General features: G+C 49.5%; 1 protein-coding gene across 4 annotated transcripts; it reads left to right on the top strand.

Moving 5' to 3' along the window:
- Positions 1-19,051: 19,051 nt before the first annotated feature.
- SLC8A3 (solute carrier family 8 member A3) lies at positions 19,052-134,806 on the top strand. Of its 4 annotated transcripts, XM_075754246.1 has the most exons (9): positions 19,058-19,166; positions 19,340-19,589; positions 40,010-41,821; positions 112,379-112,482; positions 122,045-122,062; positions 130,574-130,698; positions 131,231-131,330; positions 132,832-133,107; positions 133,435-134,806. In XM_075754246.1, the coding sequence occupies exons 3-9, from the start codon at positions 40,056-40,058 to the stop codon at positions 133,809-133,811; spliced, it is 2,766 nt and encodes a 921-aa protein (XP_075610361.1). In that variant the 5' UTR covers positions 19,058-19,166; positions 19,340-19,589; positions 40,010-40,055; the 3' UTR covers positions 133,812-134,806. The 4 variants fall into 4 exon arrangements, with proteins under 4 accessions (XP_075610362.1, XP_075610361.1, XP_075610363.1 ...); XM_075754248.1 differs by lacking the exons at positions 19,058-19,166; positions 19,340-19,589; positions 112,379-112,482 and adding exons at positions 29,019-29,036; positions 110,878-110,984; XM_075754247.1 differs by lacking the exons at positions 40,010-41,821; positions 122,045-122,062 and adding an exon at positions 110,878-110,984 and having other exon boundaries at positions 19,052-19,589.
- Positions 134,807-135,008: the final 202 nt, after the last annotated feature.

Genomic DNA, 135,008 nt, shown 5'->3' with positions numbered 1-135,008 from the left:
GGAGGAAGCTGACCTGGTCCCAGAGCCACCGCTGCCCTGGAGCTCTGGAGACAAGACGTGTGCTCTGCCCCTGTCTCCCAGGGCTAGGTGACACTCCTTCGGCACCTGGGGAGGGGTACAGGTTCAGAGGCAGCCCCAGGCAGGCTGCCTGCCCAGCATTGCTTGCTACTTTTTTTTTTTAAAGCCTGATCAGAGATGAGGAAATTTTTCAAAGAGTAAATGTGGCTTTGATAGATTATCTTTTTTTCCCCCAGGCAACAGACCCATCAAAAGGCTTAGCAGAGTCTCCCCCCTCCATGCCTCCCCCCACCCTCCAGCTTCTTTTTTCTTCTTACCTGGTTGTTAACGATGACAATTTCTATTTGCACAGCACTCACCTAAGGATCTCCAGATATTTTTCTAAAAGTGGATGTCTATTTTTAACTTAATTTTATAGACGGTGAAACTAAGAAGTAGACGGGTTTGTGCAACAAACTCCTTGCAGCACGGCTGTGCCGGGGTGAGGAGAGGTGAGCTGGCTGGCTGCTGGAGCCGGGCTGGCAGATGGAGAGGTGCAGAGTTGCTGGGGAGGCTTTAGGGCTGCCTGCTGCAGTGTGTGGATGGGGCCGGGCAGCCCTCCTCAGCCTGCATCTGTCCCCCCCACCATCTACCTTTCATCTAGTAATGGTGGGTTATCCCCATCCAGAGTTGCTCCCTCGGCGACTTGGGGCTCGGCTTTGTCGTCCGCTCGTGTGCACGCTGGTGCGGTCCCTCGCCAAAGCTCTCCCTGTGCTGCCTGAGCGAGGCTTCTCCAGCTCCCCAGCCAGTCTTGGCAGAGTTAGGGAGCAGCCCTGCGTACACATAAGCATTTGCTTTAGGGACTGACCCATCAGTTAAAGTGGAATTACATGCTTAACTTACTAAATTACTCTAGGCTTCGCTTAAGTATGTAATTAAGAATTATGTACTCAAAGATAAACATTTGTAGGGCTGAAGCTTGCTGTCCTGCTTCCATTTCCCTAACAACGTGGGCAAATTACTTGTGCTCTTGTCTTGCTCTGCCCAGGTAATGTTTCCAGCCTCTGGGATCAAAGGATAACAGAGACAGGAGAGATGGAGCATACAGACCGACAGGAACGCCTCATTGCTCTGGGAAACCACCTCAAAACATGGGAGCATTTCAGAGGTCTGAATACATAGCTGGAGAAGCTTATTTAAATGTCGCACAGAGCCAAATCCTGGCTGTCCTCCACCTCCAAGCCTTTCTTCAAAGGATCTTTCCTTTGGTGGGTTGGAAAGGAGCTAACCATGGTTGTCCTCAGCCCAGCCGCTGGCAGGGTTGTGTCCCAGAATCACCACCTGGCCAAGGACTACTTGGTGTTTAGCAAACTCGGCTTTGCAGACTGAAGCCCTCACGTACCTCCCCTGCCAGCAGTTTCTCCAAATTGCTATCAGTGTCCCGGGGGACAGCACTGGGGCAATGCAAGCTGGCCCTCCCTTAGGGTTAAACCAGTATTGAAGGCTATGAATGAAGACCGGCCACTGTGACCACAGCCTTCCACAGGAGACACCCATCTGCAGAATGAGGCCAGGAATATAATTTCGATCAGATATCCAGACCGTGGCAGGCAGGGAGCTCCTGAGCATGAACAGGTCTGAACCGATAACGGCAGCTGGTGATGCCCCATGTCCACCAGCTCCTCCATGTTGGTGTCTCCCAAACAGCATTTTTCAGAGAGGGAGAGGTCACCTTGTCCCCATGTGATTTTGGCAAGATTTGGCTACAGCATGAGAGCAGCCAGAGGAAAGACGTATTGCCTCCTAAGGAAGGGAACTGGCACGCTGGGGACACCCACCGCTGCCCTTTCTTGTCACCCCTCTCGTCTTTCTCATTATGTCTACATGACCCATATCTGTAAAGATGGGCAGTGCAGGTTAAGGAGCTAAAACCCATTTGGTATTTGTGTGATTTTTAAATATAAGAGGCATGTTTGGGGGCAGTTTATCCTTTTCTTCTAATGATTCACACTGCCTTTTCAGGGCCAGTTTGCCAAAGCTCAGAGAAGGCAATTTCACTTTTTCATGTTCCCACTCCCTTTTGGTTGGTTGGTTGGTTGGGTTTTTTGGTTTTAATAGGTCTGTTTGCTCTGTGCTCCTTTCTCCCTTGCCCAGACTGGGCCTGACCCTTTGTGGTGCCTCTTGTACCATCATCTCCCGCTTTGGGCTCATTGAGGTGCTATTGCAGGTGGGATGTGGTGGTAGGCCAGAACTGCTGCTTGGACCCGCTCTCGTGGGTAGCTCTTCCTCTGCCCGTGTTGCAGGGACAGAAGGGTGTGCGACTACCCAAGCAGAGCCGTAAGAGATGGCACCTTGTGCACACACTGCGCAAACAAAGCACAGGGTCATTCAGCAGTCCTCTCTTCAGGCATTGACATCATCACAAAATCTTGGAAGAGAGTTGTACCTCCTCCAGGCTGTCTTCTTGCACAAGCCACACCATCTCAGCTCATTGAGTAATCCCTGCCTCAGACCCAAAATTTCTGCTCAAAATGGAGCAGACCAGTTAAAAATACTAGATATTAATTTTAAAACCTGAAGTTACTGAAAGCTAGCCATGTTCCAGAATGTGTTGTACCAGTGTCTGGTTGCTCCCACAACTCAACATTTGGGGCCAGACTCCATCCAGTTCTTGGCTCCTGCCAAACTTCACTTGTCTGTGCAGGTACTTCCAGGGCAAAAATCCTGTGATGCCCTCAGAGTCTTCTCCTAGCCAAGGCCAGTGATGGTGATTTCTCTTTATCTGCAGAAACATATCCCCCAGTCTCAATTGGATGTTGCTGCCTTCAGGTCCTGCCCTAAAGTGGGTGGCGTGGTTATGGTTGATGAAATCTTTGCTGTGCTCCTGCAGGCCATTTCATTTCAGTGATGGATGGAGCAACTCTGGGTGGTTTGTGTGGTTTTACAAAGATTTTCTTTCATCCTTGGGAGATGAACTGCATCGTGGCTGCTACACACCCTTGCTTTTTGCAGCAATGAGCAGGGCTTGGTCTGTTCCCAGACACTCCAGTAAAGTGTGAGCAGCTTGGACAAGCATTTAATGGTGTCACCAACAGTATGTCTAGTCTTCAAGGAGAACAGAACCACTTACCTGAAAAGATGCCTTTGGAGCAGGTGCTTGCTCTAGCCTGCACTGGAATGGAAGATCCCTGGCCCACAAAATGAATGCTACCTTCAGTGCCCTTGGACTACTCCGGCTCTCAGAGTAAGCCTAAAAATGCTGTTGCTGCTATTGAAACAGGTATCACCTGCTCACACAGTATAATTTCCACTTCCTTTTTTTTCACTCCAGAGATCCCAGTGACAAACTCTGTGTCATTTCAGTGTTACTGTTCAATTCATCCTGTGTGTTCAATTCAGTTTTCCACAGCTTTTTGCAGCTCTGTTGTTTGAACACAGCTTCATCCCACATCTCCTTCCTGTATAACTCCTCTCTCTGGAATACACCGGGGAAAGGCAGGTTTGTGTGTGTGTGTCTGAGAGAGAGAAGCAGCTCTTTCCAAATTCCTGCCCATCATGCGGTTGTTCGGCAGATGAACCCTCTACCGTAGCCTTTTTTTTTTTAATTTTTTTTTTTCCCCGCAGAGGCGCCTCCTTGTCTCTGATCTTCTGATAGCAAATGTCTCCTTTCATGTTCTACATCAAGGCTGCTGCTTTGGCCTCCTACCCCATTTGCTCCTTTTTTTAATGCTGTGCCAAGCATATTAATGTCAGGCAGTGCTGCCCTGGACCCCTTGGCGTAACTCCCAATGCAAACCCCTCCCTTCACCCACCCGCCCAGAGCTTTGCTGGGCTGTCTCCTTCCTGACCGCATGTGCAAGCCATGGTACCATCTGGACCACGGCCACGTACTGTCCTGGTTATTGTTCTCAGGGATCCAGGCTGGACTGACTTCTGGCCCCGCCGTCTCCACTGTGTCCATCTCTAAATGCATCCTGCTGCCCTCTAGTGAGAAATACCTGTGGTCCAGGCTGCCATTTGGGACCAGAAGGCAAAGGAAGGGGGCCCGTGGAGTAAAATACCTGTTGTATGCAGACATGGACGCGTTATCAGAGCCTGGTGATGGAGGACCTGCTGCTGGCCACAGTGCCCAGCTCCTTTGGGAGCACATGGCAACTCCTCCTCCTCCAGGCTTTGGGGGGTGCCGGTCTGCTGCCTCCGATTCACCTGCTCACATGTAAGCTTTATCCTCAGTCTAAATATACTACAAACCCATTGAAAATCAAGAGCAGGCTGACAGGGAGACAGACAGACTATGAAGGCAGTGGAGGAGAGCGGGGGAAGGTGCAAGATATTTGACAGGTGATTATAATTAGGGATTTTCTTCCTATTTATCCTGGATTTTGCTGCAGCATTAGTTGCCCCATTGTAATACAGAGGGAGACGCTCATCATCATCCACACCTCTTGTGCACAGGAGGGGTTTATCCAACCAGACTGACGCCCTGCGACACACTGCTGATGCCCAAGTTAATAAGGCAAGGGAGGATCCGGTCACTCTGCGTTACTGAGAGCCCCCCTGGGCAGCCAGAGTACTGCGCAGCGTGACAGCCCTGGCTGGCTCCGGCTTAGCTGGCGATGAGTCACCTTGAGTGCCTGACTTCTTGATAAATCCTGGAAAAAAACAGGGCAGTTAAATGTCAGCCAATGGGGAAAATTTTCAGCTGGGGTAAGTTAAAGTAGCTCCACAGCTGTCAGGGACACTTGGTCACCAACCACCCACCTCCAGACCTGGCTGGTTCTATAGCACTCACCAGCAACAAATTCGCTGGGGTGAGGCTGATGAGGTGGTGCATGGTTTTTAAGGAAAGCCTGAGCTGCTGGTACTGTTTTGTCTCTCCTGAGGCCTCAGGGTTTGTCTTATTGCTGAGGCTAAGTAGGTAAAGAAAGAGGCTCTGTCTTCCCCTGCTTCTCAGAAATTCTGGTAAGAGCTGCTGAGAAAATGCCTCAGTTTCTGCTTAATCTGTGGTTCTTTCCAGCTCCTCAACTGTCTCTTTAGTCACTTTAAAAGCTGATAGGAGTTATTGATCTCATTTACCCTCTGTATATCTCGACTGATTCTTTATTTGGAAACCAGAGTCTTGAGATGCAGAGGAAAAGCAAAGCTTGTCTCATGGGCTGGAACAAAAATGTGCTTTTAGCATATCTGAAATCTATAAGGGTGGCTTTGTGTTTCCACGGGTTGTGCTGAAATACCGAGTCCCTGGCAGGGACGGGACCGTGACCCGCTTCTGTGCTGTGGAGAAGATTCTGGCCTCCTGGTCTTCCAGTGAGAACCTCTTTTGCTACCGCCCTTGTGGGCATTTCTCCAGCTTACCTGGACTCACAGCTCTGGGGAATGGCAGTCCCTGCTCAGGAGGAACGCTGCAGCCAGCATTTCTGCCTCTGCCCAGGCAGCTCCTGCCCTCTAGGAGAGGTCTTGATGCTCCTAACTGAGGTGCAAGAGACAGACCTAACTCTTAATTTTCAGTTAGCATTGCACAAGCTTCCCTCAGAGCTGCAGCTCTCATTTTAGGTTTTATAAGCGAGCTTGATGGTGAGTCCTACGAGCACTGAGGGAAAGCTCAGTAAAGAATATGGTCGACTCTTTAACCCTAGGAGCAGTGAGAGCCACCTTTTTCCACAGCTGTGCTCAATAGTGAGATAAGTTTCAGATGAGCCATCTGCAAGAAAGAAAAAGAAAAATAATTCTTAATTTTGTAAACTTCTTGACCTACTTTCCCACCACCACCCATTGTCTGTGAGAGTGCAAGTTTTGCAAGGAAAATTGCTGCGTGACTGTTAATAGTTAAATGCAATATTGTTTACTGGATGTTTTAGAAAACATAAAGAACAGCTAAGTGCACAGACTGTTGCATCCAAATGATTTACTGCTTTGCCTTTTATAGCTCTTCATTACATCAAGTTTCTGCATCAGTATCTTGTCTGTTGCAGTCCAGCCTGATGGGCCAGCGAGGCAAGGAACATTATTGCTGGGTGGTTTTCCAGGTGGTGTGGCAATTAAAATAGCTTTCCGGGGGGTGTAGTGCAGGTCCCCCAAAGCTGGGAAGCAATTTGGACTCGTGGATGTTCAGATGCTCATCCAGTCTATAGATCTAACATAAAAATACGCTGTTTTCATGAAATACCCAGGGTATTTTGCTTAGGCCTGGCTGACCGTACTTGAGCAAAAACCTTGCCTGTGCATTTCACTGCATCTGTCTTTGATCCAGGCTGCAATCTGGAAGTGCAAATTGCTGTCTGTAGCAAGAGATAAGTAGGGCTGTAAATCAGGATCCGGACTCCAAAACCTCTGGGGTATGAAGCTGTTTGAGTCCAGTTCAGAGAGAGGCACCAGCAGCAATGCCTTTCTGCAGGCTGGGAGTCACAGGCTTCATCTCCTTCAACATACCGGCAGGGTAGCACCCAGGACCTAGTGCCCCAGTGCCACACCGGGGTTCGGCTGTGCACCCGCAAGCGTCGTGGCTCTTCTGGAAGAGTGTCCTCCTGCCTGCCAAACGGCTGAGGAAGCGTGTGGTGGGATCTGGCTTTGAGGACTCAGCAAAGCCCACAACAGGAACGGATTCCCAATGTCCTGACAGCTCCTGCAAGGCCAGATCCGAACCCAAAGGAGATTTCACCACGTATTAGAAACTCTACCCCTGCCCTGTTGTGGTTTCCCTCCCTTCTCCATCCCCTTCAGCAGGTAAACCAGCTTTTGCTGCAGGATGCAGATGGCGGTGCAGTGAAGGGAACTGAGGTTGTTTGCTCAGCGTATTACCTCCGCCATGGCGCAGAGCAGCTGGGACAGGGAGGACGGGAGAGGGGAAGGGGCTCCATGCACTTTGAGAGAGCTTTCCTTACAGTGGACAGAAAAAGTGGGACTAGAAAAGCAGGTACTAAAACAGTTCATCGATGTCGTGGTGGAAGAGGCAATAGTTGTGACCTTAAGCCCCGGACAACGCAGAATGGGAGATGCAGGGAGAGGAGAAGGAGGCTCCCTGGTGAAAACCATTTTCATCAACAGTTCAATTTCCTACTGTAGCCAGAGCTTGTGCCTCATTCGTGTACATCTCCAAATCAGATACACTTCATAATCCTGTTCTTTGGCTGCGCACTAGACACAGCGAGTGATGGCAGGAAATTGAACACAGGACCGTGTGGCTGCGGCTGCGGGGAATGCGATGGCATTAGCAATCTGACCAAGTGTCTCTTTCTGGTGGCTCCAGAACTCACTGAAATACAGTGCAGAGCCTCGGATCCAATTTCCTGCTCTCCTTTATCCTGGGTGTACACGTCAGTCAGAGTGACCGCCTGTTGTTATCAGGTGATCCATCATATTAAAACAAGGGGGAAGGAAAAACCACAGCAAAAAGGAAAATTAATGCTTTGCTGTCTTTGAAGTACTTCCTCTTTCATCCTAGCCCATAAAACTTTGATTTAGTTTCGTATCCTGGCTAAAGGGTTTCTCTCTGTCCCAGTGCTCTGATCTGCTCAGTCCAGTCTGGTCACTGGTGGAAGCCAAGCAGTACCTGCACCCGCTGTGCTCACCTGGCCCGTGCTAGCCTTTTCTTCCAGACAGGGTCAAGGCCGGTGCCTTGCGGGGCTGTCGCTTCACTCATGCTGCCTAACACCATCCCGCGCCGGGGCGGCAGGATAATTGTAGGTAATCCCCTTCCCTGCCTGCTTCGTTAAATAATAAACAGTCAGAGCGTAACGCCAAGGTGGCCAGTGACCTTGTGCCAGGCTGGTGCGTGAAGGAGGAGGTCCTGCGGCGTGCAAGGGGAACGCAGGCTGTGTCAGGAGGTCTCCGTGCATATTGCGTTCTTCTCTTTGAGAGGCTGAGCCAGTGGTGGTGGGACTGCAATGGTCTCCAGTCCAGTTCAAGGTCAGGAGCAAACCAATGACCTGTTTGTGATCTTGCCTTTTAGTAGAAGACATCAACTCAGCAGTTGTCATTAAAGGTCTGTTATACTCTGCGAGGGGGCTGGGGGCCGATGTCTTCTGGGCAGAGTCCAAATTTCACTCTGCTTCTGTGAATTCCCCTTGGAAGGTGTTGGATGCAGCATGCTTCGCTTCCTGCCCTCCATTGCTCTGCACTGCTTCTCCAGGCTCTTCAGCAGCTCCCATAGCACAGCATGGACTATACTGTTCCACAGTGACGAAGTTCCACCTAATTTCCATAGGATCAGGATTTGGCTCAATCTCATCATAATCTGTACCCCTCTAAAGTGACTGGAAGCTCTCTGCATCACCCCCTGTGCACTGCAGTAACATTGGGCTGGTCAGGACCTCGTTGCACTTCAGGTGAGGGAGAGGTCCCGCATTGGCAGGTGTGGATGGGGCGAGGGAGAATTGTCCTGAGGTTCTCCAACAGCCCGGAAACGGCCATCCAAAGTTCAGGAGTTTGTGTTTTCTGGATTAGTCCTACAAGGTGCAGAGACACTTGACCTGGTTGCGGACAGCGCAATGCTCAGGCAGTTAGGACGGTGCCTGGAGGATGAGTCTGGGCGCTCTGTGCATCACAGCCAGAGTGCCCAGGCTCAGAGCTCTGCTCTCGCTGCTGCTGAGAGGTGCAAAAGCCTTTCCCAGGCAGCAGAGCCCTGGAGGGAATGTGCACGTGTCTTATTTACTGTGTGCTGGTGAGAAATCTGTGAAGGGATTCCCCTGCACAGCATCTCAGCAGCCTGGGAGGTTTCTGTAGCAAGGATCGGTGTTCGTCTGCATGTTTCCATCAAAGAAAAGAGGTGACCTGGTTTGGAGTGTTTTGTCTCATCGCTTTCCCCAGTAGTACCTGGGGTAAGGGCGGGGGAGACTCGGTAGCAGAGAATGAACCTGCAGCTGCAACTGCATTCAGGAGAGAAAGGTTTCATACTCCCACCTTCTGTGATGAAAATCTCAGTCATAAAATTAATCGGTGATTTCACACTTCCTGATATACTATGAAAATGATTAGACACAGCAGCAGCTGGGGGAGGTGATGGGACTCATTGAGGCTTTGCTCCTTCTAATAATACCTTTTTTCTCTTTTTTTTTTTTGTTTTTGTTTTTTTGAACATGCATTCATTGTTCATGGAAGCTGGCAAAGGACTTAAAATCTCAATACACCTGCCAAACAAGTCCAAGAACGGAGCTGCTCTTGCAGCCTGTCCCCTGACCATATGGCAGCAGCTCTCTGTCTCATGAAGGCAGTAAACCATGAAACCATCAATAAAGAAATGAGGATGGAAATGTGTCTATGCAGAGGCTAGGTAAAGGGTGTTTCCTGATTTCTGTCTTTCTGAAGGCCTGATGAAATGAGATTCACCTCATGGCTCTATTGCATGCTCTTGTCCTTGCACACCCTTACAGCATGTGGAGGGGGAGCTATGCCCTTCACCTCCCCTGGGAGCCCGCGGCGGGTCTGGCAGCAACTCAGCCCAGGGGAACCAGGGGCTTGCAGCCAGGTTTCTGGGTGCGGTAGGTGACAGGCAGCAGCCCATGTGCCTGGAGGTATGCTGATCTGCTGGATGGTGTTGGGCAGAGGGGAGATGCAGAGGGGATAATGCTCCACCAGCCAGTGGAGAAGAGGGGAGCATTGGTCTTTTGCCCAGGGGTGGCTGTGGCAGCCGAGGGCTTGGCTATCCCTAGTCCACCGGCAACAGCCAGGTGCTCTGCCTGTGCCCTGTAGGACACGGAGCCATCCCTCCGCTCTCCGTCTCAACAAGAAGAAAGTACTTAAAGAGGCACTAGAAAGACGTTAAGTGGAATACCATGGGAATATAACCATACTAAGGAAGGGCTCAGTCCATTTCTCGATGCAGCCGAAACCAGTGAGACGACGGCAGTAGGGACAGCAGCTGCAGGGGGACTGCAGCAGTTCATAGCAGAACCAGCTGAAAGGGAACCCAAGCACCGCAGACCCTGCTGCTCTTGTAGTGTGAGCAAAAATACATGATGGCAGGGAAAGAGGCTGCTTTGCAGTGCTGCCACTCCTGGGATGCTGTTTCCCTTGTCTAGTAAATACTGACTTCTGTAATGAGCCACATAATGAGCGTGCTGAACCACACCTTCATCCTCTGGAGGGCATTGCAACCAAGTGTCAAGCAATTAGCCCTTGCAGCAGCCTTGGGAGATGAGTAATGTCCCATTGCATTCAAGGAGTTGCCTGGCACTGTTGAAGCTCCTGGAGTAAGCTACGGCAGGGCTGGGAGCAGCAGGTCTCCTGGCTCCCAGTCAAGTGACCCGGTCTGCACACTGCTGGGACTCAGGAGCAGGTTCTGTTGTATGGGTGAGGACTGGGAGACGTACCTGGAAATTGCTTCCAGCATTGTCAGTACCTTTGACTTCCAGTTCAGGAGTAAATCCAGGCCCTTCTGAGGACCTCGGATGCAGCAGATGTGAGCTGAGTGCAGCCTGGGGCAGGAAACAGCATGTGGAGGCAGCAGCTGGGGAGCTCATGTGGGTTCCTGTCCCCAGGAGGAGGGGGGCTGGTGGCAAGGACAGGGGTGAGGGCCCTGCCACCCCAGCAGGACTCCTGCAGGACACTGCTAGGGCAGAGCACAAGCAGGTATCTGAACCAGGACCTGCTCCCTGACACCACCCGTTGCCCTGCAGAGAGGCTGTACACTCCCAGGGGGCTGGACCCCCCCTGCAGCTCGTCACCACCCTGCTCCCGCCCTGCTGGGCAGCCTGCTCTGAGCACGCACCCGCTCGCTGCACAGGTGAGCTGGGTCTCCCCGAGTGCCACAAACCCACTTTTTCCAGCTCCTGCCAGCACTGCAGGGAGCATGGCTCTGCCCCTGGCATGCTGCTGGCCTTTAGGGCTCAGTTTCCTCCAAGCTCTGGTGTTTGCATGAAGTTCTGCTGCTCTTCCCGTTAAGGTAAACGGTATTTTCTTGTGCTTTAGCCTTTGTTAAGGGCTTGTGGGGTTGGCACTTAATCTGCATGTATGGTACCTGCTGAGAGCCCTGTTGTGACTTCTGGGCTGGGATCCTGAGGTGAGGAGGCCACTTGGTCTTGCGGGTACCTATTTGTGCTCATCTGGTGGTCCCTCCTGTAGCTTTGAGACCTGCTAGCCTGCTGCAGGGAAACTTGGTAGCCAGGTAGCAGTTCCCAAAAATCTTAATTTCCCTGTTGTGAGAAATTAGGCAGGTGAGGGGAGGAAGGAGAGGCTCGGGATGCCCGGGCTGAGGGAAGCACCCAATCTGTTAGGGCTCCACTGCAAGACACCGAGTGTGGCCAGCTGGGTCTTGGCTGCCCAGCTGTGCTGAGCGACATTGGGCTGCTCCTCTCAAAGGTGCTTCAGGTGGCTGCTCCAGCTGTGAACCTTGACAAACCTCCTACTGGCATGTGGACATGAGGTGGTTTATTCTACCTCATGTTTCTGTTCATGGCCCTTGGGGTGAGGTTGGTGTATTTTGAAAGCAATTCTATTAGCAGCCTCGTGTGACTGGGACTCCTGGAAGTGGGAGATACTTCTCTGTAGCTGCAAGATGGCCAGCAGTGCAAAAATGAATGCAAAAAACTGCACAGACCCCAGGCTATGCAAAATGGCCACAGCCTCCCTCTGCCAGGAGCAGCCTGAGACTCTCCAGGCTGAAGTGCTTCTGCCATTCTGGGTTATTCCACCTATTACCTCCAGAGCAAAACTCCTTCTGCACGTTATGGGACGCAAATTAGTTATCATGGAGAGAAAGGCAGAGCTACTCCAAGCTCACAGTTTATGTGATGTGTTGACAAAGAGCAACAGTCAAACCCAGGTCCCCACAGCAGCAACATAAAGGCTGGCCTAAAGAGCGTGTGTGGCAAGAGGCACGAGCGGGTGGGAGACAGTGTACAGAAAGCGGCAGAGGCTGAAGGTAGGACTGTGTACAAAGTACAGGACAAAATGCATATTGTGTGGAAAAGAAACCCCTTTAGAAAGAAAAGCTGGGCTATGAAAGACCACCCTGCCTTTTGTGCACGCATCTGAGTGCGTCTTTCTCCTCCACAAATTAACTTCCTTCCATCTGAATCCTTGTGACTACCCTGAGGGGTGGGATCCTGTGCTTAGAGCGATACTGTGGGGCTGCTTTGGGCTGTGACTGCATGCCGCGGACAAGTGGGTTGTGTTCAGCAGGATCTACGCATATATAGGTACATGTTGCGTGCGCCTCTGCCCTTTTGTGGTTGTGCATTTTTTTAAACATTGAAACATGGGATAATACTCTTGTAAACCCAACTTTTAGAAGAACCTGAATAAATTAATACTTTAAGGGCTAACCAACGTTTCATTACCCACTTCTTCCAAAAACATGACACGTATCCGAAGGACAGTTTGGTGTCATAACTAGAGACTTAAAATCAAGGCTTCAGTGCTGAGGGCGGTGGCAGACCTTGTGTGGAGTCCTGTGTGATGGCAGCAGGCCCCTTCCCAGGGAGAAGGTAGTCTCTGCCCTACCACCATCACCAGAGCAGTCTGGGGTCAGACCCCGCACCAGGAGCGCTTGTCCCACATGTCTCCCGGGTCCTGCCCGACCTGGACAGGGGCCATGGGCATCCTAGAGAAGGATGCATCTCTCCATGCACAAGCTGCTCACTCCTTTAATTAAACTGTTAACTTTCATTAACAGCCGATGTTAATTTACTTTATAGTTCCTTTTTTCCCCTGATTTTTATAAACCAGGATCAGAGTCTCCTGGAGGGAAGCATGGCTTTCTTCTAACTGCTCAGGGGGAAGAGACAATCTGGCACTCTTCACTTTGTCCCAGATTTTTAAAGGAAGAGACACTCTTGCATAGGAGACTTTTTTATTTTTTTTTAGTAGGTCTCAGCTGTTTTGCTAAGAAAATTATTACATTGACCTTAGGGGAGTACTAAAATCTTATTCTATCTTTATCCAGCATTTATTGTTATCCCCATTGGACATTGCTATCAAGGTCTGTAGTTGTGCTGTCTGGTAACATCCCCTGAGGTCGGTGGGCCTTCAGCTCTGGCATTTTGCATTCTCAAAGTGGAGACAAACCGTAGCACGAAAAACCTTGTTTGCACCCCCCACGGAAACTGCCGTGAGGTGAAGGGCAGGGGCACCCACAGCCACGCCAGCATTTTCTGCCCGTGAGCTGAGCACCCACAGCCCCGTGCCGGGCACCGCTAGCGTAGGAGGGCGGCTGCAGGGTGGCTGCGGGTCCGTTGGCCACCTGGGCTGCAAAATGGGTGGGAGGGTTTGAATTGCTGATGACCCTTAGGAACTGGAAGCCAGTACAGGGGACAAGCTCCTGCTACCTATATGCCATCTGCAGTATAACATAACCCTAACCACTTTTCATTACCAATAGCAGCAAAATTTAGCAGCAAGGCCACTGGCCAGGGAGTAGCTTACCCAGAATTTGAAGGTACAGTCACGGGATGAAGGGGGAAGAGTTTGTGAGAGGCATAAGAAAACCAGCCTGTGCACAGCATGTGGCCGAAGCAACAGCTGCTGCTCTAGAATCACGGTGAATCCTCCTCACCACAAAGTTTTAGAAATGTGGATTTTATTTTTTTTTTCATGTTATTAGCCAGCATGTGGTGTAGGAAGCAGAAAAAAAAATCTTGGTTCCAGTGTTTAACAGGGACACCAGAGTGGTAGAGGTACAATCAATTTTTGTCTTTGTTGGGTTTCAAAATCAATGAAATATGAGCTTTTCCCATTGATTATTGGAATTCAAAATGATTTGGGGAAGCTGTTAAATAAATTGACAACTTTGGGACCAAAATCCTCTTCTAGGGCTTTGTAAGACATGTGTGAGAACCAATCAGAACACGCTGATGTGCTTGCAGGCTTCTCATCATACTGATATCTGTTGCTGTCATCCGTCATGCCAAACCTCCTCCTCTGAGGCCAGGGTCCTTGGTCCTCAGTGAGAGTGGGGAGAGGAGCAGATCCAGTCCACAGCTGTAATTTCAGCTGCGTGTACTTGTTCTGCAGCTGAGAAAATGGGTGTATTGCCAGCCATGTTGGTGTTGGTTGCTAATTACTAGTCACTGCAGTTGAAAGGGACCTTCTGGATCTGCTTGTGACCTCTGTCCTGGCACATACTCTGATGCTGTAAGCAACAGAGTCCCATTGGTCCTTCCTGGAAAAATCTTATGTTATAAAACCCCTCCAAAAACATATACCCTAGTTTGTAACAGTTGCTATTGAGCTATTGCTCTAAGATGCCAACAAAGAAGGAAAGTCTCAGAGCTCCTCAACACGAGAAGGTCCCCCTGGCCACCACCTGTGGTTGGCATGTAGAATGCTGGAAAAGCCTTCCTTTGAAGGAGTGCCTGTTTCCTGCCCCAGGATGGGGGGACCTTGCCAGGCCTCATCCCAGGGTGTTTGTCCTGAGCAGGTACGCTCCACCGCAGATGTCCGCTTTCTCTGCACCCTGCAGTGGTCAATCTATGGATCAACACAGTTTCTGAAGCCAATGCTAAAGCGGAAAACTTTGGAATTAACATGTGTCCTGGATTCTACCATGATCAGAATCTGCTTCTGAAGTGTGCTGTCACTCTCCTTCATTGTCAGGTGGATTCTTTGGAAGATGCCACTTCTCATCAAAAGTTTTCAAGGGTTTCAGTTGCCCTGGACTTCCAACGACTAGCTGATACCTTTAGTTGGGGTTTGGGTTTTTTTTATTTTTTGGGGGGGTGTACATGGTATCTGAATATTGTGTTAAGTTGCTTTAGGCCCATGTTCACTTACACAGAACACCCTTGGTAAGCCCAGACCAGGGCATGTTTGTGGAATCAGTTACCTACATGTGGGCTTGTCTCTACGTTGTTCCACATGCAGTTGCGACGGTGAAGATGGTCACACAAAGAACTGCCCTCCCTTCTGAGCCAGGCCTTGAGGAACACAGACTCTGACCCCAAACTAAACCTCCTAGGAAGCTCTGCAGCGAGTCTAGAGGATCTTATCACACCCGACACCCGTCACAGCCACATCTGGGGATCAGAGAGATTAAACCTGTATTTCACCCCTTCCTGATCAGTGTGCAAAGGATACACAAAGAACGAGCAACATTTCATCCTTCCTTGTGCATCTGTGGCAGTAACCCATTTGTTAGGACCTCTGGAGAAACTGCCCGCTGGTCACGGGAAGTGCCACAAAGCGAGCATGGACTGTCCCAAGTGTCCCATGGCTTGTCTGATAGGATCTTGTGCAGTCGAGGATGTGTGTGTAAAGCCCAGCTTGGCTCTCAGAGCACCTGTCATGTTTGCAAAGCGGGCTTTTATGAGGGAAAAAATAAAGCACAGATTTTTACATTTAAACTGGGTTCATGTGCTCTGTAATCACTGATAGCCTTGAAACTGCCTCCTGCCTGGTGGCTCCTTTCCCCTAGAAAGTATATATTTTTTTTTTTCTCAGATTTGGAACTTCATTTCAAGGCTCTGCAGATGCATCACGCTAATAGATGTCACATTATCCCATCTCTTCTGACATGAACGTGAACAGGCACCGGATGAAAGCTGATGAGAGGAAAAGCAAAGCTATGAAAAAATAACCTGACACATAACCCAGGTTCACTGAGACAAAATCTTGAATGAGAAAAGGGGGCTGTGCCAGGCCCTTAGGTACAAACTTTGTGCCAGCAGTTGGGCTGCTTGTATTCAAGCAATGGGGCAAATGTGGATAGCGTTTGTGGCCATTCTTGGGTCGCTGGGCCAAGGGCTGGAGATGGGAGGACAGCAGGATGGTGGGAGAAATTCCTATGGCCTTGCTCAGCTAGAAATTTTCCAAGGAGGAGACAAACCTGCAGCTTGTGGTGTCTGCCATAATATAGCAATAATATGGCCATACCTGCCTGAAATTTTGGATGTGTGAAATTTTCATTCATATGTCCTAAGTGCACATTGGTGGGTGAAGGGGAAGGAGTACATCCTTTCCGACTCAGCTAACACACTCCCAGAGTTTCTTCTGGAACTTGTAGGACACCGGCAGGTTTTTATGTCGATAGATGATGTTGGCCTGGCAGAGCAAGTCGATGCCTGTTACGCACGTTGTCTTTATCGACAGCGCTGCTGTCGGCTACGTTCTGCTGTCAGCATCTTTATTATCAGCACAGTTGCCAGCAGAAGACTGAAGCCATGAGATGTTGAAAGCATGGATTAAGTTAGGAAAATCTTCTCTAGTCTTAGATGGACAAGGAAAGGAAGAGCAAAGCCTGCATTTCTTGTTCCACTCCAAATCTCAAGGGCTTGGAGACAGGTTTGAGAGTGGGATTAAGGTACTGATTGCGCACGGGAAAAGCACCCAACTGATGCCTTTCTGGTTCATGAGTGACATTGCCTACCTGTGGTTTCGGTTTCGGGTGATTATGGAGGAGTCTGGAGGAGACTGGGTTTTGCTTTACAAATTTTGGTGTGTGGTGGGGGTTTTTTTGTTGCTGCACAATGTAATAATTAATTATGCTTGTCATTCACGGAGAGTGAGAAAAGCTTTTATGAAAGAAGTAGTGTGTGTCTTCCTTTAATATATTAGTATTTGATAGTCTTCCAGTGGTTTTGATTTAGGTGAAGTAACACTTGAAACACCAAGTGATCTTGGTATTCATTAAAAACTGACATGTTTTTAAACTGTCATCATGTTTTTTAAACTGACATCACAGCCTGTTTAGTGAGAATGTGCTAAGCAGCACAGGAGATTGAAATCCCTGTATTTTATTTGCTAAAGCTAATATAAATGAGACGGTGGGGGGGTGTTATAGTTTTATTATGTAAAGGGTTTGGGTGCTTTCATCCTGGATTAGTACCTCGCAAACACACCTTTAAGACTAAGGAGATAACAAATTTCGTATACTCCCTTTTGTGATGAACAATTTCTGCCTCAGCTGAGCAACGCAAGACCAGGCCCATATGGAAAAGAAGGAAAGAAAGAAATGCCTGGGAGCATTTCTTAAACGTGTTAGGCATGATTTTATGTACTGAGTTGAGAAGATGAGGTGAAATGGAACACCTGTGCACAGTAAAGAACTCTGTCTGTCTTAAGTTATTGTCAGCTGTAAATTTGTGTGTCGCCCCCAGGGCTTGTTCCCACTGAGGAGCAGTTTGTACTGCGGTTCCTCAACTCCAGACCTGGTCTCGATGAGCCTTGAACACAAGCGGCTGTTTGGAACCTCCGATGATGAGCCGTGGGTTGGGAGACCTTCCCCGTGCTGGCTGGGATGGCTTCCTTCGCTCCGTGTTGGAGGAGGCTGGAGAGCTGCCACCCCCGGGGTCTGTCCCCCCTGGCAGGGGTGTGAGGTTTGGAGGTGGCCACCTTGAGAGCGGGTGACACTGGCCAGCACCAGAGTCCCTGCATCCACCTGGTCTTGGTTTTCAGCCATCGATGCTGCGCTGTTGATTTTATGTGTGCAGCCCTGTGCGGGGCTGGCTGGTGCCCCACGCTCGGGCACCCTCGGCACGTGTTAGATCTCACCTCGTCCTCTGGCCCACGTGCATCCTGTGCCACATTCCCACCTGGAACACTGCCTTGCTTGGGTTATTTGGGGACAGCAGGAGTGGCAGGTGGCATTTGGGGAGGTACAGAGCTGAGTCCGGGATGTTCTGCTCTCTTCTGTGCTGCCATCTCCTACTTGTTCACCCCACCTGGCAGCAGCCGTGTCCCCTCATGGCCTTCCATGGCTGCCCCTCTGTCTCTGTGTTTCCATGCTCTGCCCTGATAACAGTACGTAGCCAGACCAGAATGGGTAACTGCTCTTCCAGGACTCTGGATCCCCTCTGTGCTGAGGTGTGGGGCCAGGGGCTGCCCTGAGGAGCCGTAACCAGAGCGTACCCCCTGACTTTCAGTGATGGTCTACACTTTCCTGCAGGGCACCACAGCCCATTTGCAGCTTTCCTTACCCATTTTTAGCAGCATGAAGTAGATGCAACTGTTTCACGTGCCAGCCTGCCCGTAACTGTTTTGCTGCCCTTTCCCCTTCCCTCTTTGTACAGCCCCTGCCTGTGCCTGGCCGAGGTAAAAGCTGTTGCCCAGCGTAGGGCCGGGGCTCAGGTTTCTGACGGCAGTTTACGCAGCTGCTTTTGACAGGGACAGTTTGCACTTGCGCGTGTGCTCGAGTCGCACCGGGAGGCTTCTGCTCCCTCATGGTGTCAGGGAGAAAGAGGAGTCGCTGGTAACGCAGAGCAGGCACAGCTCCTCTCGGGAGGATGAAACAGCCCATCCTTTGGCGGAATGGCCCTGTGACAGGGATCACTGCCCCACAGTACACGGGCTTGCTGGTTCTTTACATAAGTGAGAAGCCATGCCAGAAAGTAAATCTGGAGGCACACGTCTGCTGTGGTGAAGAAAAGGGGATCACAAGGAGAGACAAACCTGTGTGCAAACGTGATGACGTGTTTTGTGCAAGGCATAAAGCTACTGTCCTGTTCCATGGCCCTGGAAACCAGCCTCCAGTCGTCTTCTGCCAAAGTCAAATAGCAACTTTGCAGGCAATGTGTATTTTTTACCTTAAAATTACTTGCTGTCTCACAACTTGTTATTTGACTTCGGTTTAAAAAAAATGACTGGGTGGTTTCTGCAAGCACAAACCAAAACGTGCAGCTTGAAATGGATACCAGCACCAAGTCTGCCTGCGTAATTACATTGCCTATATTTAATCCCTCAGAAGTGTTTGGCAGATGCTTTAAATTTCAGATATGCAATCAATATCTTCTGCTCTGAGGCTCAACTACCATGTTCTTCCCCTCCCTCGCTTGAAATACACAAAGTCAAGTCAATATACTTGGAGGGTACAGGAGTGATTGCCGCTCAGTGAGCGTGTATCTCTATCTATATATATATATACCCACGGCAATCTGTTAAGAGATGTGTGAGTGCGTGCACGTTACATGCCTTTATTTATTTTGGAAAGGGTTTGCTCTGGTTTCATCATGCCTTGCTTTAAACGATCTGAAAATCCCCCCCCTGGATCCGAAGAATAAATATGCATGGCTTGTAATTCTGTTGCAGCTCTCGCTCCCAGCTGATAGGGTGACGTGGAGTTTGGAGGCTCGCAGATTGGCTTTTTGATTTGGCTTCTTGCTGCAGTTGTGCAAACCTCGCTGGCTCCCAGAAATCAGGCTCAGCGCTTTGCCGTGCACCGTAATGCTGGGAAGCCTGGACCGAGCCCCGATGGTGTGAGAGCGGGAGCGGGGGAAGCCCAGCAGATTCAGTGGCAATCTGGGGTACAATCCATTTTCTCTTCCCCCCTCCCTCGACCCCCATTCATCTCCGTCCTCCTCGGCCTCCTCCCCCTTCGCCAGATCTCCCTTCCCTCCCCAAACTCCACCGCACGGAGCTGAAGATCAAGGCTGGTGGATTTATCAACATTTACCTCCACCCCCACCCCCTTTTCCAGATGCACCTCCCCGCTCACCCTGACAGCTGCAAAAGAGAGCACAGGTTTTGTAGCGAGCAAGGCAACTTGGACTGACATGCAAAGGCGAACCCCCCCGTACCCGCACGCACCGTCGGTGAATCACCGGGAGATGCGATGAGCTCCCTTTAGGAACCGGAAGGATTTGTACTGGGGAGCCAGCGGAGCCCCCCCACCCCCCCAGGCCCCCGCCCGACCCTCCACAAAAAAGTCAGGAAAGCAACCAGAAGGGGTAAGTAAGAGGGTGCTACCCCCTGCTCCGTAGGAGACGCAAGCGTGGCGGTTAAGTTTCCTCCTACCAAGTGGGGCTTCACGCCTTGCATGGGAACGGCCGTGGAGCTGGGGGTGCTGGGGGGGGGGGCGCGGAGGGCTCTTTTGCAGGCTCATCTCCCGGGCTGGGGGGGCAAAGGGGATTTAACGTTGCCCAGGCGCTGGGAACTCGCTTCGTTCCTCCTGTTTTCCCGGAGCCGCGGCGGCTCCGTGTGTGTGTGTATGTGTATGTGTATGTGTGGGTGCGTGTGTGTGTGCGTGTGTGTGTGTGCTGCGGGGGGAGGGCTTTGCATACGGCGCGGAGCGGGCGCTGCGGGATGGATGCGCGCCGGGGCGGGGGGGGGGCGCCGGGCCGGGCCGGGCGCTGCGGGGCCGGGGCCTGGCGGAGAGGAGGGAGAGAGGGAAGAAGGGAGCGGTGGGAGCCGCCGGGCTCCGGCAGGGCGTGCGCGGCAAGGAGCAGCCCGATCCCGCAGCACCGTGCGCGGCAGCCCGGGGATCCCTCCTGCCGCCGGGCGGGGTGCCCCTGCTCGGCTCGGCGGGGCCCGCAGGGATGCCGGGGAGCCCGGGGGGGGGGCGGCTCTACCTGGGGCTGCCGGGCGGGGGAAGCGCCTCTTATGCAGTGCTATAAATTCCCCCCCCCCCCCCTTTTTTTTTTAATCCCCCCCCCCCTTTTTTTTTTTTCCGCCGGGGGGAGGCCGGGCCGGGCCAGCCCCGGCAGCGGGGCAGGGGCGCCGGGGCCGCCGTCCCGGGCAGCTGTCGCGCTCCGTCCGCCGGGCCGGGCTTGTTTACCCCGGGTGTCAGATCGAGCTGCTGCGCCAGGCTCTGCCCTAAATAGGGCACGGGGCCGCTTGCGGGGCCCCCGCAGCCCCCGGCCGGCAGGGAGAGAGGAATGACACACGCACGCATACGAGCTGACCTAAATGTTGGGTAATTTCATACTCTTCCGCCCTCCCAGCCTTTCTTCAGGGCTTTATTTTTTTTTCACCTGTGCCTAAAGTATCAGTCACCCTGGGTGGGAGATGAAACCGTTGCAAGTGGTTTTTGTTTTGGTTTTTTATTTTAACTGTTATTCTAAAACGTGAGGCTATGGCCATTTCCCCCTCCTCCCCCCCAAGTGGAGCTGTAGCGTAATGGTTGGGTTCCTGGCTCCTCCGTTTGTTCCTGAGCTGCTTCTGGGGATTTCACCCTAAAAATCTGTTTCAGATTTAAGGTGAGACACTGGAGGAACAGTGGGGGTGAGAAGGGGTGCCTTATGCACATCTCCTCCTCATGCTTGTACGTGTAGTCCTTTAATTCCTCTTTATAGAGCAAAAGGGTGATTTTGTTGAGCTGTTTTTTTATTTTTGGAGAGGACAGGGCTGGAAGACTTAGGTAACGGTCAGCGGCATCTTCCCATTCAAGAGTGCTCATCCCGTGCTTTCTGGGAGCCTGGCGGGAAGCCCAGGAGAGCAGAGCTGGCTTTGGGGGACTGCTTAGACACAGAGGCCTTGAAGGTGCTCTGTAGGTTTGGTGCAGTGGGGAGAGGCATCGCTCCCCCGTGGCACGAGCATTTCTGGGGAGTCCCTGCTCCTGCTCCATCCACCGCTGTTGCAGGTGTTTGTTTACCCTGATCATGGTTTAGCTAAGGAAGTCAGTCATGTTTGGTGCTTACATTCAGGCTTCTGTGGTCAACTGGAACAAGACTTGTTTCCTGAGCAGAAGTAGTGATGTTAGAAAAGAGCACGTCCAGCTACTGCCGAGGGCTGGCTGGGGAGGAGCGAGAGCAGCCCGGGAGCTCTCAGTGCTGGCAGTAGCGTGCAGTGTGATGGCAGTCAAATCGGTTACCCCCCTACTGTAAATAAAAGGGTGTAATACTAACCAGGGTGCAGAAGGAGAGGACTGAATGGGAATAAGTAGAGAGCTCTAGGTAAAAGGTGCTGTATAGCAGTCTATTTTTTTTTTCCCAGGCTGAACGTGAGTCCTATACTAGAAAGCGGGTGGTTCAAGCGTTTCCCAAATGCCCGAGGTATGACAGATTGTGGTAATCCTGCTGCTGAGGTCCTGTGTGAGGGCAGTGGAAGTGCAGGTAGGCTCCCGGTCTCTGGCAAGCCTCCAGCATGCTGCTGGGCACATCGTTTCGTCTCCCTGGGTCTCATTTGTATTATTAATGATTTTTTTCTACCTGTGTTGGGATTTGGTGAGGACATGGTTGCAGTAACTAGTGGGTGACAGGGTGCGAGAGGGAAGGTGGATGTGTAGCCATCCTAACGCTGCTCTGCATAGCGCTTGTCCCTTGCAGAGAGATTGCCCTGTTCCTCTGCAAAGCTGAGAGCTTGGCATCAGGGATTGCAGATGCTGTCACCAAGTGGATTGTCCTTTTCCATCGCCCTGGGCAGCGCGGGAAGCACACTCTCTTCTGTCTTGGGAACTAGCACCCAGAATAGGAGAATGTATTTGGGCAGGATACCGAGCATGCCCTGGGTCGTGCACCGTGCTGTGCTCCATAGGCTCTCCCTGGGCAGGTGCGAGAGCAGGAGCTGCCTGGTCCGACGGAGCAGACTTTGTTGTTGGGAGTCACGTGCAGCTGTTCTTCGTGGTGGTCGCAGGGCAGTCAGGGCGCTGCTCTTCTGCTTGGCTGGCTCCTAGGAAGGAAAGAGGTACCCAGGGATGAATCCAGCCTCCCTGCTTCCTCTGCCTTCCTCTGGAGCTGAAGTCAGATGAGGCTGGTCCAAGTGTGGCAGGTCCTATGGTATTGCTGGCTGGACAGGAAAGGGTTTTTCTAAGGTCCTGGGCTGACCTGCTGTCATGTCATACCTGATCCCGCACGTATCCCTCGGATTCAGAGGGTCCTTCCAGCGATAGGCATCCTCCATCCCCAAGGCAGGGAAGTGCCATAACAGCGTATGTCAGCACTTTTTATTAGAAACCAAGTTAAGATGTATTCCCTCCACCAATATTTTCAAGTGAAGCACTATACAGATAAATGGTCTGTCTGTCAGGTTTTTGTTTGCTTGTTTTAAACAAACAGCATCAGTCTCCTCCCCTAAGCTTTCCCAATGACCAAGTGGCGTTGATGAATAGTTCCTTGTTCTTTGTTGCTGTTGTGTTTCAGATGCCTTTCATGTGCTTCAACAGTTAAAAAGATGGCTTTGCTTGTCGGTCAAATTTCCTTTTTTTTTTTTTAATCAGGCAATAATATCTAATTCTGTATTTTTTTAAAAAAAAGCGAAGGAAATTAAATTACACAGATGAAAAAAATCTTAAAATGGAAAAAAAAAATCTTTGAAGCCAGGAAATTGATAGTTGTGATGCTCTGCCTGCCATCACCCACTGTGTTTAGGTATTGTGACATAGATTAATACTGTTGTTGATTTAATGTTTAGATAACGGTAACTCCTAAAGGCATCAGCCTGGTTGGGGGCCCATGTTTCAAAGTGCCATACAAATGTCTAATGAATGATAGTCTCTGTCCTGAAGAGTTTTATGCATCGAGAGATACATGAGATCACAAGCTGTTTGTGGGACACCTTTAAAGCACCTTCTGTGCTGGTCCTACATTTGCTGATTTCAGTGATATGGGGCTGTGGGATTTGGGGCTGAAGATGAGCTTGCTGTCCCTGCTCACCTCCAGAATGAAATCCAGGAACCACCTTGAGCCTCCCACAGCTTAAGTGGGCTGCTGGGCTGCTTGGGGGGTAACGTGGTATAGACAGTAGTTGGCTTCCCTCCTTCCTCTCTGCTCTCTCTGCCTTAATCCTTTAAACTGCGAGCTCTGGTTGAGGGCCATCATGGATGTGCACGCACTAAGTTCAGCACGACGGCCTCCCGATCTCCCCTCTAGGCATTTCTCTCACAGGGTTTTGCAGGAACAGCAAGGCATCAGGCGGCAGGGATGTGTCATGCCATTCTGAAGGTACCACCACCACCCCATCTTGCCAGAGTCACAACGAGAAGACCCAGGTGCCGTTGTCCCTGCGGCACAGCATCGTAAAGTAATTAGTTCACCCCGTAAGACACATTTATAAACAGGTGATGATCATGCCCCCATGCTCCTTCAACTCTCAATTTTCTGGTAATTCTGTCTTTAAATCTGCTTGCTGGAGCCTTTGATCACACAGCTGAGCTGTCGTTGATGTCTCTGACAGTTGGCATCATGGGAGAGAGGGGAGCTTAGGGCTCTTAACGTTTCTTTTATGATAGCTTGTTTTCTAACGAAACACTCCAATGAGGATTTTCCATCATAATAAAACAGGGAGCTTTTCCAGAGCACTCAGATTTAGGGAGAAGCTTCTGTTTCCATTCAGCATTTCCATTCACTAGCAGATTATTTCAAGGCTGCAAAACTGGACTTGCTCTGTTTGCTTCCTTCCCCTACTCTGCTGTCTTTTTACCTAAGCCTCCTAACTCAGGACAGCAGCAGAGACAGCCAGGTCAAGAGCAATCAGAAATACTAAATATCCTATGCTGCTGGGCATGTTTTGCAACCGGGGAGGTGTCAAAGAGTTTTAGAAACTATATAGACATACGAGACTGCATTGCCACTGCTTTATCCTCACCCTCTCCTAGGCTGGTACGTGGGGGCTGTCTCAAAGCAAACAGCAGCACTCTCCAGCAGCAAAGCAGAATACGGTTTTAATCCAAAGAAATGTAGCGATGCAGAGATGTACCTGTGAGAGGGCACTTGGATCTGACTGCTGAGGTTGTGGTGAAGGTGACATGTCCAGGAGCGAACGGTAGTCTCCAGTGTCGACACCGCGAGGTGCCCTGTCGGTGTGCTGGTGTGCTGCGTGCTGCTGGAAGCTGGGGCAAAATCAGGGAGAGCTAGAGCGTGCCTGCACCTCGCTCTGCGGTCGGGCTGCAGCTCGGTCTGGATGTGTCCTAGCTGCCCTCAGTGTGAGTAGTGGTAGGAGAGAGTCTGTCACCAGGGTCCAGGTAGGCTGTGAAACCCACTGCTGCCCCAGCGCCACAGCTCCCCACACCCAAATTGGGGGAGGCGGCGCTGCCTCTGCCATGCTGCTGGCCCACCCTGGCTGGTGACGGATGGGGTCTCAGAGTAATGCTCAGTGTGAAGAAGCCATCCTGTTGTCCCCTATACTGCTTGCTTTCAGGAAAATTTGTTTTGGGGCATTAAGGCCTGGATGTCTTGTTTTACCACCATGAGGTGGACCTTCCGTGGTGGGAAGTAATATATTGATGTTGAGCTTAAAGTTCACCTTAATAAACACCTTTATCCCCTTCCATGGTTTTGGTTAGGATTACTCAGTGACCCTAGAACACGCATGTTGGTTGGGAAAAATGGAGGTGGAGATGTGTCTTTGCCTTTTGTCTAGCAGGACGAGGCTGTTAAATGGTCCAGGAAGTGTTGCAGGATTCACTGCTGCAAGAGATCAACCTGCCCCTGCCCACACCACTCATGCCCCTGCCACGCTTGTCATTTGCACCTTGGTTTCCACAGCCTTCCCAGCCTGGCTGCTTATTCCTGCTCCTTTCCCACCTCCTCCAGGGTCCTGGCACAGTGGCATGTGTGGCCAGGTGGTGGGTCCTGCTGACTTTTCAGGCAGATCAGTTCCTGGTCCTTACTCATGGCATAGCTATTCAAACAGTTACGCCAACAAAAAAAAAGGGAGAGCTAGTGCAGAGTGGGAACAAATGACCAGAGGTGGTGGAAAATGTTCAGGTTGGCTTAAGAAGCCCTGCTTCCACCTGTGAAGCTGCTGCCTGAATTGCCTGCAGCAGTTAAGGCTTGGAGTTGGTTCAGCCTTGAAGTCTGCTCTTGATGAAATGGATGGTGCTGAATGCAAATTAGTTGCAAAGAACCCAAGAGTGATGGGGTCTGTAAAGCGCTTCTTAAGCTATTAAGAGGCACAAGAATCGGCGGGAAAAAAAAGACAAAATAATTTTTAATGTAAAATCTTCCTAAGAACATGCACAGGGGTTGATCCTGATTGGAAAAAAAAAAAAACAAAAAAACCTCAGAGAGTCTAGGCCAAGCTGCTTCTTCAGATGCAACATGCCAAATGGACTCAGGTTCTTCAAGAAGAGAATAAAATGAGAACTTCCCCTCTGCTCTCAATTCTTTCAAGTCCCTTGAAAGCATCACACTAGCACTCAGCACTTCATCAACAACAATCTCTCCATGTTGAAGCCTCCAGACTGCATTCCCTGGCAGTGCAAGTGGGAGCGGTGCCAACTGTTTTATTAGGTTTGCACCCACGAAACCCACTAGCAGGGAAGGACCTGACTCCTTGTCCTCATGAGGTCGCAGCGGGCTAAGTTTGTGCTGCTGCCCTGCGCTCACTGAGGGTGCTGTGCTTAGCCAGTAAGTGAGTCCGGGGGGACCTGCCTGCCTCGGGGCTAATTGGGGACCCCAGTGTGAGGACCAGGGTGAGGTGGAGGTCTCGGTGTCATTGTCTTTAAGGTGAAAGGCAAGGTGGGTGGTCTCTCTGTACGTGCTTTTCCTTTGCAAAGGATCCCAATGAGGGATAACGACACGCTGCTGCTTTTTATTTTTGGCAGTCCCCAAGAAGAATGAGCCTTTCAAAGTTTGGGTTATAGGAGGCTCGCACAGGGGATGCTGCAGGAGTTAGACGTGATGGGGAATTCTCCTTTCTGAGTACTTGGAGATGGGTGCACTAGATGTTGCCCTACCACCTGCTCTGACTCTTTAAGCATCATTTTTTGCCTTCCATTTTAACCTTCCAGAGTAGTTTCAGGTTCACTTCTTCCAGTAAATGTTTCCTCCTCTAACTTAAATAATCCATCTCCCCAAAGCTGACCTGACAGATGTTTCCCCCGCGGTGACCCTGCGTGCACAGCACACTCCATGAAACCCTGGCTTCCATGGGGAAATGCAGCACCAGCAGTGACCCTGCTGTTGTCCCAGCTAAAAATAAAGCCTGTCCCTCCTGGCGGTGTTGGGGTTTGCTTTTAAGTAGGTAGGCAGTTTTACCCATTGGCTGCACTGTGCTCTTGTGCCAGGCAGAAGGCACAGCTTAACCTTCAGAGCGCAGCGGAGCTGCCTCTGCTCTGGGGAATCGCACCGGGAGACTGAAGGTAAGAAGATGCTCAGCTGTACTCGGTGCACCTACACCGTTCTCAAAAAACTGCCGGCTTGCCTTTTGCCTGCCTAGATCCATCTCCTTGCTGCTTCATAGATCCCAGTCAGTCAGGACCACTTCTCCTTCCCCCAGCTCTGGCCTTTTCCCTCCTCCGCTTTTGCTTAAATATATAGATTTCTTCATGATTCTCCAATAACTGCCCCAACTCCCCACTTCCCACAACAACTCCATGCCTTCTAGCTTCCCAGTCTTCTAACAGCATCCCTCACATGTTCAATCCTTGGTTGTCCTCTCTGTGTGGCTTTCTGCCTGTCTCTCAGGTCCATATGGGTTTGGCTGCTGGGATGAAGCAAGAGGTTGGCCCAGTCAGGAAGCAGGTGCTCAGTGAAAGAAGGGCCTTTTCCAGCTTTCACAGTACACGCACATGAGCCAGTTTCACAAAAACTGGTAAGCAATGGTTGAAATATGCCTTGGTGCAAGAGGAGGGATGCATCCTGGCTGGTAAACCTATGGATATTTCGAATATTTCCATGCACATCTAGTTTTTAATTTGAGCCTTCCAGTACTTAATTTATTTCTTATGGCATTGAGTTCCACAGATTGCACAAATGCGCAGCACAGAATTTTACAAGTTTCCTTTGCTCACTAGATAAAATAACCCCGAATCTGGGAGCTTTCTGTTGGTATTAGCCTTGAGCTTCTTTTGGCCTGGTTGACCTGCTCTGTACCTCTGACCAAAGCTGATTTCCTGGAGAAGGCTGAGGGAGGGGATGTGGGAGTTGTGCAAGGGCTGAGGAACATTCTTGGTCATGCAGGATTCCAGAAACCTCATCTACTTACCATTGCAAAGAGAGCGTGCAGAGGTGACACGGTCGTGATTTGCAAGTATCTACATGGGACCCAACAGCTATCAGACACAGTAAGCTGGCTGCAGTCACCTCTGACAAGAGAGTAGTCTCTCACGTGCCATCGGTGTCTTAGGCACTTGATGAAATGTGCACCAGTGGTCCTGGTGGCTTCCTGACCAGCTGGCCAGCACGTTGCAGCGTGTGCTGACTCTTGCTTGGCTGGTAGCTGGGTACGGGAAGGGCCGCAGGGGTTGCTGTGGGAGGAAAGGTCAGGGCAAGGGGCATGGAGGTGTTTGTGTGCCTGTCTGCGGGGAGAGCAGAGTGCAGGGAGAATGGGTTGAAGAAAGAAGGATTACTGTGGAGTGGAGCCTTATTGGGATACAGGGCCCAAATTCATTGAAAACCCATTTTTATTCATTTGTCTGCTCATTGAGCTCCCACAGCAAAATGGATTCATTTCAAGGCTTTGCTTCTCTTTAAAAGTGATCGTCCTTTTGTCAAAGACCTTTTGTGCTTGTCCTTTTACCCGTTTATGTCACTGACCTGAACTAAATAGTCATGGTGGCCCTGCCTGGGGGGACGCTCTCCCTGTCCCACTGCTGGTGTTTGGGGACCGTTGCTCCTTTCCTGGACGAAGCATGTTTTTCCATCATTTGTGGCAGGTTTCCCGGATGACAGGGGTTACTGTCATCAGTGATCGCAGGGAGGGCCGGGCTCAGGGCACTGCTGCAGAGGTATGGCTGGGTGGGAGAGACTTTCTGGGCTGAGGGAGCAAGGGATGGGGGCCGAGTGCGGAGTAAAGCTGTGAAAACAGGCTGTTCGTTCCTGCCTTAGCTGTTGCTCAAGTCAGTCCTCCACTGAAACTCCCAGCAGGAGAGGGACCCTGCAATTTTCTTGCCTTAGCCCTGTCTTAGGGGAGATTTGGATTTCAAAGCAAGTAGAGCACATCTCTGTTTAAATCTTCTCTCTGCAGAAATGGATGGAAGGATAATTTCTGCAGTGCCTGAAGGGGACTCGAGCTCCTCAGTAAAACTGATGGAGTTCTGGGACTGCTAGCATCAATAATGGAGGCTGTGCCCCTCAGTGGCAGGAAAAAGGCTGTGCTCTCTCTTTGCCTCGGTGGCTTAAATAGGCCATACAGCAGGTGCCTGTATGGGACAAGCATGTTATCCAAGCACCTGCATGAAGCTGGTGACTCCTGTCAAGGTACCTTTGGGATGAGGTGCTTCAGGATGTTGATCCAAGGTGACACTGGGCGCATGGTGGAGAAGAAAGACTCCAGGCCTTGTTTGCTGGGTTCTGGGGTTGTGGGGGGAAGGAGGATTTTCTCCTTCCCTTGTCTCATTTCAGTGCATTTGGCTGATGTGGTCATTTTCCATGACTCAGCTGCTCCTGTTGGCAGGACTAGTCGTAGCAAATCCAGGGCCAGCATGGAGTGTCCAGGGGGAGGGAGGAACCGGGGCGGGATGGACAGGAGTACGTATGGACAAGGCAGGAAGATGCCCCCCAGCTGATGTGTGTGACGTGAGTAGCAAAGAGGAAGTAGATGAAGCTTTCCTTTTGGAGGTTTATGTTATATGTAATGTTGCCAGAGCTCCTCAGGCAGCTCTTCCAGTAGAGTAAGCTGGCTCTGCTGACTTGAGCTCATTGGACCTGTGCTGATTTACGCCAGGGAAAATCTGGTCGGAAGGACCCTCTCTCTTCTCTTGCCACCCTTCAGCTGATGGTATGCAGGTTGACTGGGCTGGAAAGACAGTCCTCACTTTTAAAATGACTTTGTGTCAAAGGAGGCTTTTGGAGGGGAGGGTCAAGGGAGGGAAGCTGGTATAAGTAGTGCTCTGAATACAATGAAAATGCTATTTCTTCAGCTTTGGAGATAAACAACAGCATGATTATTATGTACTTTGCTAGGAAATTCTTCTGATACATAACTCCCTGCATCCAGTTTTCAAATGTTTCTTGCTAGTATCTAAGTTAAGACTTGCTGACCGCTGGGAGAGTATCATTGCAGGCATGTTAGAAATGGCAAGGGAGGAGCCTCATCCTTTGCAGACAAGGTGCTTTGTTGTATGCACCGCTCCCAAGTTGGCATACACATATAGGTAGTCTCGATTTTTTGTAATCTTCTTGAAGGATCAAGTCACGTATTTACCTGACTTAGCCCTACACCTTTTGGGTGCGGGACCTGCCCAGTGGTCTTGTCAGGAACCAAGAAATAAACCTTATGTCTGTCTTTGGAGAAGACAGCAGTGGCCCTTCATGGTCATCTGTTTGGTTTTCTGCAGGAATTTTAAATCATGTATAGGCATCCAGTGGAAAATCCATGATTTCAGTGGGGCCAAGGTGTCCAAGTGGGTTAAAGAGCCGCTCCATTAAGCTTCTAACTACCCTGTAAAATCTGGTCCTTTGCGACTCCCTTGGTGAACTCTCTGAGACACACTGAGACCATGGATGGGGCAGAGGAGGAAGTTAGTGCTGATGAACAGTGAGAGAGAAAATGTGGGTATTGAGGGTGACTAGCTCCAGACGATATTTTGGATGACCTACCCTTGACTGGACAGAGTGGAGCAGGCAGCCAGGGAGGGCAGACCTGCAGCTGAAACACAGACTGAAAGGTGAATAATCCTGTCTGGTGATGCCATAATGATGAACAAATCTCTGCCTGTCCTCGCTGTAGAGATCAGAGTGGCGCATGGCTTTATACAGTCCAGAAGGAAAGCCATCAGAGGGTGGGGGGGAGAAGAAATGAAGGTGGGGTAGCAGATAGCCTGGAGGCTGCTGCCACTTACTGTAATTGCTGTAGCAGCTCGGCTTCCGCTGTTTGTTGTCCGTGTCATCTCTGCAATTACCATATGGTAAATATGACTTGAGTCTCTAGCAAATAACAGAGCTAATATTAAGAGAGAATCTGTAAACAGCTAGTGCATAAATGAACAAAGAGCAATAAACAGCCTGGACTTACGAAGAATGAATTAATCATGGTAGATGGGAGGGTTATTGTTCTTTTTTTAAAGCAATTGCAGAATTAACAGCTGAAAAAAACCACCGAAGGATTAAGATACCTAAATTGTCAACAAGAGATATGTGGGGATATGTGTCAGTAAAGGCTGAGGGTGCTGTGTGAAATCTTATTTGATAACTGTATTCAAATGGGTGAATTTACAGGTTTGGCACCTTCCAAGTGAAGTGGGAGGTATTTTGAGGATAACCCATAGCTCAGTGCATTTTTCATGCCTCCTGCTGTGCTCAGATCCGCAGAAGCAGTGAGCATGTTACAGTGTATTTCCCTCCTCTCAGCTGGAGACCCTGACTTCTTGCTTGAAACTCTGGAAATCTCTGCTTTCGGTGCACGCGTGCCAGTCAGCAACGGTGCTCCTCACGCAAGCCCCACCATGCTGGGGACACAGCAAACAGGCTGAGAGGAGAGACCTTCGAAAGTGAGCAATGCAGCCAGCGTCTGTATATCAATCTAGATTTAATCTTCGCAGCAGCCCAGTACCTCATGAAAACCTGCTGTTTGGCAGAGACGAGGGGTAAGACTTCACCGCCCAGGCTGGGCTTGCCTGCTCCAAGAAGAGCGGATCTGCTGCTGGTTTTGATGGGAACAGGCACTGAGGTATGATGCTCCCAGATACCTGGCTGCTTCTGACCACCTCGAAGATGGAGAACCGAGAGGAGAGCAAGATAAATGATTAAAGGGCAGCCTGGGCTAATTTATAAAGATTAAAATAAATTTGTGAGCTTTGGCCAAAGAATAACTGTGGAGGAGAACAGCTATTTACAAGTATCTGAAGCATGTAAATCTCAGGCAGGGAGGAGAATGGTTCAGAGTGCTCCAAGGACAGGATAATGAGAACTAGCAGTATAAATTTTCTTAATTTCATCCTAAATATAAGGAAGACGGCTAAAACCTCTGAGATAAATTACATCATGGCAGAGTCTCTATTGGAGGTTGTGGAAATGCCATCACTTGGGTAATTTAAAACTGGGCTGGACAAAGTGTTAGGAAATAATGTTCGCAAGGGGAAGAATGCAGCAGGAGCCCCTGGGGCACGGACCAGACAACTCTGCTGGCTCTGGTCTAATTCTGAAATTAGTGAAACCTGTGCTAATTGGGCTAAGTGAGGGCCTTTCCTATTCGCCCCATTTCTGTGCCCATCGCACACAGGAGCATAGAAATCTTCAGTCTAACATGACAAATGACAAGTCACTTGTTCTCCTCCGCAGTGGTAAATATGATTTCTGAAGTGTAGCCGCCTCCTCCTCCTCTCCTCTCCCTGTTTTCTGTCCAGGCTCCCACTGCCCCGTTTGTGCTGCTTCTGCCTCCATTCGCTTTTTTAATATTTTCTTTCTCACCGAGCCAGGAAGGAGCTCTTCTGAATAGCCTTGTGGAGGGCTCATGATTTCTCTTGTGCATGATGTGGCATTTTTGGTAAAAGCATTTTTTTTTTTTCTGTATTCAGACAAAACCCAATTATTTTCCTTGGAGAAGTTAAGAAAGAAACAGGAGTGTTTCCGGAGGATCGGAGCGGTGCGTGCCTTGGCTGTCAGTGTTAGCACCCAGCGTGGCTGGCTGGTGGCTGCCCCAGGAGCCCATGAGATGGCTGGGCAAGGGCTCCCTGCCTGGCTACTTGTTGCATCAAATCCAGCACATCACGTGGTTTGTTTTGTTTGCCTCAAATGAGTGTTTTCTGTCAGCAAACCTGAATTTTTCTTAACTAATTCTGGATCTAAAGAGAGTGAGATATGGCTACAACACCTTTTCCCCTCTTATTTAGCACTTAGCCTGCCTCTTGTGTACGAATAACTACTGGCTCTGCAGCACAAATGCACTGTTGACAACGAATCCTAGAGTCTTTAATTGTAGCTGTTGTAGATCTGTCAGCAGAGTGCTAAAGAAATGTCATGAGTTGCTGCTGTCATCTTTCCTCTAGGATGCTGTGAGTCACTAGGTGATAAGTTGCACTCTGATGGTGGCACCTGAACCAGCAGTATAATATCTCCGTGAAGCAGGAGCAGTAAATAACACACCCTGTGTGCTGCCACAGGCAGTACATAAAATGTCTTTTACTGACAAGAAGTTTTCCTCACACCGCTGGAATAATTTTTTTTCCTTCCCCCACCCCTCCCCAAATGGTCTTTGTTGCTCTTTATGAACCAGCAAGACAGAGAGCGATGAAAACCGTTGCCTCGAAGGCTGCAGCAGAGGAGTCAGCACCTATTGCAACCCCGCGCGTTGTCGGGTGGCTGCTCTGGGTTGTCTCCATCAGCTGCAGTCTGTGCAACAGGCAAGGGGGCCACCGAGTGGGTCACCCAGTAACTCCACTTTTTTTTTTATTTCCCTCAGCCTCCTAAACCTCAAAGGAAACCTTCAGCCTCTTCACTGGGCCTTTCGTATCATAGGCATAAAATCAAGGTCCCGAAGAAGGCGCTTGAAAGTACCTGCCCTCTCAATTTGGGGCCATTCAGACTGCGAAGAATGGTGTTTTCAGATGAGCACTAGTATTCAAGCACCTAAAGGCTTTAATTGTGCTTAGAAATACATCCAAATGCAATAAAAAGACTGACGTTCGAAGATGTGCTTCTAAGTGGTGCAATGGAGGCTTCCCAGTGACTTCCAAAAGGTGACTTTTTGCCAAATGCCAAAAAGTGGCATTTGCCACTGAAGCGCTACAGTGCAATTTGTACCGAGTGCCCTGAGTGCACCAGCGCTGGATGTGGTTGTCACGAGCAGGCCTGGACTCCATACCTGCACTTTTTTACTTTTTTACTGTGAGGGTGACTGAGCACTGGCACAGGTTACCCAGAGAGGTTGTGGAGACTCCATTCTTTGTTCTTGAATATCCTCTGGATATTCAAAAGCCAACTGGACGTGGTGCTGGGCAACTGGCTCTCGGTGGCCCTGCTTGAGCAGGGTGGTTGGACCAGATCACCTCTGGAGGTCCCTTGTATCTGCCATGTGAAATGGCCACTCAAAAGTACTACAAAACAGCGTTCAGAAAAACAACAGTGAGATTGTGTAATATTACTGGAAAGAAAAAAAGCCAGCTATATCAGAGCAGATAATACTGCTTTTTAAGCAGAAGGATGGCCACTGCTAATCTATGTGTCAACCTAAATACCAGGTTTTGTTTTCTGAATGTAAAAAAGGCTACAGTTCTGGGGGGAAGAAAAATGAAAAGGGTAACGCTCGCTGTCCCTCAGCCTGAGGGATCTCAGACATTCAGACGTGTACGGGGAATGGAGGAGCAAGCGCGCTGTGGCTCCCAAGGAGGCTGCGCTAGCCCACACCATAAATAAGGACGGCTCTCAGGAGCGTGGCTGTGGCTGCCTTCAGCGTCTGCCTCCTCCTCCTTTACGTATCTGCGCACAGAGCGTAAACCGCAGCTCCTGTATCCATATATATCCGTCAATCCTGTACAGATATTTTTCAGCAGGGGTGAGAATGAGGATGTAAAATGCCCAGCCAGTCAAGTGCAGCTGGTGCGGTATTGGAAGGGGACAATTAAGTACGGGCACCTTTATGGGTTAGCTATTTATGGCGCTGCTTCTCCAGGAGCATCACGGATACTAAAATACAGGAAAAACGGCATGGACCAGTTCCCCAAGGCAAGTTGAGTGTTGGGAGGTTGCTCCTAGCCGTACGCAGACTTGTGCTCCGTTTGGGTCAGCCCCTGGGATCGCCGAATGTAACTGCATCCCATCGCTGCAGCATTTCTGTAAGGAATTAGTAGACTTGAGTTGTTATGTCAATTAACACCCATTTACCACACTAGAATGGTAGGAACTACTCAAATTAGTAGAGACACCAGCTTGTAAATATTAAAAGACTTGCTATGAGAGCTGGGTTTTTTATGGTAGCTTTTTACATGATCTTGAGAGAAAAACCCCTGCTTTTGACACGTACGGAGGGGGTTATTCTGTAGGCAGCTTGTTCTGGGGCTTGGCATGTTTACTGGGAAGTGCAAAGCAACAAGCACCTACGGCTCCCTGCCATAACTCTTCCGTAGAGCTGAACTGCGGGGATCTGTCATGGCCTAAGCATGAGTTACAGTGCTTTTTTCCTCATAAAATCTAGCTGGTGCAGTAGTAGGGAGCTAAACTACCTCTTGCTGTGCAATAGCCTGTGTTAGCCTGGGCTCCGTGGTTTTGCTCGTATCAGATAGGTGTGTGCCATCGTCAGCGTGGTGGTTTAAGGCCAGGTCTGTGCCTGGAAGCCTGCATTTGTCTGACAAAATGGATCTAATCGCACTGCTCTCGCTTTTGGCTTGCAGGTAAATCTTAATTTACACTCTGGGTGCTCTTATAGCGATGAGCAAAGGGCTGAATAGTGTTTGAAAAATATGCTCTGTTTTGTATTAAATATTTTGTTATGCTTTTATTTTGGGGGAGGGACGAGGGTGAATTACCTCTTCTGTTAAAACTCAGTTATTTGTGTTCTTTGGCAGAAAGGCTATAATTTCAATTTTTGCTGATGCTTATTACAAAAAAAAAAAAAGTGTGCTTAATCAAAAAGCTGTTATGTGTTTTGGAGCTGAGGAATGTAAGGCCCTGTTATTAAGCTGAACCTTATTTCTGTCTCCTCCAGCTTCGGAGCAGGGCTATAAGATGACACTAATAGCAGTGCTGTATCTACTCTGCTCTGGGACAGATGCTTGTCGAATAGACCAAACCCTTGATCTTGAGATGCCTCTGTCTGGCCCTCGTGTAGCGCCCACGCCTGAACGGGGCTCACCCCGTGCTCAGATCTAATCAGCAGCCTTTCCTGGGCACTCCAGGGTCGGGGAGAGAGGATGTACGCCCACAGATGGACGCCGTGTGTCTGATTTATTTGGGGGGTGGGTGGGAGATGAGAAGGAGAGGGAGGTGCCAGACAACCTAATCTTATTTGCAGGTCAAATCCAATGGTTTTTATGATGGTTTAAGGGGAATTTTGCCTAAATAAGTAATTACAGGGACTTAAAGGTTCGCCTTTGCTTTTGTATTTACTGAGCAGTGATCTTGGGAACTTGATATGTGGAGGTTACGTGTTAGCAGCCATCACCGTGTTATGTTGCCTCTTGATTTGATTTCTTGTTGTGAATGCTTCCTTTTGAAAATATCCTTGCCTTTGGAGTCATGTGAGCAGCTGTATGCAAAAGGCTAAATAATAAGGGATAAGTATAGCCTTCCCAGCTTGCTACCTTGCTATAGATCCACAGCAGCCAAACCATCAGTCTTCTGAAACTCAGCTATTATCAAAGACGTTAAGAGTTTGATAGTTGTCTAAAAGTCATTTTCTATTGCAGGCTTAAGTGTGACAAGCGTGGTCCATGCTACTTTCTGGACTGTCTCCAGAAGTATTGCAAGAACTGATCTTTTTATTTATGGGTTCTATTTATGGATTTATGGATCATGTGGCCATTGTCAACTCTTGCAGAAGGAGTTCCCCCTGCTAAAATACCTGTTATGCATCTTCCCAGAGCCTGGCTATTGAACACTACCTCATTCTGTTGCATGGACACTTTCAGCTTTTTGTCTCTTGTTTGCATTGATTGTATGCTCTGAACTTATCCTACCAGATAGGGGACACTTCACCCAGTACCACTGCCCTTATTTGCCTACATTCAATGTGATAGCAACAGTGGGGCAGAGACCTGTGGGAGAAAATGGTGTCTGATAGCAAAGAGGGAGTGGAAATTATGGTCCTCATGGTATAAGGCTGAAGATCACCCGATAGCAACTGACTCGTGGCTGTTGCTGCAGCCTCCTGTTGTTTGCGTCCTGCCCGGCCAGGGCAGTGACGTTGCCGGAATGACACCTCTCTGCACCAGACGTGGATGTGTTTTGTCGCGCTGGCGTCAGAGGAGTGACACCGTGACCCCTCCTGGGTGACTAGCAGTGACTCAGGACTGTGCTGCAAGCCCTCCTGGAGGCTCGGTCCTCAGAGCAGGACTCGTGCTGAGGGGTGGCTCTGGTCACAGTTAGCCCTGCTGAGATCAGTGCTGCTACTCAGAGGAGGGGTAGGGGACATGTCTGCTTCGCTCTGGGCAGGCCAGAGCTACGTACATCCCTTCTAGTGATTTCTGGACTGAGTTTAGTAGATATGTTTGAGGGCAAACTTATGCCTTGTATAAGCAACCTTGTTGACCTAGAGCTACAGAGTGAGTTCTAACTCTTCTGTTCTCTGTCATCTGAATGTTAAAACTGTTACCTCAATGTTTTATTAACAGCAGTTTTAAAATTTAATAGTTTTATTCTATGTTGCACTAATTCCCAAGGGGTGATGACAGTAAGAATGCTTCACTGTGGTTTTTCAGATTGGTTAGATTAATGCTTTTCATGTTAATGAACACATATTAAGATCTTATTAGACAGTGTGTCTGTGGGCAAAGTTCCTGTTGATCCCACTGGGGAGTTTTATCTGTGTCAAAGAATTGCAGGATCAGGTCATTATGGTATTATTTCAGAAAATGATTGTAACCTCCACTTAACGTTAAAATGTTTGTCAAAGCAAGTGAAAACCGGTGAAGAACAGGATTCCCGAATTCTAAGATTTCAGTCTACAACCCATAGCCTGAGTTTGGAGGTCCAAACACATAAACAGAGGCTACCCTGGTAGAGGTTGGTTTTGAAATAATATACAATTAGTTTGAGGAATAATAATGAAATTACCCTCTGTTTAAAATCAAATAAAAATTTAAAGAGGACTGGCTAGCAATAGAAACTGTCACAGCATTACAGCAGGTAGACAGAGAGTGTTAATTACAGAAGGTGGTTGTCCCACAGAGAGGAAGGTTGGTGGTAGCAGTGATTTATTTCAGAGGGCAGTTTAGTCATTGTACTATTCCTAGACAAGGCTCTGAATTTAAGTGATACTTAGACTCTTAAGTCATTTTTGAAACCAAATTTAGGTTCTTGAGTCACGTAGATGTTTTTGAAATTACTCCTGTCTTTCTGTCAGCCATTTCTGCTTGGCTGATCTTGGAAGAGACAGCACCGACTGGCTGCTGTACAGTTAAGTAGGAGCTGGAAGCTGGAAGTGTCAAGAGGTTGGTGGATACCTGCCAGCAACTGCGGTGCGGAAAAGGATGATCTGATGTGCCCTGGGGTGTTTTTAGAGCTGCTGTGCTTGTGCAGTTGGTCTCTGTGCGCACCTTGAGTCAGAGGCACCTGGAACGTGTCATCTTTACTGTGCATGTGCACACATCTACCTTGCAGCCCAGAGGTCTTGGGCTTGCTGCTCATAGTCACTCTGCACATGTTCACTGGCCCTTTCTCAGGAATTTCCCAACATCCTGCAGCCAGAAATCTGGTAAAATACCATGCGGAGCGGGAGGGGAGACACGATGGGAATGTCAGCCAAACCCAAGCTGTAGGTGCTGGTCACAGTCTTCCCTGTGACCCTGAGCTGTGTAGGCAGCGAGGTGTTTTAGTGAGACTTCAAGGCTGGGGCTGGGGCTGGGGCTGGCTAACAGCCCTCACTGGCTCTGGGGTCCCGCTGGTCCCTGGGGGCTCAGTCAGGCACCGGGGCTAGGGGTAGGCAGGCAGATGAGTTGGAGGGAGAAGGTAAGTAGGCTAATGTGGGAGAATCACTCTCTTCTGAATTAGTCCAGGTAACATGAAGAAGTGTATTGTTTTTTCATATCAAGGGTGTCAGATATGGATTTGTGATCCTGATACTGCATAATCAATTCTCTCCCCTCTGCCGTGCTTTGTCAGGAGTGGTTTTGTTCATTTGCAGTCCTTGTTCACGCTTTCCTTCCCGTTTCACTTGTCTTTATAGATTTTTATCTGAAAGTTAAAAACGTTTTTGTTGGTATCAGGAAAATTGCACCCGCTTTTGGAAAGAGGCGAGCGACACAACGTGATGATAAAATAGCCATTCGAGATGCATTTGTTAATGCTGATAACATTAAAATGTTGCCCGAAATATTTATAGTGCAAGGGAGTAGGGAGGGACCTCCTCAAGTGCTTTGGGGCCAGTTCATCTCTTTGAACTGCTGCCATCTGAAGGGTAGGCAGCTGCTCTACATTGGCTGTCTGGGCACTAGTTGAGACCATGGAGAGGTATGGGGAAGGACAAAATCCGTTCTGGAGATGCGTGTCTTAAGTACATCTTTTGGGTCAGAAGAGGGGCGAGACAGGAAGGATTGTTCCCTGGAAGCGACTGTCTCTTTCCTCTGGCTACAAAGGGAACCTGAGTGACTTCATTTAACTTACTGCCCAGGATTTAGAGAGCTACAGTAGGGGAAATGAATCCCAGCCCTACTGATTTGGCAGTACAAACCTCAATGAAAGTTAGTGGGAGTTAAGGCTCTTGAACCTTCCAAGTGCTGTAGATAATGCCGCTATTAAGTTTGATGTTTCCTGTGAGATACTTGGCTGTGTCTGGACTCACAAACGTGATTTGCTGGCTAAGCCTGAGATCAAATTCTTCCAGAGGCCTGATATAAAGGAAGGAGAATAGTGTGGTCCATGACAATGTGAAGGGTTCAGAATCCAATTTTAAGTGGTGCAAGCCCTACAGCGATGTAGTCCATAAGTAATAGAAGGCTTTATTGGGTGGCGATATGCCAGATCTATGTGGTACATCAATCAACTCCTTTGTTTTTGCCTGGTATTTTAGGTTAGAGATTACTTTCATTTCAGGGGGTATTTGAAAATAAATCAGTTTCTTAGGGATGTAGAGAGAATGTTGGTGGGTACATCCATTTTGCTGTATCCTCTGGGTTCGTGAGCATAGCTTTTTCTAGCTGTGGTGGTTTTGTAGGTTTCTGTGACCATTTAAAAGCAGGATTATTGATGTAAAATGTGATCCTCCAGATCGCAATGGAAGGGCTAGTGAAAAATGGCCTTTGGCGCTTTGCCAAGCACACAAGTCCTCTGCCCTGTTTCTGGGCTGACATTGTTACTTCCTAATGTGGAGGCCCTGTGCCTCAGAAGGTTAGGGTAGCCCTAGGACCCTTCCAGACACTCTGCAGCCTATTAGGAGGGACTGGTTGTGGGGATGGTTTAGCCACTCTGTTATGGTTCTCCATAATTTGTAACTGAATTATGTCCAACACATGGACTTAATTTGGAGATTGCTCACTGGCCTTAAATGGTGCTTCTTGTGTTACTAGTGATTCCTTGAGACAGGGGAGCCTTTAGATTGGTTTCTTGTGCTGAGTTGAAGTGCTATGTGCTGGTGAACACCATGGCATCATTAGGTAAGTGGCAGCTGAGCACTCAGTACTCCTGTTGCACATGTTGTAGGTCAAGAGCAGGCTGTTACATATGTGCAGTTTTCCTCTGAGTTACTTTTCTAGCAATTGATCTTCATCTGCCGGGCATGTAAATGCTATTAGAGTTTGTTAGAGGCCCTGCTAAATACCTTCTTCAAAGTGACAGAGAGACAACCCCTGCATCTCTACCAGTACTCTTCAGTGGTGAGATACTGAAGTGCGTTTGGGTAAATGTTGCATCTTCCTTTTCTCTCATGCTTCCCTCCCCCCTCTCTGTTTTGTTTGTTTCAGGTTCTCGGCCTTTTTGGATCTACACAGTGGAAGTTGCATCTTGTGTATGGCGTGGTTAAGCTTGCAGCCTGTCACCTCGGCCTTCCTCCATTTTGGGCTGGTTACTTTTGTGCTGTTTTTGCATGGTTTGCAGGTGGATGCTGGCCTGACGGGAGACTCAACCAATTCAGTACAAAACAGCTCGTGTTCAGGATCTTTTGACTGCAAGGAAGGTGTTATCCTGCCAATATGGTACCCAGAAAACCCATCCCTTGGGGACAAAATTGCCCGTGTTATCGTATACTTTGTAGCACTGATCTACATGTTCCTTGGAGTCTCCATCATTGCAGATCGTTTCATGGCATCTATAGAGGTCATTACGTCACAAGAGAAAGAAATCACGATTAAGAAACCCAACGGAGAGACCACAACGACCACCATTCGGATTTGGAATGAAACTGTTTCCAACTTGACTCTCATGGCTCTGGGCTCCTCTGCTCCTGAGATCCTTCTGTCTCTGATAGAAGTGTGTGGGCATGGATTCATAGCTGGAGACCTGGGGCCATCTACAATTGTTGGCAGCGCTGCTTTCAATATGTTTATCATCATTGCCACCTGTGTCTATGTGATCCCTGATGGAGAAACGAGAAAGATAAAACACCTGAGGGTTTTCTTTGTCACCGCTGCATGGAGCATCTTTGCTTACATCTGGTTGTACATGATCCTTGCTGTCTTCTCTCCAGGTGTGGTTCAGGTCTGGGAAGGTCTGCTCACACTTTTCTTCTTTCCACTTTGCGTCCTTCTGGCTTGGATAGCAGATAGACGTCTGCTTTTCTACAAGTATATGCACAAAAAGTACCGTACTGACAAGCACAGGGGCATTATCATAGAATCAGAAGGTGATCACCCTAAGGGAATTGAGATGGATGGCAAGATGATGAACTCCCACTTTCTGGATGGAAACTTAGTGACTGTGGAGGGGAAGGAGGTGGATGAATCTCGCAAAGAGATGATCCGAATCCTTAAGGACCTGAAGCAAAAGCACCCAGAAAAGGACTTGGACCAACTGGTAGAAATGGCTAACTACTATGCCCTGTCTCATCAGCAAAAGAGCAGAGCCTTTTATCGCATTCAAGCTACCAGAATGATGACGGGAGCTGGCAATATTCTGAAGAAGCATGCAGCTGAGCAAGCCAAGAAGAGCACCAGCTTGCATGAGGTGCGGCCAGATGAACCCGAGGAATTCATCTCCAAGATTTATTTTGACCCGTGCTCCTACCAGTGTCTCGAGAACTGTGGTGCCGTTCTCCTGACAGTGGTGCGGAAAGGAGGGGACATGTCCAAGACTATCTATGTGGACTATAAAACAGAGGATGGCTCTGCCAATGCTGGTGCTGACTATGAGTTCACAGAGGGGACTGTTGTTTTGAAATCAGGGGAGACCCAGAAGGAGTTCTCAGTGGGAATTATTGACGATGACATCTTTGAGGAAGATGAGCATTTCTTTGTGCGGCTCAGTAACCTCCGTGTGGTGGAGAGTGAGGAACCTCCAGATCTCAGTAACTCCCCATATCCAAAGGCCATGTTGGCTTCTCCTTGTGTGGCCACAGTGACTATACTGGATGATGACCATGCTGGCATCTTCACATTTGAGTGTGATGTTATACATGTCAGTGAGAGCATTGGTGTGATGGAAGTCAAAGTCCTAAGGACATCAGGTGCTCGGGGTACAGTCATAGTGCCATTTAGGACAGTAGAAGGGACAGCGAAAGGAGGTGGAGAAGACTTTGAAGACACTTATGGGGAGTTGGAATTCAAGAATGATGAAACTGTGTAAGTACCCCATTCATTTCTGTTCCTGGGTCTAGTTTTGGTGTTTAACCCCACATTTTGCCTCCATTACAGGTGAATGCTGACAAGGGACAGGCTCCTTTCTTCTGCTTTCCTTCAGTTTCCCTACTTACCTCTTTCAGGCAAGAACCGACAGCAGGATTTAATAGCTCAAAGCTCTTGTCCGTTCCCTCTTGGGAATGACAAAGTGAGGCTTAGCAATATTGCGGGGGTAGGGAGAGTGTAGGAGAAAAATATATCATTCTCTGAGGTCCTGTATTAAAGGTAAGGGTTAAGGGAGAGTTAAGGTAGAGAGAGAAGAAAAAGGGCAAGCTTTTACCTGGGAAAGCCTCTTTTTGAACACTAAACATAGAGGGCACAGGAGTGTATTGCTATCACTAGATGAAAAGTTTACAACAGTTATTCTCAGGCAAGCAAGAGCTGCTCAGTAGACACGCAGTTTTATTTTCACAGGAGTAACACATCATACCTGCATCCCTAGGCTGCCTGTGCAACTTGCAGGTCCGTGTGGCAGCTATTTCACAGCATAGGCACAGCTGTAAGCTGTTCTACTGGACTTGTGAAATCCTTCCAGCTTCTTTGTCCCTATGGTCTACCCATATTCCCCACATCACCTTCTCTATGATCTCCCTATGTCTCTTCTTTTACAACCTGTGGGTTTTTGCCTTGTAAAATACCATGGCAATTGGCAATAATGGTCTAAAGCAGTGCAGCTCACAGCCTGTCCATGTGGCTCCATGACCCAGTGTTTTCATACAGAATAAAGAATGGAAGCAAAATACTCTGCACCAGTCCTGTTAATTCAGCTCTTTTACTGCGTACAAAGTAGCTGATACGAAGCTAGGAAGTAATAAAGACCGGAGAGGCGATAATGTTTAATTGCTTTAAGTACCTGCTGTTAACATTAGTGGGGAATGAGAAAAATCCCTTAGCTGAGTAGGGAGAGGGAGGGGGGGTGTGAACCTGGTGCTAAAACTCCCTAGTGTTAAGTGCCTAGGTTCCTCTTGTTAACACCTAATCACTTGAGCCATCAAAGGAACAATTGTGCAGACTTGCAACTGGCATCAGAGAAAGGAAATCTTTGTACCAAGCCTCCCAATACAGTACCCAAAAGGATGTGAAGATATTAAATGCTGTGGAGTAGGGATGCCCTAATTCAATAGCACCTTCTGCCTTAGCCCACTAAAGCATTTAATCCAGCTAATATCCACAGTCCTGATGCTTGATTATAAGTACGCGTTCTTCCCTATTAAAGGAAGAGAAACTCCTGGTTGTCTGAGTTCAGCCACTATCAGAGATGGAAAGGAATCAGCTGTCCTCATCTGGCCTTGTCAGGGAGATGGGCCGTGCAGGTTAGTCTCCTTAATTGAGCTGCAAGCTGATTTCTCTAGAGAAAGTGAAGAAGAATGTCAGCTGTGTGGTTACAGTCTCCTGTGAGTAGACTACCTAAAATACAACAGGTAGTAGTATCTTGCTTCAGCCAGGTCTTGAAGAAAAGAGACTCTTCTTGCTTGCAAAAGACCCATCAGTGAAAGGCCAGCAGATTTGGGGTACCAGAGAAAAAGCCCAGGAGCCATCTTACTCCAAACTGTACTCCTTTTCTTTCATCTTCTGGCTGATGAAAGACTTCTTTTTGCCTTTGAAAAGTGTGACAGAAGATCAGAGCATACCCACATAGTTGCTTCACTTGGGTTAAACCAAGTGAAGCAGAAAACAAGTATGTGTAGGTTGCTTAACGCTGTAGTTTGTGACCCAGAGAAGATGCCCTAGAGCACAGATGAGTGGTGTGCTTAAAATTATGCCCGCACCTAAGACATTAATGTGGCTTTCACTTCTGCATCAGAAGACTGCTGGGAACAAAGCCTGCTAGTCACAGTGGCCATGGAGACCATGTGGCTAACAAAGATGAATTTCTTTTGAAGCTAGAATTGGTATGGCTGGCTCAACATAGCACTTAATCAAACTAGTAAGCTTAACAAGGAGAGAGATCATGTCAGCCAGCAGGCTGCCTTTATTCACTCCTGGGTTTAACTTTAAATCTCCAGGTCGTCTGTGAATGGAGTTTTGGGCTGGAAACATGTGAAGGTAGTTTTCAGTAATCAGCCTTTGGCCTTTAAATTCAGTGAACACAGGTCAGCTGTTGTACTTTACTAGCTCTTCTCTGAGGTACAGGTGGAAGTAGCTGTAGAAACCTAGAAGCAGTAATGGGTGGGTTTAATCTCTTCCTCCTTTTTGGCTTTCTGAATCTGAATGCAGAAAAAATAATTTTGAGCAAATATTCAGGCTGCAAGCAAGCTTGAGGTAATTCAGGTCTGAATTTGGAGTTCAGACCCATAATGTTACTATTCTAACAAGCCCTATCTAGTTTTGTTCAGCCCTAGTTTGGGAAGATGGATGGATAGGACATTTGGGACAGTTTTGCTGACCTAGAGGTCAGCGTATGAGTGACTAGTCGTAGTGTTGCTTGGTATAAGACTGTATGAAGACACTGGGTCACCAAATAGCCAGGGGGTTGCCTGGCTGAGTATTTCAGGCCCTGCCTCTTAAATGCCATGCCACACCACTGAGCCCACCATGAGGTACTGATGTCCCCTATGCGCTGAAGCGGGGACTGAGAGTCCACAAAACCTGGTGCAGAATGGAGGAGAAAGCAGGAGGATTAGGATGGTCAGTAGACGATGCCAAGGACAGGGTCAGAAAGCAGCGAGAAGTTATGTGCTTCCCCACTTCAGCCTAATCATTAGGCTCTCAGTTAGGAAAGGAGAAACTTGGGCTCTAGTTTCCATGCTGGTGTGGGAGCTGCTCGTGGTTTTATACAAACTCGAGATGGAGTCCAGCCCTCGCTGGTTTAGCCTTGTCATTCTCCTCATGGAGTCACTTTGAAAAGATTTTTGAGTCATGGAGGAAGCAAATGAATTAACAGCGTCTTGCAAACACGTAAGACAGTGCTACGCTTTACTGTGGCTATGTGTGTATGCTAAGGATCTGCAGAACTGTAGCCACAAAGAAGCACTGATCAGTGTAAACCAGAGGAGAGTAAAAGCTTCAGTTCTCTGGCACATGAATTTAAAAAACCGTGAGCTCGCATTCTGCAGAGGCAGGCGATCAGTAAGTAGTTTGTAGGTCAACCTCCTTAAGTGTAGCAATGGTTAGATTAATTTGAGGGGTGCTGGATTACACAGCATCCTTGAGATTAAACTATAGGAGAGGCACTGCCATCTACAAAATCCTTAGGGCCAAGGATAAGCCCTTTCCCTGAAAACTAAATAGAGAAGGGGTCTTCACTTAAATATAATAAGATAAACTAAACTACCTCAAGGTTGTTTTTAAGAGGCTTTCCCTAAAATATGTAGAACTGAAAAAAGATGAGTTGATGCAAACATTACAAAATGAGAGGGAAATGGATCCTGCCACCGGCTCTTGCTTATTGCCTCTGTGATTCTTTCTAGACTAACACGGTCAAAGTTTCCTTACTCAAATTTGGGTGGGAGCACAGGAGAAAGGCTGAGATGCAGAGGCTTGAAACAATGCTCTTATTATGGAAATACGGGCCCGTAAAGTGTGTGTGTGTGTGTATGGATGCGTATGGGTGTTGGCTAGCTATAAATCAAGGCATATAATCTTCAGTGCTGTCATCTGTTGAGAAGGGAATTGATAAGGTCTCAAATACTTGATTACGCTGCCTCTTTTTCAGTACATTTGTTATTTCCAAACTCGTGCTCCAGTGAGGGTCAGAAATGACCTAAGCAGCTGAAGCAGAATCCTAGTTCTTTTGTTGACTACAAGGAAACTCTCAAGAAATCAAGCCCAAAACTTAGATTTTTTTTTTTTCCCACAATGACTGAACACTTTTCTCTTAAATGGATTTTGTATGGAAATAAATGTTAGGTTCTCGGAGGCATGAAAATGTGGAAGAATGATTGACCCAGCTGCTTTATCATGTCCAAGCAATAAAGAAATCATTAAGAGCCAGCAGCACGAAGTGAATTGAGTTTTAAAGGATTTTCTTTTCGCATAATAAAGGGAACTCCCAGCAAGTCATTAAATTTAATTTAAATTTTCTCTGTTTAAATTGTTTCCTCTGTGTTAAGCTGTTTAAGTTCATATGGAAATTTTTCTAGGTCTTGCTTAAGAAAGTTTAGGAAGATACACAAGTTACCAGTAGCTAATTGATACACCAGCTAGAAGATAAAATTCTGCTGTGGCAGCTATACTGAGTTAAGGTTTAGACCAAGAAATCTACTTTGTTACTTGCCTTTGTTGCTGGTTGCTCAATTACTTGAAGGACTTGAAGGCTACTAGAGGTGTAGCCATCTGCCCTGAGTCCATAGTTCCCAGCGTATTGCATGTGGCTCAGGCAGGAGCTGGGTGTTGAGAGATGCTGTGGTGTTAAACTGGTATTAAGTGGCCTGCAAAACCTCTTTGCAAAGTCAGCATGGCTGAACTTTGGTAACAGGCGGAAACCTACAGTCACTTATCTATGTGTGTGTTAGGCAGAGCTCTCAGGAACAGAAGGGCTGTCTTCTCCATTCGTACAGGGATTGCTGGAGACAAACATGACAAGCCTGCCTTGATAGGCAGTGAGATTATTTTTGCGTTTAGGATTTGGGCAGGATGTCATCTGGAAGTTGCACGTTGCCTCTTCTTGTCTGCTTTTCCCCAGAGAAGCCCCCAGGCTGCTGCCTGCATGGCTGTGGCTGCTCCAGGGAGTCACTGAGAGCCTTGGGCTGTCTCTGAGCGCGTGCTTAGCTTGGTGGGGCTGGTCCTCCAAAGTGCTGGTACAACACCGAGCGGTAGAAAACCACATGCCTTTCTTCCTGTGTGCTTGTATATATATATGTGAAGGCTAGAGGTGGTCCTGTCTGGGTCAAGCTCAGGTTTGTGCTGTGGCCCAAGGCTGGTGGTTAACATCTGCCCCAGGCAGCCACCACGTGCTGCTGCCGCCACCCTCTCTCCTGTGTGTTATGCCACCCTTGTTTGGTGGGAAGGTCAGTATCCCTTCCTCCTCCTTTTCCTCTCCTGTCCACCCATGCTTGGGTGCAGAGATACCTGGGCCCTCACCCCTTGCTTGTAATCCTGCCTTGGTAGCTGTAGCTTCCCCCATCAGGTCTGCTGAAGGTGACGGTGGAGGAAGGTGAATGGTGGTTGTCTGTTCGAAGGATGTCATGCTGAGGTTTGGTGTAATTAATTGTCCTTCCTTTTTGTCATTCAGTGCTTGGGGAAACTGTCAACTTAATTTTTTAATTCGATCACCTACAGAGTCATGGTTGTGGCATTTTGAGGGGAATGCTATTAATGACGCTTAGCTCTTTTGCATGGTGTTTTGTCAGTAGATCTCGTAGCACTTTGCAAAGGAGATTGAGGGACATTATTCCCATTTTGTAGGTGGGGAGAAAAATACAGAAAATGACTTCTCTTCCCTCTAGATTACCCAGCAGATCAGAAGCAAAGACAGGAATAAAACCGATCTCCCTGAACTGCTGGCCTGTGCTCTATCCAGAGGAAGGTCTGTGTACATCAAGCTTGTAATTTCCTGTTACTCAAGACCGCAGTGAATTTATGCAGATTCACTGACCTCTCCCTAGCCGTCATGAATCAGATTGGTACAGGTATAGGCAGTAGCTGCAATATCTCACTATTCCCCCAAGCTGTCAACAATATCTGTGGTTTTGGGTGCTCATTTTCCTAAATTAAATTTTGTGCTGCATCTGCAGACCTTGGTTTATCCATATCAGCTGTGAAGACTCCAATTAATGACCGAGGTCATAACAAAATCATTTTGGTAATCTAGTCTGAACTCTTGTTCAACAGCTCTCATAGACCATGCACTGATCCTAAGGCTCTGGGCTCTGGGAACAGCCCTCAAAAAATTAAGACTAATTACTGTGACTCCAGGCAATGAGAATTTGTTGTGTGAGGCTGATGGTTTCCTTCTCTCAGGACATGTTTCCTTCCCATTAGAGTCTTCTTGAGATTTAACTCAAGGTTGAACCCTCCAAACTCTTCTCCAGGTTGTTTCCATCAGTGGGTAAGCTCCTTCTGGCTTTCTCTTCTTACACCTTCCATAAATGATTAGTTCTTGATTCCTATTTTAATTCATATTAAAAGAAAACATTAGCAGCTGTTCTCCAGTTAAAAAAAAAACAACAACTTTCCCCCCTGTGTTGCCAGTGGTGCAAGGCTGTTGTATTTGCTTCTTGCTGCAAAATTCTCATGTCAGTGTTCTTAACAGTACCAGTTTCTAATTTAACTGAAGTCCTTTACACACACACACACGCACGCTCTGGGTTTCTGCTGTAGTCCCGCTGTGAGGTCTTGGTGGTGTGACCTGCAGGGGATTAGTATAAGGCGTCAGGGGGCTGTTCCTGGAGCGTATGTAAAATCACCCTGCAGAAATGTGAGACCGTGGCACTATCCTGGGAAGAAGAGAATCCCTGAGCTGACCTTTACCTTCCCAGATAGTCCTACTGGCAGGTGTCAGGGGGACATACTTGCCATCTGTCCATGAAGAAGGGTAAATGACATCCTGTCTCGGAGACTGTGACTTCTTGCCCATCAAAGGAAGCATTTGTATAAGTTTATGTGACAGCATCAAACAGGAGAGGCCTGGGACCCCATCTGAAAAGAGTGACATGTGGTAGAGATCTGCTTTACAGAGCTGGTGGGTGCTCTGATCTAGCAGAGAAGCCCGTGGGAAGCTCATGGGTTCCTGAAGTAGGAGACCCTTGGAAGATACATTCAGGGAGGTATCAGAGAGGGCAGTGATATTCCTAGTTTAGAGCAAACACAGGGAAATCCACCCTGCCAAATGACACAACCAGGTTTTGGGTTTAAAAAACAAACAACAGACCAGAACTGATCCAAGATAAAACAAGTCTGCTGTGCCTTGGGTGAGCTTTGGCTCCTTTACTCATGCTGACTCATGTGTTATTGCTTGGAACACCTTTGCAAATGAGTGGCTTAGATGTCATGCCCTTTACACGCAGGTTTCCAGAGGCACAGGTCATATTTGTTTCCCACCTACAAGAAGGCCCAGTTTGAATGATGCAGCTTCAGGGGATGAGGTGAGATGCTGGTGGCAAGGCTTGATAGACCGTGTATCACTCCAAGTATGTGCTGGGGGGGTTTTTAAACCCATGGTGGGAACGTTACTTACAGCATCATTATAATGTGACTGTGACTTCTAACAGATCGGAGTACCAGCAAAGTTTCTGAGTTAAATATGGGCTTATCCTTTTCTAAATGAGCTGAAGAGAACAGCAGAGTCTAATACCTCCCCAGCCAGAGGTCCTCCAGCATGTTTTTGTTGTGGCTAAATAGAAACAGCTGATCCTGGTGGAAGGTGACAGCTGTTTCAAATAAGAGATGATTTACCTGTTGCTAGCAATGTGGCTTGTTTCTTATTTACCTCTTGTCAGGATAAAAGGTGATAAGAGAATTTGCTATGCTAGCCAATAGAAGCACTGGGGACCAAGTTCATCCTTCATTTAGCTTCAGCGAAAACAGCAGATTTAAAGCTGGGAGGAATGTGGACTGGTATGTATTTACAGCTGTCTTTAGCAGATGGGCTGTTGACAGATGAAGCCCCTCGAGTCTCTGCCTGGGTGCCGGCACATCCTGCTGTGAGCATTTCAGCTGAAGCCAGTCCTGGTGTTGAGCAGGCCCTGGCTGCTCGGCGTGTTGGGCCCTTTGGGTGGGTTATGCTGGAAGGGCAGCGAGGTGGAAGTCTGAACATCAGATAGGACCGGTTCTTCCTGCCAGGGTTTGCAGGGCCTGTCCTTAGGAGGCCGATGGAGACATCTGCCAGGCTGCCTTGAAGCCTGAGCAGCCTTATGTGGAGCGTGGCGCAGCCCCAGAGCCGTACTGTAGCGCCTGGACACCCTCCTCCAGATATCAGATCCCTGACAGCCTCTGCTGTGTCCTGCTGCTCATCTTCCAGGTGCTGGCATGAAGCCCTTCTGGGTATAAAGGGCTTGATGCTCTACGCCCTGTGAGAAAAAGCTGTGGCTCTGATCTGGTCCTTCTGTTAGATGGTAGATCATCTCCTTTGATGTTTTTAGGTGCTGGGGAAGAAAGAGGCTTTTTCTATCTTCCCCGTTTGCCTCTCCAAACAGAGTTTCCAGGAGTGGTTGCTCCTGCCTGTGCTGCGGCTGTTGTGCTGCGTGCGTCGTAGATGATTTAGTTGCTGCTGTGCCTCTTTGGTGCTCCATGTAAAAGTATGTTGTTAAAGTGAAATGGGGTAGGAATTGCCTTTTGTGCCTCTGTTTTTCTTGCCATGAGATAAGCAAGCCAAACAGGTCCTACCCTCATAAAAATCCCCACCTGAGTGCCGTGCTGCTCTGCTTTTATCCTTTAGAGAAAAAAGCATGATAAAGCTATCAATATTTCATGTAGAAATTCTGCTCTGCTTATCTCTGCTTTACCTGTCTTCCCTCCTGGGTTGGTCTCTCTACCTCATCCGCTTGAGAGTTTTGGCTTAATGCTGCTCTCTCCACCTCCCTTAGTAAAGGCAACTGGACCATGATGGTGTTTAGGAAGGGTGCGCTAGGACCAGGGTATTGACTGTGCAAGACTAAATAAGCACTGAGCGTTCTGTTTTCTAAGACATGAGAAATGCTTCTTTGTTTTGGGATGGATTGTGGTTAGCTTTGATAGCTCACAGTAGTTTTTCTGTCCTGGAACGTGTGAATTGGCAGTTTTTCCCAGATGTGTCCTGTTAGCTGACACCACCGGAGGTGGGCAGAGCTGTGAATAATGCAAAAGCACAAGGAACGGACTATGTTTGAGCAGTAACTGCTTGCCTAGCAGCCGAGCTCCCAGGGTTTGGTGGGTTGTATCCTGCAAAGCAATACCTGAAAGCTGTAGCAGGGTGGAGCATATCAGATGCCTGGCTACTGCTGGCGTGCGAGGCTGTAGCGCTGTGGAAGCCTGAGGAGCTGTGTGCGCTTTTTCCCAGCGGTGACCGTGGTGCCTGTCCTATAGGAAGGTCTTAATTTTCTATAATTAGCAAGTTCTTGACATAACTGTCTTTCTTGCTCTTTTTGCGGCCTGACAAGTGGAGCAGTGCTAGACGTGGTCTGTGGGAGTCAGAGCTTCAGTAGGTCATTACACTTTGTGGTGGGCAGCTGGTGCTGGCTTTCCCTTGAGGTGACTGAAAAAAAAAAAAAAAAAGAAAAAATAGGCTCTAGGGCTTGATTATCCCATCCTTTGTATGCTACAGAGCAGCAGAAAAAGGCATAACAGATGTGACATCTCCCCTGGCTTGACAGTAAGTTGTAGACAGCAGTGACAGTGCAGGGTGGTTTCCTTGGTGCACAGCCTCGAGAGGAGAGGGTAAAGAGCAAAGGAGCTGTTGCCTTTGGTGCAGAGAGAGCATCAGTAAGTGGATAGGTGGATTTTTTTCTTCTCTGAGCTCTGTGGGGAGCAGTAGGTCCCACATATGGTCCTGTGCAGTGCTTCTGGCCAGCTGAGAGCCCAAGGAGGTGAGGTGCCATGGTGCAGAGTGGTTTTGGGGTACTGGTCCCCAGGCAGGCTGCACTGGGACAGCAGGGCAGCTGATTTTGCAAGCCTGGTGCTGTAGCTGCCCTGGGAAGATCTGGTTCATGAGGAAAAACTGAATGAGTCTGGACTAAAACGGAGAGCAAAATCTGAGGGTTGAAATAAGTCCCTGGGAGCATAGCTTTGGGCGCCCAAGTGATGGAAGCATGGCCAGCCCTGGGGGAGTAAGTTGCCTTGTTCCAGGGTTTCTCCAGCTGTCTCTGAGGGACTGGGGTAGCTGTTTGCAGCTCCAGGGTGTTTGAAGGCAAGACAAACGCATGGGCAGGCTCGGGGGGGATCTTGCCAGCGTGCGCTGTGATGACTGGAACCCCTGTTTGGCCTGGCCTGGGACTATTAATATCCTGCTGTGGGGACCACTTCTCAGGGTCTCTTCTAAGGAGGCTTAGACCTTCTTTGTACATCTAGCCTGGCATGTGACACCTTGTGCGGTGCCGTGTCTCCTCACCCCACGCTGGGAAGGGACCCCAGCAGGGCAGGGGATGGTGACTGCCCGCGGCGAGGGATTTCTCCTTTGCGGTGGAGAAATGGGGTGGCAGGCCAGGGAGTTTCACGGGGCTGTGAGCTTGCAGAGGAGAGGCCCATGGAACAAGTACACAGCACCAGCAAACTTCTGCTAAGGGTACCTCCCTTCCAGTTTTGGGGGGAGATGGGTTTTTTTAAGTGAATTGCTGCATGGAATAACGTCCTCATCCCTGGAGGGTACCTCTAATGGAATTAAAGGGTATCTTTATCTTGTTCTGGGCGGTGAGAGCTTCCTCGAACCGCTGCCCAGAATACTTGTGAGACACCCTATAATTCAATTAGAAGTACCCTCCAGGGAGCATATAATTATATCATATCTATGAAACGTAATGACAGCCCCCTCGTATCACATGGTGAGCAACTCTCTGCTGCTGCCCAGAACCTTTCACCGGTAAGGAACTAATCTGCTTAGCGCAGATTGAACTCGGCGGTGTACAACACTCACCAAAATGCTTCTGAAGGGAATCCCTGCCAGCAGAATAAACCTGTTAGCAGCACGTGAGCATCGCCACCCCTGATTCTTTCTTCCCAACTCTCAGACTGCTCCAACCGGGCATCGTCTCTGAAGCTTCCTGGGAATTTTGAAGGATGGGAAGTTTTCTTTAACCTTTTAAACTTGTCTTTTTGCCCCTTGTTGGGTAGTAATAGTGTGTGATATAGTGTGTGCTGAAGGGATTGAGCTCCGTAATAGGCAGTGTCCTACCTTGCTGCTGATACCTTGCAAAATTTTGATACAAGTCAGGATGCTCTGGGGAGAGAAATAATTGTAGTGCCAGTTGAAATGCAGCTGCCTCCAGTGTGAACTGTGGCGTCACGGCATCTGAAGGCTGTTTAAGGTTAGAAGTGAGGAACAGTGAACCTGACCAACGCATGGGGACTTCCACGGGATACTGCAATTTCAATTAATTCTCACCAGAGGCGTCAGCTTAAATCAATCTGCAGAAAATCCAAGAGAGAGGGTGGGCTTGGGCCTTGGAGTGACTTTGAGTACCTAAAGAAATCACACGGAGGAATTTCCGTCCCCACAGTAGAAGTCTGCTGAGAAACAGCATTAGCTGCCTCGTGATCGAAGGATACCCCTAGTCTGTGCAGGTTTGTCGATGCACTGCCGAGACTGTACTGCTCCCAACCCTCCTGTAGTTCGGCACCTTCAGACGGCTCTCCCAGAGAGTTCGTCCACCCACACGAATAATTAAACCCATCTACCCATCACAAGGTTGTAGTTGCTGTGAATGCTGTTGCGTTGCCAACTGTCAGCCCTGAGGTGTCTCTTCCCCCTCAAATCCTGGAGTTCTGAGTGAGCTGGACACCTCTGGAATATGAGATGAGAGCAGGGAAGGGACCTTTGAGAGATGACGGAGGCAGCAGACGAGCGAGGTTTGCTCCCATTAGGAGGCGGGAGAACATTGTGTTGACCTTGAAGGCAATGGATCTGAATCCCAATGCGTGTCCTTGACTGGTGTTTTGAGGGTGAATCACCAAAGGTGGAGCAGAGGTGTGTTTAGATGGCGTTGTTATCTCCTTGGGGATAATTACATGGGGAATCACTGGCCAGCAGGGCCAGGGCTTGAAGGAGCTTAGCTGTAAATTTCTGAGTACTCTGGAGAAAGGCAGATTGAGAACAAAGTGGCTGGAATGAGAAGAAATGGAAGAGATTTACTTGCTGAGAACCACAAGGTCTTGCTCTTCTCCCCTAATGTGGGGCTGGGGTTCTGTTTCTTGCTACAAGGCCAGTACTTCAACCAGGACTTCTAGGTCAATGGGAATGTCTTGGAGGTGGATTGAAATTTATCTGCTAGCTCCTCCTCCACTAACTGGTAGGAAAAGAAACTTTCAGCCTTGCTGAGGCAAGCCAAGGGAAGGAGGAACTGTGCTTTCCCTGCTGCTGTCTCTACTCTGCCCCTGTCCCGCCCATTCACCCCACCCCCCCAAAAAAAAAGATCCGCAGAAAAACCACAAAACCAACCATAGCACCTTGGAGCCTACCTCTGACTGCTACCTACTTCCAGTGAATGCTTCAGGTCACACTGCGAAGCCACCTGATCCTTTTCAGGCAGCACTGCCTGTAACTGGGTATGGCTCGGAGCGAAAAGAGAAGCAGTATTCTTCCCCATGCACCTTCCCTCTTGGCAGCTAAGTATCTATAGTGACAATCCCCAACTCCAAACATTGCAGCAAAGCAAGAGATTTGGCATGACAGAAAATGTTGAACCACTGTGTAAATCCTGGTGGCTCTCAAGCACCATATCCTTGTCCAGAGCAGGAGAGAGACTTAGGCAAACAGTTGTGGTCGGGCTCTTCCCTCCCTGCGTTAGGGTTGTGTTTTCACCACAGCTCTGGAGTGACTCTCACTGCTCTCCTGCGTTTGCACTAGGAAATCATTGTGGAGTAACACCTTGGTTTTCTGTTCCTAGGGAAACTCCTTTTACCCCTTTTACCACTTTACTCGTACTTCACTTGGCCTTAGAAACAGTTACGTGCTTTTTTTCTGTAACAAGGTGGTGGGACAGTAGCACGCCCAAGGTTATCTGACCTCCTGTAGACAGAGCATGGAGAGCGCCTGAGGCACTCTATCAATTAAAGGTATTTTGCATTTATAATTCTCCTTTCATATGGAAGGATCCCAAATTGCTCAACAAATTGGGCAGGAGGATCATTTTATCTACCAAGCAAGTGCTTGTAGGCACACTGCTTTTGGCAGCCTGTAGTCCTGTGAAATACCATAGGGGAGGGGGTGATCAGGGTGAGGGGATGCCCACGTTGGGCAGGTTTGGGGCCGGCACAGTCAGCAGCAGCGTGCCCGTCCCGTGAGGAGGGCTGCGCCGCTCTTGGGGAGCACACAGTGACTGAGGTGTGAGGGCCTGGGCACTGAGCATTGTCAGTGCCATCAGTGCCCCTGCCACCCCCGGCTCCCGCAGCCCTCTCCGAGGAGCCCGCTTGGACCTGAATGTCAGTTATTGCTGCGAGGCTCCTGCAGGGATGTGGTGTCTCACCAGCGCCCTGCCATTTAAAGCATCAACCTCTTGCTAACCCTTTAGCAGCTGTGGGAATATTGATCTGTTTTATCCCTTTGCAGTAGCTGGGTACAGTGTCCCCACTGTCATACACACCCCACGTATGCTGTGCGCAGGAGGGGGAAAGTGGTGGTGCCACCATCTCCTCCACTGATGCTGCCTGTTCTGTCCCCAGTAAGGACCTGCTCCCAGACCCTGGTGAGTATCTCTGTCAATTGTGGAGACTGAAGTCCCGTCTGTAAAGGTGGCAGGGTCTTGCTCACAGTCTGCTTGTTGGCTGACATCAGGACGCGTGACGTGGGTATGTGCCCATCTCAACTCTGGCAATAAGCCCTTACTCACCCAAACCTCTCTCCAGAGACCATTAGGATCCCTTAGCAGCTTTAAATTGCTTTTAGCCTTGACCAGCCTGAGAACCTACAAGGAAAAGCTTTTTTTATAGCAAAGGACAATCAACTTGGAGTGGATATACATTAGAGTGTGCTATTTCCAGGTGGAGGAAGGTGACTGGGAACAGTCGGCATGAGTTTACCACAGCAGATCGTGCCTGACTAACCCGATTGCTCTCTGTGATGAGATGCCTGGGTCGATGGCCATGGAGAGAGCAGTGGGTGTCGTTTCCCTTGGCTTTTGGTTTTTGACATGTTTTCCCATAGGATCTTTACAGCCAGACTGGGGAGATGTGGCCTTGATAGGTGACTACAAGATGGATTAAAAAAACTGTCTGGTCTGTCTGGCTGAAAAAGTAGTAGTCAGTGATTTCAGGTTTAACCGGTAGCTGTCACAACCTTGAGGAGTCAACATAAGACCTGAACGGTTCAGCATCTTCATCCGCACCAAGGATGATGAGGTGACATGCAGCCCTGCCCCAGCAAGCCCATGGGGACTGTGGTCTGAGGGGAAGGTTGGTATGCTGGAGTGCAGGTTGCTGGCTGGAGGGGCCTCAACCTGCAGCAGAAATGGGCTGACAGGGGCTTTGGGAAGCTGGGCAAGAAAAACACAGGTCCAGCGCCTGGGACGGGGTCAGCTGCTGCCCTGGTGCAGGCTGGGGGCCAGCTGGCTGGGAGCGGCTCTGCGGGGAAGGAGCTGGGCTGCGGGGAAAAACTGCTCCGTTCGTGCAATTTAAACCAAATCAGGATTGAAGCAGTGCATTGATTTATCAGCGACATAATTAACCAGCAATCAGTGAACTATATAAGTAGGATCAATACCAGCAATACAGTGGAGAAACCACGGTGCTGGACACCTACGTGATGCTGATGTTCAACTACAAATTTCTAAGCGCCCTTCTGTAACTGATCCCCAAAAGTTACGCTCACGCATGCAGTTACATGCCCCCATGGTGTTTCTGTCTCAATGGCTGGTGCTGCCCAGGGTGGGCCTCATGGGACCCCACAGACCTGGTGGTCCCTGTGGATGTGTCAGTAGCGTAGCACATCTTAAATGTTAGCCTGGTAAGCCACTGCTACTGACTTGGGTTTTTGCAGGCAGTGGCGGAGGTTTATTCCCTGTAAAGACGGAAGCAGTTCTGGCCCTGACTGGCATGTCAAGGGAAGGTCTTCCCAGGCTGCCTGCCTTCTCCCCTGTTCTGGGGCATGTCCAGGCACAGGTGGGGAGCTAGAATTTCCCACCCAATCTCCATTTTGTGCCTTTTTTCCATCTGGGACAGGTGAGTGCTCTTAGATGCTGACCAGCTGAGGTGTTGTTTATTATACACATAGAGCTCCTGGGGAGAGCACAGCCCTGTGGTAGCAGCTTATGTCCCAGTCCTCCTTGTTGAACCCCCTGGGTGGCATTAGAGGTTGTCCCTTTGCATGATGGCTACATGTGATACATACTCACCATGTCTCGTTGGTTCTCCATCTGCACAGCTGTACGCAGACGTTGTTGGCTGCTGGAAATTGCCGAGGACATGCAGCAATATGCTCTCCTGGTGATCTGTTGCTTTGACCTTTTGGGTGGTATTTCTAAATTTTAAGAGGCCAGCACTGAGGCTGTGGGGACAGAAGCAAGCACCACCGGGCTTCGCTGTTGTGTGAAACTGGCTGGGGCCCAGCAGTGGTGACCCCAGAGCAAGTTTCTTCCAGACACTGGTGTTGTAGCAGATTTGGCAGAAAGGGAGAAAAAGCAGGAGAAACATTCCAGAAATAATAGTCAAAAAAAGTGCTAATGATAAGGAGGGGAGAAGCACCATCTTCTTGAGATCTCAGATATCACGTATCTCATGCAGAGTAAGTAACACAACAGCCAGCCTGGCTGTCTTTGAACCCTGATGTCTGGTTGAATTTCTTCTTTTTTCTGTTAACATTCAATTTTAAACAGAGTAGTCCTCTGAGGGCCTGAGCTGAAGCCTGTTACGTGTGATAGAAAGACTCGCAGTTAGAACGGGTGAAGGGAGTTGTGTTAACCACCTCTTTGCTATTGTTTGCTGGTTTGTTGGCAAAGCTGTTTTGATGTCATTTTGACTTGATCGGTTGGAAGAACAGACACCATGCAGTCATGGCAGCTTATGTAAAGCTTCCCTTCTCAGGCAGTCCCGGTGTCTCTAGATGGCCCTGTGCCATGAGGACATATCTGTAAATAGCCGTGAAATTGGGCTATTTACATGAGATTTTAACCAAGGTCTGCCAGGACTGGAGTGCAAGTAAGCAGTGAAATATTTAAGTCCAATATGGAGTGGAAGGACTTGCTTTTCCTAGCTGAGAGGGTGTGGAGATTTCACAGGCCCACAAGGTGAATGTCTGAAATATTCTTTGGGAACGTCAATTTTTTTGGTGATGTTTCTTTGTGAAGAATGGAACAAAAGGGCAGATTAGACCCCTTTGGCCGCGTGGCATTTTTGTTTCTTGCAGTGACTTCGAAGCACAATAGGAAGCCATGAGAAGATGCAGTAAACAGTAATCCCTACCATTAGGGGCCTTTCCTGCAATTGTTCCTGCTTTCCCTGGGTTTCAGTGGGAGCAGGAATTTGGCTTTTCCATTGGCTTTCTTTGCCTTGATGGAGATGGGGAAGTTTCCCCTCCAGCAGCTGTGGCTACATACTTCAGTCGTGAGAGGGGTTAAATCTCAGTGATCAGTGTTGGAAATGTGACACAGGAGATTAGATCTAGAATCCCATTTTGCTAGTGCACTGATAACAGGATCTTATCAGCCTGCCACTCTTATTTGATTACTAACACTTGCTACTGCAGAAACTGAGAGGGGCAGATGGGAAGTGGCTATTGATTGGCAATCAATTGATTGGAGGTGCTTTCATCAGCCTCAGGGAAGGTGATGCATTTACCTGCTAATTGCAGCCTGCAGATCCCAGAGGGGAGGCTCTGGGCATGGCAGCTCGTTGTGCTAGCAGACCAATGCTAGAAGAGATCAGTCTTGAAATTAGTGCTTTTGGTGCTGGCCCTGTGTAAGCCGTGCCATCCGGTGACAGAGCCACCCGCGCTCCAGCCTGAGGTTAGCAGCACTGACTGAATTCATCAAACATGCCCTGGGAGGGTGGAGGACAACTGGGTATTGTACAGTGGGGCTGACTGTGCTCACTGAATACTGATTCTTCATTAAACAATAGGGGCTTGTGCAGTTGGGAATAGGACCAAGCCTCCTTTTTTCTTGAAATAAGCCAGATGGAATTTCATATTCTTTCTCTCTCTTTTTCTCTGCATGTACTCCTATGTGCATCTTTTATCTCTTCTCCTTCTCTAGCCCTCCTTCATTTCTCAATTTGCTTGTGCTTTTGCCTCCAAGTGCACCTCTGCTTCATATGCTTTAAAAGTCCTTGGAGAAAGGAGCCAGGATTGGCAAGCAAAGCAGATACAAGAAAAGCTGAGGAACATCATACGTAATGTCGGTGTCACCTCCAGTAACTGAGTTTTAGGAGATTAGAAAGGGCATTCTCTTGTATGGCCCCTTATATTCAGCACGCTGTGGTGGATGCAGACTGGGGTGCAGGTGGTCCCTAAGTTTCTGATGACTGGAAGTCAGATTATGGTGGGGAGACCATCACGTTCCCTTCTGCTCTTTCCTGAATTAGACTTGGTGCTGGGCAGGACCAAGCTACCTCCTGCCATCACTAGTTAGCTGTGCAGAGCACGGAGTGCTGCACCCTGACGCAGGACCATTAGTGGCAAATTGGGACATCACCGGGCCCAGCTAAATGGTGTTTAATGCTCAGTATGCATAAGCAGGACAGACATTTGATGGCGCTTTTGGCATCAGGCAGGGAACATAGCTTTGTTCTGCACTAGCGGTCGCTAAACTGTGTTCAGCCATGGGAACCGCATGAAACAGAGACTTTGGACACAGTTTAAGTTTCTGATAGAGATGTTCATGAACATCATGCATTGCAGCGCTTCCTGCTTTGCTTCTCCTTAGCCTTCCTTTCCACTGTTAGGATTACTTTTCCTTGCTGTAGTAAACCACGTGGAGCTGAGTGTGGCTACGCTGTGCCCCAGTAACCCACACTGCCCCGAGCTGGGGCAGGATGCTCCCTAAGGGGATTTGCAGGGGTCCCAGGGCTTCCTGAGCAGCGCTGCACAGGGCAAGCACGTGCCATGTCCAGCGGAGGGTGGTTTTGTGCAAAATCCTTCCCTGGGATGGTGAGCTGCCTTTCTTCCCTTGCATTCTCCATTTAAACCCAAGAGAGGCTAGTTTAAAAAAATCTCGTTAAGAGAATGTTCCATTTGCGTGATTAAGTCCTAGAAGTCAATAATGCCAAGCAGAACATTAATTCTGCCCCCAGTGTGTATAGTTATAAAATGATATTTAATTACACAATTACAAACTGTTTATCTGGTAATCAAATGTACTCTCAGTGTCTTCTACATGCAGAGCTTCATATGTGAAACATCTTGTTGGATTTTTGCAGTCTGCTGTACTCTAACCAATCTAATTATCCCGATCCTGCCGCGTGCAGCTGAATTGACCTATGCCTGATTCTCTCTTAATTTCCACCAAAATGGTATACATCAGAAGATGCTCCCTTTGCATTAAGAGAGTTACACTGATGTAAACCAAGCAAAATAAAATAAGGAATTTGTCCCTCCTATAGGGATTGTCAGTCCTTCTCAATTTGTGGCCCCTTCAAAATATTCTGGCGGGATATATAAGCCCCTTTAGAAGCATCTGACTTTGTTTTAGAGTGTGTAGCAATCTTGTTTTTTGCAGTAACCTTTTGTGAATCCCTCAGGAGCAGTCCGCAGTCTGCCATCAAAATGGCAGGCTGAAAGCTGCTGCTCTAAGCCTGTTAGGCAAAAATTCCCTTCCAAGTCAGTGGCTGTGTATTATGCCATTCACTGTCCATTAGCACTCCGCTTTGGAAGGTGAAACAGTTAACTTTGGAGCTATTTCAGCTGCAAAACGTAGGTGGCCTAAATATGCCTGCAGTGGTTCTCTCTTATTATGTGCTGTTATATTTAATTTCTAGTATGTTGCGTAAGAGCAGTGTACTAAACTCTTTTCTCATGAATGACTGAGAAGTTCTGTCTGTCATACATAAAGAGATTCGCTGTACTGAGAGGTGTTGCACTTACCGATATAATATGGCTTTGTGCTATTTACATAACGAGATGTGGTTCTGGTCATTGACGTTTGCACCACGTGTAAAGAGAAAGAATTACTTTTGGGTAATATCTCTTTCATGCCATGGGACAAAATTAAGTCTGCCATCATAGTGTTCTCCTTGATGTTGCCCCTTAATTTGGGTGATGTAGTACGTGTGCCAGAATGCTGCTGAGCTAAGACTGCAGACTCAAGCATCACTTTCTGTAGCAAAATCAAATCGTGCTTTTTAGTGGGGATCTTTTTTTTTTTCATTTTCAAACGGCTGACTGCAAACATCTTTGTCTTGATTTACTCTTGCAATCAAGAAACAAGCGCTTTTATTAGCGCAACAAAATAATAAAATAACATCCAAATGATAGTGATATTTTGGCATGTAGAAATGTTCTCTGCTGACCAGAGCTGGTGGGGTAGCGCATGGCCGCAGTGGTTCATAGCTATTTAAACACCTTGTTGTAGCTGTATCGGTAGCAACTCCGTGTTTGGAGTGGTTGAGTCCAGGCTATGGCCATGCTGCCTCCAGGAAGCTCATGGTGGCTCTGGCCTCTGCTGTGATGATGGATGTGAAGTTTCTGGAAGCTGTTACAATATTTGGCCCTTAGCGTACAGATGAAGATATGCCCAGAAACTGTGGGAAACTTGAAAAAGGAACAAAACCGGAGCGCGGTGCCACTGGTGTCTAGGTTGGTGGCCATGCAGTGAGCACAGTCAGACTTGAAACTCTCAAACCCAGGCTCAGCCAGTTGTATTTTTATTGACTAAGGGATTGTCTGCAGATGTTAGTTAAAGTCTGTTAAATCCTTGTGTGGATGAGCTCATTCCTGGGGCCTTACTCTAGCCTAATTGCCTTTGCAGTAAGATTAAGCTGAACTCAGCTGAGGTCATGTTACTTCAGAGCATAAGCGTCCACACCGGGCTTTCTCGTGCCTTAACTTCCCACTCCTAATTAATTCAGCTTAATTTTCTGGAGTGTCCCCAGGCAGACAAGTCCCTCCCAGTGTTGCTGGATTGCAGTTTTCTTACGGGATGTCTGAATTACGTGTCCTTCCTCCTGCTAAACCTGGGAGATGGGGGGAGCAGACAGGCTGCAGTAAGTCTACAGTCCTCAAAGAAACTGGCAAACATCACTTGGAACTGCTGTCTGGGACTGTGCTGTCATACCAGGGTACCCAGGAGAACCCCCAAGCTCTGGCAGTGGTGGAGCTCCTCAGCAGTACTAGCCATGGAGCACCCGGTATGGGCTCACCTTGGATTTCAGCCTGAGGCGGGTCTGTTGTGCTGTGCTCCCAGCAGCTTCCAGGGCAAAATACACCTTCGTTGGCCAAAAAGGAAATCACACCTTTATTATGTCTCTGTTCACCATAACTGAGTAGGCTAGCATTAAATCAGATATAATTTCTGTTGGGATTTTTTCCCGACAGTGATACAGTTGAGCATCTTTACCTGTTTTCTCCATGTGTAACAGCCTTACACGATGCAGCTCTGATGGGGATAGCTTAGGAAGTATCTCTGCTCCGTTACTAGCAGTCCCCATGGTTAAACAGCAGTGAAAGGGTGAGTGAGGGCACCTAGTCTGCCCAGGACCAAGGTTCCCAATTTAGCATAAAGGTTGTGCAGCAGTGGTTGGACTGGCCAGACTTGGTGAGCTGAGAGCATGTGCAGGGCAGCTGAGGCAGCTGCACGCAGGAAAATCTGTTTAAATCTGTTGATAACATGCCTGTGGCTACTGTAGACCTGCCTGGTCGGTTCCCTTTTCCAACCATTGCTTTGTAGCCCATAAGGTGGAGGAAGCTAGCTGCTTCTCCTGGACCCACCTCAGGTTTGCTGTGCAGCTGTGGGGAAGCCACATCACTGCTACGTGCCTCAGTTTCCCCACATGCAACATGGGATTAACGTAGCAGCCGTTACCTCTTCCAATGCTGCGTTATCATGGAAAGTCTCTTATCCCTGGGTCTTGTCCCTGGTCACTGCTTGTGGCACCACTCTGTTTCAGGGAGGCCCAGAACTGAGCATCTCTGCCCTCATAAGGGACATGTACGAAAGGTCAGAGTGATTTTGAAGATGATTAGAACCGAGTCAGAAGAGACTGCTGCCTTAGCAGCCTGCCCAGCTGCAGGTAGGGATGAAGCCGAAGGCATCTGTCCTGTGTTCGGTGCCAGTATGGCAGGGCACTGGCTTCAGCAGAGCTGCTCGTAGGATCAGGTCCTTACACATATCCAACGGTACGAGCTGAGATCAGGGGAATGCAGAATCCAAAACTCATGTAAGGCAGGACGTCTTCAGTGTCATGGTCCACACAGGATGGAGCATCTCTTCCTTCTGGGGACCAGATAGGTTTTTCAAGTATTTTCATCAAACTACACATTAGCTCACAGCTTAGCATCTTTCTGTAGTAATGCAGAAAACTATCACTTGGCGTTGGACTGAATGGAGTGGAATCACCTGCTGCATTACACCCCTGGGTCTAATGTATTTATGTATATGTTAAACATGGAAGAACATTTTCTTTCAGATGGAAGGAAAGATCTTTTAAATTTTACTTTTAGGGCATTGCCAGCTTAGCAATCTCCATACTGTATTTCTTAAAGAAAGAAATGTTTGAACAACTATCTGAATGTTCCTACCTGTGTTATAAATCTCACTGTGTGTAATTAAAACAGATACTTTTTGAAATCTGAGCTGCTTCTCATCACTTGCCTGAGGTCATATGCTACTGTGAGGACCTGTACTTTCCCCACTCTAGTATGGATGGCAGTGTGGATACTGCCTAGCTTGGACGTGTCCACAGGCGTGAGGTGTCTCTTGATAACTGGAGTAAAGTTAATGGACTTGTTCGAAGAGGTGAGAGGAGAAGAATAGCCTTTTCTTCAGATGGAGGCTTGATCAATAGGAGCATTTCTTTGCTGAAGGACTGGATTTGTGCTTGGTTTAAAATAGACAGCCGGACAGGGTAAGCAGAGAGTAGTGTGGCAACTTGAAGCCTTGTGAGAATCCCTGTAGGGTTTGGTATGAATTCTTCCCTGGCAGAGAGGGGTCCCGCTCCAGCCTGCTGGAAAGGGCACAGCCCCTGAGATCTGCCCCTTCCCCCTCGGTGCTGGAGGAGTGGTGGGGAATGGTGCCCTGGCTGCTCCAGGCTCGGCGGCTGCCTTTCCCACCGCGGTGCCGGGATGCTGCCAGAGGTGAGCTCAGTGCCTGTGGGAGAGCTGTCGACGTGATGGGGACTACATGGCATGGTGCGTTTCCCTAGCTGTGCCGTAAACAGAGCCACAGGGGGCATGATGGATGCAGGACTTAAAAAAAAAAAAATAATTGTCCTTTCCCTTTCTCCACCAAGTTCTCAGCTTTAGTGTTATCCAAGGCCTGGCTTCTCTGTGTGAATCACCTCTGTTCGCGCAGGCAGCATGGGCAAGCTATTCTCAGTCTTCCACAAACAGGATAGCTATGGAAAAATAGTCTGGGATGCCTTCTGGCTTGTCTATCAGCACCAGGCTTTTCGGTATACTTACAAAGCCTTTATTACTGAGGAAGGCAGACAAAGCCTCGTCTGACTCTCAGATCCTAGACTGGGCTTGCAGAAGTGGCAGTTAAAAATAAATAAATAAAAATAGTAATCATTTTACTTGAAAACTGAGCTTGTTTCATGTGGGAACCATTGGGGAGGAAAAAACCCAAACCAAAACCCCAGCAACAACAACAAAGACCAAATTACAGAGTACCTTTAACACTAACCACACTCTGGGGAGCTAAATATGTCTCCCTCTAACATTTAAAGCACGTAATTAGCAAAGCCAGGCAGTCATGGAGGAGACCACCAGCCATCTCTGAGCTAGACACATGTGACTTGCTGGCAGTGTTTGCAAGGTCACCCCTTTCCTATCTTTCCCATCCCCAAAACTGGCATAGCAGGGAGCATCTGCCATCCATTTCCCCCTGCCAGGGAGTGACAGGAAAGGTGCACTGGGAAGATGAGAAGCATGACTGATGGCAGCCTAGCCATGCTGAATTATTGCCTCTTGCGTAGGGAGTGGAGATTTGCTTTTGGGATGCTGGACTCTAAATCATCCATCTCTTTTTTTTAAAGGTGAACTGAAGAGCTTTGCGTGGGGGAAAGAATTAACCAATTATTTAAGAGCACAGTACGCTTCGAGCACAGTTACATTTACTTATTGAAAATGAGGATTGAAAATCACTTCGTCCTTTATTTATTCTCTACCTGGTTTTTGGTAGTTGCTTTTGTCTAGTCAAAAGTACCAAGTAAATCAGTGTTGGAAGGGGTTACTGTATTTTAGTGCTGTGCTTTCCAAAGTACCCTCTGTTCCCTTCTGCCCTCTTGAAATGCAGCGGTCCTGGAGTGAAGCTGCTGTTGTATCTTGAGATCTTTGAGGTAGGACAGCAGGCTGGTCAACACAACCCCAGTGTAGACCCTTAGGCCCACTTTATCTAGAGTCATTGAGGAGGTACTGGTTGGTTACGTGCAGGCATAAATCCTGTTTCTGTGTTGTCAGAAAATGCAGGTGTGAATGCACATCTGTATCTGGGGCAAGACTCGGGGTACAGAATAGCTGTTAACTGAGATTTGCATATTGCCTTACTATGTGGAAATCCAGGCTTGAGTTAAAAGTAATTTCAGGTTAACTGGTGGTTAATGTCAGGCAACATCTGTTTCTGTGGGTGTGAAAATCCCAAGCAGTAAAAGGACTCCTAGAGTATCCCAGCCCCAGTGTGATCCCTTGCAGATCTAACACCCTGTTTTGTAGATGAAACTAAGGCAAGGAGGCAGTTTTGTGAGCTTAAACCATGAAGCTCTGTGGAGGGGAACAATGGGACCGAAGCCTCCAAGGTCTACAGGGCTTTTCTCTGCTACAAACCCCTCCCTTCTTCTTCCTCCTGAAGGAACACATTTTCTCTTTCCTTCTTTCTTTCTCAGGCTTAAAGGGTTTCTCTCCTTTCTCCTTAGATGCAAAAGTACAGCCCTTGCTGTGGCATTACACCACACGTGGCATCTGTCCAGGGAGAAGGTTGGTGGGTGCCAGCCTGGCCATGAGGAGCCAGTCTGGGCGCTGAGGGTGACGGAGATCTGTGTGGGGAGTGTGTTTCCCAAGGAATTTCAGGTTGCCTGTGGGTAGGTCCCAGTGCAAGACCATGTGCATCTGCAGGGGCTTTGTGAAGGGAGGCAAGGAGCTGTAAGCCAAGCCCTGTATGGTGCCTGTTCCGAGCCAGGGATACCTCATCTCATCTCCCATCTACCTGAGGGCCTCAGTAAGGGACCCTGGGGGCTGGGAAGGAGGGACTGGAGTTTGGTTTTATTGACTGCTTTTCCTGCCAAGTCTCCCACAGAGGAGTTTTCGTATTATCTCTGCCTGCAGCAGCACAAGGCACATGGTAACATGGGGAACGTTCAGCCCCCTCAGAGCCACCCTGTCCCAGGAGAGCGGGCAGTGCTGTGCCATGGGTGAAGTGCCTTGGCACGAGCGGGTGAAGTTTTGGGACCAGAGCAATGGTTATCACCGTGGCCTGGGCCTGAGATGCGGTGATGGGAGTAGGAGGCTGGAAGTGCTCTTGCATGGCTGCCTCTTGGCTTCCCGGCTTGAGCATCTCCCTTCCCATCTGGTTGCTCTTCCGCTCAGGGGCTTTAAAAACCCGGAGGCCAATACTCTCTCCTGTTTGAATTCTCTCTCCTGCCCTCCCGCCGGGGTATCACATGGCAGTGGGCTGACATTCCCCCTTCCAGTGGATGAATTGCTTGCTGCCGTTTGGTGTAGTCTCTCCTGGAGATCAGCATCCCCCCAAGAGCCTGCTTGGGCTTTATTGAAGCACTGCCTGCCTTGGAGACTCCACCGGATCTTTTAATCTCTTTTGTTTTTATTGCTGTAATAAATCTTCCCAGATCTCTCTATCTGGAAGGGTGGGAGGGATGGAAAGGGGAGGTTTCCTGCCCTAGTGCATTGCAGGCTTTTATTGACTGCCAGAAGTAGCAGTAAATCTGAAGTGGGAGGTGGGCTGGCATCGGTGAGCAGAGCGCCGAATTCCCGGTGGGGATCCAGCCCGGTCCCCGGGGTATCACTACTGCTCCATGACCCACCAGCAGACAGAGCTCAGCTTTGAGATGGAGCTGGGCTTACAGCCTTGGTGCAGCCAAGCAAGACAGGTCATCCACTTCTCCAGGGCTCGGGTCAGTGTGTCTTTGCAGATCTTCAGCAATCTGGGAGCGATATAAATCTGATATAAACCTGCCCTGAAATGTCCTGGCTGGCACTGATGCGATGCTCAGCCGCCTGGCTTCCGGGGGGTTTCCAGCTAGCTGCTTTGTTTTAGCCAATATATGTTTTTTTAAAATCTACAGCCCCAAAGCCCAAACTATCTTTGTTTTTAGGCTTACTAATTCCTTCCTGTTGAAAAATTCTTCTCTGTGTTTCAAAAGCAGTGTATATAATCAGTGGGGCTGGTGCATGGCACGTTTTCCCTGCAGCCTAGCAGGGCCGGCCCCAGCAGCCCCCAGTGCCACAGCACGCGGCAGCATCTAATTAGAGGTGATAGCAGTGCTGTGATAGCGATGAAATCCCTGTTCTTCCCCAGCTTCCATTGGGATGTTTAAACTCCAGAGTGGATAGCCTGCAGGGCTTGTGTAGTCTCTGTCATTGGAGAATTTAAAAAATTAGATTAGATGGCTGTCTGTCAAGGAGTGGCACAGGTAAAATCCATGTTGCCTGGAGGAGGTGGCCATCAGTGCTAGCGAGGGGCTCTCCTTTATTTTCTCCATGAGATTCCTGCCCTTTGGCACCAGCGCTTCCTGCGGCGTGGAGGGGGGACCGTCACGGCTCAAGCAAAGCCAGGGGCATCAGTGGTCGCACGTGGGCTGTGGCTTTGAGAGTGCTCCGGAGTTGGGCTGTGTGGGGTCCAGCCTGGGCAGCTGGAGGGGCAGGAGAGAGAGGACACAGTTATGTGTAGTGCTGCACCGTGCCTCTCACCCTGCACCACGGCTGGAGCACAGGCCCTGGATATCTTTTCAGAAAGCATTAATGCAGTCAAACCTCAGGGCATGACATGGATGTCAGCTCTAAGCATAGGTGTCAACAGTCCTTCCCAGCAGCCTTCAGAGAGAGCACACTGTATGATTTTGTAGTAAATAAATATTTAATACCCACCAAAACATTGTAAATAGTATTTGAAATACTTATGAATAGTTTGGTTTTTTCTTTTTTTTTCTTCAAAAAAAAAAGCTATTAGGCAATATGTCTGCTGGGGTTCTCTGTGGAGGTCTTCCCACTTTGTCACATTAAAATGTGAGGCTGCAGTGTAACACTTGCACTTCTTAACTTTAGCACATGTGTACACAACTACATCCCCCTCTGATTTTCTTTGAGATGCTTTCTTGGGCTGCTCAGTAAGAACATGGTGATAGGGGATGTTTGTTACCTGGGTTCCTCTAGGCTGGGAAGAATCACAATGTCTCATCTCTTTGCCATGGCCCATCAGAGCTGTGTCCAGGTGAAGTCCAGGGATCACCACAGCTAGCAACATCATGCTGTTAGGGTAAGGCTAGAGTGCTGGCCTCAGTTGCTGGTAATTCATAAAATTTCTAGCCTGCAGCCAGGTCAAACATTGGAGAGGTCTGCCTGTAAGAGATCCTTTCCATGGATTTCTCAGTGAATATAATTTCCCACCCATGCCTTAAGTCCAGCAGGTTAGATGAGAATCTCCATCACTTCACTTCTGTGAGCTCTTCTCTGCTCTCTTTTAAAGGGAACGTGAATCCTAGCTCCGTGTGATGATGGAAGTGGTTGTGGCCCCTCTAGCAGTGACACTTCTCTGGTGGTGTTCAAATGAGCAGTAGAGCCAAATGTTACTCCAGTAAAGGGACTCTCTAGCATTTAAGATAGTAAAGCCCAGCTTTTATAACTCGTGGCACGAAAGTGGCTTGTATCTCATCCTTCGGACTCTAATTCCCTTTAATTGCCACCTTAAGGAACTCTTCAGAACCTGGCTTTGCACCTATAACAAAGCATTCTTGCAGTCCGACCCCCCATCCTTGGACAGGAGAGACCCACACAGAGATCTGTGTCCCCCCCTTATGCTCCTCTCCCCCATAGATAAATGCTGGACCATGAAGCCTGTATGCAGGCTGCACACCTAGAAGGGACATCCCTGTCTCTCTTGTGAAATTTGGATATTTCTTATAGTAATTCAGCTAGAAGCAAGAATATCTTTTCAAATTAGATTTCAGCACACTGACTGCATTCCTGGCCAGGATCTGGCAGTTTGTTGGCAAGAGAAAATGAAAAGAAATGGGGGAGAAATGTAAAAACCGTCAGATTCTTAATAATGTTCTAAAACTGGTAATGCTACAAAAATGGACATGGATCTCAGCTCTGTGAAACCAGTTCTCACAACCTTAATTCATAGTCTGTCTCACCTGAACAGTGGGGCCAAATGTCTTGGCAGGGGAGGTGATTGACAGCATCTCTACCACAGTGCACGCCGTGTAGTGCTCTAGCTTTTTGAGGTCAAGCTAGGTGAGCAAAGGGCTTTTTCTTCTCCCAACTAGGCAGCTCTCAAATTAGCCTTATTGCTTATCCTCTCTTGGCTCTGGTATTTATAGAGGAGAATGCTACTACTCTGCTGTTGTAGTTTACCATCAACAGTCACCATTAATGCCTGCTTTAACTTGGAAGAGATTTCTCACTTCCCTGGTGCCAGCCTGCCTCCCAACAGCTGCAGTCATTGCAGTGCCCTGTCTGACAGGGGAGGGCGGGCAGGCAAGGAGACGGCTCTTGGTGAATTACCCATGGAGGAAAAGCTCAGTTGTGGAGGCTGACAGTCTATGAAGTTCGTGAGACGATCCATCTGAAGAGAGGAATATCCCTCTTTCGCTGTCCCAAACTAAGCACAATGACTGTTGCTTGCTCAGCTGAGAATCATGGGCATAGCATGGCCATCTAAAAGATACACCATGCATCTAAAAGATGCATCATCTCTGCCGAAGGCAGATCCATTTGCACCTGTGTCATTTCTGACAGATGCTTTCCCAGCCTGTTCTTGAAGATCTTTGGTGCAGAGGCATCTACAATATCCCTAGGCAATCTCTTGTAGGTCTTCACTATCCTAATCCATTAGAAGGATGTTTCTAATTTTTAAGCTAAGTTAACCTTGTTCCAACTGCAGCTTCATGTTGGTTATTATGACCATTGTGGAGATGGAAAATACCTTTTTCCCAGATCCTTTCTACCCTTGGTTCTTCCTATATAAGCCTTTTACATCCTTGAATGCTGTGCCTGAAAATTGCACTCCCCACCCCACCCCCCATATTCTCCTCTTCTCTAGGATAATCCCAGTTCCTTTTAACCTTTCTTCAAATAAACCAGCCCTGCTCACCCTCCAGTTGCTCTCATTGCTCTTCAGTGGACTTCTTCCATTTGGTCCACGTCTCTCTTGAGGTGCAGCACCCTGAACTCGACCCTGTACTCCAGCTGAGGCCTTTCCAGTTCTAGATAGTGTGGAGAGATGGATTTGGTCCCAGGATCGCTGGTCCATGACTGTCTCTGCCACCTTCTCTACGTCCTGCCAGTCCATGCTGGTAGATCATTCTTTCCAGCCCTTATTTCTGCCACCTTTCCTAGTCAGTTAAAATTGAGTCTCATCGGTGTCTGTAATTAGCACTGTGGTCTGCAAAACTCTCCCCGTTTGATGAGGCTGAAGGTATGCCTGCTGTGGCTGCTCTTGCAACTCTCGCCCCTCCCTCTCAGCCTTGTGCCACTGCAAGTCCTCCTTGTCCTCTCTTCTGGCCTCTCCCAGTGCTCTCCTGGACATCTGCTGTTCTGCCTCTGTCAGGGTGCACTGGGTGCTGAGCACAAACCCTCGGGCCCGAGGACTAGTCACTTCACAGCCTGCCTGTGAGAAGGTGACTGTTTATCCTACTTTATAATACACACTGTAGTATGAATCTGCTGGAGATCCTACTGTCCTGGTATACCTAAATTCAGACTTAACTGGCTGCTGCAAATGATCCCTAAGGCTTTCTCCTCCTATTGCATCCAAGTTGTCTTTGTCACCTCTCTGGCTGTGGGAGGAAGGACTTCCCTAATGCCTGTCGAGATCTCTAAAATTATTGAAGAACTGTGAAGTCTGTAACATGCTAAAAATATCCTTTTTCATACCCAGATAATACTTTGAAATATACCACTGGTCTGGGGCAGACATCTTAATCCTATTTTTGGAAGAGCATTTGGCTAATTAGGAAACCTCCTGGTGCATCTGTGGGGACATTGTATTCATGCTGAGCCTTGGTTTGAAAATGGAGTAAGGAGAGAGGTATGCTTTTCCCTGGATGGAGGACAAGAGGGAGATTATCAACAGGACGTGCCCTGTGCCGCCGTCACATGCACTGTCTTGGCACTAGTCCCCTTACAGACCCAGGAGACCTCAGGGCTGGGATTTGCACATTCACAACACGCTTCTCCCCAGCCGCAAAGGGCAGGGGTGATGGGAGGCACGGTGGTGCCCTCTGTGTTCGCAGAGCTGCTGGTGACTCCCCACGCAGGGGTGATGCTGGTACGTCACACTGCCACGTTCATGGGGGTGGCAGCGTGCATCCTCTCCTAGTGCCTCCCCTGGCTGTGGGATCTCCTCCATCCGTATATGATGGACTCAGGACTGAGTCAATGCTCATGGAATCAAAGGATTTCGTCCCTGTGCTAGCGGTGCCCTATAGAGAGGGGTGCCTGCAAGGCCAGGCCAGCATCACCTATCTTCTCTTTTTCTCTGTCTTGCTTCCTAGTGTAACGTAAGCCCGGACAAGTGTGATGCTGCCTTCAGGGAGCACGAGGCAAGTCCCTAAATTCTCCTGGGTCTCAGCCCTCCTTATTCCCTCCTTCCACTTTTCCTCTCACTCTCTGTCTCACCCTTGCTTTTCTGCATCCATGAATGTTTTGGAAGTGGCTTGGATGAGGTGACTCAATCGCCACCTCTGGTTTAGCTGTGCTGCTGACGCAGCCTGGACTTAACTGTGTAGGTCTTCTGAGAACTCAGGTGGGGATGCCATCCCTTAACCATGTCCTCCATCCCCAAAAAGCTGCATGCAGAGTACCTGAGGTTCTGGGTATGACTAATCTGTTCTGAAAATCCTGAGCTGCTGAGAGTCACTGGTGGGGTGAGCAAGGGATGTGTGAACAACTCCCCAGAGATCCTACAAGGAAAGGAGCAAGAGTTTCTTGTTTTCTCCTGTGGTCACCTGAGCGAGGTGGTGGGGCTGGGTATTTCTTGGAGGAGTCTTTAGGTGCCAAATCTGGCTTCAGTATTGTGCAACATCAACAATCAGACAGTTGAAGAGACACTGAGACAGTTGGGAAGAGACTGGAGAGAGCGTTGGGGCTTTTGGGAGAGGAGTTGGGGAGAAGTGATTTTCTTTCTCAAACCAAAGGGGTTAGATCAGTCTGTGGATCTGCCTGGGGCCTGGAGATAGCCCAAGGAAACAGACTAGTGAAAAAGGACAGTGGGGAGGGAATAGATAGATATGGTCCAGCAGATAATGGCATCAGGGCAGCAAAGTCATGACAGATGGGGCTGCAGCAGGAAGGGAGGGTGAGCTCTGCTGCAACCCTGTATTTGGTAGGAGCTTCTCCTCCAGTGCACAAGGCCTTTTGCTCCCATTTGTGAACAACATTTGTATGAATTAGACGTTTCTCTGAATAAGAATAGCACCAGCAGTTGTACGAATTAGGATGGAAGGGAGTCCTCAAGCTTCAAGATAGGAGCTGAATGCCAGCCAGTGCCAGGAGACAGCAAAGACTGTTTAGAGACCTCTAACGCAGGTGGGTGTGCTGCAGGCACCGTGCCCAAACCAGCTGGAGTCAGGCACTGCCAGGATGTCAAGATGGATCAAACAGGTCACCTGCTCGATGTGGCAGACGTCTGCTATTCTGTCGTGGGAGGCAGGGTAAGGACAGGGCTCGCCTAGCACGTTCTGGGAAGTAAGGAATTCCAGCTGGCTTTTCCTCTTGGAAAAGCAGGCACAGCTGGTGGTGACAACTGCAGATGAAGAGGTAGAGTGATTGCCTGGGACGCCTTCGCTCTCTGCCTTTTTGAAGATCTCAGGAGGCACTTCTAGGAGACATTACCTCGACAGCAAATATCAGTCAGAGATCTCAAAATTGTTTCCTCCCCTCTGAGACATAGGAAAGTGCACAGAACTTCACTGTGGCTATATACAGGACTGCTTCCATGAGTATCCTCTAAAACGTCACGCTGTGTAGTGTAGTGTTTGCTTTACACAGCATTTCTAGCTTTACTTATTTTTAACTGCATATCTTTGGTAAGCTCAGCATGTCTATTGCCTCTTTGAAGTTTGCTCTTTTTTTCTGGAATGTCATAGTTGTTTATCATATGTGAGATGGACCCCAAGTTGGCCATCAGCTATCAGTCTGCCTTCCTACTGAGGCTGCGCAGGAACCAGCAACTTCAAGATGAAAGTCCCCCAGATCTGCTGGCAACCCTCTGAACTACCCAGGCCCTGGAAACTGTTCTGAAAACATTCATCTTGTCCCAGTTCTTGCGGTGAGCTCTTACATGGTGAACACCTGAAGTTCCAAGGGGACAATGTTGTATGGCAGTTGTGATGGCACCAGTCAGACCAGGAGCTGAAGGCAGGAGGAGAGATGCTGTAATGGATCTATAACTATTTGGTCCCCAAATTGCGAGTGGTGAGGAATAATCACAGCTTTTCTCCCTTCTTTCCCTCACCAGGTCCTGCATGCACCATGCATTGCTGGGTTTTGGGTGCATCCACATTCAGCTGTTTTGTGCAAAAGAGGGATGCTGTTGCCACTCACCATATAAGCAGCTCCTAGCCAGGAGCAAGCGCTCTGTGAACCTGAGCTCATGGAGTACCTTTTTCGCCCTCAGGAAGTCAGGCTTGCGTCCCAAAAATTTGTTGTCACCGTTCAGATGTACTCATTGTCCCAAGCCTGCTACTCCAAACCTGAGTGCTTCCTCACCTCTTGGAAGGGTGTTAACCACAACACAAATATCATGCAAGATGCTTTGGCCACCAACACTGGAAAATGCGATGGAAAGGGAATTTCAGTCCTTTGTAGGAAGCTGTACAGCTAGACATGGTCTTTTTAGCTCTAATCTTCTAGGTAGCTTGAAATTGAACCTTTCATTCCTCTCTGAAATATCTTCACTGGCCCCTTGAGCTCCCTCCCACAGACATTGCTTTTTTTGTGTAGAGTGTTTTTTGTACCAAGACATCTCCTGTGCCTGCTTTCCTCAGTGGACACTGATGTGACATGCAGAGCTGAGCTGTCAGAGCTCTGGGGTGTTTTTTTCTCCTCGTTGTGATGAGCTGTGACACTCCAGCATCCCAGCTCCACAGGCCACTTCTCCATGCTTTTGTTCACGTTTCATTTTGAATGCAGCAGGGCTCTGGGAGCAAAACACAGTGGCTAGAGGTGTGCCCTGGTCAGGGGAAATTTTTGAAATACGGCATTTTTCAGCTTTACTTGAAGAATCCATAAAGTAGCATTGCAGATTATTCCTGCTCCCTTTCTTCACGGTTCTTCTCCTCCTGGATTTTTTCCCTGTTTTCTAGATTGTCCCAGCCATTATCTTCTTCCCTCTGCTCCTCTTCTGTCTGGCTCGGGGGAGAGTTTTGTGGGTGGATCATGGGCTCTTTGGGGCAAATTTACATCCCTTGATGATGCAAATGAGGAATCACGTTATTGGAGTTGGTAGCGCTGAGCAGCATAAATTAAATGATCCCTGCAGGCTTATTTCCATGGAATAAGCTAAGGCTGGATATGAGGAGGAAGCCAAAGAAGTGTGAGTGGAGCATCTTTGCTGGATCTTGTTTAACAGCCATTGCAATGAATGAAATTTCACCTGTGCCCTGGTATGGTGGGCAATGTGAGGGTGAGATCTGGGCCTCCAGCCAGCCTGCCGAGCAGGGAAAGCCGGGAGCAGCTGCCTGGGTCCTGCTGAGAAAGAACTGGTCGAGGAGAGCCAAAGCAGTGGGCTTCCCAGGGCTGTAGGGGACATCTCCTCGTAGCCGGCCTGGTGCAGGGAGGGCAGCTGGCCCCTTTGCTAGCTGATACGTGGGCACTGACCTCTGGATGGAAGTGGATCCTGTAGGCTGATCCTATTAAGATTTTCAGCAAAAGCCTCCCCGAGGTTTTTACTCTCCAATGTATTAAGGCTGAGCTCTGTCTCATATCTCCTTTGTGATAGCCTCTCTGGCTTTAACCCTTTGATGGCCTGGTGCCATTTAACCCCGATGACTGGACGTGTTGGGGTTTTTCATGGGGGACACCTAGGATGTGAAAACAGCAGGCAACTCACTGGCAGTGCTGTGCGCTGGGGGAGGAGGCTTTGCGTTTCCAGTACAACATAAGAAGAGTTCAATTACTACCGCCGCAATGTGTGGTGATACCCTGGGCCTTGCACCTTCCTCTCTGGACACCTGAGCTCATACACTGGTTTGGGAGAAAGAGCAGGAGTGGGAGGAGATCTCTCTCTGGAGGGATGCTTCTCCTTGGCACGCCAGGCACTGCAGGAGGCTCGTGTCCTGCTCCCACCACCACTCCAGAGGGTGGTTGTTGCAGTGTGGCATGGCGTCTGTTGGCAGCTGCACATCTCCTCCTCAGCTGCCCCCTGTGCAGGGGCAGTGGCCACCAGATGCTGGTGTCTGGGCCAGCAGGAAGGGACATTCTGCCACCATTTGTGGCTGTGCAGGTCCCCATGTCCCTCTGCTGCATCCCCTGTGGAAGCCTATCTCCTTCCCCTCCCAGGCCAGCAGCCCTGCAAGTCTCACCTACGTGGAGCCAGGCACTCGGACCACATGGCCGCGCGGCCAGGAGAGAGGGTCAGCGTGCAGCAGTTCACTAAGCACAGCTCGACCAGCTGGCCCCTGGCACCTCCAGGCAAAGGCCATCGCTTCGTTTCTGACCACAACCTAAGTACTGCAGAGCAGTCGCTGCGTGCTGGACGCCCGAGTGGGCTGCTGGGGATGGAGATGGGATGGGGATGGGGTTGGGGCTGTCCCCACGCTGTGGTGCCTGGGGATGTGGGGGTCCAGCTGTCCTGGGTAGGGGGTCTTCAGTCAGCACTGCCTGGGCATCCTTCCTGGGAAGAGGCTGAGCATCCCCTGCCTCTGTAGGGTGCTAACAGGATTGGGGTGGAGGGGAGACGTGAGGCTGTCTTCGGGGCACCCTGTGAGGGCACCCAGCATGCAGGAGAGGTTTGCTTTTAGGGATGCTGCTGAGCAGTTAGACTACAGGGGTGTTTGCATGGCTTCAACCAAGCATTGGTTTTACTTAGGACTGTTTGTTCCTTTGCCTGGCCATCCCTAGAGTCTCTTCTAGAGTGGCTCATGTGCATTGGCACTATTCTCTCTTGCTGTGAGGGGGAATGTTACCAGTGGGGAAACATTGCTGTCACAGAGGAGACATCTGGTTATAAAAGAGGCAAGGTCTGGCAGGGAAACGTCTAGCTCGTTGGTCCCCAGTGATCCCAGCCATGCATCAAGGCTGGAGAAGCAGTGAGCAGCAGGCAGGGTTGCATTTTGCTCTCCTCATGACTCACAGCTTCTACATTTCAATTTGCTTTGGCTGCGGGCAAGGTCAGAAGGTATCAGTGGTGCCCTGGTCCGTGGAAGGCGTGGGATGAAGCCCAGGCTCCCGGCGAGCAGTCCCGTGCAGGGAGCGGAGCAGCAGGGAGGAGGCTTTGTGCTTGTCACGTCAGCTTGGGCAGAGCAGCAGGGAGAGGAGTGGGGAGCCAGGGTGTACGGTCAGACTGGGGAGCAGGACTCACATTGGGGCACCCCCAGACAGGCCAGGCTGCTGCAAAGGGCAACCCAGAAAAAGGACCTTTCCTTGCTCCAAAATCTGTAATTTTTAACTATAATCCAACTGCATTCCCCACTTGGAAGTCCCACGCAAGGACTTCTTTGAAGAAACCATGCATCTCCACCATGTTCCAGGTGCTGTAGTATTGAACAAGATCAAACGCTGGAAAGTAGCAGTTCTCGTCTAGCTGAGGCCCTGGCAGGGAAGCTGACTGGAAATCCTCAGAGAGATTACCCTGATCTCCTCACAAACAGAGAAGCATAGAATAGAATAACTTATTTTAAATATAATGCTAATTTAACATTAATTTTGACTTTGTTGCTGGTGGGAGGTACTACTGGGACATTCCTAACAAGCTGAAATCTTCTTAAACACCTTAGTCGTACAAAACTGAGATGGGAAGGACAGAACAGATGCTTTGCTGTGCTCTTCTGCAGACTGGTGGAAAATCTGCAGTTCATTTGACTGTTTGCCCATTTTGGTGATTCTCTGAGTACTATGGAAAAGCTTTTGAAAAAAAAACCCCAAAACAACACTGTCTTGTAGTGGTGGCTTTTTTTTTTTTTTTTTTTTTTTTTCCCTTTTCTTTCCAGGTTAGGAAAAAAAAGCTGTTCCAGAGGGAACAGTTTAATTTGTTGGTATAGCACCTCAGAGGGTTTTCTTCAGGTCCAGGTTTCCAGAGTGGGTAAAACCACTTGTTGGCAAACAGGCTCTCCATAAGGAGCACTTTCCACAGCAGCAAGGATAACAGTAGACATGCACAGATACTAGGATGCCTAAAGATCTTTCAAGATCTGAACACTGAGCCTTGTACTGCTGTAATTATGTTGCAAATATTGCTGAATTTGGAAAAGTAATCTATAAATTAGATTTGTTGCTGCAGACCCACTGCCAACTATGGGACTTGCGCTGTCTCTGCAGAAGTCAGGGCTAACTTTGACATTTGCTTCAGTGCACCTTGGCCTGAGCTTAGACTCAAATAACTTTCAGGTTTTTTGGTGGGTGTTTGCTGATAAATCAGGATTGTCGTGCTGTGGCCAGATGTTGGAAAGGCCCAGGCCTTCTCCTCTGCACTGGTGTGCACTGGTGTACGCTGGTGCGCACTGGCAGGGCTTACTAGTTTTGCGGGGCCACTCAGGGCTGGGTTGGCTGAACTCAGCACAGGTTCTCCCAGCAGCAGAGCAGGGACATGCTCAGGTCAGGACATGCTGTTAAAATAAATCATAGCCCTTTGTGGATTCATTATGCAAATTTCGTGAGACGTAGAAATATTCCCCCTCCCTCCCCCTGTGCCTGTACACCCTAACTGTGCTAGAAATTCACCCAGGTATGTGATTATGCAACAAGGGCTTTAGAAAAGCACAACTCTCTCTGCTTTTGCAGCAGTTCAGATGTTTTTCCAAATCATTTATCGGCAGAACTGCTACAGCCATACCAGCATCCATGGCTGAGCAATTCCTGCATCTCTTCTGGCTGCAGCAACATCTGTTTGCCACTGTGAGTATGTTGTGTGATCCTTTTTATCCCCATTCCAGGAATTTTGCAGATTTGCTGATAGAGGTGGTCAAAATACAACCAAACTCGTGTTTGTTGGGATCTTTCCTCAGCAGCACAGAATTTTCAGGATATTATTTTTGTGTCCTGGCTATGTGGAGAAAAGAAAGCCAGAGATACAGCCCCTGTCTCCCCTGAGCTTTGTGTGACCGTGTATATGAATGTATTTAGGGATCTTTTTTTCCATATGCTGTTTATCTCACTGGTTTACTTCAACTGATAAGATTTTACAGACCAGCCATTTGAAGCGTGCATTGTAGACAAAAAAGTGGTGATACGGCCTTTGGGAATCAGACCCTATCCTCGCTCTTGTGAAGGATTCTACCCTCGCTCTTGTGAAGGGTGAGGGCAGAACTGAGCATAAACGGTATACACAGGGCACTGAGACAGAGCTGTCTTTCAAAATAAGATGCTTCAGACTGTTCTAGCGAAAGTAATGAAAAGTCAAAGAAAAACAGAAGGTTACTGCAGGGGTTTCTTTTCCATGCTCAGCCAAACCAAGCCTTTGGCTTTTAAGCTTGGGGCTCTTAGAGACACTTGGACAGTAACCTCTCCTCCCTTTATCCAGCTATCATGCTTTTGGGATGGCTGCTGATGACCCTGTTTTGCTTTGGCAGGGATGAATCATGCCTGTGCGTATGTCAAGCTGCAAGAAACAGCAAGGGAGGGAAGGAAAGGTCTCTCTGCTGTGGGAGCACTTCCCCACATGCTTGGTCCTGGTCCCTCTCTGCTGGCATCCTATCTGGACCTGCCTTTCCCTTCACTAAAATAAAAAGCAAACAAAAAAAAAGGCCCTGCTGCAGGTCTCCTTCCTTTGGGCACAGCGTCTGCGGTAGAAGTAAGGAGGTGCAGTGCCTTTGCAAAGGAAATTATGTGTCTCCCATTATTCATGAGCTTCAAGGGTTAAGGAGATTAGCTGTTTCGGTGGATTAGGAAGGGGCTGCGAGATCTGTTCGTCTCTGCGTGGCTAGCTGTCTTGTGAGTGGATGTGTTGAGCATCTAAAAATAATTCAATTATTTGTGCAAAATATCTGTCAGGCTTGTTTCCCTCAGGCAGGCATTCACTTCCAGAGTGCCACTTTTGCAGCGCGAGGTCCCACCCGAAGAGAGATGGGAACAGATCCTTCATCCCTGCCATGGAGGTACAGCATCAAGTTGCTGGTTCTCCACTCCTCCTCCTCCTCCCCCGACTCTCTTTCAAGTGGTGGGCTTCCACCCCTCCACACCTTGGCCACCCCCCTGTCGTCTGTACCCCGATGCCCATGGCTGGAGGTGGCTGTAGTGCCTGGGCAGGGCCACTGCAGGCAGCCCCAAGGTCTGGTGCTGCCCCAGCACTGGTGCAACCATGGGGAGGACGTGTGGGGGCTCCCCGCCAGGGACAGGGCAGGCAAGCTGGTGAGGACAGGATCTCCCTGCTTCTCCCCCAGCTGCTGGCATGTTTCTCAGCAGAAATAACTCCGTGCCCAGACACCCAGTATTAGTCTTCTCCAGTATGAGCGCAATAAAAATCAGTGGCCCTGGGCGTTGTGAAATGAACTTTGGAGGCGTGTTGAAGCTTTGGCTGTAGATTCTCCACCTGTTTCAATATATGAAAAATAATAAAATCTTTATAGGTCCCTGAGGCATCTCTTGGGTATGGGAGAACTTTTCAGCTTTTTGTGCTGGTTACTCCCACCCGCAGGTGGCTGCTTGGGCTCGAGGTCCCCAAGGCGTCCGGTCAAGGCTAAAGCTGCAGGGCAGCACGGGGTTGGAGAGCAGCAGCTAGGGAAACGGGTGGAAAGGCAGCAGGATCTTGGATTCTTTCCCATTTTTTTCCACTGAGCTCCTGAGCACACTGGCAGGTCGCTTTCTTCACTGTGTCTCATTTTTTTGCTGTTTGTAAATGGGAACACGTTTCACCTCGCAGGGCTGCTGCGAAGCTTAATTAAGATTTGCAAAGTGCTTTGGTGCTGTATAAATGCCAGTCACTTTAATTAATAAAATGAAATGGCTGCGCACTCTTGGCTTCTTTGTTTACCTGGGTGTGAGCAAGCAGCAGCTAGCATGATGATATGCAATATAGCTGATACTCCACACAGTTATGTTTTATAAATGTCCTGTTTTCCTGAAGGCACCTTGGGATGCCTTACTAACCTGTTAGACTTGCCTGCTCCCAGACTGCGCATCACCCTTGGAAACCAGGGATGAGTAATATCAAGCCTAAGTTGTGAGGACTACCTTACCAGTGGGGGTGGTCATCTGGCGGGGCACGTGGGAGGATGCAGCAGAAAGCACATGTGTCCATACGTGTTTTAGAGTCCTGCTTTCTGATGCCCAGAAGGCAGAACAAGCTGCCGGCTTTTACCCAGAGCCGAAGGGCTTGGTGGTGTGTAATGTCAGCGGTGAACATCAGCTGCTCAGGTTGAGCACTGCCCTGTGGTGGAAAAGCTCTGATGTGCAGGAGGAGAGGTCCATGGTGATGAGACAGGGATGGGGAGCGGGGTCCGGGCTGCGTCAGTGGGGTCCATGCAGCCATGCACAGCTGTGGTGCATACATGCCTGCAGTGTAGCTCAGGCAGGGACCAAGGGCAAGAGCCTCAGCTGAAAAGCAGTTCCATGATGAAGGGGGGGTCCCTGCTGAGGCTCTGGAGGAGATCAGTTTAGGGGAGGCTCTACTGAGGCCGCTTCTAGCTTGCTCCTTCACAGCAGGTCTCATTGGCCAGCTGGCCTGGACCACGGAGAGGTGGGTCAGCTCGCTCCAGACCCTTAGTGGCAGGGAATGTGAAGAGGACTAAAGCAGCCCATGGAAATGGCTTTTCTTTCCCTTTCCTTAGTTTTCACTGACTGTGTTCAAGGAAGGATTTTGCTAGCCACGTCATCTGCATCTTTATAGAAAAGGCTTATTTCACATTCATGAGAGCCAAAAATGTCCAGGAGGGAGAAGCGAGCAAGAAGCTCGTTAGGAGATTTTTTTTCTCAGTCTTCCAGGTGCCAAATGTTCCAGAGAGTGCTCTAAGGTCTGTCCTTCTGTGCCTGACCCAGATGTCCAGCAGTTGCTGTGTCCAGTGCCGTGCAAGCCAGGGTTGCTTCACTCTGCAGTGGCCCAATATTGTCACATGCTGGTCCAACAAGGGCAACCCAGAGACCAACAGCCCTACATTTTGGGCCACTCTAGATCCAGATCTGGGCATTCTTGCTCTGAAATAAGGAATCAAAACATGAGATCTGCAGTCTCTTTGAGTTTCCAGGAGGTTTGGCTCTGCATCTGGAAAATGCACCAGGGTTATCTGTGTGAGCGCTCTGCTCTCTGGATGACTAAGGACAGGTTGTTCAAAGAGGACTCCTAAATAAATGACGATAGGAGTGAGGAAGAATCTGCATGAGTGCTGTCTGTTCCTGGACAGGTATCCCAGATGAAAGTTGGTGGAAAGAGCCCTCTGAGAGCCCTTTCTTGGAGTTATTAATAACCCAGCTTTGCTGAAACGCTTCTGTGATGTAGACACTGGGGACAAGGCTTCCTCTTCTTTCTTTATTTTTCCTTTGTTTGTGGGGATTGAATGCTGTTTCCCTTGTGAGGAATAGTTCCTTTTCTATGGCTCAGACCTGTCCCTCTCCTTTGCACCGAGAAGGGTGGAGCGGCAGTGGAGCCCCATCTGTATGGTGGTACCAAGCTGTTGTCTTTCAGCTCTTCCATCTGTAACTGCACAACGGATGGGTCTATACCATAAAGACCTCACAGACTGCTTAATTTTTCTCTCCTGCTGTTGGTTTCAATCCTCAGACAGTAAGCCAAATGGATGGTTTTCATAATATGCACGTTTCCCACCACCCTGTCCAAGGCCAAGCCTGTGCAGACCACCTGGTTTGATGGATCCAGGGTCCTCTGCCTCCTCCTCCCTTCCTTTCTTCTTCACCCTGGCCTCCTGGGCAGGAACAAGGAGGAAAGAAGATACTCTGCCTCACATTGACCCTCCTGCCCCAGGCTGGCCCCCATCCTTCCCCCATGAGTGGGTGATGCTGCTGCCGAAGACAGTGCAGGCTGGCACACCAGCATGTCCTCTCCAGGAGGAAACAGCATGGGCAGGCAGGTGAGGATGATGTTTAAGCATGATGATCTCCTGGTGAGGATGATGTTTAAGCATGTAGGTATCAGTGTTGGTACACTCTGTTAGCATGCATTGCTGTGTGTATCTCCACACCTATCATTTGTACTACAGAGAAGCGTTACCTCTTATCTGGAAGTCTGCACCACCGGGATGAGTGGGCGTATGTGTAGATGACGGCTTTTTATGAGCTGCCAAAGGTTCGTATGTGCAGCCCTCTGGGTTGGAGTTTTCTGGGTGATTTCTCAGCAGTCACCTCTGCGCTAGACTAACACTAACCTTTGGCATCTGATTATTGCACCGTGGTTCAGGCTTCTAAGCATAAATCCGTATCATCTTTCTGCCCTTGCAGAATATGAATAACTCAAAGCAGGGGCAGCAGCAAGGGATCAGGGTACTCACGGACTCTCATATTGCTTCTTACTCATCTCTGTGTGACCCTGATGTTATATCACAGCTTAATATGTTGTCCAGAATGTAATGTGTTAGCATAGTAGCAAATACCAGAGAGTCACAAGATCAAATTAAACTCCATGCCACTGACAGATTTAATTTCAGGAGTGAATTTACAACAGGGGATGGATATATAGAGTCAGATTCTGAGGCCAGTCTGAATTTCAAAAGTGTAAGCCGGATCTTTAGAGACTGATGGGAATATATTAATATTTTTACATTTTATATAGCCATTTCCGCTAATAGTGATCATAATATGCTGTTGTTTAAAAGGACGATCAACAGTCAGATCCAGCAAAGATAACACTTAAACAGGTTATTGCTTTTTGCAAACCTAGATATTAATACTAGATTAGCCTTGTAGCTTGTTTGTACACTAAGAAACAAAATAGTAACTAATTGTGTTGTTTCTTTGAACATATATGTAAGCCAAGTGTCTACTTAGTGTCTCTACTGTGGTTTGCACCAGTTTAAGGCTGTCAGATTTTAACCCCATTTTGGTTAAACCACTACAGTTTCTTGTGTGGACAAAGTAAGAATGAGTACAAACTACTTGGAAGTTGTGTGCGTAATTCCATGGTGAACAGTTCCTTGAGTCAATGTTACGAGACGCTCTACACCTCCTGTGGAAAGTATGAAGGAATGTGCTTTCCTGGTGGCATCTCTGTTGGTGAGAAGGTGAATGGCCAGTATAGGACACCTGCCAGCCTGGAGAGGAGGTGAAACCATAGAAGTCCATCGCGGGGTTTAGCTCCTTTTAGAGGTATCCAGACATCATAAGGGACATCAAGAGAGGTAGGCAAAAAGCCACACCACCGCCATCGGTGATGGGGCAGAGTTCAGCACCTTCTCTCAGAAATATCCTCATTAGAGGACCAGTGATGCGCAGTGGCTCAGCTGTGATGGAAGTGGGGTGGAGGCCTCATTATGGCAGGACTAGCTAGTACCACACAAAGCAAATACAGAGGCTTTGGTTTTGGTCCTTACTGGGTAGTGCTGCTCAGTCTGAAAAGAGCCACTGACTATGGCTGAAGTTAGAGCGGCGTAAAGATGTGGGACGTGCTCCCGGCTGCAGAACAAAGGCAGCGAGCCCTAAAGGTGATCTCAAAGGATTTGATTAAATGTGTAGCCAGAATTGGAGTGTTTAAACGAGTTCAGACCTCTTCAGAGAGGCTGAGGCTGGAACTCCACTTCAAGAGGCCTGGCATTGCCAGGATGATGCTGAACATGATCCACACACTGTGAAAACAGCATTTAGTCTACTTAGCCTTTTCACTGTCCAGGCGTGGAAATGCAAAGAGCAGTGAAAAGTTAAAAAGCTAAAGAAACTCCTTTGAAATCTCAGGAGTGGGGTTCAGTTCAGATGCTGGCAACAAAAGTTCAGAGAGCATTTTTTTTTCTTGCTATAATAAAATTTTATTCCCAGGAGCATTGGCTGAGAAACTCAAAAACACCGTTCATTCACTGACTGATCTCAACTTCTCAGAAATATTGCGTGACCGTCCCACCATCGCCTGGAGAGCCCTGCAGGCCCTGCGAGCAGGCGGAAAGGTGGTTCATCTCTCTGGCGACTGGAGAGGGGAGCCCGCAGCGAGCTCCTGCAGGCTGCCTGCAGTCGGGACCAGCTCTCTGCCCATGCCCTGGCCCAGACCGAGCAATTTTGACTGGCGTGTTGGCCACATTAGAGGACCTGCCTCCTTGTAAGGCGCTTTTTTGTCAAAGCTGGGGTGCCCCGTCTTAGTTGCAAAGCTGGGAGCAGCGAGTCCCCGGGAGTGGGAGCATTTCCATGATAGGGGAGTTGCGGGGCTGCTGACTCACTGTGCATGCCCGCGGCGCTGCTCTGCCATCCCTAGCGCGGAGGGGGAGGGAGACAGAGCCACTGCAAAGATTGGTTGAGAGATAAGGTCACCTACTGCCTCCGGTCACCAAATCAAAGTAGCTGGGATTTTCACGGTGTCGTTTGCCCACACGGAGAAAGAAAACAAAACCCTTTACATGCTACCCACAGATAGGCCCCCTTCTCAACAGCCCTGACTTCATTCAGATGCCTGATTTAAAACGATGTGTATCAGGAAGGAGATTCAAGAATTAGTTAGCATTGAGCTGGCCTGTTTCGATGCGCCAGGTGAGATTAGCCCACTAACAGTTGTGCTTATGTGTGTGCGTCCTGAAACATCCTCTGGTTTGTTAGGCAGAGGGGCCTCTCTTCCGACAAGAGGCATCTCCGACTCTAATCCCATGCTCGGGATCGATGACGCGTTATTGCGATGCTTGTTGTTCATTCTCCCCAAGCTTGAACTGTAAATGCCAAGGTGCTGTGACATCTGCTCTGCCAGGCGCAGTCCGTGCCAGGCAGCAGAGTGATTTCCCACAGGAGCGAGGGACCTGCCCAGACATTGCCACCTCCCTTCTCTAAATGCAGGCTTGCTGTGGCCGACGGGACCGCGCAGCAGCAAGTACCTTGGAAAAAACAAACCACTAAACCTTACCAAGACAAAAGCCTGTGCTGCATCCAGAACCCGCAGGGAGGATGGGAGTGAAAACAAAGCACACGTGACAAGCGTTAGTCACGTTGCTTAATGAAGGGCTAGAAGGCACTCACAGACCCTGAATAGATGAAGGCTGCCTATGTGGATTTTCTGGCCCTGAAGTTAAAGAAACATAAGAGACCTTGTTCTTACAAGATTTCAGGTCAGGCTTTTCTATCAGAGATGCATCTATTCAGGATAACCGTGTAAGGGAGATCTTCAAAGTGTGCTGAGAATGAAGAGGGTTTGGGAATTCCTCTTCCTTCCCTTTTGAAAATCATCCTCGAGGATGGCAACTGGCGATTTCCTTGAACTGATCCTCTTGACATTTTTAACTTCTCCATCATCTTCCTTTTCCAGCCTCTCAGTTCTTGACCCCCTTCCATCCTGGAGGTAAATACAATGCCAGGGCTAATTATTTAAAAAGGAAATATTAGTGAACGTCGTAGGAAGAGCATGAGGTGAAAGTCTTTTCAGTGCAGTGGGCACAGCTACCTGGTTAGAGCACCCTGCCAAACGTGACGCTTGTGCTGTTTGCTTACTTTCTTTACAGACCCTTTGACAGATGAGTTGCAATGTTCCCTGCATGGTTCGTAGTCCTCTGCCTGGAGTTTTTTATGTCTCCCTTTCATAGAATCATAGAATGGTTTGGGAGGGACCTCAAAAACCATCTAGTTCCAACCCCCCTGCCATGGGCAGGAACACCCTCCACTAGACCAGGTTGCCCAAAGCCCCATCCAGCCTGGCCTTGAACACTTACAGGGATGGGGCATCCACAGCTTCTCTGGGCAACCTGCTCCAGTGCCTCACAACCCTCAGAGAGAGAAATTTTTTCCTGATATCTAACCTAAATCTCCCCTCCTTCAGCTTAAACCCATTACCCCTTGTCCTATCACTCCATGCCCTCGTAACCAGTCCCTCTCCAGCTTTCCTGTAGCCCCCCTTCAGGTACTGGAAGGCTGCTATAAGGTCTCCCTGGAGCTGCCTTTTCTCCAGGCTGAACACCCCCAACTCTCTCAGCCTGTCCTCATAGGAGAGGTGCTCCAGCCCTCTGACCAGCTTCGTGGCCCTCCTCTGGACTCGCTCCAACAGCTCAATGTCTCTCTGGTACTGGGGCCCCCAGAGCTGGACGCAGTACTCCAGGTGGGGTCTCACAAGAGTGGAGTAGAGGGGGAGAATCCCCTCCCTCGACCTGCTAGTCACACTTCTTTACACATTTAAAATGAGCCATCAAAAGGAACCACAGGAGAGCTTGGTGCAGACAGACAGGCTTGGGATCTCTTTTAGCCCCGCTGGTCAAAAATAGACCCAGGAAATTCTGTGAATCTTGGACGGGAGTAGAAAGAGCAGGGCAGGTCACTGTTTAAAAAGTGACAGATGCTTTGCCATTGCGACAGCAGCCAGTCTGGCTACCACGTAGGGATGCTCTGCAGGCCACCGGTGCCCCACAGACCATGGTCTAAGAGCCACTGTCTGCCATATGGATTTTTAATAACTTAGCCTTCATATTCTTTCAATCACTGCAATATTTAGCATCCTTTTACTGCTCTGCATTGGCCATTCTAGTTCAAGATCCCAGGAATGCAGTGTTTGACTTTTCTCTCAAAAATTTTCAGCCTTCATAATGAACAGTTTGTATTTTCCTTTCAGAACAGAGGGATGGGCAGTCATTTCCCTTAATCTGCTCATGGAAGTCCAGCCAGTGGTCTGATCTGTCTCAGAACAGGGGTCATCAATCCTCTTTTCCCCTGTGGACATGTCATTGAATCAGGGAGCAGTGGGGAGACCGTTCCCTGTGTTTACCCACTGGGATAGCAAGCATTTTCAATACTGAAGGAGGTAGTTTCCAATGTGTTGATTACACACATGCAGGCTAGTGCAACCGAGCTCACAGCCAGGCCATTATTGCTATCATCGCATTGAGTCTTACAGGCCCTTGCACAAGTCCCAGACGCAGCATCAGCTTGCACATACTCTGCTTGTGTTAGTTTTCTCACAGTATTTCCAGCATATGCCACCATTGCTGGGCCATTTCTGGTTCGTTATGTCCTTTGGGGAATGGTTATGCCTTTGGAGGGAGGAATCTCACACTGCTCATTTCTAGAGCACTTGACATCTTAGTGTCTTGCTTACTCACAGGTTTCACAGAATCACAGAGTGGCTGGAAGGGACCTCTGGAGGTCATCTGGTCCACCCCCTCCTGCTCCAGCGGGGCCACCTGGAGCCAGTTGCCCAGGATCGTGTCCAGAAGGCTTTTGACTGTCTGCAAGGGTGGAGACTCCACAACCTCTCTGGGCAACCTGTGCCAGTGCTCAGTCACCCTCACAGTAAAAAAGCATTTCCCGATGTTCAGAGGGAACCTCCTGTGTTTCAGTATGTGCCCATTATGTCTTGTTCTTCAGTGGACACCACTGAAAAGATTCTGCCTCCATCCCCTTTGCACCCTCCCTTCAGTTATTTTTATACATGGATGAGATCCCCCTGAGCCTTTTCTCTTCTCCAGGCTGAGCAGTCCCAGCTCTCTCAGCCTTTCCTCATGGGTGCAATGCTCCAGTCCCATAATCATCTTCATGGTCCTTTGTTGGATTCTCTCCAGTATGTCCATGTCTCCCTTGCACTGGGGAGCCTGGAACTGGACACAGTACTCCAGGCGTGACCTCAGCAGTGCTGAGTAGAAGGGAAGGATCGCCTCCCTCAACCTGCTGGCAATGCACCTCCTAACGCAGCCCAGGATATCACTGGCCGCCTTTGCCACAAAGGCACATTGCTGGCTCATGTTCAACTTCACATCCACCAGAACGCTCAGGTCTTTTTCTGCCAAGCTGCTTTCCAGCCAGGCAGTGCCCAGCATGTACTGGTGCCTGTGGTTGTTTCTCCCCAGGTGCGGTTTCAGTCTCATTCAGTACATTCACCCATGCCAGGGTAAAAACATTCAGCGTGTGAGTAAAAAATAACTATTCATCATTTGGTCACCCTCTGCTATGCTGTTGTCCCCTGTAAAGGTCACAAAGCGAAGAGAAATGGTTGCTGGTACCCAGGCACACCAGCACCCAGCATCCCACGCAAGGCTGCTGCCTGGAGGGTGCTCCCCAGGAGCTGTGGGAGAAGAGTAGCTCCAAATCTCACCGGCAGGGTTGCAGAATTACCTCTGGAGCCCTGGGCTTGGCGGATGAGGCACAGGACAGGTGCAGAAGGCACTGTGCTGATCAGGCCTCTGCTTTCACAGCTTTGAGCTCTATTTCCTTGTTTTTCTCAAAACCAGTCTAGCACTTTTCTTGGGAGATCACTTATGCACCCATCTTCCACGTAGCCATGAGCCTCCTGAACCTGCTCTCTCCCTTTGCTTTTGTCCCTTTCCATTGCAGCACTGCTAGCGAGGAAAGTCAACTCCTGCCTGTAGCCATGGAGCTTTGCACTTGGGACCACGACAGAACTCTGTGAAGAAACAATTTTATTTTTTTTTATCTAGCCAGGAAATGAAAATACCAACCCAAAGAACACCCACTAAGAGTTCAAGTGCGGCCCCATGGAGTGAGGAGGGGTTAAACAGACCCTCCTACTGCTTCCCCAAAGGCTGATTTTCACCCCTTAGCCCAGGTGGGAGCAGACAGGGGCTGCCCTGACTGGTGCCAGCTGGGGAGAGATCAAGCGCTGCCTGGTCCAGCCCTCCCTCCCCCTGCCGCAGTGGTAACAGAGGCAGCCACGGTGGTGTATGCACCAGCTAGGTCCTGTCATCAAGGAGACCCTCCATCCAGGGCTGGCAGGGGTTTTGTGTACTCTAGTGAGCAGTCTGGGGGACAGTCAACACTCTCAAGCAGAGGTAAGGTGACTGTAAATGTGAAGAGGAAGTGGGGGCTGTGTCTCTGCAGTATCTTGGGGGGTGACTGGGGTGCAGAAAGGATAAACCCTCTATTTTTTTTTTAATTCTGGACACATCTGTGCTGTGACTGCAGCATGTAGAAGGAGATCTGAGAGTTTCAAAGCAGTTGCAGTAGCTTGCAGAGCAATACAATTAATTAATTTTTACTCAGATTTGCAGGTAGTTTTTAGCCTGGGAGGAGCTCAGCACTGCTGCGGCTATGTTGCTAGCAGCCCCCAATCTAGCTGGTGATAGCCAACATGAGTAGCTTGACACCAGCTATAGTTATAGCAGTGATTGCAGTACAGATGCAGCCCTCAGCATGCAAGCCTGAAAATATTGGCCAGTCTACTCATATGTAAATCTCAGTGCATATATTTATTCGTGTCAAGAACTAAATTAAATAGAAATGGATGGCTTGCCAGGACTATAAAAATGTCAGGTCTTCAGAAGAGCCCCATCTCTGCAAGAGCATTTGAAAGATTGCATATATATTGGAGGGGATTAGAGCCAAATGAGAAGATACCAGACAGAGCAATAAACTCAGCCTTGCAGCCTGTTGTGTCAGGGTTTAGGAGAAAAGAGACTGCGGATCCACCTTGCGACAAACAGAAGTTACTCTTGGGGAGCATGGCAGGCCCCTTAGGTGCATGTAGGAGTGGACACAACTTCACTACGTTTATGTAACTTTTTTTTCCCTCTCCATGGAGTTTACCAGACAGGGTCTCTTTTGTGAGTTCATGCTCGGCTTCTTCAGAAAATGACGTTAAAGCAGGGGGTAGGTTTCTAAGATGGGGTGGGAGGCCAGCAGTAATGTGGGAGCTGGTACAAGCCTTCAGGAGTGTCTTCTTCAGGGCTTCAAGCTAATGATTTTCCTTTTGACAATTTAGATATATGGTGCCCCTTTTAACCTGAGCAGTTAGATTGAAAAACAAAACCCAAAAGGACAAAAGCAAACCTTCCCCTCACCCCTAGCCTCAGGATTGAGCTGGCTGGGAGAAGAGAACATGGTGAGAGCCAGATATTTGCTTACACTGAATCCTGTTTCTCGTTCAGGCTGTAGGTTTGCTGCTGCCTTAGGTTTTTGTCTGGTATTTCCTCCTCTTCCATCACAGAGGTTATTTTTCCTTCCCTTTCTCAAAACAATAGCTAACAGGGTTCTTCTACCTATAAATATCTTCATTTTGGATAATAAGACAAGGCTCACTTTAGACATTGTCTCTTAGCTACCTTATGCAGAAGATAGGCTTTTATCCAAGGTGTGCACTACAAGTCTGTCACCTTTGGTACTTCTGGCAGGCTGTTCTCCAGAGATGATCAGGACTTGCATGAGAGAATCACTTATGTGTGAGATGCAGACCAGAGTCACTTGTTAAGCATGCTTTAACAGAAGCTTCATCTCTAGCTTGTTCTCCAGATATTTAAAAAAAAAAAAAAAAAAGGTGCTATGGTTTTATTATCCCTCTTTCCTCTCCTGTTGCCCGACCCAAATGCAACAACAGTCTGCAAGGAGGGTGTAAGCTACTACAGACTTCCCTTTGCAGCCAGCACACCAGATTTTGTGCCTATTCATAAGACAAAATAACAAAAAAAACCCCAAAAAACTTCTCTCTATCTTTGGATGTAGTCTTGTCTTATGAGCTCTTGAAAATTAAGCCAATACAAGGCAAAGCTTGACTCCTCCTTGCCCAGACATTACTGGTGTTTGAAGAGCAGTAGAGTAGTAGAGATGCATTTGCAAGTGGTTTAAAACTGTAGCGTGTTCTCCAAGCCTTGGGCACAGCTTTGAGTGCTCTCTCTGGGCTCCAGACAAGAAGCAGGCTGGTAGGTTTAAAGACAAGCCTGTTCAATAAGTTAAGCTCTAATTAACTGGTGGTCCTGGCTACACTGGATTTCTGTCGAGAAGTCAATGTGGCCCTGTTCAAGGGTGTTCATTCCTGATGGGCTGGTGCAGCTATGCTTCTGCTTCATGGGGTGGTAGTTTCAGCCACTGAAATCTCTCTGGACAGTCTGGGTGAAGACATCAGACTGTGGCAGTGTTGAGGCATCCTTTTCCATCCCTAGCTGCCATCTACAGCAACCTTTGTCTTGGGGAGGGTCTTCTCCCCGCATGGGAGTTGGTGGCTGGGAGCTCTGTGGTGCCTGCTGGGCGCTGTGGGTGGGAGCCACAGCTCCAGCCTTAATTCTTTGGTTCCCATCTCACTGGCATGCTGCAAGGGTAAGTGCATGAAAGTGTGGGAGACATTAGGATGTTAGGGGTCCTGTAAGAGACCAGATTGTTAGAAATGGCTGTGGCCGTGCTACTCACAGCAAGCTTGTAAGCTCTACTAGTGAGCCTCATAATTGATAACAAGCAGGGGTCTAAGTGTCTGTGGTTAGGTTTTATCATTCTCAACAGATCTGCTGACTTTTTGGTTTGTGAGAGCTGGGGAAACAGCAGGGTTCCTGAGTGGACTCAGGAGGAAGCTGACCCCAGCCTTCGTTTGGGTTACGTGCCACATGTCCCTGCCTCTGTGTCCTGCTGCTGGACACCCTCCTGCCAGCAGAGAGAGAAAGTCTGTGGAAGCCAAGCTTGTCCCCTCTTGACAGCTTCATCCCCCTTACAGGCAGCTCCCTGCCTGTCTCTGCATTGTTGGCTAGTCCCATGTTGGTCCTCCTGGGCATCCAGAGAGCCTTGCACAGGAACTGCTGGAAGCAGAGCCAGGAAGGGTGGGAGAAGAAGGAAAATGGGACCAGCGTCTAGGAAGACTGTCCTGCTAAGAGCATTCCTAAGGAAAAATCCTGAAAAGGGAGAGAACACAGAAAAGCGTGGAGGATGTCTGAGGCCAGGTGGCTGAGCTGCCTGGTGGGGTGGAAACCTGCCAGAGTTATCTGCCTCACTGCGAGGTGTGAAAACACCCCATGTGCAAAGCCTGTGAGAGTTGCTTTGGGGCCAAAAAAGGCGTTATCTTATTTTGTATATATAGTAAAGCAAGATTTCCAGGCTGTCTGGGAATGTCGGTGCTCAGCAGCACTGCTGGAGGAGGGTAGGCAGGAGAGGTGGGGGTGCTCTGGGGCATATAAGTTAGTTTATTTCACCAGGTTGTATGATCTTGTGTTGCAAGGAGGATGATTATAGGGCATATTATCTCTGCTTGGTGCCTTCCGTATGACTCGAGCTACAAATATGGTACAATGATGGTGGAATATATTGTTGTAGCAAACATTTTAGGTTGCATCTTAGGCTGTCTGAAGCCAGAACTGTGGTGGAGAGCTGAATTGTTTCCAGAAGCTGATGAGGACGCCAGCTTGATTGCTTTCTTACTTTTAAGTAAAAAGTTAATTAGCTATTTCCGTTGTTGCAAACTGTGATGGCCTAAGGATATGAGAGTGGCAAAGTCTCTAGGGAGAGGAAATATGAGCCCAGCTGATTGGTGTGAGTTCCCAGGAAAAGGCAATTTGAGGCAATGCAAACCTTTTTACAGGCTTAAACAGAAATCCCTAACTTGAAACTGAGTACATCTTGGGCGCAAATCCCTTATGCTTAGAAGCTCATACAGCAGTATTAGTTGAGCTAGTAAAGCATATTACCTCTCCTTAAAAACCTTGCTTCTATTTATTTATGCATTTCAAGCATTTCCTCCCCCATAATGTTGAAGTGTCTTGAAATATTAATGCAGTCATGCTTATGACGTGCTTCAGAGGCAAAGAAGTGCTTGTTCCCATTTTGCAAATGGGGAAAGAAGTCACTTTCTTGGAATCGCGGAGGACAACACTGGGAGAGGCAGAGCAAGGACCGCACGGTGGCACCTCCAGTGCCGCAATTCCTCCGATTAGGAAATCTAGGTTAAGCTAAGGAGCTTGAAATGGAAGAGGCCTATGCTGTCACTATGTGCCATTCATAATTTAACTCCACGTTATGGAGAACGATATTGGATTGTGCTGTAACTTTAATCCTAACCTGGCCTTCATCTAAGTGAAGGTGTGGACATGGCTGACTTCCCCGTTCCCCAGCAGTGCTGCACTCCCACAGCCCAGGCACCTCCTTTGATCAAGGAGATCCTGCACCAGTTCCTCCCTCGCACTGTCATCCGTCATCCTGGTGAAGGACATACACAGCCTTGATGTTTGCTCATTTATTTCAGAACTCAGTGGGGTAATGAGTTTGGGTTTTGAATTGCATTGCTGTACAATGCAAAATAACTGCCCAAGCCTATTTCATGTCAAAAGTTATTTTTAATAGAGCTCACAAAGGGAAAGGAAAAAAATCTTGAGGAAATGTGACTACTGTGGATCAGACTACAGTTTCCTGAGAAAGCAGGTCTGTTTGAGCTAACTTGTCCATCCATCACCTTTCCAAAGAGGAGACCAGAGCGAGCTCCAGAGACCGGCTTTACTGATCCCTCGTGAACCTGGTGCCATGGGGGCTGGGAGGTCCCGTCAGCCCCTCCGTGTGCAGCTCGAGGGGAGACTGAAGGTGAGGCTGCAGCCAAACAGCCCTGAGACATGAGAAGCAGGACGAAAGGGGGATACCTGAACCGGCAGCATCTTCTTTCCAGCTTGGTGACCACAGCTGGTCAGGACCAGGGCTGCTGCACTGCCACATTAGCAAGCGGCGGTGGCCGGTTTCCTGCAAGAGTAATGACGTTTTATGTCCCTAAATTTCCCTAGTGGCTTTGGCATCTTAATCTGTGGCATCAGTTTTGGTGCTGCGTGTAGTTTAACACGCGCCACGTTTCATCCTAGCAGCAGGTGCTTCCCGTGGCGGGAGAGATGTTTTTCTGTTATAGTTTGTGAAATGCTTCATGTTGTGTTTCGGTAGGCTTGTAGCAGGATGTGAACCTGGTTTAGCAGGAGAGAGGTAACTGATGGGAGGTAATGTATTCAAAATCAGCTTATACAAGGGTTAGGTGCCTCCAAGTGATGATTCCTCACATGAAGAGGAATGGCTGAATATGAGGAGCTGAGCTGAAAGAAGTAGGAAACACTGATTTTTGTTTTTAACGTTCAGATATATGGGGTTCAAAGCAGGTTTGGACACCTGGACGGGGTGCTTGATTTTAGGGGTGCTTTATTTTATAAGCACTTGATTTTCACCAGAATTTTCAATAACAAGCTGCAGTTCTGAGGGCCTTGATTTTTATGTTCCCAGTGCCAAATACGTAGATTTGGCTGGAGGCTGGGCATTCCCTTTCCCCGTGAAATTTTTCCATCCGTCAGTTTCTTGTGACTGGAATGAAAATGTTAATATTTACCTTTATTTTTTGAGTTGCTTCTGTTCTTTCTGGTCCTTTGATAGGAATTAGTGTCCCAGTACAGGGACAGGTGTATTACTCTGTAAATGAAACAAAAAGAAATTCCTGAAAACAATCTGCCTTTCGGAAAAATACTGGACATCTATAATGGAAACAGGAGCTTTGATCTGTGACACCATGAGTATTTTCCAGCAAAAGTCTGAATAGCAAATTTAGCCAACTAGCTAGCTTTTCTGAGGTACTTTCCACATTTCACAGAAATAATCCATGGATCCCTAAACACCCGTCAGCCACAGGACAGCCCGGACTGATCTAATACTTAGAGCTACACACACCAAAGTGGGATTTTGGCCAGCATGTATCCTTACTTTACGCATAGTGTAGGAGGATCAGTATGGAGAACAGGAGGCAATAGTCTCAGTTTTATTCTTCTTTGAAAGCCAGGCTTACAACACCTTTTTATCCCAGATTTTTCATCAACTATGTGGAGTTTTTTTCTGGTTTTCTGGTTTTTTTTTCTTTTCCCCTGCACTGGCACAGAGGACATCATCTATGAAACATCAACCAAAGCCACTTCCTCCATGACCTTAGCTGTCCTCAGGTCTCCTGGTTTCGTATCAGCCAGTTCTGCCGCTGTATTTTGTGAGCTCTAGCAGGAGCCTGTTTTTACTGAAAAGGGTGTTTATAGTATTGGTAGACTGAAACAGGCTCTTTGATTTATCTCTGCCTGTGGGTGATTGAGTTTTAATTAAGGCTGACTAGTAAATATTTATCCTCATGACAGAAATAGGTCCAGGTTTGTCTGTTAAAAATACTACACAGCCTGCCTCTTTGGCTGCAGCTAACTGAACCAAATGCTTGGCAATTTTATTAATACCGGCAAGGAAAAAACCTCAAACCCCATCACCGCAAGCTTTTAACTGTGCAGCTCCCCCCTGGTCGAGGAGCACCTCTGCCCCCAAGCATCCCTGTCCCCTGCATCCCGGTCCCTGCCGAAGTGAAGCCCGTTGCCATGGAAGCCTCATTAAATCTGCATCTCGCCGGGCTGGGGCTGCAGGGTCTGAGGCTGTATTTTTAGCCAGCGGTGGTTGCATAAGGGGGGGTGGGATGGGACGGGAATGTGCCTTACGTCTCGCCTTGATGGAGGCCTGCCAGAAACCACCACTGGGCAAAGGAAGTGTCCTGCTTGGGAAAGCTGTCACGGGCCGGGCAGCCCTCGGCAGCCCCCGGTGTTGCTAATGCTGAGCACAGGGGAGATGCAGTGAACGGAGTTGGTCTTAATGGCCAGCAAACTTTTGGGTGGTGGCATAGTTCTGCAGAGCACCAGGGGCTCCAAAGAACAGGGATCTCTTTAGATTAGACTAAAGATAACAAATCTCTCTTGACTTGAGCAAAACCTTAACACCTGGAGGGGAAGGAAGGAACTCATCTGAGCTCAGCTGAGGGGCAGCACTGTGCTCCTAGTCATGAGTATTTTTTGGGAAAGCAATGCCACGTATAAGCGCATAGCCCCCAAAAAGAAGGAAATGGAGCTAGATGGCGTCATAGATGCTCAGGGTGAATCCAATTGTGAGCGCAATCTTGCAAAAAATCCAGTTTTGGAAGGGGATGAATTTGAACCCATCTCCTTGTTGGAGGAACATGAGGCACTGCAGGATCTAAAATCTGGACTTACTGTAAGAAACAAAACCAAAAAAAACCACGCCACTGTTCATTCTTGGTCATTTCAAATCAGATTTGCTAGCAGTGGAAGACCAAAAAGGAGGAGGTTTTAGTGTCTCTCAGCACTGCTGGGATTTCTTGGCTCAAAACACGGGACTGGGCCCTCTCTCTCTCAGCACTGAATCCCAGCAGTGCTAAATGCTCCAAAACCCAGATTTTATCCTGAATTACACCTGGGCAATCTTTCAGTCTTCAGTGGATCTCACAGATGGCCAGGAGAGCCTCATTTAGCCTGCAAAACTGTTATTATTTGTGCTGAGGCATCAGAAGGAAAGAGTCCAGCTTGACTGTAAACTAATAACTCTTGTGTCTAATAAAAGCCATCTTTCTTTGGAGGCTGTGAAAATTTGATCTGGAGCTGTTGGGCTAAAATTAAAATAGAGCCCAATGCTGCCATGCTGTACAGTCACACTCCTTCAGAGCAGAGTCATATGTGAAGGTCCAAGGGTTAGTAGGGACTGTTACTATCATTGCTTTTTAAAGAGATGGCAATATCATTAGAAGCTTTTATTTTTTCCTCCTTTTTCCACAGTCACAGATCTCCAAATGTCTGTCTCTGCAGGAGGCACCAACTGGTAAATAAACATTTTAAAAAAAAAAACCAAACAAGAAACCAGCCCGGGATTATTTCTAATTTGTTGGAAATGGGATGTGACCTGATTCTCTGTAGGCAAGTGTGCCTGACAAAGCCAGCTTTTGCAGCTGCAGGCTATCTCTGCTGCAGACCATCTCGAAGTCCTCCATGGGGAGTTATTTCCAGCTTCAAAGCTGGCTCTGCAGACCCTTCTCAACATTAGGACTGAAAAAGTCAGTGCCTGTGGCTTGCGGGGGTTCACAGGCTCTCTCCTAACATTGTAGGATGTGCACCTCATCCTCAGTCTATGAGAGTAAGGCAAGTGGTATTTTGCCCAGGCAGCCTCGTTCCTCCTAGTCTAGTGTCGTGATGTTGGGTCTCAGCCAGCTTGAGTTGAATTGGGCTGCTAGACTACTTCAGAAAGCCCTAAATGTCTTCCTCTGGCTCTTGCTCAGGCCATGACTCTGGATTCAAAGACCCAAGCTGGTGAGCTCCCCGCTTGGCACCCACCTACCCACCCAGGAGGGTGTGCGTGGGGTAGGGAGCTGGCAGGCCCAGGGCACCGCTTCTTGTGCTCTTGCAGCCTCTGTACATCAGCAGTGCTGCTGCAAATGGGTCATGGGACAGAAACAGGCTGCTGTGCTCCGGCATGGAGCCAGTGCTGAGCCACTCCAGCAGCAGCCCCAGGTGCGAGGGGTGCCCCCCGGCAGTGGGGAGGCTGGGCGAGCGCCTGGGGAGTGACGAGGGGTGCTCTCGCTTGGGTGTTTCAATCTTGGCAGCTCCAGCTGATTGCTGCCTGTGAAGGCAAGCAAGTCTTTGATATCCGCTCTGCTTCTGGAATGCAAAGATAAGTGCAGCCTACCCACGTGTGCAAAGCCAGGGGAGAACCTCAGATCACCAAGGTGCATGTTCAGATCCGGTTTGTGGGTGATAGGCATCAGTTATGGGGCTTTTAGCATTTAGAGAGAGTTTATTTCTTGGCAAGCGTTTTACTGTGATGCCTTTCTGGGGTGACTAAGGAAGCAGGGGGGAGCGTGATGGCAGGGAGCCATGCTAGGGACAACATCTGAAAAATAGAATAAGCAACTGATAAACACAGACAGACACCCCAGTAAACAGACAGAGCAGAAGGCTCCTCTGCTCCTGACAGTCTCCCCGGCATATAGCAGTTTTCTCGTAAAAGAACGCTGACACTCACTGCAGGGCACAGGTGAAGCGAGCTGGAAGAAAGTGGAGGCTGGAGCAGGGAGGGAGCAATGCTCAGGCACCAATGGCGTTGCAACCCAATTATGTTTTGGCTGGGCAGAGAGCTGGGATGGGACCTCCTTTCAGAAAAAATAAAAATCAGCTCAAAAAAACCCAAGTGCACCTTTTGCTTTTTCTTCAGCAGCTTGAAATCTTGGGATTTCAAGTCCTAAAAAGGCTTCTAGGTCCCATAATGGGAAAGACTCCTGATGGAGCCAGGGAGTTAGGTTTTTAAGGTGAGAGGGCTAGGAGGGCAAAGGGGGAGCTCATTAAACAACAGCCCTTCCTCCGGAACAGCAAGGGATTCGTTGTAGTTCTGAATGAGGTTTTAGCCTTCAGAGCAGTTGTGTCATGTTACTAAACCCCTGAGGACATGTTTACTGATGCTGGGTGAAGGGTGCTGCACCCACCACCAAGCTGGCTGGAAGACCAGGGCGGGGAAAATGGTTATTTTTTTGTTACCTGATTACTGTTCTATACGAGATGAAGAGAAGTGCATGAGACCAGCCTGCAGACCCAATGTTCAGTGGGAATTTGATAGGACATATGCCGAAGTGCATCAGGAGCATGGCTGGGCTTTGTCAGGACAGGTCAAGTCAACAGTTGTTCAGTGGTGCTACTAAAACTTGGAATGGAGAAGACAGAGCATCATTTATTAAGGTCTGAGGTGTTGAGGGAGTTGTAGTAGGATGGCATAGACAGCAAGAAAGGGAACAAGAGTCGAGGAGTATGTTAAGGTGCGGGTAGGGCAAGCTTTTAGGGTGATGGGTGGAGAGCCTTGGCGCTACATCTTGCCACAAGGCGGAGAGGGCAGGAGGAGACTCCTGTCTGTCAGCCAGGGACCCCAGGAGGAGTTCGAGCCATCTCTTGTGTGGATTGGTTAGAAGGGTTTGCCAAAAGCACTTCCCACAAAGCTTGGATCCACATGTGAAGGCTGAGATGGGCCTAAGCATTAGGGTGGAAATCATAGCAGTAAGATGGTAGAGGACTATGTTGATTAAAGGAGATCTGCTTCGGCGGGTGAGAGCTGCGCAGGCTGTGATCTGTTTGGTCTGTTTGATGTGGTCATGCCAGCGTGCAGCACTTGTTCCCCTCCCTGGCTGAGCCGGGCTGTCCTGCAAGGGGACCGGCTGCGGGGAGGCAGGAGGGCGTCCGGCAGCCCAGCTCTTTGGGAGTTGAAGCTGGGTCGTTGGCAGAATTAAGCGAGGTTTGAAGGTTGCCCTGCTCCTAGATTTAACCCTTCTGAAATGCTCTTCTTCATTGCAAAGCTGGCTGATGACATGATTTTTGTTCAGTTTAGGAATAAGGAGGTGAGGGGTTTTTATGCTCTGGATTCTGGAAGTACAAGCCCAGCAGGGCTGGCCTCCTCCCAGGAACCTGCAGCTCCTCCCAAGGCGTTAGCTCCTGGAAGCTAACTAATGGCCCTGTTTGGTTTTCCCAGTGTGTTTTCATTCGGTAAGAGATGGAGTAAAAGCAGCCCCAAAGAATGAAATGAAATGGTGTAACTGAGTATCCTCTACCCTATTTTCAGTGAAGAAAACAGTAAGCCTGGTCAAATGCACAGGGCCTTGGATAAAGGTGCAATATCTTGGCTCTGTGTAAATGGTTGGATATGCAACTCTGATGTTGCTGTGGCAATTTGACGTGCTGTCCCTTATCTTGGTCACAAGAAGGCTGTGACCGGAGCCAAAGCGCTCTGGCTCTAGCTCCTTTTGTTCATATATAATAATTGTATCTGCAGCGTGCAGAGCGGGCTCGTTTCAGGCTGGCAGCTGCACAGCGTTGTTTGCCGCTCATTAATTTCCTACAGATTGCTGCCTTGCTGCTCCGTTGAATGTAGCGCAACTCCGATGGCTGGGCTGAACACAGCCCTGCTGAGCTGAAAGCACCGGCTCTGTGTGTGTGCATGTGGGAAGAGCAGGGCGAGGGAGGGGAAAGAGGGACTCAGGAGGTTGATGTCTGGAGAGGTTTGTGATGGGAAAGTTTGCTTCGCTCCCCACCGTTTTTGATGTACTTTGAGCACTGAAGTCTGGGGATGCTGTCACGTGCAGGAGCCAGGAAGGAGGTCTAGGCAGGCATGGGGGGTTGAGATATTGACAGTTCCCACATTGGGAAGTGGGGGGACTATTCTGACCTTTCTTGGAAAGCCAAACTTCATTACAAGTGCATTAAGTGGAGGACAGCGAGTCTTGCGAACAGCCATGTTGAGGTGCCCTTGGTCTCCACCTAAGTTGTCTCTACTGGAAAGAGCAGTGTTGCGGGTCGCAGGTGTGAGTCTCTGCTGGCAACTGCACATCTGGGCTGTGCCTGTGGCTGATGCCAGCCGGAGGGGATGTGGATGTGTCACGAGGGAGACTGAGGGTCTCTAATCCCTGCTGGCGGTGGCCACCTTCACTCCCACCGCAGCCTGGCTCCCGCAGCAGTGGGATCAGCAAGCTGAGGTCTCCATGGCCATCAGCCTCCTCTCCTGCACTGGGTGGCTCATCCCCAGTGTGCCGGCGTGTCCCTGCCCACCCTACTGGGGAGCCTTGGGCGGCTCTGTCCCCGCTGTGGCTCCCTGTCTGGGACAAAGCCACCGCAGCTATGCCAGGAACCAGCCAAGTACAGAGTCAGTATGAGTTTGTGAAGCAGCGTGGCAGCAGTAGGACTTGAGTGGAGCTCCCAGAGGGCTGCTTTGGGCACTCAGGCAGCAGCAGCTGGTGTGTCTCTGCTGGGCTGCGATGTGGCAGTGCAGGTTTGGCTTTGGGTACCCCACATCAACGATTTTGCAAATCCATTGGGAGTTCAGAGAACTGAATTTTGAAGAAAGGTCAAGAAAGCTGTGTAGATCTCAGATGAGCTACAGCCAGCAGTGGGTGGCATGCAGCCCTCCAGAGCTGTGCCCAGAGAGAAGGACGTGGGTGGTTGTCCTCAGGATGTCTGGGGTTGGATGACTTGAGGGTGCAGGTGGTTATCAGCACTCACAGGAATGATGAGCTGAGGCAGGGATTGGTGCCCAGCGCACACCCCCAGGCAGCGAGCTCAGGTCGATGGGGGCATGTTCTCCCAAAAGAGCAGTGCCCAAAGGCCAGCCACTTGAGTCTCCTCAAGCCTGCCATGACAAAGCACTGAGCAATGCATGGCAGGGCCACGCCATCGAGCAGTGCCGGGGGCTCATATCAGATAACCACCTTCAGCGATTTTTGCCCCATGAGGAATTTAAAGCCTTCCTGGGCTGGTGAGGGTTGCTTGGAATCTGGCACTTCTCATTCCTCAACTTCCTCTCCCCCTCTGTCCCCACCTTCTCATCCTTGCCAGCATCTCCATGGCAACCTTGTTGCTGGAGAATAGAGAAGACATCTAAATATAGCTTCCAAATCTCCATGCCTTCAGCAAAAAGTCTAAAACTAGGGGCGACAGCTTGAAGCACTGGGCTGCTAATACCAGCCAGTGAAGAGTGTCTTGCAGGTGGGATTTTGGAGTGCTGTGGTGGGATGGGGGTCAATTCCAGCTGAATGCCAGTTTCATGTTTGCTCAGGACATCTCAAGGGGCTTTGAGGTAGTCCAACCTACCCTCTCCTGGCCAGGGTGCTCCCGCTCCTGCACCCTGTCAAGTTTGGGAGCCATTCTTTACAGCAAACAAAAGCCTCTTCAATACTTTGGCCATCAACATCTGTGATGGGTTTTGACATCATAGGGTTTTGTTGGTGGTGTGTTAGACTAAGCTGGAAGCAAGGAAAATTCAAAGATCTTGGCGTGGTTTTACCCCAGCTGGCAGCTGAGCACCACACAGCCGCTCACTCACTCCCCCACATCGGGATGGGGAGAGAATTGGAAAAGTTAAAATGAGAAAACTTGTGGGTTGAGATAAAGACAGTTTAACAGGTAAAGCAAAAGCTGCACGCACAAGCAAAGCAAAACAAGGAATTCATTCCCCACTTCCCATGGGCAGGCAGGTGTTCAGCCATCTGCAGGAGAGCAGGGCTCCGTCACTGGTAACGGTGACTTGGGAAGACAAATGCCATCGCTCTGAATGCTGCTGCCCCCCCTCTCCCTCTTCCCCCAGTCTCCTTATAAACTGAGCATGACGTCATATTGTATGGAATATCCCTTTGGTCAGTTTGGGTCACCTGTCCTGTCTGTCTCCTCCCAACCCCTTGTGCACCCCCAGCCATCCCGCTGGCATGGCAGCGTGAGAAGCAGAAAAGGCCTTGGCTCTGTGTAAACACTGCTCAACAACAGGTCCATAGAACAAAAACATCTCTATATTATCAGTGCTGTCTCCAGCACAAATCCAAAACATATCCCCATACTAGCTACTATGAAGAAAATTAACCCTCTCAGCTGAAACCAGGACCGACCTCTATGAAGGAATAAATTCTCTTCCTTCCTTTTTTTTCCATGCTCTACTTTTGTACTGTGTGACCACAGTGGGGGTGTGGCTGAGGTTTTGCTCCTTTTAAAATTTGTTTCTGAGAGAAAAAGAGTACAGCATCTTCCTAGTGAAGCTGTTCCCCTGTGAACCTCCCCAAGATAGGGAGGAGAGAAATGTCCATGCCCAGGGCCCCGGCACTGCTTTGCACCTACACCAGGATGATACCCACCTGGACTGTCTGGTTCCATGCCAAGTTGAATTATTACTTGTACAAGACAAGTGCTTATCATACAAACCTCAACAAATAGCTCCGCAGGCTGTCGAGACTTTGTCTGCTCACCCCTGGCCCTGAAGCATCAAGGCTCATGGGGTCAGCAAGAAAACAGTGGCCTGCAGCAGGCCAGGCAAGGGCCCGCTCATGTCTCTACACACAGCTTTGGTATTCGGAGCCAACAGTCTGAAAGGTGATGCACAGATCAGCCTAGATCTCTCTTTTTTTTTTTTGAAGAGGAACTTAAATATTATAGCTGAACCTGAATATGATTTATTAAAAAATTAGCTTTATTCAACTGAATAAAGAAAAAAAACCTATGGAGCTGGGCTGTTATGCTTATACAACCCAACTTAAATTTCTCGACTCAGCTGAGAGAAAGTGCAAACTGTGGTTTTGCAGAAATTCTTGAAACCGAATTGTGGCGTCAGTCCTTGAAGAACTCTGTATTAGAGCATTTTATCCTGTTTGAACAAAGCAAAATACAGAACGCTTTGGAAACCTGCTTGTCTGGCAGGGCTGACTGCATTAAGGAAATTCCCTGAGCATTTTTTTTTTTTTTAATTTTTTTTTTGTGCTTCCCTACTGTGCCTTTTCCAGCTCTCCAGGGCTTCCAAGTTGAATGCGAGACGTTTGCCATTTACTAGCTGTGATGTGGATTCCTGTGGCTGACACGTGTGGACATACCACATCTCTTGAGTTGCCCTGAATAACATACCACGTACTTAAGGATCTTTTTTGCAAGGCACGACAGTGCTTAATGGGCTCACCTGCCTGCAACTTAGCAGCTCTGATTTCTCATTGCTGGTACAGTTGTTTGCACCAGTACAAAGTAGGTGTGAAACGCTGTCATGTGAGGTTGACAGCACTTCATGTCTCTTTGCAGGGCTGTGGGGCAGCGGGAAGCGAGGGCTGGGCTGCCGTGGCAGGGAACAAGCGCAAATTGAAAAGTGAAGCCGACCACGAGCACAAAGGCACCCCTTTAGTTTTGCTATCCAGGATGGAGGAAGAATAACAGGCTATTTATTTATTTATTTATTTTTAATTTATTACCAGCTATCCCTATACATCTTTTACTGGTAACACTTTGAAGTTTTCTGATACAAGTAAAGACTTTAAAAAAAAATATGGCTTTAGTCTTGGCTATGGGCTATGTCCCTTTAATTATCATGTGTCAGTTACCAAAGCATTTTAAATAGTTCTAATTGAAACATGAGCCAATTTACTAATTAGCCAAGATTACATGGGGAATACAAAAAGGGAAATTGCCTTTCTGTGTCAATATTTCCTCCTTTATCCCTTATGAAGACCGGGTGCGGCATGACCAAACTGCACCACCAGTCCTGGGGAGATGGGCATGGAGGGGCATGCAGGATTTTGGACTGGGGTCCTGGTGTCCACCTTGCGGTACAGCCACTTCTTGCACATTGTCTCCCTTTGCGGACCTTTTCCCTAATCCCTGTGAGCCACTGTAGCAGAGGGGGATGTTTCTGGCCCTCACAGGAGCGGAGGTGCCCCGTGTGCTGCATCCCTGCCCGGGGTAGGGGCATGCAGAAGGACTCTAGGTGACCTGGACAGGTCCCAGCCCCTGCCTGCGTGGGGAGGGACAGCAGGGGCACAGGGAGCCCTCCTTGTTACCTACGCGCATTTGCAGCATGAAAGGCTTCTTCCCTCTCCCCTCCCAAGCTAGTTATACCTTGTCAGTCTGGGTGGACATTACAAAGGACTTACTAGGGGTAAAGAGTTGAAATACGGGGCAAGAAGCCATCTCCACCAAAAGCTTTCAAAAACCAGTTGGGCAACCACATACCTGCCAGGAATGGCTTGGTGGGACTGGCCCTGCCCAGAGACAGGGTGCTAGCAGTTGCTTCCAGCCTTGTTTTCTGAGGTCTTTTGGTTCCCTAATGGCATAAAGGAACTTTAGCAAGGAAGAGGAGGTGCCCTAGAGAAATGCACAGCTCCCTTTAACTCAGAACCAAATCAGAATTACTTGATACTGGTGTGAATAAGTGATGCTTTCACCACCACTTCAAGCTCTCTCTGCTCTCTTCCCTCACCCTCCTTACGGCTGTGTCACTGTAATGTGTTCCACATTAGGAGTTCAAAACACGTAGGGACTGTCCCCTATGAAATCCCTGTGAGAAATAAGGATCACAGCCACTGCATGGATATAGAAACTGAAGCACAGAAGTATCAAGTGACTTGCTTGGATGGCTTCAGGCTTGCCTGGAGAAATACATTGGTATTCTATGTGTAGAGTAGTGTGTAGGGTTCTCTGCAGTGCTAATCACTATTTTAATGATAAGATGATCACTAATTATCATCTGGTTATCACATAGGCCACTTGAAAACAAAAGAGAAAAAATCCCATTTCTGGGGGGTGCTTCTGTCTGTGACATTTTACAGCCAACTGATCTGGTAGTGAGGTGGTCCAGGCTGTTCCCCATGTGCTTGCTGCACAGAGTGGGATGGCTGTTTCACAGCTGCTCTTCCAGGGTCCTCATGAATGACACAGCCAGTTCCTGGAAACTGGCCTACAATGGCCTGTCTCCAGCTCCTGTACTAGCACCGGTTCTTCTGTAACTCATACATCAGCAACTTGCACATCAATGATCTGCTTGAAACTCTATCCTGACAGTTTGTCTGTCCTGTTGACATCTGCTGAGGTAATTGGTACCAACGACTGCTCTGACCTTCGTTCTGACCTGGCTGCTAGAACAAAGTGTGACCATCACCGGTGGCTGCAGCTGGATGCTTCGAAACCTGTTCGTCCCTCCATAATTCGCCTGGGAGCCAAAAATCTTCTTTTATGAGCATGAGCTTAAGCCCAATGTGCAACCTGTTTGTCTTGGTCATACTCTGGATAGGTTCCTAAATTACCATGATTTCCTGTTGAACTCATCATCTCCTTGGCGAGTTTAGTGAATCTGCTTTGGGATCTAATGATTCTTCTCCTCAAACACCTCCCATCTTTGTCTGTGCTATGTGACAGCCTAATCCTTTGCTTCAAAATGGCTCAGCTTGTCCCACCCTGGGTTACTTGATGCACAACTCCATGTAACCATGTGCATCATATCAGGGCTTCTTTTGATGGCTTCTTCACCTTGCCTGCCAGCACTGTCATGTTGCTCTGTTAAATATCAACCTCCCGATGAGCCAGGCAAAGACAGCTCCCTACTATGCATAGCCTTAGTTAATCCCCTCTGGTTTGCCACAAATGTTGGCATCTTACCTAGTCAGCATTTCTGCAGTAGGACTTCTCAACATGATCTTCTGGCAGAGCAAATAGGTCCTATCCGTCGTTTCACGTTGAAATCCCAGCCCAGTGCAGAGCTCTGGGGAAGAGCCAGACTGGCACCACACACTTTGAAATTCTTGCTGCAGGGACCTGCACCCACAGCAAATCAGATGCGAATTTGAGTATATCAAGATGTGTCAAGAACACCGTGGTTTGACCCAAGGTGTATGCACTAATGATTCACATTAATGAGTTACTAAAGATCTCCTGGTACTTCTCACTGTCCCAGGGATGTTTACCTTGCTGTCCTGACTGCTTTCCATCCAGGCTAACAGCATCCCACCGGGGACTGTAAATCCTGCCCTTGCACAGCCCTGCCTGTTTCAATGGCGTACGCTATGTGACATCTCCTGACTTACGCTGTTTTTAGAGCTGAGCCTTATTTCACATTCCAAAGTCACACAGACACATCCTCTTAACCTCCTCGGCAGTAATTCCTGCAAATGAGAGTCTCCACACAGAGAGATACTCAATATTTTCTAGCACATTAATCAAATAACCATCCAGTTGTTGCCTTTTGTGTTGGAAGTGGACGTGTTGTCAAATAAAATGATTTTATAGATTATCCTCTGTACTTCCCAGACGGGGAATTTAGCAACATTGTGTGCACAAAGTCCTTTAGGAGAAGATTGATGTCTATTCATTTCATCTTCTGTTGCTTACTCAGGGAAATCTCATACTTAATGTTACTCCCCAGAGGAGCTTTCCCATCCCTAACTTTTAAAGCCAGTGATTGTTTTTAAGTTGAAAGCATGTCGAAAGGAGAGCCCAGACTGCCATCATCTGAGGGCTGTTGGTGGCAGCTTGCAATGACCCCAGAGAAAAAGGAGAGAGCGAGCAGCTATCCTGACATCTGTGTGTCCAGGTGATCCCTGGGAACACCGGCTCTCGGCTTGTCCTGCTGCGTCTCAGTCTGCTGAAAACACCACTGAGGCCTGAATTAAAGAGCCCTTTCCCACCAACGTACTCATGCAGGGGTTGAGATTGGACTATGGTTTGGTGCTAGCGGTGGGGTTTTAGGGTTTGCAGAGCGGCTCCTTGCTGCCAGCTCCCAGTGGCATTTGATGAAGGCAGTTGATTGCCAGGAGAGGCTTTTGGATGGCCTCTGTTCTCCACTTTCGAGCTGTCTGAGGTACGTCTTGGCCACGAGAAAGCTGTCAGAGAGAAAGGAGAAGGCTGGGAAGTGTCCTCCTTTCCCCATGCGGAGCGACCAGAGGCTCGGGAATGAAAGCTGCTTGGCTGAGTAAGGTGGGCTTCAGATCCCTCACTTGCCATCGCAGTGAGCGTGCCTGTCAGGGCTGCTGCGCCGCCAGCCCCTCTTGTGCCCGCTTCTGCCTCCATTAATTTCAAGAAGCTGTCAGGATGTTCTTGCAGCAAAATGTTCCCGAGTCTCCTGTTCCCACGTGCTCTCTGCCTCTCGGTGTCCTCCTGTCACGTCTCTCGCATTAACATGATGTCTTCCTGGGGCGCTGTTATGCTCCAGCTCTTCTCCCCATCCATCTCCTCCACCCTCCATGCCTTCCGAGGAGGTAGCTCTCAGTGTGGCTGCAGGTGAGGGATGAGATTGCGCAGGACCAATCTGTGTTTTGGCCTCCAGACGATTTACGACAGCTCAGGACGCAGCTGTAGTTATGGTTGCTTTCATAGCCCTGGAGATGAGCGAGATGCTCGCGGTGGCTAGGGAAGCTGCAGAGCCTGGGAAAGGGCAGCCCCCACCAGCCGCAGCGGGCTGGGAAGGATGGCCTGACAGGCCACCGCAATGGCCCTCCATCAGCGCTGACCTTTCCATGGTGACAGTCACCGGTGCAGCCAGCCAGCCGAGACAAGGACACTTCCCCGCAAGGGAGCAAGCCCAGCCCCGTGCCCCCATCCTTGCAGGCTGCAGAGCAGCCCGGAGTGCGGATGCTGCTTTTCCCTCTGCTCCAAAATCCCAGCGAGAGGTTAACGGGCACTGGGTCTGTGAGTCCTCACCCGCCTCCCAGTGTCACTGCACAGTCCCTGCGACCTTCTGCCTGCTGCTTTGCTCCTTGCACAGGGAGGCCTGGCAACACACTGGCTCTGGAGCAAGAGCGGGCAGCAGCTGCCGTCTGGCTGGAGCCCTCCATCCCGCACCACCCCGCCATGGGTGGTGCCAGTGTCCCCGCACCTCTGGGCTCCTGCGCTGGGTCTCCAAAGCTTTCATGGCACCGTGGACCTGCTGAGTACTCACCGCCTCTCAGCAAAGCTGGGGAGGTCGGGCACCTCCTCCTCCTCTTTTGGGACTCAGGTTGGGTGAGGGTGCAAGGTCCTGCCTGTGTCCATGCAGGACACCTGAGGCTTTGGTCTGTGGAAGTTCTGCCCCTCGCGTGCTGTTTCAGAGCCAGGTAAAAGGTCCTTTTCTCCCTATGGCTTGTAAAGAAGGAGGAAGCCAGGAATTGACTGGATTGGTCACCAAATTCAGACATCCTTTTTTGGAAAGCCACCTGAGGCTTGAGTGTGTGCTAACGATCCAGTTTGCCACAGAGCTGAGCTGGTCTAGGAGCCCAGAGGGTTTGCTCTCTCTCGGTTTCACGACCCAAGAGGACTTGCTTTGCAAAGCCAGTGTTTTACCATGTGCCCTCTCTGTGGCTCCCCACCGTGTTTTCTTTCTCTTTCTTGACTTTTTTTTTTTAAACATTAAAAAAAGACTACTCAAAGGAAATCTCACTGCTGTGGGACTACTTAGTGGGCCATATAGAGCTCTCCGTACTTAATGAAATGGGCACGCAGTGAGTCGTTATTCCTTGAGTCCACAGCTCTGAGTATTCGTCGCGCAGATGAGGGGCTCGCGTGAAGCCAGGCTTTCCACACGCACACAGAGCACACGGCCGGGGAGATCATTGGCCGTGCACACGTCCTCATTAAATGAGTGTTTCTCCTCCGCTCTGGTGTGCACACACACCGCTCATGGAGATGGGAGGAAGAAGGAAAGGAAAGGAAAGTTAAGTTGCTGTATGAAAGCAAACTCAAATGGTGTGTGTGCATAATATTAATTGTATAAAGCCTTAGAATAGCTTTATCGTGATACCTAAGCTGGCCCCTGGGAAACAGAGTCTGTGGGGTTTTTCCAAATTTTTTGCAGACAAGCAATACTGAGTAATTTGGAGCTCCGAGAAGGGAAAAACAGAAGCAACAGTAATTATGAATAGGATTTTAAAAAGCAACCCACGTTCAGGAAGTACTGGCTGCATTTGAAAATCCCACCTTCTGTTTTGTAGTATATAAGGAAGAAAGAGATCAGAGCAATGAATCAGCCGTAGGTTTAACTCAGCAAATTGAACAAGCTTTGCAAAGTACCAGGGGCCCAGACAACATCTGGTTCAGAAGCCAAATTCAGTCAACCTCTCCAAAGAAAATGCAACAAAGTCATTGTGATGAAGACTTAGCTGAGAATCAACATTTACACCAGGGACGTATCATTTAAAATCCTACGTCCTTCAGGCAGGATTAGGGGAGATTGAAAGGGTCTAGAGAAGGGAAAGGAGGCTTGCCAGCATTAGCGCAGGATACGGGTAGAACAAGCGCTGGCAAAAATAAAGCTGATTTGGCTTAGAAAGAAGAATTAGAGGTGATTTTTCTTGCATATTCGTGCACTGACAGATATAGGAGAGGTTGTCCAAACTCTTCCCCCTATCCCACGTGCCATCATTTGAAAGACAGGGTTTGGGCCCAAGCCCAAAACGAGCCAGTACAGGGAATGGGATTTCCACAGGCAGAGTGCAGGAGCAGTTATGACTTGAGAGTCAAATTGGAGGGGGGCTGGATAATTATTTGGTCATTAGTGATATCATTAGGAATGCAAGCTGCAGCAATGACAATTAATCAGCTCTCCTATGCTCTATTGTGAAATGGTGATTTCTGGGGGGCCGCTGGCAGTGGCAGCATCCCCAGGAGCTGGACTGCTCATTGTCTGAAGCGGTATGGGATCAAAGATACTGGGTGTATTTAATGCCGAGGGCTACCAGCTGAGGCACATAGGGGTTTGAAGCTTGGGGCTATTTACTATGACTGCCGGTCCTGTTTTTCTCCTCCTTTCCATCCCCAGCCAAGACCGGTTGTGAACAAAATGCACCAGGAACTGATCTGAATATAGAGGATGGGTGGGGAGCATGGGGACGGCATAGCCGCAGGGCCACGTGTGGGTACGGAGCCGTGGGAAGTGGGGGGGGGTCATTCACCAGCCTGGTGGCTCTCAGGGGCAGGTGTTTTGGGGGTAAGGGAAATGCTTTTTATGCGGAACTGACTTTTTGTTTAAAAAATGCAGTTCCAGCTTGGGGTTGGAGCTGACTTGAGATGGCAAGCTCATGCCCCTTTAGAGTGTTTGATACGAGCATGTAATTATATGTGTTCATCAGTGCACGTGCAGGCCGTGTTGCATTTAAGAGGATGTGAGATCAGCCTGGAATAAAAGCACCAATCCCTTCTATCACGAGCGAGGGATGAGACTGCATGAAGCCTTGCAGGCACCAGGAAAGCGAGGGGAGTGCAGGGGTCATTTTCAGCCGGTGACAGTCAGTGCAGCCCTGGCTGGAAGGAGTTGGCGGGTTGGCAGAGCCTTCAGCTCATTTCCCGTGTTCCGTTTGCATGTGAAAGCTGAGATGCGGTGACCTCTGCATAAGGCATGTATTTGCTGTGCAAGAAACCATGGCACAGCGAGTTCTTCTCTTCTTTTCCTACAAAATGCTCTAAGAATTCGTAAGAAATTTGCCTAAGGAGAGATGGAGGATGTGCTGCCCGGCTGCCTCAGCAGGCAGCACCTCTCAGAGCAGGCTGATGAAGCTGTCCTTTCGGCAGCTGATGAACCCGCCTCACCTAGGGTTCCCTCTGATGCGAATTATGTCAGAGCTGCAGGTTGCAGGGTTTCTGTGTGGTCAGGGGGTGTCTGCCCGGCCGGTGGGTGTTGCCAGCAGGGAGGCAGCAGCGCGGTGCCTGCGGGCTGCGTGGTGTGCTTGTGCGTCTGCTTTTGCACGTGTGCGTGTGTGTGTGTGCGGTGGGAAGCAGAGTGAGGGACACCTGCTTCTCTGCTGGCCAGCAGACTTCGTTGCCCGTGTGCAGAGCCGTGAGCCACCGTGCTGGTGGCTCCTGAGCCCCTCGCTGGTTTGCCTGGGGGATCAGAGCTATTTTTGGCTAAGTTTGCTTTGCACAGTGTGGCCTGCCATTGTGCCTTTGGGTTAAACAGAAAATTGGCCAGTGTCCCTTGCAGGAGTGGGGCTTTAGCCTTTCTCAAGAGCCATGTTGAGCTTGTTCAGTGGGTGAGAAAACTTTGACTCTCTAATGTCCCCATTCAACTCTTTACTTTCTTCCACTGTTGCTTCTCTGTTCCCTTCTCCCCTTTATGACACTTACTATTTTTCCGTCCACAGCAAAACAGTTCACATCAAGGTAATTGATGATGAAGAGTATGAAAAAAACAAGAATTTCTTCATTGAGCTGATGAACCCCCGCATGATGGATATGAGTTTACAGAAAGGTGTAGTACTGGCCCTCCAGACTAACATTAACGTTCTTCTTTCCTCTTCTCTTCCATCTCCTTCCTCCTCTTCTCCTCTTCCTCTGATGTCTCTCTGTCTCCAACCGCTCTGCCCTAAACACTGCTGTGCGCGCACACCGTGTCACATGGTACCCATGGCGGGGAGCGATGCTGGGGCCAGGGCAAAGTGGTGAGGGGGGCGGAGAGAGAGAAGGATGGACCAGTCCTGCTTGTCCGTATTTCTGCAGCGACTTGAGAGAGACCTTCTGCCATCCCCGCTGGAGGGTCCAAGCAAATTTTGTAGCATCAGCAGGAAGATGTTGGCTAGAAATGCATCTAGCATCTCAGGAGATCATTGCCTGGCCCTGGTCCTGGTCAGATCTGTGTTAGATAAAGACAGGAATCGAGGCCTGGCAGAGAAGCAGCTCCTGTAATTTCCGAGAAGGGCTCGGCAAAGGCTTTGCAGCCCTCAGTCCGGTTGCTGCGGAGCGGCTCTGGGAGCGGAAGATGAGGGCAGGGAGGAGCTGACACCCCGCTTTGGTTCGCCTGAGGGCTCGCAGCAGCTGTGTGCATTGCAAGGGTGCTGGAGGGAGTCGGGCCAGCTGGCAGCAGGGAGAAGGGGCCAGCCCCACTCCAGCGCCTGGGGTATTTCCATTCGAGCCTCGGAGGCATTTTAGTCTCATTGTGTTCCCCTCGAGGTCCCAGCAAAGCTGTCCGCTCCCAGGGAAAACTGCATCCTCGCTCAGGGAACAGGTCAGGGGAAAGAGGCAGATGCTATTGAGGAGAAAAAGCAATAAGATGTGCCATTTTAAAAATGGAAATTAGAAATATCAGCCTCCTTCGCAGCTAATAGAGCTGTAGCCTGCCAGCAGAGACCCACCTCCCCCCACTGGGGAATGTGTCTGTGAGTGCCCATCTCTCTCTCTTCTCCTCAGGCTCCCAGCCCAGAGTCCCTACAGATTTATTATTAATTGTGAGGGTAGCAGAAGCAATTGATCTTCCAGCTAAAATGCAGTGGGTACCCCAGGATGGTCCCTGGTGATTCCCAGGCAGCCGATACCCTTTCCGTTACCATGTGACACTGAAAAAATACGCGCTGCAGAAGTCGCCTCCCACTAACCATCAGCAAGGTCTGACCTCCCTCACACTTCTCCCTTTCTCCTCACCCCCTCGCCAGCCCCCTCTCACCCTAACACCCTCCCGCTCCCCAAAGAGCAGCTGCGACGGATGCGCCGTGTCCCACAGGCAGGCCGACGCGCGCCGCCCCAACGGGGAAGAGGCTGCGTGCCAGGAGCCCGCGTCGCTGCCGCCGCCGCCGCCGCCGCTGCTGCCGCCGCCTCGCCTCTGGCCGGCTGACCCACTGTACATGGTTGTCTCTCTTGTTGTCCCTACAGGAAGACCGTAAGGGTTAAGATAGTAGATGAGGAGGAATACGAAAGGCAGGAGAATTTCTTCATTGCCCTTGGTGAACCGAAATGGATGGAACGAGGAATATCAGGTGTGAGATCCTTTATGAAAAAAATGAAAAAAGAAACATTATCAGAATCAAGTCTCCAAACCCCAAATCCAGAAAATATAACCCTCTTTCTCCTCCTTCCCCTCCCTCCTTTTCTCCTCCTCCTGTAGATGGATCAACTTTTACTCTCTGCCCTCCTGTATTCTCGCTCTCACCCTGTTTCGGTGTCATCTCTGCCTTTTAGAGCCCAGCTTACTTCTGATCCTCCTTTTGTGCAATGCTTGAGCGTCGGAGGCTGTATTATTTTAATTTGGTTTCCTTGTCTTGATCTGTTTTTGTTCTGAGCACACCTTTGCTGTTCTCCCCTCTCCTACTCCTTTGCCAGGACCCTGGGGAATGTGCAAGGCAAGGGAAGGGCGTAATGCATGGCTGCCCGTTCGGCTCCTCCCGTTCGTCCCCCTGTCCTTCCCGCTGCTGTTTGCTGCCAGTGGCATTGCTTTGGTACTCTTGGGTCCCTGTGAGGCACGGTGAAAAGCCCATGGGAGAAGAGGGAAGGTGTGAGGTATCTTGGTCTGCTTTTATTTTTAAAAATGTTTTTCCATGTGTTTCATCTGAAAATGCCCTTAATATGTTGCAAACAGCCTGTTGTGCAGAGGGTGTGGAGCTCTGCTGAGGTCCTACTTCATCAGCTTTGATACCCAGGATCTCCCAGCAGAGCAGGATGATACTGGGAATAAACCCTGACTTACGGTCGTGCCTTGCCTAAATGTATCTTTGCCCTTGTCCTATACGTGTTTGACCCCTTTGTCACTGAGCGAGTCTTGCCATTGGCTTCCCGGGTGGCCCAGGAGGGCCAAGCTTTAAACAAAAGGTCTTTACAAAAGGGAATTCAAATCCCTTGTGTATGATATGGAGTAGAGACAGATGTGTGTGCCCACAGGCTTATTTCTGAGCCCATGTGCTGCTGCAGGTGATGGGAACACCTGGCAGTTGCCCATGCACCGCACAGCTTTCCCTTGCTGAAAGGTCTCCTGTCTCTTCTCTGGCCAGCCCAGCAGGTGCCCTCTGGCCAGTCCAAGCTCCTGTGCACGGACATTTGGGATAGACACAGCTTGCATTAGCGTGACAGTGTCATATAGCATCCGTGGATTTCTAAAACGTAAACCCAAAGAGGATTCATAGTTTTATGCCGTTGGACCATCTCCTGCGGCCTGCAGGCAATGAGGGACATTAGGTTCACTGTGTGTTAAGCACAGGCCCTCAGGCTTCATCAAAGTCCAGCTGCCCTTGGGCAGAAGCAGTGACCAACCTGCCATATCCCATGGGGTTATGTCCCAGCAATTAATTGCCCTCCAGGATAAAGATGTGAGCGTGGCTTCTAGGTAGAAGTTTTCTGACCTCAGCTTGTAGCCACTAGTTATTTTCCTACTTTTCTCCATCAGATTAAAGAACTATATGGTGTGCCATACCTTCTGTGTAGATACCTGCTTACTATAGCCGTATTACACTCAGATTTCTTCTTGGAAGTTTAAGGGGAATAAGCCCTGTGAATCTGTGTCAGCAAAGCGTTCAGCCCTAGATCAAAGTTGGCAGGCCTAGAATCACCCCGGGGTCTCCTCTCCGCATATTCCCCTCCCTGGCCATGGGACTCCCACCTCCATCTCAGCAGGCACAGGAGGAAAATCGCCTGCCTCTGGCTCTCTCCTGCTTAGGCATTTGGCAGCTTGAAGTTTCTGCTCAGTTGTCCGCTCTCTGTGAGCCCTGCATCCTTTCCTAAACCAGTGAGCTGCGGGATACAGAGTCGGGATCGGGCTGGTTTTTGTGAAGTCCTGTATTTTTTTTCCCCATGTAGGCCACTTTGCATCTGGCTGTATAAAAACACTTACTTGGAAAAAAAATCCAAACAGCCCTTAAAGTGGTTCAGTTGTAAAATGTCCTCATTATTATTAGGCCCATGGTGCCAGTTTGCCATATTGCGGGTGTCTCATTTACACCAGCATCACCTGGAGTCAGTGGGACTGTCTGATTTGCAACGGGCAGAGAGGAGACCAGAGCTGGATCGGGAGCACAGAGCCTGCAGGCCAGCCGCTTCCCTCGCCACAGCTGAGGACGCACCCTCTTTACCCAGAGGAAGCGAAGGACCATGCCGAGGAGGAGATGCAAAGCCCTGGTTGGCCTTGTTAGAGAAAAGCAGAGTGAGAGCACCGTGGTTTTGAAAGCTAAGAGATGGGAGGCTAAAATGCATTTGTAAATGTTGCTGGCACAAGGTGGCACAGTCGCTACACTAATTCCAGGGCATCTGGAAAGATCCCCAGCTCCGTAGTGCTGCACGCTGTGGCATCTCTGACAAGCGTCTCTTGTGCCTGGGATGAAGAATAAGGAGCTAAGCGAGGCTTTTCTGTTCAGAGCATCAGGAGTGATCGACAGCAGATGCTGTCACCAGCAGCTTCACGGGGCACACAGGTGAGCAGCCGGCTCCCGGCAGAGAGGAGGTGGCCCGGGACATGCACAGGGAGGTGTAAGACCTGCCATACAGCGTCGGGAAGGGATGCTCATGCTGACTCCAGCATACCTGTTCCTGCTGTCATCGTGCCATTGCAGGGGCAGAGTTTGGATGGTTTATTTATTGCAAAGCACGCACACGACCGATACAGCCCTCGGGCTGCAAGGGCAGCACAGCCGCCTCAGTGCAAACGGGCCCCTGCGGTGCTGTGCGGATGCTGCCATTGCACCGCACCCGTGGACTGGGGGGAAATCCCAAACTGCAGCTGCTTAGCTGGGACTTCACTGGGTTTTGCTGTGGTGATGAATGGGCCCCCACGCGACTCACACAGCGAGGGCACAGCACAGCTCCTGCCTCTCCTGGGAGGCTCAGGCTGGGTTGCTTTTGACGAAGAGTCTCTCTGGGTTTTGGCTACCCACGCATTTGTTTCCAGCACCGCAAAAGACGTGGTTTTCTTAACGGTGTGTCCTCGTTTTGTTGTTACTCCCCACTTAGCTCTGTCACGCTGAGCTAGTGCCTAGGGTGCTGTAGGAGTATTGGATGCTCTCAGATGGCTCTTCGTAGTGTCTTCAAAGCATCTCATCTGGCCCCGTTGGGAGCAGGGCAGCGTTGGGTGCTGACTGGCAGGTGTGTTTGGAAGGAACCTGTGATCCGGGTCACACAGAGACAACCAGTCCATGTCAGTTGTGCCTGCACTATCACAGCTTCATGTGGAGGGCCTGCGCTAACCCCAGGGCCTCGCCATAAGGACACAAGCTAGGTAGCAGTGATGAAATCAGTGATGAAATGTGGTGCCCTGAGGGGCAGTCAGAGCTGACGGCAGGGCCAGTGATCAGGGGAATAGGTGTGTGCTTCTCAAACCAGCCTGGGGCAGAGTTTGGGCGGTTTATTTTGGATGCAGAACTTGGTCTGGAGCCCCGTGCTATTAAAGTCCCCTGTGCTGTCCCCGAGGGTATCCACACAGCTGGCGGTGGCAGCGGTTTCTGATAGACGTGCAGCAAAAGAGCATAGCAGGGGGGAGCAGGGTTCGCTGCCACATGGCTGCCTTGCATTACTGGCTGCACTGCCCTGTACGTGTGCAGGTACAAAGCAGTTGCCACCAGTCAAGGGAACGTCTGCTTGCCCTGACTGGAGCTGTGGGGTAGGGGGGGATGACCTGGTCTTGGGCTGCACAGTTAAGGTAAGGTAAGGCCGTGTATCTCCAGGAGGGTCTCTGTGAGGGCCGGAGCTCAGCAGGAAATTCATCCTATTGCTCTTGCTGTTTGCACCTTACTGGGGGAAAACATCACTACTCAGGGAGGTACCTGGGGTGATTCAAACACGAGTTCCCGTCTTCAGGTTGCTCAGAGCCTCCACGATGCGTAACAGCCACTGAAACAGCCTTTTGACTGAAGCATTTTGCATCATCTGCAGATGCTGCTCCTCACTGTTCACCCTCAATTATATCAGTGCCATGCTGCTTTGAGCCATGGGGCACTCGGTTGTTAACCCTTGCCATGAGGAGAGCTGACCACTTACTCCTGCTCTTTGCTTTCCTCCCCTTATATAAATGTTACATCTACAATACCAAACCTTAATCTGCGGCCCTTTTATTCTTTTTCACCAATTGCTTTCTGCAGCTGGAGTTTTTCAAAGACTTTCTGATCATCTAAACAAATCACATGAAGTAGTTTTACTTTAGCAGCTCTTTTTGTTGATGTGCTCCAATAATTCAAAGAGATGAGAATAGATCTGCGATGGGTATCTTGCCAGCCCAGTCTGTGATGAAGACTGATACTGACTCAGTCGTGGCATATCAGGTGCAAATAGCACTAGCAAAGATGGTGCTTGCTGCAAGCTGGTTATATTGAAGGGAATAAATGAAAAGAAATCAAAGAGACTCACATTCTTTGCTTGGCAAAGATGATAAGAGCAAGTGTTGCTTTTCGCTATTATCTGGCCATCTCCCGGTTTTCCTGATATTTTTTTTCTTCTCCATTTCTAAGAAATTAATCTCTGAATCCTTTTTGGCTCACCTTTCCTCCGTATGTGCAGTCACATAAACCAAATCCCTGTATACTCAGCACTGCAGGGCTTTCAAACCTCCCAGCCCCCTGAGACACCTTTCTGTCATACTTTTTTCAGCACCTTTGTAAAGAGTTCCTGCAGTGAAACAAGTCTTTCTCTTTATGACAAGAAGCTGTCCGTTGATTTGACTCTCGCTCTCATGGCAGCTCTGGTGTCATGTCAGCTCACAACTCAGACCAAGGATTTTGCTGCTGTCAGCCCAGCAGGATTTTGGAGAAATCCAGGCTGGTTTTACTTGCTTCACATGTCAGCTCTCACACTTTGTCTCTGGTCCTGGATTACAGGAGAAAAACTTGCTTTGCTTTCCCCGGAAGAAGTCGGTCTTCTGCTTAAATTGTGGCTAACCTTAGTGTCGATGGGGCCAGAATGGCAAGTGAGGCTAGTTTGGATGTTTTCACTTGATAGCAGATAATGGTGAAAATAGCATTTAGAAAATTAAGTTTCACGAGGGTAATTGGGAGTCTGCTCGTGAGAATTCAGCTTGTGGCACAGCAGTGGAAGATTCACCCTCAGGTGGTGCATGAAGGCTGAGTCTTGAGGGTTACGCTTTGTAAAAGGGACCACCATCCTTCATGCAAAATTTTGCCTCAGAGAGCATGTCTCCCACAAGATACGACTTCACTGGAAACGGGAGCACGGGTGTCTGGCGAGCACTATTAAACAGCTTGCTGGCCTGACCTGGCTTGAGAAGATTTTGTCTGAAGTCCTCTCAGCCCTCCCAGCACAGAGTCAACTGGTGTGGACAAATCTCATAACACATCTCCTTTCAATCAAGTGTCAGCACCCCTGATGGGAAAGTTTCGTGCTACAGGGGGACGATGTGGCTGGGAGTCACAGGGTAAGGATTAAACTGCAAAGGAAGAAGGATTCCTAGCTTGGATTGATGAAGCAAGTTATCTGTTTCAAAATATTGATGAAATGATCTGACTTGGTACAAAGGTCCATGTCTGATTAAGATAAGCTGCATCGATACATGAGCACACGTGCTGCAGTTTTCTGAAGTGTGGGCAGATGCTGAGAAACTCCTTGTTCCATCAGCTGCTGATGGGAATGGCAAAGAAATGTTAGATTGCTGTTACCTCCTTCCCCGAAGGTTTAATAATTTGTTTGTAGCTCTGTGATTAAGCTGAACACTGCTGATTCTCCTGATGGAGAGGAGTCTCTTCGAGCCTGCAAGAGCTTTGCTATGGACTTCAATAGTAACAGCATTCACATTAATGCTGCAAAATATCTGCCTTCTTTAGCTTATTTTTTTAAAAAAAAAAAGTGTTTATAGCTCTTCACAGTCCATTAGGGAAACAGTTTGCTCACCTCAGTGAGCAAATCTGGAGGCAGAGACTGTGGTCTGGAAGGTGGGGGATCCTTACCTCTTTGGGGAACAAAGCCCACGGTTTGCATGGTCACTGAGCTCCTCTGGGTGTGCACAGGGTGCAGGCAGTGTGTTCTTGCCTTTGGCTGCCTGTCACTGCCCCAGTGTGTGACTGAGGGTCTCCTCAAAATCCACAGCAGCCTCCTCTCCCTCATTTCAGCTCGCTCCGTAGCCTTTAGCAAGGATCCTCTTATCTATGCAGCAGCTTCCTGGAGTCTTTAGGGACATTGATCAGGAAAGATTTATGTTAATGAAGAATGAGACCAGAATAAAGCGTGCAGCGTGGTCAAATCTCTCTGCAAGGTAAACAGCAGAAAAAGGTATTTCATTGTTTAGAAAAAGGCTGGGGCACACATTTAGCACATTGGGTTGCAGTAAATTACTTGATTGCCCGATTGCTGGTCTGCTCCCATCCCAAGCCTGCTTCCTCTCGGTTTAACCTTCTTTGGCTTCAGCAGAGTTAAAGCAAGAGGGACTTCGATTCCGGATCCGTAACCCACACCAACATGCACATCACAGCAGGATTTCACCCCTAAGTATGCTGAAGGCATGCAGATAAAATAATTTATTAGTAATTAGCTTCTTTAGCAGCTAAATTCAGGTCTAAATTGTCCAGTTTCAGGGGTGACAGGGGAAGCAGAGTTCATGCACACAATTTTGTCTTTGCCTGGTAGAAAACAGGCCTGCAGGGCAGAGAAATCCCAGTAAAGGAGGAACTGGGATCCAGAGCTGAAGGCTTTGGATCTCCTGAGAGAGTCAGCGTCACCTACCCTGTCTGCGGGCACGGGCGTGTGTCTGCGTTCACGCCGTGCAAGGGTTAGGTAAGGGATACTTGGGACTGCTACTTTGGATTTGACTGTGGAGCTAATTTTAGCAGCTCCCTGTAAGGATACACATGTCAAGCCTCTGAGGCTACCTGAGATGCCAGCAGCACCGAGGTGGCCTGGCTTGGCCCCGCCAGGAGTGTGATGTGCAGAGCGGGAGCGCAGGAGGAGGAGAGGTGCCCTGGGGAGGGAGGGAGGAATGCAGCCCAGGCTGGGGGCAGCGAAGGGAGACTTGTGGGCTGGGAACAGCACGGGGGGCCGTCAGCAGGACCAGTACAGGTACAGCATCCCCAGATGGACTGTCAGGAAACATTACAGGTCAGGGCTAAGGGCATATTAGCAGATGCATGTGCAGGAAGGAAGCTTTAGTCCGTGAAATCATTTTCTTGCTTGCATGCACAGCATTCAGTCAGAAATATAAAGATAAAATAATCCCTTGGCTTTTCTGCATGCTGTATTCTTGATGTTTCATTCATAGCTTTATAGGCTTCTTCAAATATTCATGTTATCATATCATAAGTGAAAGGGAGAAAAATAGTTCTTTTGCAGGCTGAAAAGCAAATGGGGAAAAAAATAAACTCAAATCCCAGAGCACTAGAATAACAGTTTTAAAAAACATGAGGAACCAATGATTTTTTTTTTAATAACCACAGTAGCTTAGGGGCCCAGTAATATTTCATTATATTAAATTTGAACACCAAATCGACCCATTGTACTAATGCTTGTAATTGCAAAAGGCAAATTAAATTTCCCCACATTGTCTGGAGAACCAGAAGACTGTGGAACAGTAAGGAGGCCACAGGTTAGCATGGAGCTGCAGCAGGACGGAGCTACAAGGAGACTCAAGATTGATGCCTCAAGGAGCAGTGACAGGCCTGCTGGAGACTTCCAGGCAGAGCTGTGTAGAGGACAGGAGGTGGCGCGGGCAGAGCAGGTTGTGTGCTTCTCATGGCTCTGTCGTACTGTACGTGCTGCAGAATGTGTTCACAAATGGTTCCCCTGAAAGGTTTTTGACTCTCAAAAGGAATTGACCCTGAAACACAAGGGATGCTCAGCAAGGAGCCTCGTCATTGCCCCCTTCCCCTTTCACTGCGCGTCTACCTGCCCGCATGGATAGGGGAGATCTCCCCGAGTATTTCCAGCCAGGGAGGTGGATAGGTGGGTGAAGACCTTGACTGGGCCGATGCGTCTCCGCAGGCTGTTGGGAAAGCTGTGCCCATGGGTGCTGCGCGACGAGCAGAGTCGTGCCTGGGAGCCAGGGCTCAGGATTTCTTTCCCCCATTCTGCCACTGATGCTCTGTGTGACCTTTGACGAATTGCTTAGGAAATCACTTTCACACCAGCATGGATGCAATTAGGTGCCTCTGTATAAAAGTGCCTGCTTCTCAGAGCCTGAACCGGCAAGCCTGGGTAAATTAGCACTTTTGGACTCCAGCCCACTTCTGAGTTTGCAAAATGTTCCCTTTAGCCTCTCTTTGCTTGCTTCACCATCTGTCAAATGGGGCTGTTAATACTGACTCAGTCTTTGCACAGAGTTTTAAGCTTCTGAGACTAAAAGTGCATGATAATAATTGTTAGTAATTACAATACCGTCATCGCATGCAACCAAGTCTTTGGGGACCAGTTTGCGGTTTGAAGGACGGGTAGAAGTCAAAGCTACAGCACAGAGCTGGTCCTTGGCCCCTCTCAAAGGGGTTCAGTGTTCTTTGCTGTACGGACTCTCCCGTAGTCACTTTGAAACTTAGATGCAGGCTATTGATTTTCTAGGGGTAACACCTAAGAGGGATCCAGCCAGACGTTTCTTGGTGACAGCTCTCGGGAGTGGGGAAATCAAGGTGGGGGGGGCCAGGGGTCACTGCCCGAGGCAGCGAGAGGGCTGGGCTGTGCCTGTATGGAAAGTCAGGGTAAGGTCGTCCCTTGCAAGAACCTTCGCTCCCTTCTCCTCCCTTCCTCCCACCTCTAATCTCACAGGACTACATGGCCACATTTCCCGGGAGGCGCTTGCATCCCGCTGCGATGACATTGCAGTTACGTGCCCATGCAGCGTTGTCGGGCAGCCCTGCGATCGGGAGCAGAGAGAGCCAGGAGGACTCAGAGCAGTGATGCTTTACTTGTGCCTGTGTTCCTCTTGGCACCATGACCCTCTGGGACCAGTACCTGTGGGATGCAGGATAGGTGTAGGCGAGCCAGGGCGTCCCGGGGGATGATGCACAGACGTGTTACCCCCTGCCCCGTTTCACACGGAGGCCAGCACCCATTTTATCAACACCTCTCCTTGATGGTGCTCTTCTCAGTGAGCTGCCCATCACCCTGGCCACCCTCTTTTCTCAGACACCTGAGGGTTTACCGGGGCATCCCTGGTTGTCCCAAGTCCCACCCCAACCACACGCTCCCAGCTGAAGCAGGGGCACCTGCCGTGCCTTCAGATCAGTTTGGGTCACGTCAGGCACTGATGGCAAGTGTAACCAACACACACACCACACACACACACACACACACACACACACACCCCCACACCCCCATTTTCCCCTTCCCCTCCTTGCTACTCCCCACCTGCATCCCATCCCTGTGCCTTCGCTTGCAGGGGTGTGTGACTTTGGGGAGCCAGCACCCCGGTGCCCACCAGTGCTTGCCATCATCCTCTCCCATCTTGCTGCTGCAGGGTCTGATCCCCAGCCTGCACACAGCATGTGGCCCCAGCGAGCTCGCACACCGCCTTGCACCACGTCCATTGCTCACTGACAGCCATCATCTGCAAAACAGCTTTTCCCCCTTGGATATTAACTTTTTCCCTCTTTTCTTCTCTCTCCCTGTCTTTCTCATGTTCTTCTCTCCCCACAGCCCTGCTGCTCACCCAAGGTAAGTGCTTCTCCTTTTCTATGCCTGCTCTGGCTCTGTTTACGTCCCCTTCGGTCAGCACCCCTGTGTTTCTGTTTGCTGTGTTTTAGACAGCTCCAGCTCATGGTGTTTGTATCAGCAGGAACTAGTTAAAAGCAGTGCATTAAGAACATGACAGTGATTGATTGATTGATTGATTGACATCTAAGAACATTTCCCATATTCCAGATTTTTCCCTATGGTTTTGGGAAATGACCCAGCCAGGGGTGCAAAACAGAACATGCAGCTCTGGCTGGTCCAGGACCATGACTCAACCCTCTTTTGGGCAGCTCTGGGGCTTGGGTTGTCCTGATGCACCAGGGAGCATGGGGCTGTTCTGCAGGGGGGGTGGCACTCCTGGGACGTGGGGTGGGTGGTGTTGCCTGGGGTGGACAAGGGCGCAGGGGTGCGCAGGTGTCCCCTTCCCATGCAGGATCAGGCCGTGCATCAACCCCCTCAGTGCGTGCACCCGGGTGCTCTCCACCTCCCATCCCGGGGGGTCCCAGGGGGTCCTGGGGCTGTGCCCAGCACCAGAGCAGCGCTACCAGGGCATGATAAACATCAGCACCATTTCCCTCCTCACCCCCTGCTCTGGCTGTGCACTCTTCATCTCCTCTTCCCATGGCAGGCTTTTATGTGTATTAATGCTGAGCCCCCCCCTTCCTTGCCTGAAATCCCCGTTATGCCAGTCTCTCTTGATCCCACTGCAGAGTGATGTACGCCTCCTGTATTTTTCTTATTCCTTCAATTCTAGATATGATTACAGTTGAATTTGCACTAAAGAAACATTTGTCAAAAGATAAGGGCGGGCACGCAGGGTGCAGAGAGGAGCTCAAGTCTGACAGGTTTGCAAGCAGAGCTGAAAACCGAAGCGTTCATCACGCCTGAGCTGTGCTGCAAATCAAAGGAGCAGCATCTGCCGTGCAAACTTCAATCTCTGCTCCTTTTCAGAGGATGCCAAATCTGCTGCACAGGGGATGGCCTGAGCCCATCGGATATTGGGCTAATTAGGAAATTGCTAGTGGCAGGCAGAAGTCCCCAGCTCCCCAAATATCAGCTTAGGGTGTTTACGGAAAACTCCTCGGAGCAGTTTGGACATTTTCCTTTGTTACTTCTTCAGGTCCAGGAGGACTGGAAATAAGTTAAGCACAGCCTCCTTCCCAGTAATTTCATTGCTTTAATTCAGTAGCTGCCTAATTTGATCAGAACCCCGGGAACCAAATAATTTCTATTAAAATAACATAACTTTCCTCCCTGTGTTGTGATCCAGCCTGATTGCTTTTGGCAGTCGTTATTGGAGAACTTGGTCACCAGCTATGGAAAGTTGCGTTCCAGTTCATAAAGAAAAGCCTCCTCTCTGCCTATGAGGGGAAAGGGGGGGGGGGCTGAGGTGCCCCCCCGCTTGCCCCCAGGGTGCCCCCTCATGTACTTCAAGCCAGCGGCTGGCCGGCTGGCGAGCAGAGCCCCGCTCGCCGCAGAGGCACGTGCTGGAGTGTCACTCAGCAGCAATCACGGCTAATCAGCGGGGAGAGAAGTGACGTCCTCGTTTAGTCCGTGTCATGTTAGATTTAGATTACATGGATGTGCAGGCATCTTTGTAAAAAAAAAAAAAACAAAACTGCATTATTGAACGTTTCAGTGCAATCTGTTGGTCCCGCTCTTCATCCCCTCTCTCCCGGAGCAGCTCGCACAGCTTTTCCCGGGCAGCACCCCTTTTCCCGGGACTGCCTCCCTGGCACCGCTGGGCACCCTGGCTCTCGTCTGCAGCCCTGGGGCGTTCACCCTCCCGCAGCGCCTCTTTGGTAGCCCCCGCGGGGCCAGCAGCGGCATGGCCCCCTCTCACTGTGGTGGCCCTGTCTCTTTGCAGAAGCCCTGGGATGCCCTGATGGATGCCCCAAGTGCAAACACCTCTCCTGTCCCAGCAGCCTTTTCCTGGGGGTAAATGTGGGATCCTGGCTCTGCCCCCCACCTTGCAGAGCCCTCCCCAGGAAAACAGGGCCGTGAATTTTACACAAGGCAAAGTAGCCGGGCTGGGGAGAGCCTTTGGCACAGGTTCAGCCCAGCATTTGTTTCCTCCAAATGGGCTCTTGGAGCCAGACTTGGAAGGCTGTGCAAAGCTTTTGAAAGCTTTGCTTGGCCGAGTGTCCAGTGCCAGCTGTTGGGGGCTGCAGAGGACCCCAGCAGTGTGGGTGGCTGTGGAGTGACTTGAGAGTCAAACCTGAGGGTTTTTTAACTTCCCTGATGTGTAACCTTTTGTTTTGGCACTGGCAATGATCTCTCTGTATACTCTTTATACAGGGAAATACTTGATACCAAAGTGCATAGTTACTTCAGTTGTCCTTGCCATTGCCAGCAGTGGCTCTGGTGGTCTTTCCCGCCTTTGCAAAAGTCACTGAGAGCCTGAGCAGAGCCTTTGCTTGCAAGTTCGTGGCCTCAGGAGGTCCAGATCTTTAAAGGGATGAGGAATTATCTAAATGGTACATACTTCTCTACTCTCATTTCCACATACTCACTGAGATCAAAGAAAATATTTCTAAATATGTTTCTTTATTTATGCATTAAAACTCCTGGGTCCACTTTGCAGTGGGAAAGACTTGGGAGCAGAGACGCCAGTTTATTGGCCTGTTGGGGACCGTCATGTCAACAGCAATCTCAAGGCAGAGCCAGCAGTGGAAAAATGCGCGGTTCCCAGCCCAGTGCCTTAGCCTCCCTCTCGTGAATGTGCAGCATTTCCCAGTTAGCGTTAAGAATGCTGGGGCATGTATACGGGATGTATCACGCCTCAAAAATAGCTCTCAGGGCTAAGCAGATTCCTCCCTTTTTAGAAAGTAGCCCGGGCTGCCGGTGCTTCAGTAAAGGGCATATCCATATGCTGACCTCAAAAGCCAGAGTGTCTTTTAGCCAGCAGTCTTCCCCAGTTGTGACTGACGGCTTGACAGCGCTCTGGAGAGAGGAACTCATTCATGCTCACTGTTTACTTTGTTTAGCCAGGATTATATTTTATTGAGCCGCAACAAAAAAAAAAATCCCATTTTAATTGTCGTTTTAATTTCTTCCTAGCAGCACAGTCCCCAGAAGGGGTGACCTTCATGCAGATACATGCCCGCTCTAGAAATGGATGGCGATGAGATAGCTTGAGGGGTGTGAAATGGCCTTCATAGCAATCTTTCATGAATACATTGCTGGTTTTAATCTAATTTATTCAGCAAGTGACAGGAAATACAAACTGGTCCATGGCTGTTTGGTAGTCTTGCAGCATTGCCTAGGTGATGGGTAGCTATCTCTCTGATGGTGTTGTGGGGCCTTCCTGTTACCCATTTCAGCTCAGAAGGTGTAGCGGCCAGATTACACCATGGAAATGGGCTTTATCTAACTTTGAATGTGTGTAGAGGGCCACAGGCAACATCCAGTTTCCATTTGGTGCCCCCGGTCTGAAGGAGGTTGAGCTAGCAAGCCCTTGTGGAGTACCTGCCTTCCAGGAGCAATGTGTGATGTGGGAACATGGCTCGGTGCTCTCCTTTCCCCTGGGAAAAATAAGAGGAGGAGGGGATCTGCTTAACACTATTTTGAGTCCAAGAAAGTGCTTTATCATGTATAGGTCAGAAAGCGCTTTGCAAAAAGCTGCAGATCAAGTCCCAGGATGGCTCTGGAGGCATCGGTCATTCTCCAGCGGGTGAGAGAGCTGAGCGAGCACGGCAGGGACGTGCCCAGCAGGGCCCCAGAGCATGGCAGTGGCAGGACCATCATCCGTCCTACCTTTTAAGGGTCTTAACTGACCCTGAATAAGTGAGAACATGGAGTGGTTTAACCAGAAACCTCTTCTCCCTTCCTGCAAGCAAGCGTTGGGTCCAGTGCCTCGTGGGTGTCAGCTGTGGCCATTGCTACAGCCTGGGCAAAAGCAGACTTCATTCTCATTCCTCCCACCCAGCCTTTGGTCTTACCAGACCTGTTTGTCTCCCCTGCTTGTAGCATCTCCTCTTCAACCCGTGGGCTCCCAGCACAAGGAGCAGAGTACCTTGGTGCAGCAGCCCCAGCTCGCCTAGCCTCAACAGCCTGTGCGTGCTCCTGTAGCCCGGATAGGAAGCTTGCACTCAATGGTAGCACAGACCTACATGTCAGAGCAGGCAGGGTTTAAGGGACCCTTCTGTCCCCACCTTTCCCTTCCCAGGGAGGAGATGGAGGCAGCCCAGGAGGTCCTGGCAAGCTCCTGTTCTTGCTGGGCATAGCCAGACCTTATCAGGTTTAATTGGGGTTGACAGCAGGGAGTCCAGGGTGCAATCCGCATTGAAAAGTAGGTACTGATGCTGATACAAACAGAAATCAGACTAGTTAATAATTAAGCTGCAGCTTGGCAGCATTCACCTTGACAGACTTGACCTTCCAAATTAAAAGTCTGTCTCTCCCCCCAGCCCCTTGTGTTTTATTTATCACAGCCCTTAATAGTCATCTTTGCAGGCTAATGCACTGGGGCGATGTGTGACACACCTCACGGATGCCCTGTCCCAGCTTTCTGGAAGAGCTCTCCAGGACCCCCATCCCTACACCCAGTCCCTCAGGAGAACCCAGCCTGTGGCTGCCATAGCCTGCATGGGAGCGTGCCCCACGCTTGCTGCAGAGACAGTGGCCTCCTGCGGCTCTGAAGGCAGGCTGGTGCACCGTGCTGCTGGCTGAAGTGCTTCTCCGAAAGGCAGGAGTTGGGATGTTGCAAGAGTTCTTTCCCTCTCGGCTGTTGGCTCTGTACACACGGGGCTCAACTCAGTCCGCAGCATCCCCTGGGAACAGATACACCTGGAGCAGGTTCAGGCTGGGGTCTGATGTTTTGCAGAGGTTGGCAGTGATTCATGCTACAGAGTGCCCGTGCCCGAAATAGTAGGTGGGGAGAAGTGGCAGATTCATGTAGGTGCTTTGTATTGCTCTTCGGAGGTGCTTAACTCTCCCCTTAATTGTACGGCGAGTATAGACTGGGGCAAGAGACATGTCAGCTGGGCTCTTAAGCTTGTCCTTCCTACCACAAATAGCATTTCTCTAACTTCAGGGGACAATCGGGAGCCTGGTATGTGGCACCTGGGCATTGTTTGCACAAGTGCATTGAGCAAGATCCAGCAGAATATTGACGTGTGACTCGAACTTTGTCTCCTACATTAGGATAGAGGCTCAGTGAAAATACAACGGCAGGTTCAGTGTTTTCAGATGCACCTTTGAAGTTTGTTAGGTTTTTGTACTTTGCTTTCCTGTTGCACATTCACAAATGTGACTGCTTTTTAATGAGGCGTGAAGGAATTACCTCCTTTTTTCATTATCTGCAAGCTTTCTCTATTAATATTTCTGTGAGGTACCCATTGGGGGATGCTGCCTGTGCCTGTTCTCCTGTGGTTTGCTTGCAGCTGACATTGCAAGACTTAGCCTGGGACTGGCGTTCAATCAGTTGCCCCCATAGGACATCCTTGATGTGCCTTCTTGGGCAACCGTGTTTCTTCTCTCTGCGCCCCAGTTCACTGTATTCACCGCAGAGGAGTTGCATGGTGACAGCAGGGCCTCCATTATTCATGTCTTGGTGGACGTGCTGTCAGCAGGCTGCAGGTCTCCATCGCTGGGCAGCTTGTCCTTTCACTGCGAGTGGCCTAACTAGGGCTTGAAGTTGCCTTTGGTGGCACTTCTTCCACTGACGAGGCGCCCTCTGAAACAGCGCAAGTCCCACAGCCCTTCAGTGCTGCGGTAAGCACCGGTACCTTCACTTTGGTGGAGTGCCCAGTCCCACGCTCACACTGCATCCAGCCCCCAGGCTTAGAGCAATCTGTCCACTCCCAGACATGGACGTGTCGCTGGATTTACTCTGAGCTGCCTGGCAAGTGATTGCCACGCTCATCAAATCAGTAGGTGGTCTGCAAACGGCTTGCAGAGACAACAAAACCAGCGGTCACGGTCCTGCCTCTGGCCATGGACATGGGGGTTCCCGTGCAGCCTGCTCGACAGCCCCGGACCTGGCGCAGTCACAGAGCTGGAGCAGGTCTCCCTCCTCAGAGAAGGGGAGCAGGTCTCGCGCTGTCCTGCCTGGCGCAGGTACCTAAACCAGCATGAGCAAGGTGCCAGGTTCTGGGATAAAGCCATGTTGGATACCGCTCCCTACGGGGAGGAGAAGCCGTTCAGCGCTGCGTCTGCTTACGGACCTGCCTGCAGCTCAGCCTTGCCTAGAGAGCTAATACCTGCATGAGGCTCCGTGTTGTCTTACCGTGCCAAAGGCTTTTCTCAAATCAGTTAAAGTGGGGATCGAAGCTTCATTGCATCGTTTCTCTTGCAGTTGTTAAGCTCAGGAAATTCAGCCCAATATTCCCCATTTTCAGGGCAGCTCTTCTGATTCCAGACATTTGCTTTCTGTGCTGTGCAACTGCAGCCAGTGGGCAAGAGCCCAAGGGACCGTGCCGCCAGCTGCAACCGCAGCTTTTCTGATGTAGTTACTTCCCAGCGAAGGTTGTAGTGAGCCAGACTGTCCCCGAATCCGGGCTTTGCAACGCTGCCGGGATGGCTGCTGTGCTTTTGCTCGGCTCAGCACTGTCGGCACACGTCAGCACGCACTCCGCTCATCTGCCAAGTTGGGCCCTGGAGAGCTGAGGGTGCTCCTCCCCTCAGCTTCAGGTTATGGGGGGCTCAGAAGTGAGCCACATACGCGGTATGGCAACTGATGTGTAAGCACCTGCATTTTCAATGATGGATACAGCTCATCGTCTTCATACACTTCCAGGTAGAGGCAGAAACTGGACTTTCTCGATCTCTGTCTTGGAAAAAGAGATGCAGATTTCATCTAACTCCCTGCTCAAGTGAATATGAGTAGCCTGAATCTTGTGCTTGATGATTATCTGTTCATGTCTCCAAACATAGCATGACAGAACATTTTGTCCAAGTTCACCCCTATTTCTACGCTTCCTCCCCTCTGTGCTTGCTTGGGCTTTGCCTGCAGTTGCCCCCTTCCCCCTCGGGTACCCTGCATTGCCCGGCTGCATTGCCCGCCGCCTTCTCCAGGTGCTGTGCTCCCCTGTCTCAGTAAACTTCTGGGGATTCCCAAATCCAGAGTACGCTGTCTTTGCGCTAGGCAGTGATGGTTTTGATGTACGTCATTGATTTCAAATGATGGATGTGGCTGCTTCTGCTTCTATGATGGGTTATAATAATGTCACCTGCCACAGGAGTTATTATCTATTTTATAAATTCTGTAGGACTGGCAAGGCTTACAGTCTTCGCAATCAATCTAGCCAGGTTGATGAAGAGAAGGCAGAGTTTATAACTCGATTTCGCTGGGACTTTGTAATTTTTGTGTGATTTTTGGTGCAGCTTGTGAGATCTGCTGGAGCCCACATGGGATTAATCATATCTGAGACATTACCCGGGGTGTTTGTAAACTCTGCAGAAAACCTTGAGTAACATCTGACCCACTCCTCAGCTGGAACAAGACGCTCTACGTTTTTGATGCCCCCCCCCCAGGTTTTGCAGAGCTCCCGCTCCCAGGCTTAGCTGGGCCCTGTGCTACAGCATGTGCGCCCTGACCGGTCAGGCACAGGAAAGCCAGGGGAAACCCGGCTTCTTTCTGGAGATGTCAAGGCTTTTCAGAGACCCCACCGGCACATGCCTGCACATGGGTGTGTGGATGGGAGAGGAGACCTGGGGGCAGGGGCTGGGGACAGTGCCAGGTTGGGGTGCTCCTTCCCATCCGGGCAACCAGAACCTCCCCGGGCACCTCGCTGGGTTTGCTGGGGCATCAGCAAGGTGACTCAAATACAGAGTCGTCTCAGCATGCTGCACCTCCAAGGCAGTCCCACGGGGCACCCCTCCTGCCCTACGGTGGCATCTGCTGACCTGGGGTCTTGGTTTAGTTTCCTCCAGCGGAAACTAAACATCCAGTAACAGGAGAGCAAAACCCCACTTGGCTCCTGACTTACTTCTTCCTGCTCATTTTCCCACACGCTCGGCACATGTATGTGTGTGCATGTGTGGTTGTGACTGTGTGTGTCTATCTGACAGACTGATCAAGACTGCCAACAGTGATTTTCTAATCAAAGGGGAATAAAAAGATCCTGCCTCTTGTTCATTCAAACCAGGAAACATGCCAGGCGTTAAAGCTGTCTTAAAGGACACTTGTGCCAAGTGGCGGAATGAATCGGTACCTTGGTCTCCCCAAAGATGCTGCTGCTGCGGGGACGATGGGAGGGTGTATGTCATCCAAAAGCACCAATGCAGGCTGAAGAAACATTTGGGTTCTTTTTTTTTAATAAATTAAAACCATGTTGTGTATGTTCTTGGCAAATAACTGATATTCAGAAATCATGGTCCTTTGTTTCTGTGATCCAACACCCCACTACTGCCCCCCAAATCACAGTGTGAGCTAGGCAAGCTCTGAAGGGGCTGCAGAAGCCCATGCTCAGGCCCTGCAGACAAGCCCCCACGCTGTCCTGGTGCTCCAGGGATGCTGTCTACAGCTTAGTGTTGACCTTGCTTTCACAGAGGTGGCTGAGAGGAAGCTGACGGTTGAAGAGGAGGAAGCCAAGAGGATTGCAGAGATGGGCAAACCAATACTTGGCGAGCATCCCAAACTAGAAGTCATCATTGAGGAGTCCTATGAGTTCAAGGTCAGTAGTTGTCCTAGGTGTCCTCCAGGAGGGGAAAGCTGTGTGGTGCTGAAGAGCAGCCATGGAAGGCAGAAGTGAGGAGGCTGGGGATGGACATATGTGCAGGGAAAGGGCTGCTGGAAGATGAAAAGGAGTATGCAAAGCAATAAAGTATTGGAGAAGCCTACAAGTGCCAGGGGACATAGCTGCTGGTAGGCAGAGGTAAGTGGAGGAAGACAAGGGAGCCCTGCTGGAAGCAGAAGAAGCCAACGTGCAGGAGAGAGCAGGAGCAAAATTATCTTTGGTGAGGCAAGGGCGAGGGAAGAAGGAACCTTCTCTGGAGTAAAGGGTGGCAAAGAGGCAGGCTCTGGTGAGGTTTGGGTCAGCCGGTCCGGGAAGAAGGTGGGCCCAACTCCAGTCATGGCCTCATCTGACTGGTAGGAGAGTGCTTGTGGCACCTCAGCGGTTTGGGAAGGGTCTGTGAGACCACAGCCAGATCAGCCTTGCCTGCTAGCAGCAGTTTAATTGCTGTGCATCTTTATTCCCACAACAGAGCACCGTGGACAAGCTGATTAAGAAGACAAACCTGGCTTTGGTTGTAGGGACACATTCCTGGAGGGACCAGTTCATGGAGGCCATTACCGTCAGTGCAGGTGAGGGGGACATCAGAAAACCCACAGCAGCATCCCCAGGGTTCATGCAGCCTGGGATGAGATCTGTCTGGGCTCAGGAGACAGCATCTGCCTGGTCAGTGATGCTCAGCTGTGTGTAGTGGTCATCAGCAAAGCCAGTCCAAAGAGCTCTTCTGCTCCAGATATAGTGGGCTTTTGCAGATGTATTAGCTGGGAGCCCAGGAGATCTGTCTTTTGGTGTGGAGCTATCCAGGATACCAGTTTTCAAAGACTTTCCTTCTGTCGGCAGTGCTGCTGATTCAGTGGTCTGATGAGCAGCGTACAGGCAGCAAAATCCCATCCTGGCCGGGCTGCTGACTCCTGGTGTGCCCAGTGCTGTCCTGTTCAGGTAGCTCCTGCTGCTGGGAGATGTCCTGTCTGCCACGGCCAGCAGAGTCTCTGCTCTGGGAGTAGGGAGGGTTACCACATACGGACAGGAGATGTTGGCCCAGGAGGCTGCAGCTGGTGGATGGAAAGGTCCAGATTCTTGCCAGCTCTCACCCAGGGACCCTGAGAGAGCTCACCGCTTCCAGAGCCAGGCAGCCGTGGAGCAGACATTTTAGGCATGTCCATGCCATTCATGACACCTTTCCTTGATGGTTCAGCATCTTTCCTGAAAGGCTGTTTTCCACCCAGCCGTAGTGCAGGAAGCAGGCAGGCAGGCAGCTGAGCGGGAGCTGTCGCCAAGCCACAAGGCCTTCTTCTGACATGAACAAAGAGGTGCGAGGTGTTCAGCTCTCTTCTTTCTAGCAATTAAGAGAAACTGCTTCTGTGGAAACAGCGCTTCCATCCTTGCAGCAAGCAGGCCTTCTTCCCTCTTCCTCCTTCTCTCTCCATCTGCTCTGTGCTCCCTGCCTGCTTTCTCTTTTACCAATTTATTTCTATCGTCCTGTGTCTGCACAAAGACCAGCAGTGCTTCCAGCCTTGGGGCTGACCTGTCCCACCAGGCTAAGGAGGGAGCCCCTCCAAGGGGCTGCAGTACTGCTGCTGATGCCCTCACACAGGGGAGGGCTTTCTCGCTGGGGCGCTGCTGGTGACCAGCCTGTGCTCTGGTGCAGGAGGACCAAGACGTCACTCCCGTTTCCCAATTCCATCACTTCCTGCTATTTCACTCCCCCAAAATACATCACTTGCCTGTGTGACTTCATGGTACCCCTCAGCAGTGATCTCCACAGGCTGACTCCATACTGTGTGACTGCCTGTGCATGAGAACAGGGACGGGGATGGGGCTTGCCCCTCTGTGGGGCCTGCAGGTTCTGGGGTGTCCTGGGAGGCACCCCTCTTGCCAAGCCTCACCCATCACTGAAGGGACCTGGTGTGCCATGAGCCCACTGTCATGGCTGGCGCCACGCCACATTGTCCCAGGAGAGCAGCATCCCTGGAGCCCTGGGGTGGGGGGGCCAAGCACAGGCTGCAGCCCAGCCCCATAATCTTGACCTGCCCCACCACAAGTGCTGGACCTCTCCTTCCACGTTATTTGCAGCGGGTGATGAGGATGAGGATGAGTCCGGCGAGGAGCGCCTGCCGTCCTGCTTCGACTACGTGATGCACTTCCTGACTGTCTTCTGGAAGGTGCTGTTCGCCTGCGTGCCCCCCACCGAGTACTGCAACGGCTGGGCCTGCTTCGTCGTCTCCATCCTCATCATCGGCATGCTCACAGCCGTCATTGGCGACCTTGCCTCCCACTTTGGCTGCACCATCGGCCTCAAGGACTCGGTGACCGCCGTCGTCTTTGTCGCCTTTGGCACTTCCGTACCAGGTGGGGTGGCCACGGGGGTGGGGGGACAGTGGGAGGGAGGTCCTCTGGCGGGTCTCCTGCCCCAGGGGAGCAGCTCCATCATGGGGATGGGGTTCAGGCTGGGAAGGGGCTGCACAGTGTCCTGTCCCCAGGAAAGGTTTGCACCCCATTTGGTGGCAACACGGGGTCCCTGGACCTTGGAGGGGTGTGTGTGCACCAGGAGAGATCTGTGTCCCAGCCTGGCCAGTGCCACACCTGAGCCTCCGTTGTCCCTCAGACACGAAGGGTTGCCCATTTCTCCTGTTGGACCCTCCAGTCATTTTTCCTTCCCTCCTCCCCCAACCCCAGACACGTTTGCCAGCAAAGCCGCGGCCATCCAGGACGTGTACGCCGATGCCTCCATCAGCAACGTCACGGGCAGCAACGCCGTCAACGTCTTCTTGGGCATCGGGCTGGCGTGGTCAGTGGCGGCGATCTACTGGGCATCACAGGGGCAGGAGTTCCAGGTGTCGGCAGGCACCCTGGCCTTCTCCGTCACCCTCTTCACCATCTTCGCCTTCATCTGCATCAGCGTCCTCCTCTACCGCCGGCGGCCCCACATCGGTGGAGAGCTGGGCGGTCCCCGAGGGTGCAAACTGGCCACGACGTTGCTCTTCGTCAGCCTCTGGCTGCTGTACATCCTCTTTGCCACCCTGGAGGCCTATTGCTACATCAAGGGGTTTTAGGCGGTGGAGGGTCGGTGCTGCCGGGGGGAGGGACCCCCTCCTCCATTACCTCACCGGACACCAGTCCTGGAAGCGCGGTTTCACCGGAGGGGACAGCTGTCCATTGGGGGCCACTGCTGCCCAGACAGTCAGACGGCTGGGTGCCAAGAAGGGCAAAACCATCACAGAGGGAAAAAAAAAAAACCCCAAACAAACCCCACCGAAAATGATACAAAAGAAAAGCAACAATGGCAAGTGTTGAAATAAAACAAAACACAACAAACCCAACCACTGACCCCATTCAATGAGATTAAGAAGTATCAGCCATCTCCAAAGGCCACCTCTCCCGTAGAGGTTTGTCTCCTTTCCTCCCGAGCACCCCTCCAGTGTAAGGAGATGTTTTTGTATTTTTACTGGTTGGGTATTGCAGAAATCTGATCAGGAATTTGATTTTTTTTTTTTTTCCTTCTTTTTGTTAGCTTGATGCTTTTTGATTTGGGGGGGGCACGCTGCTTGTTTTTTTGTTTTTGTGGTTTGTTTTTTTTTCTTTTTTACTACTAGAACAGAAAAACGTTAAAAATCTACTCTAAAGCTTCAAGCTGCCGTCAGTGCTGGAGTTGAACATGTGTATTTTTTTGAAGCCACAAAAGACTGTCACACAGTCAAAGAACTTTTTTCACTGTTACCAGTTTCCTCCCTCGCCACCTTCCATTTCTTTCTTTTTTAAGAACATCACAAGACTGATGATATATTTTTAATACAGACACACACACATTCAGTGACAAAGGCTGGAGCATGTAGCAGCTCAATCACCTGCCTGGGCTAAGAAAAAAAGGAGGGGAAAAAAAAAACAAACCCAAACCAACCAACCCCCAACCCTCTAATATAATACGTATCATGTATGTTTTGACTATGGCATTTCTCTTTGTATAATTAACTTCAAGCTTGTGGTACTGCAGGGAGAGAAAAATTATGTTAATTTACAATTGATAAAGAAATAAATGGCTACCCAGGAACAGCCTGCCCTGGGGGGAGCGAGGGGGCCAGGGAAAGCAGTACCGGCTCCTTGGGATGGGGGTGGTGGGTTTGCTGCCTGGTCCTCCCGCTCAGAGGTGGAAATGAATTCAGGAAACCCCGGCTAGCGTGCCCGTTTGTTCCCAGCACGGTCCCACCCCACGCCGTGGCGTGGCTGCCCTCTCACTCGTTTGCTACCCCAGT

This window comes from Balearica regulorum, chromosome 5, assembly GCF_011004875.1.
Source record: "Balearica regulorum gibbericeps isolate bBalReg1 chromosome 5, bBalReg1.pri, whole genome shotgun sequence".
In the NCBI taxonomy this organism is placed as follows: Eukaryota; Metazoa; Chordata; class Aves; order Gruiformes; family Gruidae; genus Balearica; species Balearica regulorum.
This window is presented reverse-complemented; position numbering and strand designations above follow the sequence as displayed.

Coding starts and splice junctions, on each gene's coding strand:
- SLC8A3 (XM_075754248.1), top strand. Junction 41,822..110,877: donor TTCAAGAATGATGAAACTGT/GTAAGTACCCCA, acceptor TTCCGTCCACAG/CAAAACAGTTCACATCAAGG. Junction 131,331..132,831: donor GGCCATTACCGTCAGTGCAG/GTGAGGGGGACA, acceptor CGTTATTTGCAG/CGGGTGATGAGGATGAGGAT.